Genomic DNA, 144,179 nt, shown 5'->3' on the forward strand with positions numbered 1-144,179 from the left:
TTGGGGGTGGGGATGGGGCACCTGACAGTTTCCAGTTATAAGATGACTCTAAGCATACAACTTAGGACGGATGCCAAAGACTTGTGAGCTCTGTCTACTTGATGTTTAAAACAAAAACAAAAACTAACCAAAAGCAAGCCCTCAGGTGTAAGTTCCTTTATATTGTATAATATATATTAAGGTAATAAATTCCACAGGATCTTATTTTACAAAACACATTATTTTTGAACACAATGATTTTTAGTATTTTCTACTCCATCTGTGGGTTACTGTGCTTTATTTTCTGGTGCAAACAAAGGTTATTATTACTCTAGGAATGTTTTGTCCAGGAATACGGCTTAGAGGAAATTCCGTATTGGGCTGAAGAGGTTCTCTAAAAACAAGGATTCCAGGGGTGAGTTAAGTCCCTTTATCACAATAGGATTTCAAAGATCTCTTTCCCCATCTGTTGCAGTGCAGTTTCCAAAATTCACCTGGTTGTAACATGTTTATCCCAAGTCCTTACTTTAGTCCTGGTGGCAGACGTTTCCTGGTTTTGATGGCTAGCACAACTAGCACTATCAACCTGAACTTATAATTTGTGAAGATATCTACAGCAACTACAGAACTGGAGTCCTAAAATCCAAGTTATTATTTACCACGTAGTACTGCTTAGCAAAAAATACTTCTATTTGTTTTTCAAGTAGCTCAGAAAAGCTGAATTGAGATTATATATATATATATATATATATATATATATATATATATATATATATATATATATATAAATGGCAATTCACCTTCACCAATAAGCCATCTCAGCAGGAAAATTCATAAAATTGAACTGAAGCAACAAAGAGGATATACAAACTATAGCTGTCCAAGGTAGAAGAGTATTAATGTAGACCAGCAAAATGGGCATTCAGATAAAAATGTTTATTTAACCTCTAAACGTTGAAAGCACAACTTTGCTTAAATTTAAATACTTCTGCCTGGTTTTTATTTCAAAAGACAGGTAAATTTTTGAAGAAAGGAGGTCATCTTCTAATGCTGTAGGACATATCACCAACTAAAAAAAATAACCACCACTGGACTCTTTTAGAGCATACAAATCTAAGCAAACATTGAAATTAATTTTCAGAGAGGCTATTAAAATACATTTTAACATATAACTGGGTGGTTGCTTTTAATAAAAATATCAGTAACTACAGGTGCTCCTTAAAGAAAGATTTTATAATTAAATCTTTACGAAATTCTTTAAAATGAACAAAAGAGTAAAGTAGAAAACAGATGATGTGACTGCCAGCCATCACTATTGGATATAAAGTGATAGTAATTGAATACTTTCTAGCAGGGGGAAAAAGAACTTTTCACTAAATCTGAACATGTACTGCCTACAGTTAATTATTTCTCACTACTCCCATGCTCAAAAATTTTCACTCAGTTCTTTGACTTGACTTTAGTGAAAGATTGTCATTTAGGCACAAGCTTAAAACACAGATCATGCAATCATAACAAGGTAATCTCAAAAATTAAAATAAAAAGGAAAGGGCAAGGCAGGCTGCTTACATACAATACTGTAAAATGATAGTCATTGGTTTAGAGAAATCAATGACTTTTCATTACTTGTACATTTTATATGGCTAGCTCACATTAACAATTAACTGTAGATATATGTTTTTACACATTACAATCAACTCGCAAATACTAAAAAGGCTTCACAATCACAATGGCTACTACTTCCCCCCAAAACCAAAACAGAGTAAAGCACAAGTCTTTGGCTCTCCTTTAAAGAAAACAGCAGGTTTATCATTCTTAACCAGACCTTTGTTTGCCTACCAGTAGGGCAAATACCACATTTGTGCATCACTGAGTAATAACACCATTAGAAAAGGCAACTTCACAGAAGTTATTGGCTAAGCGAATTCATTTGAATGCTCTGTTTTGAGGCAGCAAACTGTCACTGTTGCAGTCTGGGAAGGGCAGTGGGTCAAGTCAAGGGGAACTGGCAGGAATGGAAAAGGTCAGGGAAAAAAAAACCTACAAAAATTTATTCATGAGAAGATTCAGGAGTTAAAACTTTGAGCTTGACCTCTAAGACCCAATGAGTCTAATGGAGTTACATACTCAAAGTAGCAGATGAGAATCAAAACAGTTTTCTGTCTTTTAGGAAAAAAATAAGTGGGAAAGAATAGGAAAATGGAGGGAGAGAAGATGGGAGAAGGGAATCACCCACATTAATTCTATGACAAATAATTTTATGCACTTTGAGTACACTGGATATTTGTAGCTAGAATTCAGGGTAGTGTCTTTGCATTTGAACAGCGTTACCTGAAACCTAGGCTATGACTAGCGTTCTTGTAATTAAGAGCTCTTAAATTACCAAAGCACAGGGCAGCTGTTGTTAACGCTCTTGTGACATTATTTAAAACAAGGAAGAGGAACTTCATATAAAATAAGAAGTTGAACTTAGGCGTGCTACTCTCAGTTCTTCCACTCTTTTCCAGGGACCATTTGAAAAAAATAAGTTGAAGTACTTTTATATTCCTTGGTGTAATAAAATTCTGACTTTGTTACCTAAAGAGTGAACACAATGCTTTATTATTCCTAACATAACCCTCTCAGAATTGCTTATGTTCATCTGAGATGTCCATGGAAGCATTCCTTTTGAATGAAAAATAGTCATCTTCAGAAGAAATGAGTATTTCAACAAGCGGAAGGCATAAAAAGTAGATTTCCTATCTAACTCTTAACTATATATATAGGAATAAAATAAGAATGATGGAAAAGCAATTCCTTTAACAGATTCTGACAAAAAAGCAACTATGCTCACATTGGCCATTGGCCATTAATCCTTATCACAACATAGATCATAGAGAAGAGAAAAAGAGCAGAGAACTCCCACAAACTTGTGGCTCGGAGTTCCGACATCTGTTAGTGAGCACGATGAAAGCTAGAAAAACTCACATCAGGTAGGGCAGAATAATCTATTTAAAATAAGTTACAGGTACAATGGAACAATACACTATTTTTGCAGCTTTTTACCTCAACAGCTTGCCTCTGGAAGTGTGGGACATTGAGGGGCACAACTAGGATTGTGTGGCAAGATTATTTTACGTGTAAGCAGTGCCGTCTCTGGATATGTTCAGAACAGGAATACTGTAAAAATTAATCCCTGCACCTACCTGTCTAGAAGTCACAATGGCGAATGCAGAAAGAACGTATTTGAAGAGAATAACAACAAGTTAAACTGTTAGGGTTTTAGTAAGTACTCAGAATAGAACTTTACCTTTATTCTTAACTCAAAAAAAAAAAAATCAATGCTTATAAATTTCTCCTTTTAAAACAGAAAACCTACGAGTCCCAAAGTGAACCAACTGCTTCTAAAATTTAGGAATGTTTTTGACGAGACAGAGCAAAGGCGAAAGCCGATCTGCTCAAACCTGCCTACAGAAGACTGGAGGCCAAGGAGGTTGCCTTGTATGGTTATGCAGACAAATAAAAATCCTGGAACTCTGTCAGACAGACAAAGGTTTCTTTCCTTCTCCCAATACAAATGTGAAGAGTAAATGTAAGAGGATTTTGAGTAAAAGTAAAAATGAAATAAAAAAGTGAGTTTGTGTTGAACAGCGTTATCAACTGAAAAAATGCCTCATCTTCATTCATTGCATCTACCTCCCAATCAGACATTTTGTCGCAACAGCTGCGCGCATGCGAAAAAATCCTTAAAACACACCCAATATATATACAGATATAGCTATGTATATCTGTATATATATAATATATATAAATTTTTATTTAAATAAAAAAGAAAGCTCGAATCCCAAGCCAATATGTGTATATCAAATCCTTGACCAGCCAGGTCTGTAGGGCATAATCAAATTCAATGTGAAATAGTATATATAACACGGTGCCTTGACTGGGCAAATTAAATACTCACTACTCAAAAGAGTGTTCTGTTTGGACTCTCCTACTGGTAGGCAATGGTAGGACTGTATTGCCCCTCCCCCATTTGTTTCAGTTAACAATATGATGGACACAGTTTAGACTGAGGTGGTTATGACCTCAGCAGGAATTAAGGGTTAAGAAAAAAGGAAACAAGAAAAATATAAACTCTTGCTTTTACCCAACCAAAGCAATGCAGTAACTTATTACATAACCAGTGCTTTCTGATTTAGTAGTATAATCCAGAAAAGGGAAGGGGTGGTGGTGATCAGGCAAATAAGGGATAGGAGGGCGACCATAATCTTTTCTAGTCTTAAGCGTTCAGTGTATACACATGGCATTAGAATATGTGCAGCAGAACCAGATAATCAAAAGTGCCTTTCTTCCTGTTTTCAGTATCTAACAAAGAAATGCTCTCACTACTGTAAAGTCAGGCACACAAACCCCTACCTAGGTATTTCCTACCTACTTGTTCTGGTAATCCTGACCAGCAATCGATCAATCCATAAATTAGTTTTAAGACCATGGCAGTTCAGATGTGCCAAATCTTTTTGAAAAGCATGGGGCTCCAGTATATAGGGAATTTATTTTATACTTTTAGATTTTGTGGGTAAAACAATACATCTATTGGAAAAATGTGGTTCTTTTCATTTACTGTTCAAACCAAATATTACAATTCTAAAACATGGCTGATGTGGCTTTTAAAACATTCTGTGATTTTAGTAAAAGGTCAAATTTGAGACAGCTCTAAAGGGCAATAAACCAAACATATAATCTACATCAAGCTAATCAAACATCAATGTAGAATTAGCTTTCTGATTACAGTACGAGAATTAAAAGCCATGTATGGCATGAGAAAGGGGGCATGAACCGTTTGGTAATCATCTCTACAAAAATAAGAACACCTTCATAACAATCAACCACCCACCAAAGTGTAACACCGTAAGAAAAGTATAACTATACGTGAAGCTAAGTAACCCAGAAAGGGAGGGAAGAGGTGGTGGTGGAAAAGGACTCTGGGTAAAGTTAGTTTGCTGCACATTTTCTAATGACTCAGCCTATGTATGGACTGTCACTTTGATTCTTAAACACCACAGAATTCTCAGAAAGGCCAGTGCTTTTTGCCTGATGTAGGTTATGGGGCGGTGAGAACCGGAAAGGACTGCGATAAGGAATTATACACTGGGTATGTAATAATACCAAATACAAGAAAACCTACTTTATTAAGATCATACAATTAATCAAACAGAGTGTATATATAATATCTTCTTTTTTTAAAGCCCTGGATCCAAGGCGTCCAAAGTTATTAAAATAAAGTTCATTCACAGAACAAAAACAAATTTAATCTGAATTGCTTGCAGATACTGCTAATTTTCTTTTTCTTAAAATTAAAAAATGCATCAATGTGAACTATGCGCAGGGCTTATTTTCAGTGGTGGTGTGCACATTGCCCCTGCTGCTCTTCCTGGACTTCGCTGACCACTTCGAGAAAAGGCCTACAACAGTGATCCTTCTCCGACCCTAGAGCCCCACAAATTGACTAGGAGCAAAAGGAACTCCTCATATATTAGGGAGCAGAAGCAGGTGTAACTCCAGATCTCTGGGAGTCATTGTTATCCCCTCCTCCATCAGGGTCCTCTGATAGGTTCAGAGAGCTGGTCTTGTTTGAGAGAAGGCTGATATTCTCTTGTGTCAGGGTTGATCCATTCGGTACATCACTGTTAGCAAAAGAAAAATGTAGTTGAAAATTTTAAAAAGGGGAAAAATTATTAATAGGAAAAAGTCAGCAAGAGCTTTCTTTTTAGCATTAACGAAAACACATGGGTGGATTAGAAACATGATCCAAGCTATCAGAGCATAGGAGGATTGTAGACTGCTGAATTCTAATGCTACTGGAACACGTCCTATTTGACCTGTGGACATCTGGCTGCATGTCTATAACAGAAGGTTTAAGAATTATAATAGAGTCTAAGGCCTACAACCTCAAGTATTTACTCTCTGACCCTCAGGAAAATTGGCTAATTCCCTGCTTTATTAGCAGGCTTACTAGTATAAGAACTTACTTGTACTAGGATAATACAAGCCTGAAAGTAATAGGGCATTGGAATTGTTCTGTCATAAGGAGGGCAACTCAGACCACTAGGTAAAAAAATCTCAAAATAGTCAAAGGAGGTAATTAAAGATGTGCGAACAAAGGCAGAATTGTTGATTTCAGGGAGGTACATGATTACTGTAAAAAGAACACTGAAAGCTAGTGGTAAATCAATTTTGTAAAGGGGGTATGCAAGTGGGGAATTATGAAAACAAGGAAGGGCTAGCTACCCACACATTTCAGAAAGACTAGAGAGATGGATAACACAAACGTTAACCTTAGTTACCCTCTGTGTTGGAATTAAGTGATGTTAAGAGACTATATATACTTAAAATTAATGAACTAAAACAGCAGGAGGAAATAGAACCAGAAAATTTCATGTAATGAGTTGGAATCGACTTCATAATAGTTGGAATCGACTTCATATAAGTAATTATACTAAATAATTTAGAATAAGTAATTCACCTATGCATATAAAATAGTTTTAACTGCTTTATTTACATAAAATATTTTTATATTTGTATATAGAATAACAAGTTAAGAAATCAAATAATATTTATGAAGGGACTTCTTACCTAATATCATTATTTCTCTTTTATGTATATACACTAAGAAAATGTGGCTTCATTTACCTGAATGTCAATGTAAGGTCCTCAGCTGGAACCTTGTTTTGCGGTTCTGGCTGTCCATTTTCTGCTTGTTTAATGGTATTCAATTTGCTTTTCATGTCCAGAGAACACTGGTTCTCCTTTAAAATAAAAGAAATTCAGTTATCTTCTATTTAATGTCAGTGTGATTAAAAAAACCAAACCAAATACAGAGAATATAACTGATGATACAGATATATTTAGTTTTGCAAAATGACTAAAGAAACAGGCAAAATAAAGGAGAAGGTTAATGGTTCAAAGCCACCAGTCATATCTCTAGAGAAAGTTCAGGCTGTCAGCTCTTGTACAGATACAGTCTGGGAAACCCTATAGAGGATAATTATGTGTTGGAAGTAACTTGATGGCAGTGGGCTTAGTTTTTGGTTTTATTAAAAAAGGAAGGATAAAAGAATATAACCCATTTGCAAACTAGCCAACCCAGATAACAAAAGAATGCTTCAAGTTAACCTGGAAAATTTCACTGAAAAGTTGACATACCAAATAGTAAATATTATATGCCCTCTGCCTTTTATAATGATAATCAGTATGCTTAAAAGAAACTTATTTAAGAATTCCAATTAACCACTTGTTTTTCCTAAAGCTTTTTTAAAAGCAGAATCCTAATATAAAGAATCAAATAAAAATGGGGAAGAATGACAAAATAGGTAGGCAGCCCATTTTCATGAGACTTATCTGAGTACCAGTAACTCATCAGAATGTCTTGGAGTGATGATTCTAATGAAAGAGTCATGAGTCACACAGAAGTTTTCATTTCCGCACCCACCCACCTGTCCCACTATTAACACTCACCATACTCAATTCCCGGGTTCGCTTTCCTATTTCCCTTTCCACCTGGTGCAGTTCCAAGCTCAACTGCTCACTTGAGATCATTCCAGACCATTTTGGAGGTGGTGGAGGTTGTGGTTGTCCTGCCAGGATGTTCACCTCCCTCTGCAACACCAGCCTGTTACTAACGGTCTAAATGTAAAGTCAAGAAAATACACAACTCAATACACTTCACACCATGTACAGGCCCAGACCCAGACCACAGCCTTAAGTAACTTATCATTCAGTTATTTATTTCTGCTACAATTATGAAATTATAAGACAGCCTTTTTCTTTGAGCATTATTTGAATAAAAAAAGAAAAAAACTCAGGATTTATATTTAGTGAATACTAACCTAATTGTAAGCATTAAGTTTGTTTTTTAAATTCCTTATTTGAGAGTGGTTAACTATAAGCATATATTTTTCTCTCTCTAAAATTTATCTGGAGTAAACCCTTTAATTTACTTCAATAAAACCTCACAAACAGTAATCACTTCTAGTGTTGAGTATGTGGCAAGCTTCCAAAAGATATGTATACTGTTTCAGGATAGAAAATAAATTTAGATTAAAAAGAAAAGAAAATCAATTTAGAAACTCTAGTTAAGACAATGACTCATGGATTAGCAGGATATGGAACAATACCTAATCGGGCAGAAAGTTTTTGTTTTGTTTTTAAATTTATAATTTTATTGGGAGCTCTTGCAGATATCACATTTATTAGTTCAATCACATCAAGCAGTGTTGTATGACTGCTACCACAATCAGTTTCAAAACATGTTCTTTCTCCTTGAACTCCTTGATAACAGTTTCCCTCTATCCCCTCCCCTCTTCCACTATCCCCCCAGGAACAAAGACTCCCCTCCTCCCCCCTATCTTGCACAATCCAATATATCCATTCACATACAATTCTGTATTTCCATCCCATCAGTGGAGTTACACAGCCATCAATGCTCTCGGTTTCCTATTCCTCTCCTCCCGTAACCTCAGGGAACCATTAATCTTTTTACTGTTGGGGCAGAATACTCTAAGTGTTTAAAAGTTAATGAACTAAAAAGAGAGAAATAACCAAACAACATTCTTCCTTTTATAATAGGAATCAAAAAGAAAATCTGGACCAATATAAACAAAGGAATGGAAAAATAGACAAAACAAGACCAATATAAAGATTTTGAAATTTCCAAATCTTATTCTTTTATAAAAGCACAAGTTAGACATATGCTCCACAAAACAACCTCCAACTGAGGACTTCCTATGATATGAAAATTTAGAAAGGGATGTCTTTATTAAAAATTTTACTAGGAAGGTAAAGACCAATGATCGTAGTAACCCTTTTTATCTCCTCCAGAAAGGAATATATTTTTCATTAAAATATCTTTAGTTTTTTCATATTCAAAGAATATACTTCTATGCCAAAGATGATGTCAACCATAGCGCCCCCCCCCAACCCCCCATTAATTTGGCCTACTGGCTCCTTTTCAGGAAAAAAAAATTTACCCAGGGCATCCCTGGCAATTAGAAACTTTTGCACTCTATAGTCCATAGTCCAGGATATAGGGTGGGTATCTACTTTTGCAGACCACAAGGATCATTCTAGTGCCCTTCTAGGGGTGGTAGTGGTGTCATCTACTTTGGGTACCATTGGTTTAAATTAAACCTATTGTTCCTTATGTGGTACTGACGGGATTAAAAAAAATTCCTTTTCTTAAGTGAGAGGCATCTATAAAATGGGAATAATACCATCTACCTAGAGCCCTGGTAGTATAGTGGGTTACACATTGGGTTGCTTACTGCAAGGATGGCAGTTCAAAACCACCCAGCAGCTCCATGGGAGAAAGATGAGGCTTTCTACTCTCATGGAGAGTGATAGTCTCAGAAGCTCAGGAGACAATTCTAATCTGGGCTATAGGGGTCGCTATGAGTTGGAATTGATCCGATGGCAGTGAGCGACTATCTGCCTAATCAGTCAGGAACACTGTGAAGGTCAAATAAAATATAAAATAGTAATTTATGAATTCTAAGGGACTATATGAAAGAAAGGTGATATGTTAGTTAGAAGGACTATTTCTTTTTTTTGGGGGGGTGTTAAAAATCAAAGTTCTAAGTACCTACTCTTCATATTTATAAATAACAAGGTTTAACAAGAAAACTCAAAACATTCTAGAACCATACAAGAGCACTATACGTTTATTTAATTTTGCCAAGGAATATACATTTTACTGGGAAATCTCAATTTACTTTCTTTTTTTTTTTTTTCAATTTACTTTCTATTACACAAAACCAAACTCACTGCCATTGAGATTCATAGCAACTCCACTGTGGCTTCTTCTGAGACTATAACTGTTTATGAAATAGAAAGCCCAGTTTTACTGTACTCCCTCAGAGCTGCTGGTGGTTTTAAACTGCTGACCATGTCGATTGCAGCCCAATGTGCAACCACTCATAACATCAAGGCTATTATCAAGTAACAGAAATTCTAAGTGTCCTCATATCCCCAAACTGAATTCAGTAATTTAATTCTTTGAAGAATGGATTATCTATAACAATTCTTTATAAAATAGACCTTTTATTTAAAGCGCCTTTCAAAAACTGGAAAGAAAAAGTGTTTTCAGGCTCAGACCTCTAGTCCCCGTAGCTGGGTCTGTTGGTTAATCTGATGGTTCAGTTGCTGCAATTCTAGTCGTAGCTGTTCCCTCTCCGCAGACGGAAGGGGTTTTCCATGACTGGTCACTTCTGACATGGATATTCTCTCCCTTTGGTGGACAGAATACATTTTAAAGTTTGAGTTGTTAAGCTGCTGTTAACTGGTAAAAACAAACAAACAAACAAAAAAACAAAGTTGAATAATACTAAAAACTTGTGGAAGGCAAAAGAATGGATGCATACCTCTCACTGAAGTGTCCCTGAGAAGGTATGTTTTGATGAGGTGAATATGGGGACCCTCCCCAGCCACCATGGGTTCCATAGGGACTATAATCTGTAAGAGAATGATAGGGATATCATAAAATTTCTAGAACTTGGTCTTCTTTTAAGGAAGCTATAATCTGATATTTTAAAGTAATGAGAATGTACTGTTATAAAAAACAATGATGCTACCAGAGGATGTACACTGGTACAGATAGGAAGTGGAAACAGAGAATCCAGGACAGATGATTCCTTTAGGACCAGTAGTGAGTGATGATACCGGGAAGGTGGGGTGGAAAAGGGGAACAGACAACAGAAAAATGGGTGAAGGGAGATGTCGGACAGGGCAAGATATGACAAAATAATAATTTATAAATTATCAAGGGTTCATTGGGGTGGGGGGAGCAGAGAGAGAAGGGGAAAACTGAGGAGCTGATGCCGGGTGCTTACATGGAGAACAAATGTTTTGAGAATGATGAGGGTAACGAATGTATAAATGAGCTTTATACAACTGATGTATGTGTGGATTGTGATGAGTTGGAAGATTAAGGAAAGTGCTACTAATAATAGGGCAGTGCTGGGAAGTAAGACTATCACCTTATATTTGAGACGCTTACCTGAAATGTTCATAGACTTTGTGGGAGCTCCCTGCGGTGCCATTGCCTGCATTGGGCCAGCACCCTGATATATCGTTTTGGAAGTTCTAGAGATGGCACCAAACCGAGATACTGTTGGTCGATCTCCAAATGGAATGAGGTCATCATCACTGGCTTCTGCTGCTCTTCTCTGAAGATCCAATCGCTGATCTCTCATTCCTTTACTGTCTGCATTCTGATAAAAAAGTAAAATGAGAAATTCACTCCACACTTAGCGTTCTTATGTTGTTCACTGGGTTAAATGTATAGAACAGATCAATTTTCCATTCAACAATTCATGCATATTTTGTTTCATGTTATTGATTGCAATACCCACTTCCTCCTGCAGTTCCCATTTTTATTTTCCCTTCTCTCCTAACCCTTCTGAACTCTGTCTTTGGGTAAATGTTGCCTTTGTGATCTCAAAAGGTTTATTATTCCGAAGTATGCAGTGCTCCACAGTGCTATTTCTCCTCTTTTACAGACCTATTTTGGCTGAAAACGTAGCCATGAAGGTGAATTCATTTTCACCTGAAGGATGACTAAGGACCATAGTCTCAAGGATTCCACCAGTCTATATCTGACCAATAAGCCTGGTCTTTTGAAGGATCTCAATGTTTTATTTAGCTCCTCAATGTACCAGGTACCTCCTCACTTCCATTTTCCCATTTCATTCACCTAACCGCTGGCTGCCTTAAATTTGCTTTCGGTAAATACTGCCCTTTGGGTCTCGTAGAGCACATTGCTCACAAGTGTTAATGTTCACTTTGGTGCTGTTGAGTAATCATGGGCTGCTAGCCACAGGGTTGGCAGTTCAAACTTCCAGTACGTCTGAGAGAGGAAGATGAGGCTGTTTGCTCTTATAAAAACTTACAAAGCCTGAGAAATCCTACACAGAGTCACTCTGAGCAGGAATAGACTTATTTGGATACAAAGTGGTCTCCAGGTGTAGGTTGAGCTTACAATGTGAAGTTTCTCCACCTGGGGTTTCTACCAGTCTATATCAAACTATGAAGTGTGACCTTTTTTTTTCTTTTAAAATATCACTGAATTTTGTTCTATGTTTCTCTCTTCAGGACCTTCCTTCTATTGTGATGGTTATTACAGATGTTGCTAAGTGGCAGTGAGGCACTATCTAGCTCCTAGGTTACCAAACTTGGCTGATCATTAGAATCCCCTGAGTATTTAGTAAAATCACAGCTCCCTGGGGTTCATTTGCAACTTAATGAGTCATAATCTCTAGGGGGAACAGCCTGGGGACCTGTAGTTTCATTAGATCCCAAGGTGATTCCAATGATCAGTCCAGCTTGGGAATCAAAGACCTTGTTCTTTGAGTCTTGGGCTCAGGGAGGTTGTAGTTTATGTGGTTCTTTACCCCTTTGGAGTGTTTCCTTGAGCCTTGTTTTGGTCAGAGAGAGATCAATGATTGCATCTTACATGGTCACTCAGAAGGTTTTAAGACCACAGTCACTACTCACTAAAGCAGGATACTGAATACTGACTTAGGATACTCCTGGACACTATGGTGCCTAGCTCTCTAGCCTATTAACAGAGTCCTGTAACATAAGAGCTAGTTATGGTTAAGTTTTTCAAACTGTGCTCATGTATTCTATTATATATGAATATAGTCGAGGGCTTCAAAAAGGTCACAGAAAGGTGCCATTGTCCTTTAATTCCATATCTCATAAACTTTTTGAAATCCCTTCCTATCTGTGCCACACAAAAATATGTATGTAGAAATCTACCACTAAACCTATGAGGGGGTACCAAAAACTTGGAATTTCCCACCCCCCAAAAAACTATGTACTTAAATTATTATTTTTTTGCTGCTTGAAATAGTCCATTGTGTTTATGTAATAAATCCTCATGGAAAATTATGGTTTGCTTTAGCTCTCTGCAACCTGTTCCTGAGCTCTGAGGAAGTTTGCCTTCTTCTGAGCTACCGATTTTTCTTCTGGGCAAGAGACATTTTGGATGATTCCACCTCTTTATCACACCTCTCTTAAGCTTCTTCTCATATACTGGGTTCTCTCGTATAGTGGCATGTGCTTCCTTGTACACCTCCTCCGTCATGTCAGGAGTTTCGTTTCTCTTTATGTATTGAGGAAATTGTTTCTTGTAAGCATTTTCATCCTATTCCATTATGTAGTGTATGCAGTCTGCGACGTTCTGACCCAGGTTGTGTTTTCAGTGCCCCTCTGCCTTGAATTCCTTGCTTTCTGAATCATAAACCAGGGAATCGCTTGGTACTATGAGGGATAGACAAGCCTCCATCCACAGCTCCCTCCAGATCCCCAAACACTTTATTTCCAGTGGTAGTCCTGGCAAGGCCAGCATCCAGATAGCAGGTGATGGCACCAGGTTGACCATCAATGTTTTCTCCATTGTATTCATCTCCAGTTACCTTCACTTGGCCTTCACAGATTTTGTCCATGCCAAACCTATTAAGAAGCCTGCGGGCCAGCAGCAGGCCAGTACAATATGCTACAGCGTAAGTGGTCAGGCCAACTTTCACACCGTACTTGGGAAGTTCGTGAGCACACGCTGCACAGACAATCATATCCCCTTCTATACGGGCTGACAGCACCTCTGTTTTTTCTTCACTTTTTTTACATCATCAAATTGCTGTCCTTTCATGTCTCTCTTCATTCACGAAAACAAAAAGAAGTTACATGGAGTGAGGTCAGGTGAGAGTAAGGTTTGTGGGACAAGAGAGGCATGTGTTTTTTGCCAAAAACTTGCACACTGAGATGGCTTCATGTGCAGGTGCATTGTAGTGGTAGCAAAAACAGTTCCCACTTTGCCACAAATCAGGACTTTTGGGTCACACACTGTTACACAATCTTTTCAGACCTTCTAATTAGAAAGCTTGATTAATAGTCTGACCTGGTGGAACAAACTCCCAATGCACTATCCTCCTCACATCATAAGCACCATCTTGATCTTTGATTTTACCTGATGAGCTCTTTTTGGGCGAGGTGATGATGGTGTCTTCTACTGGCTTGATTGATGTTTGCTTTCGAGTTCATTAGAATAGCACCAAGTCTTATCACAAATAATGACCTTGGTAAAATAAAGTCTGGGTCCCTTTCGGAGCTGTTCTTTCAAAGCATAGTATGTTTCCGCTCAATACGCTTTTTCCTGGTCAGTCAGAACCCGAAGCACAAGTTTCAGAGTGACCCTTCTCATTCCCAAATCTCCCAGTAAAATTCACTGAACAGAGCTCCAAGAGAGTCCAGACAACTTCCCCATCTCTCAATGTTCCACTGTCAGTCTTCGAGCACACGTGCACAAATTTAGTTGATATTTTCAACTGTTTGGGAGGTTGACAGATATCCAGAATGAGGTTTGTCATCAATCGACATTTCACCTTTTTTGGAAAAGAAAAAGCCACTCACACACTTGCGTGTTTCCTATACTGTATAGCCTTGTGAGCTGTGTTCCACTTCAACAGCTTCTGTGGTATTTTTCTCCAACAGGAAACAAAATTTCCCAGCTGCACTGCTCTCTGAAATCAGCCATCACAAAATCAAGAGGTTTGAGTGAAATCGCTTTTAACGAAAAAAATTCAGTGACCAGAGAGAACCTTCCCAGGCAATGCCACTGGGTGCACTAACTCTTAACTCACATATAGTTGCTCACCTAGGGGGGGAAATGTGTACCACTAATACAAAAGCTCTGCTGGGTTACCTGTTTTGGGGTTTACCCCCTCGTATACATAAGGATCTCACGCGGTGTAGTGGTTATGAGTTGGGCCAAGGTATGCAAGGTCCCCAGAAACCACCAGCTACTGATGACAGGGCATTCTACTCTGTCAAGAGTTATAATCTTGGAAACTCATCCTGTCTCTACCCTGTCTACAAGGTCTCTATGAGTCAGTACTGACTCGATGGCAGTGAGATAGGGTTTTTGTGGGGTAGTATGGTGGGCAGTGGTGGGCTAATAAGCAAAAGATTAGTAATTCACACCTAATGGCTGTTTCGCTAGAAAAAGATGAGGCTGTCTGCTCCTATAATATTTACAGCCTTGGAAACCATAGGGAGTAAATTTACTCTGTCCCATAGGGTTGCTATGAGTGGGACCTGGATTGATGTCACAGGATCAAACCTATATATGCACATGGTTGAATTTCCATACACTATTCCATAACTATACAAGGTAATACACTTGTGGTTAGACTGTACAAGGTTTAAAAAATTGTAGATAAATTCTACTTTTCCACAAACTTTATGAAGACCCCCTAAATAAATAACTGTATTTTCTGTTGCCTTAAAGCAGCTTTTTAAACCTTTGGCCACTTTGCCACAGTAAGAAACAGACCTTATATCATGGTTTAGTATACATTTGTGTATGTAAAACACACTCTTGGATTTCTATGGCTATCCCAATTCATTCAAAACACAGTTGATTATGATCAACTACATCAATTTTAAAACTGTACTAGCTTGAAAATCACCACCTAGAAACATATGGGTTGCAAAATTTCAAAAACAGCTAATGCTCTGGTTGAACTTGATGAACATAATTAATGTTATGGAACCACGTGTGGAAAGACTGTAGAAATGGCAAGTGTTCTTTTACTTATATACTGTACCACAATACTAACAATAATAAAGTACTAACATAGGTCTTTTAATGGGATCCCAATCAGAAATAAATGTAACTAGAAATGATTTTTTTTCCCTCCACTAATTCCCTTTCTCTTATTCTTGGCTGCCATCCAGTTACATTTGAAAAAGAGATAGCATTTCACTCACTTGGAGTGGTATTAGTATCAAAATAGTTATTACCAAAAATTGGTTTTCTAATCAACTAGTTAAGTATATCCTTCATAAAAACATACATAGGAATCCAAGGGACTGTTTTTAAAGTTTAAAGGAACAAGTGGATCAAGAATAATACACAATGAACATCTTTCAATACAGCAATACTACTTCTAAATGTAACTTTCATTTATGTAAATATATACAAGAAATTTCAGTGGCAACGCTACACACATAATAGTTTAAACCTGTAAAATAGCTGAATCGGTGAAAGTTGTATGAAGACATATTTATTGCAATGGCCTCTCCCAAAAAAGTGAGGCTTGCTCATGTGCATCCAAAAACCTAATGGGTTTCATGGTTTGGGGGTGTAGGGTCTTGATTTTAAAGATCATCCCTCTGAACTGGCCAAATAGCACATTTAGTGACTCTGTTCCACCTCCTAGCTCACTGAGTAGAGGTTGGAGGTGGGTCTTAAAAGCTGGCAGGCCAACAAACGATCCTTGAACTAACTACAAGCTTTTCTTTCTTGATGTGTTTTTGTTTTGTTCTTTGTCAGTGGTTTGTTGTTGTCTGGTTGTATACTGTTGCTTTGTTTTCCTCTGTCTTGTTTTCGTGCATGTTATTGTTTCCACAGGTCTGTCTAAATAAGACAAGCTGGATGAACTATCTGGAGGGAAAATAACGGGACCAACAGTTCCAGGGGGACTTGGGATAGGGGGAAGTGGTGTGGGGGGGTAAGGAAGTGGTGTTAACAAACACAGGGACAGGGAACAACGTGGGACCCAAAATGGTGGTGAGGGGGGAGTGGCAGGCCTGGTAGGCCATGATCAAGGGTAAGGTTACGTAAAGAAGAGGTATAGCTGTAACCCAGGTGGGGACCGAGCATGGTAGTAGGGTAGGAGGTAAAGTCAAGGGAGATGGAGGCAAGAGCTAGGAGTCAAAGGGCATTTATAGAGGTCTAGACAAAGACAGGTACATGCAAATATATATATATGAGGACAGGGAAATAGATCTATGTGTCTATATTTATAGGTTTAGTATTAAGGTGGCAGAAGGACCTTGGGCCTCTACTCAAGCACTCCCTCAATGCATGAAGACTTTCTTTTATTAAATTGGAACTCTATGATGCTCACCCTCCCGACACAACTGCTGAAGCCAAAGAGGGTAAACATGTAAATGTGGTGAAGAAAGCTGATGGTGCCCGGCTATCAAAAGAGATAGTGTCTGGGGTCTTAAAGGCTTGAAGATAAACAAGCGGCCATCTAGCTCAGAAGCAACAAAGCCCACATGCAAGAACACACCAGCCTGTGTGATCGCGTGGTCCTGAACAGATCAGTTATCAGGCATCAAAGAACAAAAAATCATATCATTGGCTGCACACCTTCATGAAAGGATCGCTGAAGATAAACGGGTGCATAAGCAAATGCAGCGAAGAAAGCTGATGGTGCCCGGCTATCAAAAGAGATAATGTCTGGGGTCTTAAAGGCTTGAAGGTGAACAAGCAGACATCTAGCTCAGAAGCAATAAAACCCACATGGAAGAAGCACACCAGCCTGTGCGATCACGAGGTGCCAAAGGGCCCAGGTATAAGGCATCATGCAGAAAATATATATATACCATTGTGAATGAAGGGGGAAGTGCAGAGTGGAGACCCAAAGCCCATTTGCCGGCCACTGGAGATCCCCTGACAAAGGGGTTTAGGAGCGATGGGTCAGTCAGGGTGCGATGTAGTACCGATCAAGAACACAGCTTTCCCCCAGATCCTGATGCTTCCTCCCCCCAACTACCATGATCCGAATTCTACCTTGCAGGACTGGATAGGGCAGAGGTTGTACACTGGTGCACATGGGAGCTGGAGGCACAGGGAATCCAAGGTGGATGATACCTTCATGACCAGGGGTGTGAGGGGCGATGCTGGGAGAGTGGCGGGTGAGTGGGTTGGAAAGGGGGAACTGATTACAAGGATCCACATGTGACCTCCTCCCTGGGAGACGGACTGCAGAGAAGGGAGGGAAGGGAGACTCCGGATAGGGCAAGATATGACAAAATAACAATTTATAAATTATCAAGGGCTCATGAGGGGGGGTGGAGCGGGGAGGGAGGGAAAAAAAGAAAAAAAAGAGGACCTGATGCAAAGGGTTTAAGTGGAGAGCAAATGCTTTGAAAATGATTAGGGCAAGGAATGTATGGATGTGCTTTATACAATTGATGGATGTTTATGTATGGATTGTGATAAGAGTTGTATGAGCCCCTAATAAAATATGTGTGTGTGTATATATATACATATATATACATACATACATATATATATATATATGTAAAGCTGGCAGGCAGACATCCAAGACACAATGTACTCTATGCAAGCTAATAAGGAACTTAAGAACCAGGAACAAGATATGGAATTGCCACCATGAACAACTATGTCCATTTCCTTGAGACCAAAAAAACTGGATGATGCTTGGCTACCATTACTGAATATTTTGATCAGAGTCTACAGAACAATTTCTAATCAGAAGGGGGAAATGCAAAACAGAATGTCAAAAGCTCAGGGTCTCCAGATTTCCTGGAGCCATTAAGCTGGATGAAGCCTGAAAACAATTATGCTAAGATAATCTTTAAAACAAAAATATCCCCTGATATCTTAAAACCAAATAGTTGCTTAACTTGTTAAAAAGGACTGCCTTGAGCATCATCCTCTTTAAGAACTTTCAATTTGGGATTCAGTTGATAAAACCACCTCAAAAAGATTAGACAGGAACCTTAGGAGACACTAAGTTTAAGTTAATGACAGAGGAATAATTTAGCGAAGGTGAATGTGGTTCACAAGTCAAAGAATATACTCGATGTTAGTCAATTGCACATGTAAAAATTGTTTTCTTGTGCATACTCTCAATCAGAACATAATAAAACTTTAAAAAACCAAACAAATAAGGGAAATGTAAGAAATTCTAAATATAGGTCACTTAAAGCTAAGCAGCTAGTATTCTGATTCAAATTGTTTTTCAGTAGTATCATTTTTCTTGTTTAAACTTCAGAGTTGTAGAGAAGAGTTACAGTACAGAAATCAAATGTCGATTATACAAAAATAACATTTTTCTGACCATAATATATTACACAGCTATAAGTATGTTCTTTTCTGTCTACATAATTCAAGATAATCTTATCAACATCCAAAACAATAAAGCATACATTGTAAGGTATACAATGTAGTTTGAAAAGCTTAAGCAAAACTCCTAAGAAAAGCTTGATTATTTGTGCCTAAACCTAAATAGGTCACTATTTGTTTAGCTTATCTTGATTTGTATTACTTATAGGTTAGTTACCACATACCGTCATTTCCACACTCCCTGCTGCCACAACATCTTTGGGTTTTACATCTTTGGTCCCAATGTAGGAGCCAATGGTGTCACATGACCAGGGAGAGTATTGGCTATAATCATTTCCTTTGTATTTTCCAGCTATCTTTAAGTCTTCATCCAAAAACTAGAGATAAAAAAAGGACGACAAAAGAAGAAATGAAACAGGAAACAGGCCTGTAAATACAAGAAATATAAAGTAGCAAATTTGTTGGGACATCATGCTGAAGCAATATACCAATGGCTGGTTGATTTGTGTCACACAATAGAAGATTCTTAAAGATCAGCAGTTTTCAACCTGTGGGTCACTACTCCTTTGAGGGTCGACAGGCGTTGGCCTAATTCATAACGGCAGCAAAGTACAGTTATGAAGCAGCAACGAAAACAATGTTATGGTTGGGGGAAATCACCTACATGAGGAGCTGTAAGGTTGAGAACTACTATTATAGACTATGCAAAATATAAAACAGGTAAAGAATGGCATATCTTTTATTTATGGTTCAAAAATAGCCTATCTTAACATCTTCAAGGTATCAAGCTAAAAGGTTTTGAGTTTTGCTCATTCTCCTACAACAACATAACATTATATATATTTTTCTAGCATGTAGACCATTCTCCAAAATACACCATGTGTCATACCACTGAAGATTGCATGTCTTACCCATAAAAATAAATTTTACAATTAGGGACAGAGGAGGATGTCAATTCAATAAAGATTATAAAATGCCACACACCAAACATCACAACAGTAAATTAAAAATACCATTCACTTTAAGATGGGAATCAATCAAACATCACTTCTTTTCAACATTATACTGGAGGATCCAGCAGTGCAACAAAATATGAAAAAGGAGATATAGAATTTTTAAATATAATAAAGAATTGTGTAAGTCTTCTGAATAATAGGACCAATACAGGAAACCACTGAGTGTTAAGTAGCAGAAAACAAAAATTTAAAGATTCTATTTAAAATAGCATTTTAAACGTGCTACCTAAAAGTAAGTTTAATGAAAGATGTACTAGACTAGTGGTTATCAATCTTCCTAATGGCGCAACCCTTTAATAGAATTCATGTTGTGGTGATCCCCCAACCATAAAATTATTTTTGTTGCTACTTTATAACTGTAATTTTGCTACTGTTATGAATCGGGTGAACCCTGTGAAAGTTTCGTTCAATCCCCAAAGGGGTCACGACCCACAGATTGAGGACCAGCTGTACTAGACACTGGAAAGCATATACAATTGCTGAAAGAAATTAAGGAGGATACAAAAAAATGAATGGTATACCATGCTCATGAAGACATAATATAAAGAGATGACTTCTCAAATTGCTCTAAAGCAGCACTATGCGATATAAATACCATGAACCATTAAGTAACTTAAAACCTTCCAGTTGTCATATTAAAAAACAAACTAAACCACTGCTATGGAGTCAATTCTGACTTTATAGCAACCTTATATAATGTTTCCAAGGCTTTTAAGGGAGCAAATAGCCCCCTCCTTCTCCTGTGGAACAGCTGGTGGATTTGAAGCAACAACACTGTCACGACTTCGATGAAAAGAAGTGGTACAATTAATTTACTAATGTATTTTATTTAATCCAGCATATCTAGGCTGTTTTATCATATTAAGCACTACTAGTTTACAATTTGTGCTAAGTCTTGAGCAACAAAATATACTGTAAAGGGAGAGGAATGATTCCTAACTCACATTGTATAAGCTGTCCCAGACTTAGGACCTATTTGAACTAGGCAATGTTACAGTTTTGCGATATACTTAGCTGATGGCATCATCATTCCCAGATGCTCAATAACAACATTAAATTTCATGATTTACTCTTCAAAAAACTGCAATGTAAGTTAGTTTTCTAAACTAAATCAGGGACTTGGTTGCCTTTGCTAATAAACATAGGTTCAAATGCTGATAGTTTTGCTTAAGTTTATTAATGGTAGGCAGATAAGAGCAACAGTGAGATGTTAGTGTGAAATACATGGAGAAAAAAAGAAGAGGCAATTCTCACTAATTTTCTAATTAGGAATTAAACAACAAAAACAGTAATGTCCAACTCTTCTTCATCATTTGAGTTATGATTTTTCTGTATTTTTAATGTAGATATGTATTGAAGTATATCTGTAAATGTACATAATGTTACTATTCCACAAAGTCAAAAATAGGACAAGAGTCATTAGAATGAAATCAGCCCTAAATTGGGGACTACCTATACATAAAAATCCATTCTAAATGGTTATGGATCTAAATGTGAAATAAAACAATAAGCTTTTTAGAGGAAAACATAGTAAAACACCTTCATAACCCTGGGACAAACACAGACAAATGGAACAAAAACAATATGCTTACCTCCTCTTGATGGAAGGCAGGAGGCAATGTTGGTGAAGGTGCAAAAGGAGGTGGAGAGATGACCTTTCTTTCCTCCAGTTGGGCCATTATTTCTTTTCTTCGGCGATGTAGCTCATCTAGACTAGGGTGGGGCTGAGGAGGAGGTGGAAGCCGAGTATAAGAAGGCTCCTGAAAATGGAAAATATAGCTTCAGATTACACGAATTCATTCAGCACATATTTTAAGCAGATTAACAGTACCAAGGATTAATTGAACAAAAGAAAAGTGAAATAGAACAAACATCCGCCAACACATGCAAAAAAAGCAAATCTAAATTTTTCTTGGGCTGAGATCCTACATTTCTAAAGATGAATGTTAATAAAATCTAGATGGTTCGTGCCCACACAGGGACGCCAAAAAAACAACAAAATAAAATCTAGAAATATTAATAAAAACATCCAAAATTAGAAGTTAAGAAAATTTAGTAAGGAAGGTTTGTTCCTGTAGTCATCTTTTAAAAAAGCATAACATCTATCTATCTATCTGAGTACACAAGTTATGAAAAGATTTAAAAATGGGAACAAATTCTCATAAAAAGGTACTGTTTAGCATGTTCTTACAATGGCAAACAGACAAGGAGTCATTGTAAGATGATTAAGTCCATATAATAAGAACAAGAAGTATATCATACTCGGAGGTATGGAGGTCTGATCTGAGCTGGGTGAGGAGCCACTGGATAGTAAGCCTCTATCTGCTGGCATCTTTCTCTGGACTCTGGAACATAGGGTGGCACTGCTGCAGGTGGAATCTCAATGGGTATAGGACTTTCTCGGAATATCTCCTCTCTTGTGTATGACTGAGCAGGATATACCCGACGGCCATCATAGTGTGGTGGATACATGGGTGGATACTGCTGTGGCTGTGTTCCATACTGGGAGTTGACTACACGATCTTGGAGGTAGGGTGGATAATGATCCAAGTATGGAGGTGCAGCTTCAGGAGCAGATGGTGGAGGCCGGACAAAGCGGGACATACATTGTGGTGGTGGAGTATAGTACATACCTGTATAACATAACAGGAATCAAAAGCAATATGAGCCAATCTTCTATATAATGTTTTTCTTTTAAACATATTTAAACACCAAAGAATACAAAAACCCTGTTCCATTTACTTTAAAGATTTCTCCTCTGCTTATAGTCATGTTAATTTTAAGAAAAACAAACAAAAATCAATTTAAGAAAATTACAATTGAGTGGATTCTAATTGTTTGAATCTTTCTTGTGTCTTAATGTAACACATGCAAGTTATAAACAATTCCCTGAACTTGTGGAAGCAGAGGTAGCACAAATCAAGACTTACAAGAGTTTTAAATGGAAAGAAATGTAATACACAAAATATCCATTCTGTTGGTGCTGGTCTAGTTATCTGAGGCATGACCATGTCGTCCTTGCACCTGTGGTAAGAGCTTCCCAATTTCCAGACCTTTGCTTCCAAAGGTGATCTGATCCAGGCATTAGCAGTTAAGACAAAAGTTTCTTATGTTTGCTCCGTCACTGCAACAAGTTCCCTTGAGGGCTGTCTATAGTGTTCTGAGACTCAGTACCAGTATGTCCAGCTTAAGCTTGCTCTTCTATTATTCCCATTTTGCTGACTACCAACTGCTTCAATTCTCTTTCTGCCTGATACAGCTAAAATGAACTTTGTTCTCTTCAAGTGAACCCTTACAGACCCACAGGTATTTAGGGTTATACAATGACTAGCTCGACAAAAGTGGCTGTGTTTTTCTTGGGGTCAAAAGGAAACTGCAAATCATTGTTTACTACATATTTACTGAGTATATCAATATCAATGTAGAACTATTCTACTGAGTGTCTCAAAAGAACCTTCCCCCTCCCTCAAAAACAAACAGCCTTGGGAAAAGACAATGTATAGCAATTGAATTTATTGCAGAGTAAAAAGTAACACCTCTTCCTGAACTACCTCTGGTAAGAGTCAACATGTTGGTTTTAAAATCAGTCTGAGTTTTACATATAAAGTGCATGTGAAATCTTAGTCATCCCCTTTCCTTCACTCTTTATATCAGTATTATCATTAAACCTGGTGTTATAGATGGAATTGTGCCCCCATTCTCCATGTGCTATAAACCCTACACCCCATACAAGTGGATGCAATCTCATTTGGGAATAGTTTCAATGTCCTGTTAACAAAGACATGATTATAGGGTGTATCTTAAACCAATCACTTTGAGATAGTAGGCACAGAAGCAAGGAAGCACAGATGGGAAAGACATATGCCATGCCACCTGAAGATCAACAAAGAACAGAAGTTGGAAAAACACAAGGACCTTTTCCCTAAAGAAAGTCTTTCTCTAGAGGTGCAGTCCTGAATCCAGACTTTTGGGTTCTTAAGTTATGTAAAAATAAATATTTGTTTGCTAAAGTCACTCACTTAGGTATTTCTGTTGTAGGGATACTTAATTTTCAATGTTTGTTTTCTAAATCACCTTTCCCACCACATTAATATAACAACAAATTACCCCATAAACCAAATCTATTGCTGCCAAGTCAAGGACACAGTGGAATTGTCATACAGGGTTTTCAAGGCTGTGTAACCTACAGAAGCAGAATACCAACCTCGAACCACCAATCTTCCAGTTAGCCCATGTGTATAACATACAATTGTTGTTAGCAGACCGAGCAACCTATTACTTTGTTTCATACTATTCAGATGATCATACCTGTTTTTTCTAAAGTATTAAAATGTATTTATTTAAGGAGGACACTTGTATGATCACTCTTGGATAATCCCCAAGAAAATGGAACAACATAAGTGAAAGATTATTACCCTGCTGATAAGGTGCCGTTTCGAATGGTGGAGCAGCTCCCCGAGGATCCTGATAATAAACATCTGCGGGTTGGGCTGGATATAACTGAGAACCTCGTGGCACCATCTGAAGTGGTTTGGTGACAGGCATGGGAGGCAGGTCTGTTGGCCCCCTTGGAGGTACAGGATGTGGATTCACAGGTAAGGCAGAAATACTCTTAGGGACAGATTCTAATCTAAGGAATAAGATTGTGAAAATCAAGTTTATTGTTCCTAAAATACTTCCAGTGTACCGTTAAATGTTTAAAAAGGAAACATCAAGTTCACTGCCACTGACTTGATACCGACTCATAGAACACGATGGGACAGAACAGAACTGCCCTTTTGGGTTTCGGAGGCTTTAAATTTTACAGGAGCAGAAAAGCCTAATCCTTCTCCCTCAGAGGGCATGGTGATTTAGAACTGCTGACCATATGGTTAGAAACCTACATTGTAATGCACTATGTCTATGCCATTCCAAGAGTTATCCTTTTTGAAATCTGCATAGGTGATTTTACTGAATCTATGCCAATTGATTCTCAAAAAGCACTAGCACAGAAAAAAATGAAAAACAGAACAAAATAAAGCCTCCCCAAAAGCTTCCCCCCATAAAAGCTGTTTATTGTTCCTTCTTGACACTACATTATAGAGAAGAAACTTTAGACAACAGTTAGGAAAAACTTACAGGTCAGGAGGGGACCCAGGGGCACTACTGCTCAGATGATCTATCTTTCCTGGTTTCAAACTAGAATCGTAGTTGGGGTCCGTCCCTCGTGGGATCAGCTGTGTGACGGTGGTCCCTGCTGACACAATTCCATTTGGCAGAGCAGAAGCTTTTCTGCTGGGCAGATCCACTGAACCTTCATCCGGAAGGATAGCAGCTGCAGGCAGGCCCACCTCATTGAGTTGACCCAAAGAGGCACTCAAGGGTCTTCTGGGAACTAAGCGCTTGTTCATTTTACGAAATCTACATAAGAAAGCAAAGACACAAAAAATTTTAAAAAAACCAAAAAATTGAACCAAGCTGAGGACTTAAATGTATTAATGAAGTAGATACAAAGAGAAAAGATTCCAAGCACATCATTTTCTACTATTCTCAGAATATTGTTTCTAACATCATCTTAAGAATTTACCTGTGTGTATGTGTAATGTATAAAATTGCACACAGCAAGACACATCAGTTAAGTATAAAAGGACTCATAAGAAAACATGTGTGGGAGGGGGAAAAAAAAAAGAGGACCTGATGCAAGGGGCTTAAGTGGAGAGCAAATGCCTTGAGAATGATTGGGGCAGGGAATGTATGGATGTGCTTTATACAATTGATGTATGTATATGTATGGATTGTGGTAAGAGTTGTATGAGTCCCTAATAAAATGTAAAAGAAGAAAAGAAAAAAAAATGATTAGGGCAAAGACTGTACAGATGTGCTTTATACAATTGATGTATGTATATGTATGAACTGTGAAAAGAATTGTATGAGCCCCAACAAATTGTTAAAAAACATGTGTAATATTTTAATCACATAAATATTGCTAATTAATATTAAACTTGAAATCTCCATTCCTACGACAGAACAATTTTTATTATTTTCTTTTAAAAATCATTTTATTGAAAATATTTAGAAGACAGTTTTTACAAACCTTATTTTAGCTTTTCCTCAAATGCCTTGAGATACAGTGAACATATATTTAAATTAAGCAACCCAAATGTACATTAAAAATCTATCATTCAGTCCATTAAAAATATAAAAATTCAATAATATGAACTTTTATCAAAACTGATTCGGAGATGTTGACATTATGTGTGCCTAGACAAGACTACAATTATTTTTCAAGTACCACAATGGAAACAGTTTAGAAAATAATGGCCAAAATTTAAATAGAAGTTGTGATATAAGAGGTATACAAATTCTAAATCTAGCCACAGGAGAAATTTTAAGTCATGAGACTCCAGCATCCCCACCCCTCAACACTGAAAATAAGTTTATTTATAAAGCAATTTAACATAACTAATACTTTGCGACAGTAAGATTATATGAAAAATCAAAACCCAACCCTAAGTACTCTTAAGAAGTCTTTAGCCTAAGTATTTAAATTTGGAGGGAGAAAGAGAAGGCTTTCTACTCCTATAAAGATTTACAGTCTCAGAAACACGGGGCAGTTCTACGCTGGTCCTAGGTCCTTATGAGTTGGAATAGACTCAAAGGCAGTTGGGTGCAGGGTAGCAATGATGAAACATACAACTTTCCTCTAATTCTTAAATGCTCCCCCCCCCACCCCACTATCATGATCCCAATTCTACCTTACAAATCTGGCTAGACCAGAGGATGTACACTGGTACAGATAGGAACTGGAAACACCGGGAATCCAGGACAAATGACACCCTTCAGGGCCAATGGTGAGAGTGGCGATACTGGAAGGGTAGGGGGGAAAGGGGAACTGACAACAGAAAAATGGGCGAAGGGAGACGTCGGACAGTGTAAGACATGACAAAATAATAATTTATAAATTATCAAGGGCTCATGAAGAAGGGAGGGCAGGGAGGGAGAGGAAAAAACGAGGAGCTGATACCAAGGGCTCAAGTAGAAAGTAAATGTTTTGAGAATGATGAGGGAAATAAATGTGCGTGACACAATGGATGTATGTATGGATCGTGAGAAGAGTTGTACAAGCCCCCAATAAAATGATTTTAAAAGAAAAAAATTTAATAGACATATCTCATATTTCACATAATTTAATCATTCAACTATATCAAGAAGATCTGTGAAATAAGCACCACAATCAATTCAGAACATTTTTTCCTCATACTCGTTACGTCCTATTAACCCTCATGTCTCTAGGCAATTATCCTCTTTTCCAACCCAGTTTCTCCTTCTGTAGATGCACTTATCCTGGATCTCACACACAGAGAAAACCATTGAAAACAAGACCTCAAACGAGAAGCAAACAAAAAACCAACCAACAAAACATAAAAGCCTTAATCAAAGAGCAAGCAGAAAGGATTACAAACTGAAACAACTTTTAACTGTGTCACAATGGAGATCAAACGATGGGGTATTCTATTGTAACCTAACCCCGTCTGCCATCATCGACTTCACCAGGCTCTGTCTCATAGCAAGGCTGCTCACATCCCTGGACTGTGGTCCGTCAATGCGGGGACCCTGCAAATGGATTTTGGGTTTCCATGATCATTCATAGCCTTCTGCGAGCCAAGTGTTCATAATTTAAATTCTGATACCATTCTTTCCCTTGAATTTGGGTTTCATTATTTATACTTCTTGGATCACACAGGCTGGCTGACTGGTATGCTTCTTCCATGTGGACTTACTTATTGTAGCACTGAGTTTTTGTGTACATCTAAAATTAATTTCGGTATACAACAATAGTATTGTGAATTATTTTGCTTATGAATAGATTTTTGTTTTCCTATTATCTTTTAGTCACTGGTGTGAAATTCCATGCCATCTCTATCACATAAGTAAATCTACATATTTCATCCATTTTTTTTCCTTTTCCCCCCGATCCATTTTCTATAGTGTCTATTGTATTTCATTTTTTATGCAATTACCACAGTGGTTATATTCACTTTTCCTCCTAATGTAGGCTAATAGCTATTAGTCCCTGAAACAGACTTTCGAAAATTTCTTGTCTATGGGAGGGAGGAGGAAGAAATGGGGAGCTGTTATCAGGGTCTCAAATGGGAAGAGAATGCTTTGAAAATGATGGCGGCATATGTGCGAATGTGCTTGACACTCTGGATTGTGATTAAGAGATGTAAGAGCCCCCAATTAAAATTTTTTCCCTTGGATATGCTTACTTATTCTTCAAAATAAATGATTTTGGTAAGTCATAACAATTATAGTACACTTCTTCATTTATTCAAATATTCCTTTACATTACTAAGGTAGTTTAATAATACAAGTGATCAATATCCTGGATTGTTAGTTTTACTAAAGTTTTATTGATATAATTAATGTACTATACAATTCAATGGTTTAAATATCTTAAGAGTTGCAGATTGTTTATAAGTTTATTATGTTTTTCTTGCTACCGTAAATAGGATCTTTTACATTATTTAACTTTTCTATTCCTTCCTTTTAATGGCTACAAAAGAAAAATTTATTTTTAAAAATTACTTGTTTTCAATCTGCTACCTTACTAAATTCTTGTTTGTTTTGTTTCTAATACTACCCTGGGGGTTTTCCTATGTAAGAAATCTCCTCTACATATATTAGCTACTACTTACCAGGTAAGTAAAAAGTTTTGCTTTATTATTGACTCTAATAGACTGAACTCCTTAAAATTGATGACAACCATTTGAATTTCATTTTTAGGCCATAAAAGATGAACTTTTATATGTAGTAGCCATAAAATGAGGAGCCTTGGCAGTGCGACGGTTAGCTGCTCTGCTGCTAAGGTCGGAGGTTTGAACTCATCAGGTGCTCCACTGGAGAAAAGACTTGGCATTTGTATTCTGGCCTAAACGTCACAAAACAACACTAACGTAGTTTCCTGTTTGCAGGCATAAAGAAAATTAAAGCAACTGGGTCAGTTCTTTTTAATAATTTCCTACTGATTGATGAGAACAGAACTACCTCTCTCTAAAAAAAAAAAAAGCAAGTTAGTAATTGTTCTTCACTCAATAGCAAGTTGCTAAAAAAAAACCCACCGGTTTAAAGATATTCACAAGAAAGACACTTACTTTTCCAGCTCCTCCTGCGAATGTGCAAATGTACAGCTGGCTCCGCGAGGGCACCCCCCTCTCTGCTTCATGTCTCGACACATGTATGTTTTATATTTGCTATGCTGTGGAGGCTAAGACCAACATCAGACTATTAGACACATAAAGAAAAGACTTAAATTTTGTGTTGCTGTTTTAGTATCTTGATAATCTAAATGACTTGTTCAGATTAATTCATAGATTTATCTAGACTACCTAAAACGAAAGTATTGGAAAGTTATTATACCTAAAATCTGTCTTTAAAAAAATTAAAATATTCTTCTGATTCTCCTGATGTTAATATTTTCCAATATTACATAAATCTCAGCATGTGTGTTTGCAAACAATTCTCTCTCAATATTTTATAATAGTTAAACTGTTGGCATTTAGAACTTTAGGCAAAATTTTTTCCCATGTATTTAATTTAATTGCTTATTGCCAGGCCTTAAACAGAAGTCTTAGTTTTGTCTTTTTTTAATTACATTCTTCAGATGTCTAATGGAATAAAACTGCAGTCAAGTTGATCCTGTTTCACAGTGACTCTGTAGAAGAGTACAACTGTCCTAACAGGGTTTCTACGGCTGCAAATCTTTCTGCACCAAGACTGCTACATCTTCCTCCCTCGGAGCCTTTGGTAGTTTCAGACTGTCAACCTTTTAGTTAGCAGCTGATCATCAACAAGGTTTCTTCTAAAAACATTAAAAAAAAATTTCTTGCTTCCAAGAACAAATATTATTAATATTTACCTGTTATGTTAACTAATACCACTGTCTTAACCTCAATGATTACTAATGCAAAATAAAAGACCGAATGAATGCTGTGTCTTGATGGCAAAACAGAATTACTGAGAATAAAATAAAAAAGTTAGTGTACTTTATGTACCAGAATAGACTTTAAGTACTTATGCACGAGACATAAGTTAGTGTACTTTAGTGTTATACATGTCATTTAAGAAATTGAGAAAAATATGGCATTAACAGACTATGGAATTAAAAAAAATTCGAATACAGAAAAAAATCTATAGATACGTGAACAATACTATTTGGAGAGATACAACTCTTAAAATATTTCCATTGTCAAACTGACATGTTATACTAAGAGCATCAGCTCCCTTAAATGGAATAAACTGCTGGCACAGTCCATTTGATTCATTCAATGGTGCTTTATCCATGAGAAGTGAACCTAGCACAACATTAGACCAACGAGGATTTCATCACTTCAATGCTGTCAGATAAAAATCACAAGGCTAATGCAACTAAACTGATTGCTAACATAATAAACTAGTTTCTATTCTCATAGTCTTCCTAGCACTTGTTTGCCTTCCTTTCCGTGTGTAGGCAAGCCTATAGTGGCTGACCTCCAGATTCAAGCTTCTCCCTTACCTGCTGTTGATCTGCTCCCTTTTTGCTGTGGTTCTGAATATAATCAACCAGTCCATGCACCACTGTACGCACAGCAACCAGACCATTTTCTAGCTGTTCCCAAGTAGGAGGAGGAGCATCTAAACAGTCCATGAAAAAGTCAAATTTAAAAATTGTTATTCAGATTTTATCCAAGATGTAATCTATAAAGAAATAGTGTCAGCACTTTACTGAAAATCAGGTTAAACTTTACACGATTTTTCATCTGAACAGCTTTTAATAGAAACGGACACATTCGTTAGAAATTGGAACTGCAAATGAATATAAATATTCATTTTAGGGAAAGGGAAGGTAGCGTAAGATACTTAAGTAGGTCATCAATTTATGGCTACTGTCATTAGATTCAAGGAGCCCTGGTGGCATAGTGGTTACACGTTGGGCTGCTAACCAAGGCCAGCAGTTTAGAACCACTAGCCACTGTAAGTGAGAAAGACGGGATTTTCTACTCCCATATAATTACTTACAGAAGGGGTCCTCAAACTTTTTAAACAGGGGGCCAGTTCACTGTCCCTCAGACCTGTTGGAGGGCTGTACTATAGTTAAAAAAAAAACTATGAATAAATTCCTATGCACACATCTTTTTTTTGAAATAAAAAAATAAACGGGGCAAAAATACTCGGCGGGCCAGCTGCAGTTTGAGGACACCTGAATTAGTCTCAGAAACTCACGGGGGCAATTCCACCCTGTCCTATAAGGTTACAATGAGTCAAAATTGACTAAATGGCAGTGAGGGTTTTTTTTGTTTGGTTGGTTGGTTTTTAGTTACTAGACTGAGTACTGAAGAGACAATGAGTGAAAAGGAGTACATTGCGATTCTAGTTTTGTGTTTAGTTTTGAAGAAATGGCCAGTTCATTTATCTTCTAGAATGTGTCATTTTATCTTTCCACCTGTAATGAGTGTTAGTCTCTCCACACCTTCCACAGTATTGCTGTTGTCATTATTTTTTTATTTTAGCCATGCTGGTAAGTAAATAGTAAGCTAGCTCTCATTATTGTTAGGTGAAAATTCAAGACTATCACAGCAGATAAAGCATTTCCTCCCAGGGAAAGGCTAGTTTAAGAGAAGACCGATTATATGAAAAATCCATTAAAGCAACTTTGTCTACATATCATCTCCATTCAGTATATGCCCAGTCTTAGCACTGGGACCAAAACAAAACAAGCCCTAAGTCTTAATATAAATTATTCTAAAAATGAAACATATAACAAAGTGAGAACACAGAAATAAAGATGAATTCCTTAGGAAGCACCCTGAACGGTAGTGTGTAGACATCACTGATGCACTTTTAGGTGAAAGCATTTGAACTGATTTTTAAAGTATCTAGGTTGTTGAAGGCTCCACACTCAAACTTTCCATTACCAGAACAGCAAAGTTCGGAAAACAATCAGTGTTTTAGTTACTGCTCGAAAGCGGAATAGAACATCTGACTCCTGGCCAAGAGTGAGTCAAGTCTTGTTTTGCTGCAGACACAAAGGGCAACACTTCAGTTTACGCACCACTCTCGCTTGGACAACATACAGCGCTTGCTAGTGTGTTAAAACATTCATCACTGTGCATTTTTTGGCCTTTAATTGAGTAAAATACCATACTTTTATTTATTGCATTGTTTTGATATTTAATGTATTGTATTTATTGTGTTTTAAATGTTTTAGGGGGCATTTCCACCACCTAGGGCTGTTATTGTGTTAAAGTCCTGGAAAAAATGAATTTTAAATGTAATTTTTGAGCATTAAAACCATTTAGTTGGTTTTTCATTATTTCTTTGGGAAAAATATGTTCAGATCTCGAACTTTTTGGCGTTTGCAATGACTGGAATGAATTGAGTTCAAAACTGAGGTTTCACACTGAACATAAAGAATTTCATATAGGAAAACAAGTTGCAGATGGAGAGGTGAAAGGGACATTCATTTAAAAAGTAATTTTGAGAGACCAGATTTATTAGTTAGGGAGTCTGATATGACCCCTAAAGACAGGCCCTTAATCACAGGTCTGCAGCAATCAACGGTATGAAATCACAGGGGTAACACTCAAGGTCAAAGCTCAAAAGGCTAGGAGAGGAGGAGGAATGGAAATCATAAGGAGAAAGTGAAAAATGGGATGGTACTGTGAGGGGATTGCAACTGAGAGGAATCTCAATGTGTATGAAACTCATGATCTGTTTGATACACTTTTACTAATTCCTAAGTCATCAGCTGCTCAGAGGGAGAAAGATGAGGCAGATACGGCATTCTACTCCCACATCGCTACAGTCTTGAAAACTCAGAGGAACAGACTACCCAGTTCGGTAGTAAAAAAATAAATTTATTAACATCTGCTAAGTCCTAATTATTTTTGTAGGTGCTAGAAAACCAGTAGTAAACAAAATAAAAAACGGTACATTCTAGGAAAGAGGCTATATAATAAAACAAAGTAAAAATATAGAATCTTTAGTAATAGTGAGTTCAAAATTAAAGAGCAAAGAAAAAAAGACTTGGATAGAAATGTGTAAAACTTTACACAGGTAGCCAGTGTATTAGAACTTAAAGTCTGAGTACCTCCTTTGCAGAAGGCTGCGGATGACAGTGAAAACCCAAAATCCATTTGCAAAATACCCACATGTATTAAGCTTCCACTGAATCCCTCCTGACCATTAAGTACGGATGAGAGCAGTATTGCCCTCAGACATTATATTGAAAACCAGTATCATCAAGACACTCCAGGGAAGAGCAATCTCCGTTAGTCACTTGCCTGGTGTGTTCTCAATAGAGATCACAGTATGAAAAGACTGCCTAACTGTGTGACAAAAAGGCCTGATTTGTTGGTAGACGGGGGACTGGTTTTGCCACAACAATACATCTGCTCACACAGCCTGGTCAGTGTACGTTTATGGCAAAAAACCAGCATGCCTATCTTGACCCACACACCTCACTCACCTGGCCTTGCTTCATGTGTCTTCTTTTTGTTTCTGCCAACGCAGAGGGGCATGAAAAGACAGTGATTTGCTGATGTAGAACAGGTGAAGAAAAAAACATCGAGGGAAGTGCTGTCAGCCATTCAGGCAGATGAGTTTGAAAAATGTTTCCAAGAATGGAATTGCAGATTTGACACATGTATTAGTACAACGGAGAGTACTGAAGGTGATAAGGTTGGTTTGTGAAAAAATTTAAATACATAGGTTTGAAAAAAATTTCTTTTTCTGGAGAGGGTACCCCCATATATATACAGAGTTTAGTTAAAAAAAAAAGTGTGGGCTAAAGATATACTGTTTCACAAACTGTAAAACATCACAAAATGTACTATTTTAAAAGGCTGCCAATTATAACATCATGGTCACAAATGTCTAATCATTTCAGAAATGCTAATGTATGGAAATGAGGTGGGCCTTAGAATTGATGAGATATGTATAGTAAATTTGTGAGTCATCTAGGTGATATTTAAAGCCATGAAACTAAATAAGATTATCTAGGGAACAGGTACAAGTATGAAATAGAAAAGGTATAATGACTAACCTTCAAACTTCCAAAAACTGGAAATTATGGAAATGAGGAGGTTGAAAATGAGAGTCCAATAAAATAAAAAGGAAGCTAGGAGAATATGGTAGCTTGGAACCTAAGTTTAAGGGTTTTTAAAATTTACTTTATTATTTTTGAAAAGTGTTTCAAGGAGGAGAGAGTTAAGTGTCTCAAGTGGTAAATGCTGCTAATAGGCCGAAAACAATGAAAAGCAAGAACTGACATTTGGAACTGTTAAGTGCCTTTGCGTCAACTCTCACTCATAGTTATCTAATGTACACCAGAGCACACACTGACCAATCCTGTACCATCCTCACAACTGTTATGTTAGAGAGCCCACTGTTGTAGCCACTGTTGAGAGTTTTTATCTTTTGCACTGACTCTAGTGAAACATGCCAAAGTATGTGAGACAGTCTTGACATCCTCACTTTTTTCTTAAAATGAATATAAGCCTATTAAATTTTATTTCAGAACAAATTAAACTCCTAACATTAAAAAAATAAGTAAATGACAAACAAAATATTTCCAATAATAGATTTTAAGAGTTATTACCATTAATCTGAAAAAAGAGAAAAAGGTTTCCTATTTCCAACATTATTTGGTTTCTTTTTTTTTTTTGCAATGTGCATGTAATGTTTTTCTCTGAGAAAAAAATGGAGCTGGTTTCCCATTTTTAATATTTGTTTAACCGTGCCACCATACTTAGTGTCCTGGTGGCATATTGAGTTAGATCAAAGCCACCAACTACTGTAAGTGAGAAAGATGGGGCTTTCTCATCCCATCAGGATTTACGGCCTCAGAAGCCCAAAGGGACAGTTCTACCTTGCTGTACAGTGACTTGGTGGCAGTTGAGTTTTGTATTTGTGGTTATGCCGACTTCCTCCGGCACATAACACCCTATACTTAAAGAAACCAATCAGTAAATTAAGGTCATAACACCCCATCCCAGTGCTTCTCAAAGTTTGATGTGGTTAAGAATCATCCGAAGTACTTTTCAACTACAGTCTCCCTGCCAACAACAGAACCAAACACTTCTGACTCGTGTCTTCTTTGTCAAAAGTTCATGTTGTTGAGGCTCGGATAGTTATTTCCAATAAACTATCATCAGCCTCTTACAGTCACTATAAAGGATCACCCGGAGATGTCACACATACCATGCCCTCATATACACCTTCATAATTGGCTTGGCTATAAAGTCCTTGCAGACAAGTTCAAGTCCTGTAGCTCACAAAATTATCAAGCCCATACATTCCATTTTACAAACTTCAAAGCTACATGGTTTCCATAACATAAACATACCTCATTACAATTCAGTTATAGTTTGCGAGCCCTACTCCACTTCCTCACTTGGAAGAATTCTGGTCGTACTTTCTTCAAGATAAATTTGTGTTTCTGGCAATCCATGGTACTTACAATATTTTTTGACAACACCATAATTCAAATGCATCAATTTCTTTTTCCTTGTTCATTTGTCCAACTTTGACAAGCTTATGAGGTGATTTAAGCATGATGGCTTGGGTCAGGCAATGTAGTCCTCCCTCAAAGTGACATCTTTGCTTTTTACTACTTGAATTCTAGTCAAGTCATACTCAAGTGGTAAAATGGTCTTTCCAGCCATAATACTTTATGTGATACAATTCTGGATTTCTTAAATTTGTGGCAATAGTCCCATTTTGGAGGACATAATCTACTAAGAACAGGCAAGTATGGGATTAAGCTCTGACCTTAGTAGAGGGTGTGAATCACACCAGATCCTTTGTTTAATGGCTATCGTGGTTGCTTGTAATTGATGTAAGCATTGATACGCTGCAACTGAGAGAAAAGCAGCTTTTGAAATGGTCTGGGAAAAGCCTGGGCGATTAAGATTTGTAGGAGGCCAATGCCCACTGCAAATATCCTGCCAGAGGTCCCAGGTTATATGTGCATAAATAAGATACAGTCTTTGTTTCTCTAACCAATCTGGACAAACCCATTTGGCATTAATTCTTAAAAAATAAACTATTACCATGCAACTTTTACGAGGTCTGTGCATCAGATTTGTTCAATGCACTGTCATTTGATTTCTTGACTGCTGCTGAATTGCTTGTGGATCTAAGTAAAATGAAATCCTTGGTAACTTCAAATTTTACTTTCTTCATGAAGTTAATTGTGTATTTATTTGGTTCAGTTTTGAGGACTTTTGTTTTCTTTACATTAAGTTGCAATCTCTGCTGAAGGCTGCAGTCCTTGATCTTCATTAGCAAGTGTTTCAAGTCTTCCTTGCTTTTACAAAGGGGTTGTGTCATCTGCATATTGCAAGCTGCTAATTAGTCTCCAATCCTGATGCCACCTTCTTCACTAATCCCAGCTTCTCAGATTATTTGTTTAGCAAACAGACACTAAGTATGACGAAAGGATACAACCCTGATGCAAACCTTTCTGGGTTTTAAATTTTCCTGACTTAAACCATGCAATATTGTACTGGTTCTCTTCAAAGGACTTCCTCTGCGTCCATATACAGGGTCCACATGAGCCCAGTAACTGTGCAGAAGTTCCCATTCTTAATATATATTATCCATAGTTTGTTACGATACACACACTTGACTGCCTTTGCACAGCCAATAAAAGAAGCTAAACAACTTATCAATAGAATCCCTTGGTGCACAATCTTTTCTGAATCCAGACAGAATTCCTGGCTGCTTCCTATTGATGCACTGTTTTTTAATCATTGTTGGCAAAATTTTATCTGCATGCGATGTTAATGATGTTGTATTCTGTATTGGGGTCCCCTTTATTGGGAGTGGGCACAAGTAAGAATCTCTTCCAATATGTTGGCCAGGTAGTCCAGTTTTGTGATGGAAGAAAAAAACATAAAGGAGCCATGGAAGACTCTATTCCTGGTTAAGTGAGCACAATAACATCTATTAAATTAAAGTTCAAGTAAACTAACCTGAGAAACATGGAACAAGAGCAGGGTTAGACTGCAGTGCTATAAAAACACAGAAACTACCTACACAGGGCAATTCTAAAGAAATATAACCAAAGATAATGACAAGAATCACAGATCAGCAATAAGAGCAAATAAAAGATCTACACATTTTTCTTGGGTTTACCTGGACTAGGGTCAATGTTTGCCAAGAGCTCCAAATGAGGTCTTAGTCGATTCAAGTTTGCTGGGTCTCCAGTCCGCTGGAGAGCAATTGTTAGTTCCTGAACACTTTGTGCAAAAGAGGCTGGGGTCTGCAACTTAAAAAAAGATGAACATTAACTTTCAAAAAAGCCATGCAATCTTTTTGAAATAAAGGCTAAATACCATAATTACTTTTATAGTTTACTACATTTCATTTTTTAAATCATCTTATACACTATGCTTTGGCCAGTTTGAATTAGCTACTCTATGAACAAACCCTGACATTCTCAACCACGGCTTGGCATGGTGTAGATCCTCTTTCCCTCTGCTGTCAGCTCTTTGGATTCATGTAGAGTTTGAATGCCCCATCCGCCCTCAATTGTCTCATCTGACAGGTTTTCTCAACTCCTTGATTTAAACCTCCTCTTTCTGTCCTTAAGTTCACAGCACAAGGTTACAATGGCTCCTCAATAATTTATATAACAGCAAGAAGAGTGAAACTACACTCAGTCCACATGAATTTGAATTCAATTTCTGATATAGATCATGATACTGGATATAACCTTAATGGATCAACAGAAAATCTGGTTAAGAATAATCCTATATTGGTTTGGGATTCTTGGAAATTATTAAGTTATACAGTATATACTTGTGTATAAGCCGAGGTTTTCAGCACAAAAAATGTGCTGAAAAACTGGGGTTCGGATTATACATGGGTCAGTAGTACCCCAGCGAGGTAATAACATCTCGCTGGTGCTCCCCTAGATAACCGGATGAGTGCCTATTATCTCACAGGTGACTACCATTTCTCCGCTGTTCCAGGGCTTTGAATGTTTGTTAACTAACATCTAACCAATCAGACCTGTCCTAATTTGTAGAAGCACCTGTAGTGATTCACTTACGCAGGCAGGTGAACTGGTAAGGATGTGTCTGTGGCTGCACTCCGTCTCTCCCCTCTGGTCTCTGTGTTAATTCACATCCTGCATACCCCACCCACACGGACCCACCCCCCAACACTCTGTGTGTGTGTGGGGGGGGGGGACGGGGACGTGAGGGGCACTACCATGAAAGTCCTTTTTCAAAGTCTTGTTTTTTGATCTTATTAGAAATGGATATTCTTGAACCAAAACAAAAACACCGGTCATATGAGCCTGGTTTCAAAATGAAGTTTGTGTCAAGAGAAGAGAGCAATAACAGTATTGCAAGGAGGGAATTCTGTGTTGAAGAAAAGCAAGTGAGGGAGTGGCGGAAAATGAAGACTGACTTGGAATAGATTCTTAAAGCTAAAAAAGCTCATAGTGGTTTAACGTCATTTTAGGGGGCTCTAGAGAGTGAGTTGCATAAGTGGGTTATGGAGTGTCGTCAAAATGGTTACTGCATAACACACATGGGAATCCACATACATGCTCTATAAGTGCCTACAGATGACATATATAAAACAACAAGCATTGAAAAATTTGCTGTGTCAGCAGGATGGTGTACCCGCTTTATGAACAGGTTTGGTCTACTATGTTTGAGACAGAGAAAAAGATTTCCCAGAAATTACCACAAGACCTTGAAGAAAAAATTATGTCATTCTAGTCATTTTTTATAAAACAAAGAAGGATTTATAATTATGACCTGACAGATATTGGGAATATGGATGAAACTGCCATCACTTTTGATCTTCCAAGAAACAGAACTGTGTGTGGCAAGGTTAGGAGAAAAAAGCATTTTTCTCAAAACCAGAGGAAATGAAAAAAAAAAAAAAAACCAAATCCACCTTACAGTTGTTCTATCATGTTTGGCTAATGGAACTAAGTTGTGTCCTGTCATTATTTTTAAAAGACTGCCTAAAACGATCAATTTTCCACCAAGAATTACTGTGCATACACATGTAAAAGGCTGAATGAAGATGGAACAAAAAATGGCTGGAAGAAATTTGGAACCGATGACCAGGAGCAGCCTTAAAGAAAAAGCCATCATTACTTGTTTGGGATATGCTCAGAGCCCACCTATCAGATGACATAAAAAAATTGGCAAAATCTAGGAAAGTTACTTTAGTCTGTTATTCCAGGTGGGCTTACATCTGTACTGCAGCCTCTGGATGTATCTTTGAATAGGCCTTTTAAGACTATGTGTGAAGGATGTGGCATGAATGGATGTCATCTGGTCAAGCCCGACTAACAAAAGGAGGAAACCTCATGAAGCCTGACATAGAGTTAATAGCAAAGTGGGTTCAAGATGCATGGGAAGACATTCCAGAAGACATGGTGCGACGTGCCTTCAAGAAATGTAGTATTAGTAATGCTATGGATGGCAGTGAAGACTGTGCTTTGTATGAAAATGACAGCAGTGATGGTGATGACGGCGATCTCAGTGAGGATAGCATCTATGATGACCTCACACCAGCTGAAGCTCTGCATTGGGATACGGATGATGATGGGGAATCCAGTTTTGAAGGACTTTAACTCTCCATTTTAGCTTGGTTGCTGATTGAGCTCAGGGAATAGTACTCTTAAGGTATCATTGTTGATACCTTATTGTTTTTGTTGAGCCTATTTTCCACTTACTGTGCTGGTTTACAAATGTTAAATGACTTTTAGTCCTTTTATTTGTTTTTTATTTAAAATAAATATTTACATTACCCCACTGGTGTCTCAATTTTTAGTCATTTTATTTTCATTTGTTTTGATTATTGAAACTCACCAATAGCTTCTGCATTTTCCACCCTAGGCTTATACTTGAGTCAATCAGTTTTTCTGGTTTCCCAGGTAATAATTAGGTACCTTGGCTTATACTTGGGTCGGCTTATATTCGAGTATATACGGTATATTTCCCCAATGCTTAGTATCACATGCTCTGGCATTAACTCTCCTATGATGACCTTTCATAGAAAAGAGTAATATAGTTTTAAACTACATATTATATGTAATATTTTCTTGATTATGTAACAGTAGCCAAAGGTTTCTATCCAGAAATACTTAGCTCTCTAGGCAGTTTATTAATATAGATGAGAATTCCCACCACCCAGAAAGGGCATCTGTGAAAGGTAATTAACTATGCTTCAAAATGTTTGTGAAAAAATAGAAATAAAAATAACAGAAAAAGAATAAAACAAAATATAATTGAATTTTCCCACAAACGTTTTGGAGCCTCTGTGTATAAGTCACATACACAATAAAGTTTGTGTATCAGTTTGCTGTACAAAAGCCTACTGACACTAAATGCAAATTATTTGTTCATGTTATAAGACAATTATCAAAAGATATATATCTACGGTCTAATTCAAGTAAGAAAGACAATCTACTTATAGAACCTTCATAAAAGCAAGCCAAATTTCACTTCAAAGGTAAAAAAATACATTTTAAAACTCTTATAGGCATTTCAGTGAGTTATTAGTAGCTTACGTAAGTTTAGTTACGAGTTCTTGTCCAAAGCAAGGAGAGTTACAGGTAAAGTTTGGTGAGAGGTGCATATCAAAGGCAGGACAGAGCAAACAAGATATACTTAATTGCTAGACTACACTTCCCAATTATCTGTACACACCAATCTATTCTTTCAAAGAATTCCACTTTTTTTACGAGGTTGAAATCACTCCTCTTTATTGGTGGACAATAGTATATTATATGAATATATCCCATTTTGCTTACTCACTGTAGAAATGTGCTTTCACAAATGGATGTATGTATGGACTGTGAAAAGAGCTGTAGAAGCTCCCAATATAATGTTTTTAAAAAAAGAAAAAGATTTACAGTTTCCAAAACCCTATGTGGCAATTAACTACAACAAAAACAGCTACAATGTAACTTCAGTTTCAAGAGATTTAAATGCAGTATTTAAGATCATATATAAATAATGGAACTTTTCCTAAAATTCACATCTACTGATGCCTACTCAAATGTTTTATCATCATAGCAAGCTGTTAACAGTTAAAGTAGAAAAATAAGGTCATTGAAAATTTGATTAAACTTAGAATGGTAGTAACTTTATTATTAAGTGAAGCTTTTTCTGACTGAGAATTGTAAGAAATGTCATTATATAGATCCTCCGTTGTATGGCTGCTATATAGAGACAATAAAAGGTAATGATTAAAGCTCACAAAAAATTTAAAAGAGGATAATAATAAAAGAACTCTCAATAAAAGAAAGCTCAAAGGAATGTGGGAGGGCTCTGGATATATAAACACAACACAAATAAAATCTTTCTGTGAATAAATTATATTATCATGCGACTAGTTATAAAATAGTTAGGAGCCCTAGTGACACAATGGGCGTTGTGTTGGATTGTTTAACTGCAAGGTCTGCAGTTGGAAACCACCAGCCATTCCATGGGAGAAAGATAAGGTTCTCTACTTCTCTAAGTAGTTACAGTCTTGGAAACCCACAGGGGAAGTTCTACCCTGTCCTACATGGTCACAATGAGTCAGAATCACACATTGGTCATGAATAAGTGAGTTAAATATGACATTTACTTATAAAAAATACATTTTACAAAAGACACTGCAATACATATATGTCAAATAAATGAACTGTCTATTTCTGAATGATCAATATAGAACAAAAAGGCTCTACCTTGTCAATAATTGACTGCATATGAGATTTATGAGACTGGTCTCCATACAGCAAAGAGGACCACTGGTCTGGTGCAATTCTTAAACCAGCCTCCATAGCAATTTGCACTATCTGGGAGTCATGTTCTCGTCGGAGAGCCTCATAGGTTCTAAATTCTTCTTTCAGTTGCATTAAAGAAGAGTCTTCATCACGTTTGGTGACCTAATGAGACACACAAAATCACACAATGAGTCAGGTTAAAAAAAAAGAAAGAAAAAGTTTATACTTTATCTACAAACATAGGCAACAAGATTGATTTGCAATGTAACAAAAATTGTTTTAACAACCACGATATTAAAATGGAATTTATCACATTGGCTGCAACACATTTACTTCTTTATAGATGTTCAAATCTTCTGTATAGGCTTCACAGAAAGAATGAATAAATTAACATGTGCTAAAATAAAACTCAAAAGAATACAGACATTAAAACAGATGCAAGCATATTCGTATACATGCATATGAACAAACATACATGTATTGTAAAGTATGTGTATATAATTTTAAAGAAAGAAATACTCTCATAATTATTCTGTAAAGCAACTTTTGTTTCTTTACCATAACTGAGAATTATTACCATTTATTTGAGATTATTCGTGAGCTTGGTTGGTAATGAATTAGCTGGTATGAATAAGTGAAAGTGTTACAGAAGCAAAACGTACCGCCATCAAGTTGATTCCTGCTCAGTAACCCATAAGACAGAACAGAACTGCCCCATGGATTTCCAAGGTTGTAAATTTTTACAGAATCAGAGCATCACCATCTTTTCCAGCAGAATGGCTGGTGGGTTTGAACAGTCAGCCCTTTGGTTAACAGTCTAGTGCTTTAACCACTGTGCTATAGGGCTTATTTCAAATATGGCTCTAGAGATGACTAATCTTTTTTTGGCTTCGTTCTCCATGGAGTATTGTGAGCTAAGTCAACATTAAAAATAAAAAAACTATGCTTATTATTATGAGAATAAACAAAATGACCATTTGAATATTTTATAATAAAATAGAAAACTGAGCATTTAGTTGAGCATTTAGTACGTGCCAATCATTGTGCTATGACCTACATCAAGTCATTTAGTTCTTCCAACTTGTTAAGTACTTTTTTCAAATCCCTCCCTGAAAAAATTGGCACTTCTTTGTTTTATACACCAAAACAACAGTTTTCAAATCTTTGGACCCAAATCATGTTCCTTTTCAATGTCCTTTGAGGCTTGGTAACAAAAAGAAATTTGATGGTGAACAATCAGGATTGTAAGAGGTAGAAGGATAAGGTTTCCTAAGGACATACTGATAGGCAGTTTTTGCTACCCTTACAGAATGAGCAGGTACGATCATGGTAGGAAAAATACCTCAGTGTTAGTTTCCTGCCTTTTGCTCACCAATGCAGTTTTCAATTTTCTTGAAACATTTTAATCAATAGTCAAAAAAAATCTATTAAGATCACCTTTTGGGAATACCAAAAACTATCTATAATCTGCTGAGCTGACCACAATTTTGAATTTAACTGGCCTAAAAAGTCCCTCCAATTGATGTATGGATTGTGATAAGAGTTGTATGAGCCCCAATAAAATGATTAAAAGTAAAAAAAAAGTCCCTCCAGAAGTCACTGTTCTGATAGGCCTTTTTCTAAAGGTATCCTAGTGAGATTAAAATTACTATAGTGCTGAGAGGATTGGCTACACCTAGTCACTGACCACACGAATCCTTGATTTTCCTATGGCAAGTATACATTAACATGTTTAGAGATAAACTTCCCTGTCTTATGAAAAACTGGCCATGGGCTGTGTCAGAACGAAGACTTGACTTCAGAATATATGATAAATAATAAACGAGAGATAGTGCGCACCAATGTTTGAAGCAGTACTAATTCGATTTACAATAGAGAATATGTCTACCACTACTGCACAGGCAGCAAAATGAAACTAATTCAAATTCTACCACTGTATATGGGGAGTTACATCAGGACTACATAGCCAAATGAAACCTATCGTACTTCAATATTTCTGCAGGCCAATTCTGCTTATAATTTTGGGAAACTAAGACAATTTATTTAGTTTCTTCAAAGACAAATATCTCCAAGCAAAGGGTTTGTTTGATCTGTTATTCAATTTTCAACACTCAAACTCCAATACAACAGAGCTTAATTATGTTTTTATTTAAAAAAATAGAAAATAGCAAAAAAGTTCTAAAAAGACACCAGCAACTTTATTATATTCAAAGTTTAACTCTCTTAGTTGGGGACAGGACAGTATTTCCTTTCAAGCTGATATTTAATATAGAGTCATACCTTGAAGCAGGAGGCTCTATAAAGGAGCTGGACAACGTGCCCAATGCTAGTTTTAGAAGCTTGAGGGAACCGAGGCTCCAACCTTTGCACCACAAAGAGAACCAAAACTTTCCTTGACAAAGCAGATCCATCTTCTAAGGCCAATAGGACCAACTTTAGAGCTTCTTCCTGCATTGCTAGAAAAAGTTAGGTAAAATCAAAATTTACATGTAGAGCTATGAAAAGCCCTTTAATTGAAAAAGCAATAATCAACCATTTCTGCAAGGCATCACTCAATTAAAGGGCAACAAAACGACAGGTATTCATGGTGATAACCATTTGGGGGAGAATTTTACATTACATCCTACATATTTTGTTAAAGAAAATACATTATTAATAAATTTTAGAATAACTGTTAAATTTAAAAAAAAACACAAAAACTAATTCTATAGAATTTCCCAAGCCATGATTGCTAAGTGGGCTATTACTTGCTAACAAGAGAAGAGTGCAGAGAACAAGTCCTTGTATATCACTTGTCTTCCACACAGCATACTCTCAGAATTACTAGTGTGATAAATATGAAACTTTAATAATATACCTGGTCCAAGGAACTGGCAGCCTCGAGCCCTGACTGCTGCCCAAAGATTGGAAGAAAGTTGCTGAGGATTCTGGTGCTGGAGAATGAGCTCTGTAACTGTTCGTTCACCCAATGATCGAGCTGCCCTCATAGCACGAATTCTGCCTTCTTCTTCGACTAGTTGACAGTGAACCAGAGTCACCAGCTTCCTCTGCATTGGGCGACTCAGAACACTCTGAGTAGTGCTATTCAGACCCACTCCTTGAAAAGAGAGTTTAAAAAAGGTTATGTCTTGAGAGGCTGGCCCCAATCTCAACTACAAAGTGGACACCAGCTCCTCCCCACAGAAGAATTTATTTCAAAGGGCGACATTGAATCTGCAGCTCAGGGAGAGGGACATAACTGATCTGAGCACATGGGAGCAGATGAAGGAGGAGAAAGTGGAGCACATCCTGGCCCATCAGGCCTCGAGGATGTTTCCGATTAGTATAGCCAGTCCAAAGAGAGGACCACATGGCTGGCAACACTATGAGACATGACGTCCCGCACTGACCCATAGCCCTACAGGGGACAACACAGGAGACACAGGGTGGGAATTGCGCTCAATCTGATCCCACCACCCCAAGGCAAAACACTAAAGGGGTGCATCAGAACATTAAGGGAATGGAGCGGTGAGGTCCCCAGGGAATGCTGAAGGTGGACTTTGGGGCCAGGGCATGGTTTTCCAGAGTGGACTGGAAAACACTCCTAAAGGCCAACAAACAATCCTTGAACTAACTACAAGCTTTTCTTTCGTTTTGTTTAGTTTTTTTTCATTGGTTTGTTGTATATTGTTGCTTGGTTTTGCTCTGTCTTGTTTTTGTGCATGCTATTATCTCCGCAGGTCTGTCTAAATAAGATAGGCTGGATGAACAATATGGAGGAGAAAACAATGGGACTGACAGTTCCGAGGGGGCATGGGAGAGGGGGAAGGTGGGGGGAAAGGCAGTGGTGTTAGCAAACCCAGGGACAAGAGAAAAACAAGTGATCCAAATCGGTGGTGAGGAGGATGTAGGAGGCCTGGGAGGGCATGATAAGGGCAATGTAATCAAGAGGAATTACTGAAACCCAAATGAAGACTGAGCATGGTAGTGGGACAAGAGGAAACTCAAAGGCAATAGAGGAAGAGATAGGAGGCAAAGAGAATTTATAGGTCTAAATAAAGGCATGTACATATGCAAATATATTTATATATGAGGATGGAGAAATAGACCTATGTGCATAGATTTATAGGTTTAGTATTAAGGCAGAAGGACATTGGCCCTCCACTCAAGTACTCCCGCAATGCAAGAATACTTTCTTCTATTAAGTTGGCATTCTATGATGCTCACCTTCCCGACACAACTGCTGAAGACAAAGCAGGTGAATAAGCAAATGTGGTGAAGAAAGCTGATTGTGCCTGGCTATCAAAAGACATAGCATCTGGGGTCTTAAAGGCTTGAAGGTAAACAAGCAGCCATCTAGCTCAGAAGTAACAAAGCCCACATGGAAGAGCATACCAGCCTGTGCTATCACAAGGTTTCGAAGGGATCAGTTATCAGGCATCAAAGAACAAAAAAATCCTATCATAGTGAAAGAGGGGAAGGAGTGCAGAGTAGAGACCCAAAACCCATTTGTAGGCCACTGGACATCCCCTAACAGAAGAGTCTCGGGGAGGAGACCAGCCAGTTAGGGTCTGATATAGCAACGATGAAAAACACAACTTTCCTCTAGTTCCTAAAAGCTTCCTCCCACCCCACTATCATGATCCTAATTCTACCTTAAAAATCTGGCTTGACCAGAGGATGTACACTGGTACCGATAGGAACTGGAAACACGGAGAATCCAGGACGGATGATCCCTTCAGGACCAGTGGTGTGAGTGCCGATACTGGGAGGGTAGAAGGAGGGTGGGTTGGAAAGGGTGAACTAATTACAAGGATCTACATGTGACCTCCCTGGGGGACGGACAACAGAAAAGTGGGTGAAGGGAGACGTCAGGGAAAGACATGACAAAATAATTTATTAATTATCAAGAGATCATGAGGGAGGGGGGAGCGGAGAGGAAGGGGAAAAAATGAGGAGCTGATGCCAGGGGCTTAGGTGGAGAGCAAGTGTTTTGAGAATGATGAGGGCAACAAATGTACAAATGTGCTTTACACAATTGATGTATGTGTGGATTGTGATAAGAGTTGTATGAGCCCCTAATAAAACAATAAAAAAATTTAAAAATAAAAAGGTTATGTCTAGGTGCTATGAGTAAAAGTATACTTTGCCTCAAAACATGTGTTTTAAATCTTAACCCGATATGCCTATCTATAGTCATTATCCCATTGGGGATTGGGGCGTCCTTGTTAGGTAATGAAGCAATAATAGTGTAGCATGTTATATTGAATCAATTCTTTTGAGATATATAAAGAAAAATCACAAGACCTAGGAAAGGAAATGGGAGAATTTTGATGCCAACCCAAATGCATATTTCCAAAGTACCATGAAACAAGATGAAGAGATCTTCCCTCAGAACTTAAATAAAGTAATCTCCTAAAGTCAGCATCCTGAATTCATTCTTCTAGCATAGGTGACTATGAATTGGAATCAACTCAATGGTAGTGAGTTTGCAATGTTTGAGTCTGAGCATCTGGGTGTGTAACCAATTATGGGTTCTACTAGAATATACAATAAGTAAAAGTATACCAGTGAGGTGAGGCCTAGCTAGCATTTAAGGAGGACACATTGGTTTAAATAAAAGTTTACTATTCATTATAATAGGAAGTATACTATTATTGATTTTAACAGAAAAATATCGAACATGATTAGTTTAAGACCTGAATCTTGAGGTGATAATGACTCTCATTTATTATCTCATTATAGTTGGTCTTACCTTCCTAATGAAATAACAAGCCCCGTTAGGGAAGCAGTAGCAATTCCCAGAGCATACGATATAAAACTGGATAGAAAGCAAACAATTCAAAGTTGTCAAGTGAAGAACTATTCTGTAACATTTCCAATATTCCATAAAGTCTAAATACATATCTTTATGTGCTCTGGTTTACACTAAATTTTAATACTGCAGACTTTATAGTAATAAAAACTGTTTTCTTTAGTTTTTTTCTTCTTAAATCATTTTATCGGGGGCTTGTACAAATCTTATCACAATCCATACATACATCCGTTGTATCAAGCCTATTTGTACATTTATTACCCTCATCATTCTCAAAACATCTGCTTTCTACTTGAGCACTTAGCATCAGCTCATTTTCCCCTCCTTCCTCAGCCCCTAAAAACAACTTTGACAGATGTTAATTTACCATGCATGTGTAACTGCAGACTTACCCCGTGCACTGCTGAGTGGTTTCAGGTACAATGCTAATTCTTCTACACATTTCTTTGCTTCTTCGTAATGCTTTGTGTCTTCAACCCCACTACACAAAGTAATGGGCTGTTGCTCAGGGACCTGGAGGCCAAGTGAACAAGTTATTTTAGAATATTCATTAATTTAACAAATTATGTTCTTCAATCTACTTCGTGTACTAACAAAATCATGGAATTCTTTCCAAAGACTTTCTCTATGCAAACACAAAAATTTATTCCACTTTTCTTTTTTTGGGGGTGGGGGGCTAATAGCATTAAAAAATTGAAAGTGTAAAATGTATAACCATCACTGCAATCAATTTTGGCATGCTCTCATGACCCCAAAAGGCAGGTCTGTAGTACTCAAACTCCCCCTTTCCCACTCTATTTTCTCCCCAATGCCCTCAGCTCTAGGCAAGCACTAATCTCCTTCTCTCGTGAGATTTGCCTAATCTGGATACTTCATATGAACAGAATCAGACAATATGTAATCTTTTCTGATTTGATTATTCACTTAGCCCAAGATCCATCTATTACATATAGCATTATCAATGTTTCATTTATTTTTATCCCATTCCATTATAGGTCCCCGGGTGGCACAATCAGGTTTGTTTTCAACTACTAAACTAAAGGCTGGCAGTTCAAACACGCCTAGCAGCACCAGAGAACCAACCTAGACATCTGCTTCTCTAAGTTTATAATTAAGAAAACCCTATGGAGTTTATATGGGTTCACTGCAAGTTATATCTGACTTGAAAGCAACCAGTTTGGTGTGGTAAAGGAATTTACGAGGGGGTACTCCACCAAGTCGGAATTTTTTCCAAAGCTATATATTAAAATTTTTTACAAAACTTTATCACCTTCAACATATTCTTCCCATTACCATTAATACATTTGTCAACTCTGCGATTCCACTCTTGGAAACATTTTTCAAGCTCATCTGTTTGAATGGTTGACAGTACCTCCCTCATTTTTTTCTTCACTTTTTCTACATAGTCAAATCATTGTTTTTCTTGTCACTCTTCATTCACGGAAACAAAAAGAAGTCACATGGAGTAAGGTCAGGTGAGTAAGGTACGTGGGTCAGGAAAGGCATGCTGTTTTTGCCAAAAACGGGGGCAGAGATGGCTGTGTGGGCAGGTGCACTGTCATGGTGGCAAAACCAATTCCCATCTGCCACAAATCAGGCTTTTTTTGGTCACACACTGTTACACAATCTTCCCAGAACCTTTAAATATAGCAAGCTTGATTAACAGTCTGAACTGGTGGAACAAGCTCCAAATGCACTATCCCCCAACACATCAAGAAAAACAAATGAGTATTGTCTTGATTTCACTTGATGAGCTTTTGGGGGGAGAGGTTACTATGGTGATGGTGTCTTCTACTGGCTTGATTGATCTTTGCTTTCAGGGTCTTAAGAATAGCACCATGTCTTGTCATCAATAATGACCTTAGGAAAAAGTCTGGGTGGCTTCAGAGCTGTTCTTTCAAAGCATGGCACATTTCTACTCAATGCTCCTTTTCCTGGTCAGTCAGAGCCCAAGGTACAAATTTCGCAGTAACCCTTCTCATTTCCAAATCTTCTGTCAAAATTCACTGAACCAAGCTCCAAGATAGTCCGGGTAAGTTCCCTACCTCTTCAGTGGTTCACTGTCAGTCTGTGAGCACATGTGCATAAATTTTGACATTTTCTGTCATTTGGGAAATTAATAAATGTAAGATTTGTCATCAATGGACATTTCACCTTTTTTTGGAAATGAGAAAACACTCGCACACTTGAGTTTCCCATAGCACTCTCCTTATAAGTTGTGTCCAACATCACAACCGTTTCCATGGCATTTTTCCCGAGCAGGAAACAATATTTCACAGCTGCACACTGTTCTCTTAAACTGGCCATCACAAAATGAGGTCCGAGCAAAAGTTCTTTTTCTAAAAATTTCACTGTGACCAGAGAGGACCTTTCCAGGTGACAGCACTGGGTAAAGCCGGCAGAGCTAGTTTCCAGTTTTGGGGAGGTGCCCCCTCGAACTACATTTTATTTACCCACTCATTAGCTAATGGCACAGTTGGGCTGTTTGTATATTTTAATTAGTATGAACAATGCAACTATGAATATCTGTGACCATTTTTATGTTGACATATTTTAAAATATTTTATTAGCATGTACTTTATACATCAAACAATTTAATCATTCAACCATATTGAGATTTGTGCAATCATCACCACTACAATCAATTTCAGAACATTTAGTTCCCATAGTCATTGTTGTTAGCCAGACAAATGTTTTTGTTTCTCTTGGGCGTATTTGTAGGAATAGAATTGCTGGTTATATAGTGTGACTCTATGTTTAACTTTTTGAAGAACAGCCAAGCTATTTTATAAAGTATGTATATAATTATACACAGCCATGAACAGTTTATAGGACTTCTAATCTCTCTACATCTTTGGTTAGTCTTTTAAATTTTGACATTCTAGTGGGTGCAAAATAGTTTACTGTAATCCTCTAATTCTCTGACGACCAGTGATGTTAAAGCTTTCTTTCTATGTGTTAATTGGCTATTTGTGTATCCTTTTCTTGAGAAATGCCTACTCAGATTCTTTGGTATTTTTTAAAAGAAGTTTTATTTACAGTACAGTAAATTCCTTCTGATTGTTCACATCTTCTATTAGTATAGTAATTTGCTATAATTTTAAAATTTTTATCATTTAATATGTTAGTTCTATTTGTTTTTTAAATTGTTTTATTGGGGATCATACAACTCTTATGACAAAATATATACACATCAATTGTATAAAGCACATTTGTATTTTTGTTACCCTCAACATTCTCAAAACATTTGCTCTCCACTTAAGCCCCTGGAATCAGCTCCTCATTTTCCCCCGTTCCTCCCCCTCATGAACCCTTGATAATTTATAAATTATTATTTTGCCAATTCTTACACTATCCGACATCTCCCTTCACCCACTTTTCTGTTGTCTGTCCCCCAGAGTGGAGGTTCTATGCATATCCCTGTAATCGGTTCTCCCTCTCCACCCCACTCTCCCTCCACCCTCCCGGAATAGCCACTCTCACCACTGGTCCTGAAGGGATCGTCTGTCCTGGATTCCCTGTGTTTCCAGTTCTTATCTGTACCAGTGTACATCCTCTGGTCTAGCCAGATTTGTAAAGTAGATTTGGAATGATTGATAGTGGGGGGAGGAAGCAATTAAGAACTAGAGGAAAGTTGTATTCATTGTTGCCACACTGTACCCTGACTGACTCGTCTCCTCCCTGAGACTCTTCTGTAAGGGGATGTCCAGTGGGCTACAGATGGGTGTTGGGTCTCCAATCTGCACTCCCCCTCATTCACAATATGTTTTTTTGTTCTTTGATGCCTGATCCCTTCAACATCTTGTGATCACACAGGCTGTTGTGCTTCTTCTATGTGTGCTTTGTTGCTTCTGAGCTAGATGGCTGCTTGCTACATTCGAGCCATTAAGACCCCAGATGCTATATCTTTTGATAGATGGGCACTATCAGCTTTCTTCACACGTGCTGATGCATCCATTTGTTTTCAGTGATTGTATTGGGAGGTGAGCACACAGTATGATTTTTTTTGTTCTTTGATGCCTGATAACTGATCCCTTCAGCACTTCGAGACCCACTAAAATTTTCTAAAGGTGAACTGAAGAAAAAAATAAAAGCCTCAAGTTGCAACATTGAAGAATATCATGGGCAAGATAATGAGCAACACAGGAAGCACATGGTTATCTTTATTCCTATTGAGTTACCTCACTGCTCTCTTATCGTATGGAAGGGTGACCTATAAATATTTCAGACTATGTTCAAATTTAAGTAGACATAACTTTTTTATTTTAAAGTTAGTTATGTTAAAATAATTTAGAAATGCCTACTACAAACTATGCAAACACACAGTAAGTTTTCCATTAAAAAAGATTTTAACTTCACAAAGTTACCTCATATAGCTGAATTTAAAAATTTTAAATATAACTAAAGCACATTTTAAAACTAATATTTTATCTTGACATAACTAAATTTGCTATGACTACCCACCCATCTATCTTGCAGAAAGATTACTACAACAAATTCCATGAAGTACATGCAAACACCTTAAGGATTAGAACATTAAGTGACAAAGAAGAACTTTCTTTGAACACATTATAGACATGTTTAATCAGAAGTGAAAGGGAAAGGCAGGGATTTCAGCAGGAACAAAATCATTACATTTCAACTAATCTTGGCTAGCTAGAGTGTAACAACATTTAATCTTGCCTAGCTAGAGTGTAACAACATGGTAAAAAGCATTATTATACCACAGAGCTTCCACCACAACACTCCCTATTCATGTGCATTCAATGTCAACCTCTAATGCTTCCAACTCAACTGTTTCTCAGTCTGTTGGGCCTGCCAATAAATGAGCATGTAAGCCTTCATTGTAAGGTTAGGATGTCTGCTATCAGTATCAGCTTGATAAGCAAGATAACTGAGGTCTACAAGATCATTAATAAAATCAAACAGCCAATTAATACCACTTGTGGCAGAGGGACTACTGGGATTCATTTTTTTCAGATACTAATATCCTCCATACATTCATTTGCAGATTCATTGTATAAATTCTGCCTTCTAACCTCTTGGTATGCTATACCAATAATATTGTGAGTCATAGTGCCAAACTCTCTAGTTGGTGGTTTTTCAGTTGAAAATAGTTTCAATTTAATTCATTTTATAACTATGAGAAGAAAAATATTTAATCACATCATTAAAATAAAAAGTAATAATACTTTATTAACTTTTAACACTGGTAACAAGTATTACTCTAGTTTGATAAACAAGTGTCCCTGCTCTCAGGAAAATTATATTTTATAGTAAAAGACTGTAGCTAACACTGTCTTTTATGAACAAATGAAAATCCTAACTAGGGAGTTACATGCAATAAAAGGATAAAAACAGTTAGCAAGCGTAATGTGGTACATTTTAGAAATGAAAGAAAGAACATTGAGAAACAGAATGGCAAGAGCCTAAAATGTTGTGAGAGGGGTACCAGGAAAGGGAGAGTGACCAGAGACTTCCCAATCCAAAAAGATTGGCAAGTCTTGATGAATTTTCTGACTTATCCTCTGGACTCTATCGCAATATGAAGCCACTAAATACTTTTAATAAGGAACTCAATCTATCTGTATGTCTTAAATATATTTTCATTTTTTATGAAGAATGCAGACATTTGTAAGATTGCAATAGTAGAAACCATCTGGGAAACGAAAATAGCTTTTAGTAAAAAGGGAGAAATGGAAGTGTGGATTGGTAAGGTACAGTAACTATGGAGAAAACAGCAGATTTGAGAAGTATTTGGGAGAAAGAATACTTAGGATTTGGTGACTGATTCCACATGGGACTTTAGAGGAAAGTGTTAAAGCACGCTCTTAATCTGGGCAGTGCTTTCTCTTTCCACTCCACCCGATGAATCAAGAAAGTTACTTTTCATCTCCATAAATCTGCTTATTTTGACATTTTATATAAATGTAATAAAACATAAATCGCGTCTTTAAAAAATTATACATACTTCATGTTCATTTATAGTTCACTCATTTAGAACACCAACCAATTATTGCTATCAACCAAAGTGAGGCACTATGAACTAAGTAAAAGTCAAGGTATGTCTATTTAAGGTAAATCTGTTTTCTGAAGAGTCAAGTGCACATTCTAAATACTATAATCAAAAGTTCATCCAAGGTACCTACATTTATATTGAAACAGATTTTATATAAAGAGAATTCAATTCTATTAAAACATGACTTCTGAGGTAATTTAAAGAAAAAATGCTCTCCTCTTACAGGAAATTTGCTTCTAATTTAATCTATAGCAACTTCCCCCACCTAAGGTCACTATGTGAAATAATCCCTTTATATGGTCATGCCTATTCTGTTTGTTTTTCTTCCCAGTAACCATTCAGTGCCTACATAACTATTGCCAAATAATTCAGTAAGTAAGCATTTCTAGTTCTATAATTAGAATTAAGTCCCTCTCCTTACATTTTATAAAAATTATAGCATTGAATTACATTTATAATTTAAAAACAAATGAGTGAGTTGGAGCAGAACTAGATATGAGGGGTTTATTTCCTCCTGGCCCTCTAAAACAGAATAGTCTCTATACTTTGTAAGTTTTCCCAGTGGTTATTTGTTTCCAAACCTTAAAGATAAAATTCAGAAGTCTACTTATTAAAATGGATGAACACAGAGAAAATCTGAGGCATTTAGAGACGCAGATATATGTCAAGGAAGAGAAAAACTTTAGATGCCAACAAAATAGTAATCCCAAGTAGTTAGGAATACAACAAAGGTTAGGCAGAAAATGGACCCAAACTACGTAGAACTAAATATTCAAGAAAAGAGTTAGTTCAAAGGACGAAAGGGCCACAAGAACCACAGCCTCGTTTTCCTGAGCTTGAGGAACTAGATGATGCCAGGCTATCAATATTGATTGCACTGAACAGGATCACAATAGAATGTCCTAGACGGTGAGAAAAAAAAATGCTTAGGAAAATTCAAACTGATAAAAATTAAAAAGATCAGACTTAGTGATAGAGACCGGTGGAACACCCAAGACTATGGCCTTTAGATACCCTTGAATCTTAGAATTGGACCTATTGCCAGAGACTACCTCACAGCCAAACAATAAGCAGGCCTGTAAAACAAGCAATCAAACCCATGAAGAACATACTCCTCAGGATATTTAACTAGAGAAAACCAAAGGGCAGCATTTGTCTAAAAGTAAAACCCAAAAGGCATAAAAGAACAGGAAAAACTGGCTAAATGGGGTGAATAAGTATGGGAAGAGATTGATTATGGTGATGCCTACACAAACCTTCGTAACAGGACTGAAGATTACCGTATATACTTGGGGATTTCAGCACATTTTAAATGCAGTTTTCTTCCTCGTTGCAAATTGGAACATTTATGTGAAAATTATATTGATTAAATAAATATTAAAACTACATGTACTATTTAACGATAACAATTATGATGTTCATTCTTTTCCTACTAGCTCTAGAGAAAATGTTCACTCCTTGCTTTGTGGAATATTGGAGATTTAGACTGACCAAACAAAAACAAACTGCCAGAGTTGATGAAGACTCATAGCAACCCAATAGGACAGGAAAGAACTGTCCCTGTGGGTTCTGAGACTGTACCTCTATTAAGTTAAAGGGAAATGATTTCTCGGGTAATATTTTTCTCATTGCAAATAAAATCTTATTATATTTCTCTCATGATGTTAATAACTAGGATCTTACCATTGGATTAAATGGATGTTACCAAACTCTAACTGAAAAACACTGGCCTACCATTAATAGTCTCCCAAATTAATGAAAAGATGTGCACAGTATCTAACAGAATTGTACCAACATAATGAAATGTCTTGTGGAAGTTACTTAAATCATTGCTCAACAAGTTGATAATGCTACTTTAAATGTGGACTACACACATACACACACGGATTTTGAACTTGGGAGTTAGTTGTACGCCTTAATCTAAGAACAATTATGTCGTTCTTATGAAGTGCCTCTGCCCAGTACTTACTTTCATGAAGAGATCACTGAAGATATGGATGCTACAGGAAAGTGTGGTAAATAATCAGGTGGTGCCTGATATCATACTACATGGGGTCTTTAAGGTTTGTCTTAAAACAAGCAGCCATTTAAGTAAGGTGTTAGCTAAGTCCACATGAATGGAGCACACCAGCTCCTATGATTCAAGACTATAAATAATAACCTCCAAGATCAGGGGGGAATTGTATCAGGGCTCTAATTCTAAGTACTCGGATTTGCAAAAGGCTAGGGTTGACAGTGAAAGCCCCAAATTCATTCCAACATCTCCAAGCAGATTAAGCCATCTAATGAATTCCCTCAGTCCACTGACTAAGGGATGTGACTAGTGCCAAGGGGTGTGACAGACAGAGTACACCAGAGATTGGATTATTGTAGTTGTAGTTAGGTTAAAATTTAACATCATCTGTTTTCCCTTTTGAGCCATTTTTAGTTTGTTCTAGTTTCTATTATTTTCTGTTTTCTTTTGGATTGAGGTTTTTCTGTTTCACTTTGTTGAAATTGTTTTTTTTTTTCATGATTTTTAAAAAATGAAATCAAGGATAAGTAGATCTGTAGCAACAGTAACTAGATTAACAGTTCCATAGGGTTATGACAAGGAAGGTTGGGGTGGGGGTGGGTAATGGGTACAAGAATGAAGAAATACTCTAAAAAAGTGATTCTGGTGATCATTACACAACACTTTCAAAAAATTTTAAACCATTGAATTGTAGGTTAATAAAATTGTGTTTTTTTTAATGTCTCAACAGGCTTTTCTCAGGAGGAACTCACACAGAGAAATTAAAAAGTACAATGTAAATTCATCTTACCTGAGCACCTACTAGTTGCAGCAATGCTGAGTTCACAGGAAGGAGCTCAATGTCTGTATTGATAGTGGTCTGGTCAAATGGACAAGCCTTGCGGTGGAGTTTGTTCAGGCACATCTTGCAGACAGTATGGCCACAGCCCAAACTGATGGGCTTTCGAATAGTTTCGTCGAAAGTCTGAGTGCAAATTGGGCAGGAGAGGAAATCCGTCCATTGTGGAGCTTGTACAGGCATTGCTTCTGGAGTTACAATTTACTAACACACACACACACACACACACACACACACACACACACACACACGAAAAAAAACTAAAGCAAAGATTCCACTGGAATCAAAAATCTCTGAAAAAAGTTTGTCTTTTTTTTTAATATCTTCTGTAGATACAGTCAGCACATAGTGTGAAAAATAACCTGGAAAATAAAAAAAGAGAAAAAATTGAAATATATTCCTTTTAGATCAGGTTAGATCCCACAGTCTTTTATTCCACATTTGAATTGATAAAGTATATGAAATTTTCTATAAATTAGCAAAAGATTATATTAATGGATATAAAAATATGACCTTGTGTTAAATCTATGTAATATAGGGTAAATGAATCTACAAGTATAGCCTTGTATAAAATATAAATTTTGGTAATGAATAATAATGTAAATATAAATACAACATTTTATTCCCTCAAGTACTAAAAACTATACAAATAGAAAGGAACACATGTAAAACAAAAATTTTGTAATTTTGTCTATTTACAGAGCTATTTTTCAGATATGGTTCTGAATGTTTACAAAGAGCAAACCTATTAAAGGTATGGCCCTGGTAGCTTGATTGGTTAAGCATTGGGCTGCTAACCTCAAGGCCTACAGTTCAAAGTCACAGGTGCTCGATGATGAGGTCACGGGGGTAGACTGTCTGCTCCTACAAAAATTAAATTCTTAGAAAGTCTACAGAATAGTTCTGCCCTGTCCATGGGATGCTATGAGTCAGAATTACTGTTTTTTTTTTTACTGATTATACAATGGGCTTCTAAACAAAATCTCACTCAAAAGCACCAGTCACTCGGTAGGGAGAAAGATGAGGCTTTGTACTCTAGGTCAACAACTGCAGTCTCAGAAACTCAAAGTGGCAGAGCTCTATCCTGTCCAGTTCTATCCTGTCCTAAGGGTTCTTTTTTGAATTGGAAATCAACTCAGTAGCAGTGAGTTTGTTTTTATTTTTAAAAATCATTTTATTGAGGGCTCGTACAACTCTTATGACAATCCATTCATCCATCTATCCATCCATCCATCCATCATGTCAAGCATATTTGTTGCCATCATTCTCAAAACATTTGCTTTCTACTTGAGCCCTTGGTATCAACTCCTCATTTTTTCCTCTTCCTCCCCACACCCCGAAAGCTTGTGTTATTATTTTTTTTTAAAGAGTTCTGATAGCACAATGGTTAAGTGCTGCTAGCCTAAAGTTCAGTGGTTTGAAGTTTACCAGCCATTTCACAGGAGAAAAGACCTGGCAATCTGCGCTCATATTTACAACCTTAGAACCAAAAAGGGACATCTACTCTGTCCAGTAGGGTCACTGTAAGTCAGAATCAAATCTATGATGCAAACCACCATCAACAATTATCCTGTCCCTTGGGTGGTGCAAATGGATGGTAGTTTGGACCTACTTTAGATCTCAGGTGGGTGGGGGAGGAGAGTGTTGGAGCTTACATATTGATTAGTCTTTGTATAAATGCCGGTTAAAAAAAGGAAAGATACCCAATAAACTATAAACAGCAAGGTGGGTAATGTACTTGGGCAATTTATAAAATGTATATAATAATGAATTACCTATTAAGTGTAAATAAATTTGAATGAATGAAAAGCACTATAGTACTAAAAGAACAAAAAATTGAAATCCATACTCAATTTCTTCATAATACCTATTTCCAATGAACAAACCTTTTAAGTAACTAATTGCATGAATCTGATAAAAACAGGTCTCATCCCTGCCAATCCTATCGCTAGGGTCCACTGTAGGCATAGATGTCTCATATAATTGTATCAAAGTCAAACTACGTTAAAAACAACAACAGCCAATCGCTGGTTTCAGCATGCCTACCATTACTGAAAATATAAAATTCAAAGCAGAATTCAGCGTTGAAAGAGTTACAAAGTTAGCTTTTGCTTGGAGAATTTGACAATTAAGACTAGCATTAGATTAATTCAGAAATTACAAAATCAGAAAGCAAACATTTTAAAAGAAAATCTTAGTGTCATTTGCATATAGTTACGAGATATAAAACTAAACGTTTTCAATCTTTGGACACCCTTCTCCAAACATATCTTTCAGTGTTCACATCATCTTGCACCACAAAACACACAGTAACCAATCAAAACATGACTTAGTAATATAAAAAATTCTTTTCAATCAAGAGCAAACAAGAAAACTATATGAGATCAATACTCAGGTTCTTAAAAATTTCTCAGAGCAAGGTTTTGCCAGCAAATTAAACAACAGCACAAAACACAAACAATAAGTAATTCTATTTATTACGGATCACTTACGTGCTCAAGGCCTGTAGATAAACCACCCATGTGCTATTTGGTCAGTTCAAATCTCTATAGTAAATGACGAATCTTCTTTATTTCTAAAAAGATTCTGCTATACTTTGACCAAATCAAACTAAATCCACTGTCAATCCACTGAGTCAATTCTGACTCAGAGCAGTCTTATAGATAGTGTATCGCCTGTGTGTTTTCCAAGGCTAGAGAGAGAAATCTTTACAGAAGCAGGCAGCTTCACCTCTCTCCATCTGATTTTGAACTGATTTTGAGGGTTAGCAGCAGCCCAACACAGTATCCACTATGCCTCCAGGGTTCCTTTTCTAACAAGAGCAATGATTAACCTCCCTTAAGTTTAATTTAAATAAGGCCTACACCACCTTCGTGAATGGCAACATATAATGATCTTCATGTAGATAAATGTAAACAGTAAAAATATGCACATAATTAAACAGTAATAATTTAAACGTTCTGAAGAAAGCTCAAATTAAAAAATGTCACAATACCATATAATTTTCCCGATCATACACATTTAAAAATGTAAGTATGGGAAACAGGATTGGGAAGAGTGTACGCGGATGACTTCTTTATTCTCATATTTTAAGAAGCCTGGGAGGCCAGGAATCTGGGTGGTGGGAGGCCTTCACACTTGTGAGTCAGAGATGAGCTCCAATCACATTCGCATAATTAAGATTAATCCTCCCAATATAGTGCTACCTGAAAGTTACCTCTTGCAAGCACATGGCTGATTGTTGTCTAGATGATAGCTTCATCTATAGGAGCAGACATGTTGCTATTGCTCTCACTGATCAGGGGGCAGTCACTCTCCCTTTCCTGCCCCCAGCACTGATGATACCCCAGCCTCCAATGAACACAGAAGGGTACAGACTCCTTACTTTGTTCCTATGTGGTTACCTGGAGGCAATGGTTCTCAACTTTGCTAATGCCACAACCCTCATATTGTGGTGACCCCACCAGCCATAAAATTATTTTCATTGCTGCTTCATAACTGTAGTTTCAGGTGACCCCTGCAAAAGGGTGTTCCACCCCCCAAAGGGGTCGTGACCCACAAGTTGAGAACCACTGATATAAGGTGACGTGAGAATACAATCTCTCCTTAAGACACGGTTCCTGAAGTCACGGCAGAAGTAAGCACCCCCCCAATTTTTGTCTGTCTCTTAATTTCTTCCCTCTAATTACACATTGTCCCTTAAGACCCATCCGGATGCGAGGCTGGATCTCTCTCACAAGTGAGTGTCCACAAAAAACATTTTAAAAACTGCTGTTTTCTTTGATGACATGTCTTCTTCATGTCATGGATTGTAGCCACTACATACATTAAACATTTCACTAATTTAATCCAACTTTGGGCTAATGCCAAAAAAACCCCCAAACCCTATGATTTCCTTATACCTCTATACCTTATCATTCTGGTCATTTGACTTTTCTCAGGACTGCTTTTTAATACAGAAATAAAGATCTTATCAGTATAAGAAAATTATATTTCAATGAGTTGTTATAAAAACAAGGTTGCTGCCTTGTTCCTCCAGCTAATCTCACTAGGATGCAGGCACCAAACTGCTGAATCCAGAATTAAATAATCATTACATGTTGCGAATCTCAATGTTTAATTGTGACTAAAGCCACTGTTAAAGGTCTACTATAGGCAAAATTCAGACAAGATACATTTGTGTTTCTGTGATAATTATTCACATGTCGGATATTGTGCTAAATGTCTTTCCATGACTCTTTTATTTAAATGTTCACCATAAATCTAAGCTATATATAAATTACACTAATAATAAGCATTTGTTATATATATACTAACTAGGTACCAGACATTATACTTTAAATATTCTACATATAATAGGCTCCCAAACGGATTTGGCCTACCTTTCCCTTTTCGGGGGAAAAAAATAATTATTCAGGGCTCTGTTGACAATTAAAAACACTTGTACTATAGCCCACAGTCCAGGATAAAGTTATCTGTTTTTACAGCCCATGACGAATCCAGCACCCCCAGGAGGCAATACTGCCCAGTTTGGGAAACAGGGCTCTATATACACTATTAAATCCTCAGAGCAATCCAATAACATATCTATGATTCCCACTTTAGAGATAAGGAAAAGCAAATGCAAAGAGGTATCAAAAGTTACAAAGCTCTCAAGAGATAGAATCATGATTCAAACTCAGATAGTCTGCATTCCAAGCCAGTACTTTGAAACCCTGTTATTTACCGTATATACTCGTGTATAAGCCGAGTTTTTCAGCACCAAAAAAAAGTGCTGAAAAACTGGGGTTAGGCTTATACACAGGTCAGTGGTACCCCAGCGAGCTATAACATCTCGCAGCCCCTCCCCTCCTCCCCCAGTGTGGGTGATTGCCGGTTATCTGGTTATCTCGTGGGTGATGGCCGTTTCTCAGCTGTTCAAAGCCCTGCGGACACTGCAGGGCTTTGAATGTTTGTTTACTCACATCTAACCAATCAGACCCATCCTATGATCTGGACAGCTCCAACTCGCAGAAGCGCCTACAGTGATTCACTTACGTAAGCAGCTGAACTGGTAAGGATGTGTCTGGCTGCACTCTGTCTCTCCCCTCTGGTCTCTGTGTTAATTCACAGCATGCACAGACCCACCCCACCCCCCAACACTTTGTGTGGAAGGGGAGGCGAGGGGCATTACCACGAAAGTTCTTTTTCAAAGTCTTGTTTTTTGATCCTATTAGAAATGGATAATCTTGAACCAAAAAAAAACACCGGTTACATGAGGCTGGTTTCAAAATGAAGGTTGTGTCAAGAGCAGAAGAGAGCAATAACAGTATTACAAGTAGGGAATTCTGTGTTGACGAAAAGCAAGTGAGGGAGTGGCGGAAAGTGAAGGCTGACTTGGAACAGATTCCAAAAAGCTAAAAAAGCTCATAGTGGTTTAACATCTTTTTATGGGGCTCTAGAGAGTGAGTTGCATAAGTGGGTTATGGAGTGTCGTCAAAATGGTTACTGCATAACACACATGGGAATCCACATACATACTCTACAAATGGCTAAGGAAGACAAATATAAATCACCAGGCATTGAAAAATTTGCTGTGTCAGCAGGATGGTGTACCTGCTTCATTAATAGGTTTGGTCTACTATGTTTGAGACAAGAGAACAAAGATTTCCCAGAAATTGCCACAAGACCCTGAAGAAAAAATTATGTCATTCCAGTCATTTATTATAAAACAAAGAAGGATTTATAATTATGACCTGCCAGATATTGGGAATATGAATGAAACTGCCATGACTTTTGATCTTCCAAGCAACAGAACTGTGGCAAGGTTAGGAGAAAAAAAAAACATTTTTCTCAAAACAACAGGAAATGAAAAAAACAAAAACTTTACAGTTGTTCTATCATGTTTGGCTAATGGAACTAAGTTGTGTCCTGTCATTGTTTTTAAAAGACTGCCTAAAACGATAAATTTTCCACCAAGAATTACTGTGCATGCACATGTTAAAGCCTGGATGGATGAAGATGGAACAAAAAATGGCTGGAAGAAATTTGGAACCGACGACCAGGAGCAGCCTTAAAGAAAAAGCCATCATTACTTGTTTGGGATATGCTCAGAGCCCACCTATCGGATGACATAAAAAAAATTGGCAAAATCTAGTAAAGTTACTTTAGCCTGTTATTCCAGGTGGGCTTACATCTGTACTGCAGCCTCTGGATGTATCTTTGAATAAGCCCTTTAAAGACTGTATGCGAAGGATGTAGCATGAATGGAGGTCATCTGGTCAAGCCTGACTAACAAAAGGAGAAAATCTCATGAAGCCTGACATACAGTTAATAGCAAAGTGAGTTCGAGATGCATGGGAAGACATTCCAGAAGACATGGTGCAACATGCCTTCCAGAAATGTAGTATTAGTAATGCTAATGAGGATAGCGTCTATTATAACCTCACACCAGCTGAAGCTCTGCATTGGGATATGGATGATAAGGAGGAATCCAGTTTTAACTCTTTCCATTTTAGCTTGGTTGCTGATTGAGCTCAGGGATTAATACTCTTAAGGTATCATTGTTGATACCTTATTGTTTTTGTTGAACCTATTTTCCACTTACTGTGCTGGTTTACTAATGTTAAATGACTAGTAGTCCTTTCATTTATGTTTTTATTTAAAATAAATATTTATATTACCCCACTGATATCTCAATTTTTAGTCATTTTATTTTCATTTGTTTTGAGTATTGAAACTCACCAACTACATTTTCCACCCTAGGCTTATACTTGAGTCAATCAGTTTTTCTGGTTTCCCAGGTAATAATTAGGTACCTGGGCCTATACTCGGGTCAGCTTATATTCGAGTATAAACAATATGTTTCTTTACAAATGGAAAGGTCATAAATATTAAGATATTGTGGGGGGGGAAGGAAAAAAAGATAGTTTTGGGTGACAAAAGTTCTTAACTTGCTTGTGATATTGTAGAACAATGTAAATTCTCTTAAAATCATAGAAATATTCATGTAAAGTAAGTGAATTCTGGTGAATAAGCAAATGTGGTGAAGAAAGCTGATGGTGCCCGGCTATCAAAAAATATAGCGTTTGGGATCGTAAAAGCTTGAAGGTAAACAAGCAGCCATCTAGCTCAGAAGCAACAAAGCCCACGTGGAAAAAACACACCAGCCTGTGTGATCACGAGGTGGAGAAGCGATCAGTTATCAGGCATCAAAGAACAGAACATCATATCATTGTGTACTCCCCTCCCTGATACGAATGCTGAAGACAAATGGGTGCATAAGCAAATGTGGTGAAGAAAGCTGATGGTGCTCAGCTATAAAAAAATTTAGCATCTGGGGTCTTAAAGGCTTGAAGGTAAACTAGTGGCCATCTAGCTCACAAGTCCACATGGAAGAAGCACACCAGCCTGTGCGATCACAAGGTGTCAAAGGGATCAGGTATCAGACATCATCAGAACAAAAAATCATATTGTGAATGAGGAGAGGAGTGCAGAGTGGAGACCCAAAGCACATTTGTAGGCCACTGGATATCCCCTTACAGAAGGGCCTCCTGGAGACCAGCCAGTCAGGGTTTGACTAGCAACGAAACATACAGCTTTCCTCTAGGTCCTAAATGCTTCCTTCCACTCCACTATCATGATCCCAATTCTACCTTGCAAGTCTGGCCAGACCAGAGGATGTACACTGGTACAGATAGGAATTGGAAACACAGGGAATCCAGGACAGATGATCCCTTCAGGACCAGTGGTGTGAGTGGCGATACTAGGAGAGTAGAAGGAGGGTGGGTTGGAAAGGGGGAACTGATTTCAAGGATCTACATGTGACCTCCTCTCTGGGGGATGAACAACAGAAAAGTAGGTGAAGGGAGACGTCAGACAGAGCAAGATATGACAAAATAATAATTTATAAATTATCAACAGTTCATGAGAGAGGGGGGAGTAGGGAGGGAGGGGAAAAAATGAGGAGCTGATGCCAGGGGCTTAGGTGGAGAGCAAATGTTTTGAGAATAATGAAGGCAATGAATGCACAAATGTGCTTTACCCAACTGATGTATGTATGGATTGTGATAAGAGCTGTATGAGCCCCTAATAAAACTATTAAAAAATAATAAAATAAGTGAATTTTAACCACAAGTCTATCACCCTGTGATAATAATTGCTTTATAAAAATAATACCACCAGTGAGTAGTACACTCTTTAAAAAATTAATCTGGACATTTACTTAAAGTAAATTTCTAGAAAAGAATGAAGGCAACATATGTACAAATTCACCTGAAGCAAGCAATGTATGCATTATAACGAGTTCTAAGAGACCCCACCAAAATGGTCTTTTAATTAAAATAAAAAGAAATAAAATCAATCTGTATGAGATCAAATTGCCAACATTTATCCTAATGCAACTGTGAGATTGGGGTTGGGGAGTAGGGAAGCTAGGTTAATGGTAAACAGAACAACCAGTAGCTAAAAATACAATATAAATAAAGCCTAATTAGAACAGTACTAAGTATTATAATTCTTAACAGCGTATCAATTAATTTACAGATAAAGCAAGTCTGAGATTTGAGTAGACTTGCAGTTTGGCCATCAATAGTATTTGGTAAACAAAGACCCAATTTCTTCCAAGGCCCCATTGCATGAGTTCAATCTTTCAGTTAGTCGCCCATAGTTCAACCCATTTATACCACCTAGCATTTCACACTTGACAAATATACCTCAAAAGTATCAAGATTATCAAAAAAATAAGATCTGAGAGGCTGTCACAGCCAACAGAAACCTAAGGAAATATGAAATTAAATGTAATGTGATAGCCTCGAACAGAAAAGAGATATTAGGTAAAAACTAAGAAAATCTAAGTGTGAACTTCAGTTAGCAATAATGTACCAATACAAGTTCATTAAATGTAATAAATATATCACATTAATGTTGTTAATAATTGGGTAATCTGTACAGGTGAAGACAAGGGTGCAAGGTATTAGAACAGTACTATCTTCTCAATCTTTGCATAGCTAACTATTAAAATAAAATAAAGAAATATAGTCTAAAAATAAAATATTGGCAGTTAAAAAATTAAAATATAGGCAATCTCTAATTCATAATGTTTTCGAGTTATAATGAACTTCAATTATGACAATCTGCTATTTGTTTTGGGCTTTTTACATTGCAGCAGGTAATTTGCTGATGTTAATCATAGATGTTCACTTACAGATGTTTATATATGTTTCCAACACCCAGAAACAAATAAAGGTCAATTTATAAATGTCTTAAGAAAAAGCCAGAAAGGGCGGGATGGGATGTTTATTCAGAAACTACTACAGGGTATTGGAACAAAGTCCTCGAAAACACTATTTCAGTTAGGTAATAAAGTCATTATCAGCCGTCATAAATCATGTTAACAGTAAGTTGGGGGAATCTATATGTATATCAATTTAAGAAGAAATTAGAAAAAAGTCAATGAAACTATTTTTACTCTTCCCACTTTGCGTCAATGCTAGGTAGGAATTTCAAGAAAAGCAGAGAAATCAGCTGTAAGGTAAGCCACTAACCAACTAGACTGTAAGCAATAGCCATTTTCAGCACTTTCAAACTGTGCTGAAATCTTTTCACTAAATTTTAAATCAGAATAAAATTTATTGCTTTTTTTTCCTTTGGCACATTTACCCTATATGTCTTTACTGTTTTGTTTCTGCCAACATACTATTTTTTAAGTCATTTAATTTGTTTGTTATTCAAGAAAGCTTCGTTTGTATTTATTTTGCTTTCTGACTCTACTGTTAATACTTTCACAACAATTTTCTGCTCCTCAATAAGGAAAGCACACTTGATCCTGCCTCAGACACATTTAGCACACATGGAACCCCTCCCTACAGGCCCTGCTGACATGTTTTTGTTGTTTTTTTTTTTTGACAACCTTGTGTGAACTGTAGGCCTCACAGCATGAACACCTTGAAGTCTCTCTGGGCACACACACTACATACCAACCATCTTTGTATAAAGGTAAACAATTCTATTACCAGGGGTTCAAGACAGCCTAGGTTTGTTAAAGGCTATCTTATAGGACAACCTACACCAGCAGGTCAGACACTGAACCATTTTGAAAGCCCCTATACAGAGCCCCCAGAAGACATTCAAGAGTCAACCATTTCTTACAAATGCATCTACTTCTTATCCTTTACTCTCCTCTTGGTGTTTTCAGGGACAACAAACTACGGTAAGTAAAAATGTAAACTCTAAATTTAATACTGCCCGTAAGTTAAACAGTTGTAAAAGATTTCTCCCTCAAACATTACAAAAGACATTTACTTATAAACCAAAGATATTAAAGTCAAAAATCAAAGTATTCTTATAGCCCAGTTTAATAAGTTCAGAGGTAAAATCTTGATGTCTGCTTTTTAATAATAAACATGCCTTTATTTTAGAAGGATGAAAGACACATAAAAATTTCTACTTTGGAAGAGTAGAAAGGCACCTCAAAGTTTATGTAATCAAATAAAAAAAATAGGTTTCTGTTTGATTCTTTTAAGGAGACAATTTTTAGTATGAGTAAATTAGTCAATTTATTAAAGCTAGAAAACATACAAGGAAATGTTTCAACTACCTTTTAGAGGGTTTCGGGAGTACTACTTATTTTATTATGATTTTTTAATTCAAAGATAATTTTATTGGGGGCTCTTATACCTCTTATAACAATCCATACATCAATTGTATCAAGCATATTTGTACATATGTTGCCATCATTATTTTCTAAACATTTACTTTCTATTTGAGCCCTTGGTATCAGCTCCTCTTTTTTCCTCCCTCCCCCTCCCACTCGCCAAACCCTTGATAAATTATAAATTACTTCAAATCTTATACCAACCGCTGTTTCCCTTCCCCCATGGTTTCTGTTGTTAAGCCCCCTTACAGGGTGGTGGGGTTATGTGTCAATCATTGCGACCGGTTCCCCCCTTCCCTCCTCTCCTGACCTTCCCTCTACACTCCTGGTATCACTACTCCCATTCCTGTTTCAGGGGAGCTTTTATCTTTTATCTATGTGCCTATGTACATGCTCTGGTCTAGCCAACAGTTAAAGGCATACTGGGATCATGATAATGAAGAGTGAGGAAGCCTCAAGGAGCCAGAGGAATATTGTGTTTCACTGGTGCTATATACTATGCCCTGGTTGACTTATCCCTTCCTTGTGACTCTTCTGTGAGGGGATGTCCCCATTGTTTACAGATGGGTTTTGAGTCTCTGCTCTTACTCCCCTCATTCTCAACAATTTGGTTTTGTTTTGTGTCTTCTGATGCCTGTTAGCCAATTTCATCAAAACCTCAAGATCATACAGGCTGATGTGTTTCTTCTATATGGGCTTGTTGCTTCTCTGCTAGATGGCCAATTGTTTAACTTCAAGCCTTTAACACCCCAGACGCTATTATCTTTTGATAGCTGGCCACCATCAGCTTTCTCCACCACATTTGCTTATGCACCCATTTTGTCTTCAGCGATCTGTTGGGAGGGTGAGGAAGTTAAGCATTACAGAATGCCAGGTTGTTAGAAGTGCTCTTGCATTGAGGGAGGGCTTGAGCAGAAGCCCAAAGCCCATCCACTACCATCAATGTATTGTCATAAGTGTACATAGGCTAATACCTCTGTTTTTAAGAATTAATGTATTTACATATATACCCTATGTTTATCACTCTATCCATAGTTTTGCTACCTAGATCTTTCCTGTTTACCTTTACTTTCCCCCTGCCCCACCATCATGCTTGCCTTTCTTCTGCCTCTTAGTAATTCCTCTTAGCTAGATTGCAGTTCCTCCAACAACTCCAGGATCTTTAAGGTCCACCTTGTTGTTGATTTTAATTCCCTAGTTGTTACCCTGTTTATGGGAGCGTTGTTTGCTCACCGCTCCTTTTCCTCACCCCTTCCTCCCCAACTCCCTCCAGAACTGCTGGTTTCTCCTCAGGCTTGCTTTCCAGATCTATCTTATATAGGTAGGCAAAACAACAATAACAGAAACAAGACAAATAAAACCCAAAAGAATGAATAAAAAGAATGTGGTAGTTACATAATTTGGTATCAATTTGAGAGGATTATGAGTGAAGAAGTCAAATCTGGCCAGTCAATCAAGATATAACCAACGAGGCCTCTGTGTGGGCATGACCTTCTCCAGAAAATTCTGAGAAGCCCCCACCTCCCTTTTTTCTTTCCTTGGAGGCAGGAGACACTTCTTTCTGCTCACTCCCTTGGAGACTCTCTTACTGATAAGGCTGACTTCCTGTGAGACATCCCTGAAGAGAAGCCACATGGACCTACCCTGAAGCAGCCCTGGGAGCTAGAGAAAACATGTGGAGACCCCTGCCAGTGCTGAGATGCTTACAATGCCATTGTACCCACAGAACTTCGCACCCACTGGCCTGCGATCTTCCTGCATTAAGCGTCATTGCACGTGTTTCATGAGTCAGAAGAGGACTTTATAGATTGGTATTGGACATATGGGTTAATATTGGACTTATGGACTTGATCTGGACTGGGCTGGGATGTTTCCTCAGTATTCAGCTGCTCTTGTATATAAATCTCTCTCTAATACATGTGTGTGTCTATAAATTTGTTTCTCTAGTATACCCAGGCTAGCACAAAGAGGATAAAAAGAAAACAAACTAGCCAAACAAAAAACAAGAAAAGCATACATATCGTATATACTTGAGAATAAGCCAAGTTTTTTAGCACATTTTTAATGCAGTTTTTGTAGACAAATTAGGTGCCTCCGCTGATATTTGGGTCGGCTTATACATAAGTATATATGGCAACTCCTTTATGACTGACTATCTTCCCACCGGTCTTGGGGGGTGGAGTGCTGGTCCCAAGAAACTTCTCCTCTTAGCCTGAAGTCCATTTTGGGGGCTCTTGGGGGGTTTTGTGGCTTGGTAGGTCCAGGTCTGTCCACTGACCTTTATGATGATCACCCCACGGGTCCTGGGCGGAGTACTATTATTAGCTTGCCATACTAGCATTCTGGCCTTTGAAGGAAATTGTCACAAAAATAGCTAATTGTGCAATATAAGCAAATGAAGACTTTTGGGTTTCTTAAATCATTTGTGTGTGTGTGTAAGATCTTATTAAGAGAGAAGAGTCTATACATTATCAGGACTGTACATTAATAAATATAATGTAGGAAACATACACAAATTAGATGGGGACCAAGTAAAAATAAGATATTTATGAGCATCAAAACACTTCAAAAGAATGAGAATTCATAAAGCAGGGGGAAAAAATCTTTGACAGTGACACAAATGGACCAGGGCTAACTTCTAAACCACAAACAAAGCGATAGAAAACTGCAATACCTCGATAAGAAAAAGACATATAACCCAATTAAAAGTGGGTAATAGGCATAAAAAGACTGATGGCCACTGAGTTGACTCTGATTCAGCGATCCTAGAATAGAGGGCAGAACTGCCCCTATGGGTTTCCAAAACTGTAGTTCTTTATGGGAGTAGAAAGCTTCCGCTTTCTCCTTTGGAGTAGCTGGTGATTTTAAACTGCCAACCTTGTAGTTATCAGCCCAATATTCAAATGGACAACAAGCATATGAAGAAATGCTCACACAATCACTAGCAATCCAAGAAATGAAAATTAAAGCCATGATGAGATACGTCCACTGACAATGACACCAAATCAAAAAGCAAAAGAAGATGAAAATAACACATGTTGGAGAAGATTTAGATATGCTGCTGTGGGGCTGTAGTATCTACAACGACCACGGAAAGTGGTATGGGGCTAGCTTAAACAACTGGAAATCAAAACTCCATACCATCCAGCAATCCTTCTGCTGGATATATATCCTAAAGAATCCTAACAGGAACAAAGAAATGTACACCTATGTTCTGTACAGCACTGTTCACAACAGCGAGAAAACGGGAAAAAACCATCAACAGAAGAAAGGGTAAAGAAACTCTGGTGTGTACACACATGGAGTAGTATGCCTCACTAAAAAACAATGATGAAAGCACCTCATGACATGAACGGACCTGGATAACATTACACTAAGTGTAAGTAGCCAATCATAAAAGGGCAAATTATTATGAGACCCCTGTTAAGGAGGGAAGGGAATATAAGAGAAAAAAAAAATACACCAACAGACAAAGATACAGACTTTCATACGATAGGGAACAGTTGTGCCAAAAGAGAGAAGACAAAAATAAGGATAAAGCAATGTGCTAAACAGTTGAAGGATAAAGTGGAAGATAGTGACCCACAGAAGGGAGAATGAAAATCAAGAATTGTGGGAAAGATAAGCTGTTGGGGGGGGGGAGGAAAAGAGTGTTAATTAGAAGTTTAGACTGTGGAATACAAAGTTGATGACCTGAGAGGTAAGCTTCCACCTGTTATGACTTTTTAAAAGAGAGATATGGTTATTTCCCTACCTCCTTCAATAGAAGTTGCCTTGCAGAAGTAATATTGGGATAGGCCTTGCAGCATCTACTCTCACTCATTCAACTACCCCAACCAAGCCTAGCCCAAATTGTTAACTCGCAGAATAATAATGTTCTTTGAAGCCAAAGGCTTGAGGTGGTTTATTACTCAGTAATATCAATAAAACCAGTAGCTGTCAAATTGATTCTGGCTCCTGGTGACCTTATTAAGAGTTAATAATAGTTGGCATAATTAAGATATAACAACATTTATAAATTTCATCAGTCTTTTGAGAAAACACTAATATCATATGTAATATTGACAATTTGAAAGTACTTGAATAACCTTAAGCATGAATCTATCTTCTCTTTAAACCCTAAAGAATGCCAAGATATCAAAATACAATCTGCCCATATTTTGCTTAAGCCGGCAGAAAATAGTAAATAAAAATATGCAAGCATACCAAAATAATACATTTCCAAAGAACAGCACAAACAAATCTCTTTGACTTGCAAAATATGTACCCTTAATTAGCACACTATGAAGAGTCCTGGTGGGACAGTGGTTATGCATAGGGATAACCAGAAGATTGGCAGCTCAAAATCACCAGCCAATCCAAAGGAAAAGGCAGTAGGTGGCAGAGAGTGAGAGTAACAAAATATAAATTTACTCTGGAGGTGTAGTTACTCGTTGGGCTGCAATCGCATGGGCAGCAGCTGGAAACCAGTACCAGCAACGCCACAGGAGAAAAAAGACTGGGCTTTCTATGCCATAAACAGTTACAGTTTCACAAACGCAGGATCACCATGGGTCAACACTGACTGGATGGCAGTGAATTTGAGTACATTGTCTTTTACAATTTAATACCTTTAAGTTGTCCTACATACAAGAGTACTCTGAGGTACCGTTTGTGAAACAGTGGAATTTTAAAATGTTATTTCTGAAGCTCCCTCATATACTGTCTCATTTAATCACCCAGCAGCTTTCTGAGATATCACAATGTCTTCCAACCTTCACCATTTTTAATTTTTAAATCATATTTCTTTAAAATTATTTTATAGCTCTTATTAGGTTACAATTCATGGCCACCTTATATACAACAGAAGGAAACAGTGACTGGTCCTGCACCATCCTCGTAATTGTCTGAGCCCATTGTTGAAGCCACAGTGTTAAGTCCATCTTGTTAAATTATGCTTACTTTAGGTTTAATCAGCACGATTGTTTTAAAATTAAATAGATTCAGTAAAGCAACTCTGAAACTATTCAAGCTTGTTTTTATTTTAATTTTTAAAAATTATTTTATTGGTGGCTCATACAACTCTTATCACAATCCATACATTTGTTGGGTTGAGAACATTTTTACATTTGTTGCCATCATTCTCAAACCTTTTTCTTTCCACTTGAGCCCTTGGTATCAGCTCCTCATTTTTCCCCTCCCTCTTTCATAAACCCTTGATAATTTATATATTATTATTTTTTCATGTCTTACACTGTCCAACATCTCCTTTCACCCATGTTTCTGCTGTCTGTCCCCCAGGGAAGGGGTTAAATGTAGATCTTTGTGATTGATGCCCCCTTTCTCCCCCACCTTCCCTTTCCCATCCTGGTATTGCTACTCTCATTATTGGTCCTGAGGGGTTTATCTGTCCTGGATTCCCTGTGTTTCCAGCTCTTATCTGTACCCGTGTACATCTCTGGTCTAGCCATATTTGTAAGGTAGAACTGGGATCATGATAGTTTGGGAGGGGGTGGTGGAGAAGCATTAAAGAACTAGAGGAAAGTTATATGTTTCATTGGTGCTATAATGCACCCTGACTGGTTCATCTCCTTCCTGCGTCCCTTCTGTAAGGGCATGTCCAGTTGCTTACAGATGGGCTTTGCGTCTCCACTCCTCACATTTAAATGATATGATTTTTTTGTTCTTTGATGGCTGATACCTGATTCCTTCAACACCTCATGATCATACAGGCTTTGTTGCTTCTCAGCTAGATGGCCATTTGTTTATCTTCAAGTCTTTAAGACTCCAGACCTATATCTTTTGATAGCAGGGCACCATCAGCTTTCTTTACATTTGCTTATGCACCCACTTTGTCTTCAGTGATCATGTAGGGAAGGTGAGCATCATGGAATGCCAGATTAATAGAACAAAGTGTTTTTGCTTTGAGGGAGTACTTGAGAAAGGTCCATGTCCATCTGCTACCTTAGTACTAAACCTATAAATATATGCACATAGATCTATTTCCCCATTGTCAAACATAAATATATTTACATATGTACATGCCTGTGTTTAGACCTCTATGCCCTTTGCCTCCTAGTTCTTTCTTCTATTTCCTTTTACTTTCGTTTTCAGTTTTTAAATTAGATTGCATTATTTATTTATTTATTTTGGAGAGAACCGCTAGGAATTTCTTTTTGCTTTTAATTATTTTAAGCAGGGAACACAAGTAAAATTAATCTTGATTATATATGTTAAGGCACTTAAAATATATTGGAGTATAATATATTTACAGAAAATGTACAGATCAAGAGTATTTCCCCCTTTTTATCTGTATTAAAATTCTATTTAATAAATCACCAGTTTGCAGTCTGCGGTACCTGAATTCTTTTATCTAATAATGTATTTTTTCAATATGTTTATTTGGGTCTTTTATATTTACATTTTTTTAACAATTACAAAGTACTCCAGTTAAATTGAACATAGTTTGGAATCTATCCTTAATGAACTCATTTTTGAAACAATGACATATAGATTTAGAAAAAAGCAGATTTCTGGTGTTAAACTGAAAGAAACAGTGGGTGTCAATAACAAAATTAAGAGAACACTGAGTCCTCTGTTACTCAGGAAAACAAAACAAGACATGCATCATACTAATAGTATGTACTTTTTCCCCTTTCACTTGCTTTTATTTCTTTCTTATACAGAGCCCCTGGTGGGGCAGTGGTTATGAATTGAGCTGCTAACTGCAAAAACAGCAGTTTGAAACTACCAGCTGCTTCTCAGAAGAAACATGTGGCTTTCTACTCCTATAAAGAGTTGGAAACTCGTGAGCAGTTCTATCTTGCCCTATAGGGTAGATCAAAGTCGGCATCAACTCAATGACAGTGAGTTTGTTTTGTGCCTTAAGACTTCATTGTGACACTTTGGGGCCACCACTTAAAAAATAAAAACAAACAAAAAACCCCATTTAATTGCTTTAAGACTCATGACAACCCTGTTGAATAGAGACAAACTGCCCCTTTTGGGTTTCTGAAATGGAAAATCTTTACAGGAACAGAAAAGCTCGTCTTTCACCTGTAGATAGAGTGCTGGGTTGAAACTGCTGATGTTGCGGCTCCCAAACCACTCACAACCCACCACACCAGCATGGCTACTCTTGGCTCAGAAGGCCTTGACTATTCTACAACTGCAGGGAGATGTATTTATAACAGGTAAGCTGCATCTGGAATATGCTTGCAATCGCTGGGCATTTGCCTTGAGTGCTTACTCTGACCTAGATATTTTACTGTATTAAAAAGAAAAATCTAAAATTGTATGAGCCAATCAGAAATCTTTAAAAAGAGAGGGGAAAAACCAGAAAATGATCATATATGTAATAATAGAATAGCAATGATATTGGTGGCACTAAACTGTACTGTTCCGGGCTGAAGACTTTCAGTTAGTTGCTGTTCATCTTTATGACATTCACAACAAAAAAATTATCTAAAGAATGTTATTCTTTCCCTTTGGCTTATTCTATACTATTTCTAAGAACACTTAATATCAGTAGACGTTCTTATTGAATAGGGGCTTTGAACAAGGTTAGGGAGGGATAAAAAAATTGAAGATCTAGACTTGATCCTAACTCTACCTTAGGTATGCGATATATATACCTTTGATAAATAGTCCAAAGGTTTAAGGGGGTAAGGGAAAGATCTGCCAGTCTCGGAATTATAAAGCACATCAATTCTTAAGTCTGTAAAAAACAAACCTTTTCATTGTGAACTGGGTGAAGGTTTACATGGTGATAGATCATTTGTTTAACACTCAACAATTTACACACATTCTGTTTCATCTCATTCACTGCAATCCCCTTAGTGCACCACTTACACCACACCTTCCCTGTTATCCTTTCCTAACCCTTCTGAACCTTGCCCTAGAGTAAATGCACCCCCAGTGTTACTGTTGCCTTTATAGACCTGTCTGTTTGGCTGAGACCCTAAGTATGTCTGTAAATTGATTTTGCAGTTGTTTGAAGAGATACATATAGTTCTTATTTAGTGTCAGTCAAAAGTTTGCTATATTTGATATATACATTATCTCTGCATATAAAGCACTTTAGAAACACTTCAAATACACAGAAACATCTTAAGCAAAAATATAGTATGAAATAATACAGCAATAATAAAACTACAAATAATCACTTTCACTTGCCACATGTACAATTTTTAAATCACTGAAAAGGTTTGGAGCCTTTTTTGCACCAAAGTAAAGCTAGCAACGCATATTATGCCAATTTTGACACTCGCCAAACCATCAATAATCTTTCCATTTCAGTAATTAATTCACCACATTGCTTAGTAATAATAATTGTAGTTTTATTGAAGTGAAAGTTCCATTATTCACATGTTTCATTATTCTCATTTTATCCTTTAAAAGTGTTTTGATTATTGACTGTAACCTAACCTCTCTCCAGTGACTGGTGGTGTATCACTCTGATCCACCTTATTTTCTGTTACAATTGCTTATCTTTTCTTTGCTGCATCACCAACACTTGCACTGCATTTCTACAATGGAGGCATGGTTTTTTTCAAGAATAAATAAGAAAATTTAAGCTAAATACCAAGTTTTACACTCAATACAGTGTTAATGGCAACATTATCAAAATTAAAAAGGTAGCACACCTTCCTGGAGCTGACAAGTGGAAGCTCTATTATGTTTTCATGAGCATCAACAAAGGAGTGTGTGCTTTCATTTTTAGGAACTATTACATACAATTTTAACACAATGGGTTCTATGGCAGTCTGGTCTAACTAAAGTACAAGTTGTCCATTGTTCATACTAAGATGTTCTTGTGGGGCGGCCTACCGGGGGAAAAAAAGACCCTAGATTTTAGGTACAAAGAAGAGTGGTCTAAAAAATGATGGCATCTAGGAAATCATTCTCTAATTAGCAAGACAGCCATGTGTCTCTAACATGCATGATACATTCTATGAAGCAGGAAGTTACATGATTTGTACGGTGTATAAATACTATTAACATTTTCTGTGCTAGTTTTTATAAGCATCTTGAAAAAGCGTCCTTCCTTCACAATGATTGTCAACAATCTCCATAGGAAGGTCTCTCATGCATTTTCATTAACTTTATAGCTTTCAGTGGAGTGGGACCCTCTTACAGCTTCGAGAACTTTTTGTTTTTGAAGAGTGTGCTATGATTATGGAGGGTGACATTATCTAAATCATAAGTAATAACAGTCACTGACTTCCAACCTGTGCTGCTTAATAATTTTTTGTTCACTTCCAAATTGCTATTTCTCCTTTGCCTCTTGCTACTGCTCTATCGCTAACACTGGTTTTGTTGCATTTGGGTGCCATATGACGCAAGTCATGGAAATACTTTCTAAATAAAAACACTAACACTCACAAGACCCATGATACACAAGACTGGACTCTGTTGCCAGATGCTGAAGCATATACTGTTATATTGTAAATATTTTTAGATGGAAAATATAGCTTATACATAAGCCAGTAAGACAGTCATGTTTATTGTTACTAAGAAGTGCTATATAAATAAAATACAAAAAAAAAAGAAGTGCTATATATATTATAGACCACATATAATAGATTTTATATGGTTTGGGGATACACCAGTTAAAGAACTCTTTGATAATGAGATGTCTTTTTGGTTTTGGTTTTATTTTTAATGGCCTGTACCATAATAGGCATAAATGGCATAGTGGTTATGAATGGGCTGCTAGTTGCAAAGTAAGCGGTTAGAAACCACCAGCTGTTCTGCTGGAGAAAGACATGGCTTTCGGCTTCTGTCAAAAGTTACAATCTTGCAAACTCACAGGAGCAGTTCTACCCTGTCCAATAGGGTCACTGTGAGTCAGCACTGACTCATTGGCAGTGATTGTTACAGAAATCTTGGTGGTACAGCAGTCAAAACACCAACCACTCTGCAGGAGAAAGATTAGGCAGTCTGCTTTTGTAGAGATTTATAGCCTTGGAAACCCATTGGGACAGTTCTACTCTGTCCATACTATGTTGCTTGAGTCAGAATCAACTTAACAACAGAGTTTTTTGTTTGTTTTTAACAAGGTATCACTATATACTTAGCAGGGCAATTACTTTGTATGAAAGATATGATTTATATGAGTTACAGGTAGGGAACTGCTGCGTTTGCAATATTCTGTTCTCCAATATATTTTCTGAACTGTTATAACTTTGAGACCACAGATGTATATTGACTGGAGGTTGCCCGAATTTATGAATTGTATTTGAAGAGGGGTGCTTCTTTGGAGGAGAGTATTTAAAATTATGGACAGTTTAGGGTGCTGACAGCATAAGCAACAAAATACAACACAGGAAAAAAAATGTAGATTTTGACAAGTTTGGTACTTTGTTCTACTAATTCAATGAACAATGTCAGAAGTCTTAAAAGTTTGTAAGCAGCCATCTAAGGTATACTAATCTATTTCTGTACCAAGAGAGGAAGAAAAAATCAGAAATAGGAGAAAATAGAATGTGAGATTCCATGCACAACTGTCTTCTTTGCCAAGAAACCAGAAGAACCAGTTGGTGCTTGACTACCATTATTGAACAATTTAGTTCAAGGTCCCACAGAAGCCTCCTGATCAAAAGGGGAGAGGGTACAGATGCAGAACAGAACTTCAATTCTTATGGAATCCAGACTTTCTGGAGATTTTGAGTCTGGACAAGCCCTCGAACTATTGCCCTTAAATTTTCTTTAATTGAAACCCAAAACCCACTGTCAGCCAGTTGATTTTGACTCACAGTGAAGCTATACAGCATCACTAAGTCTTTAATCTTTAGAGGAGCAGAAAGCGTCATTTTTCAAGGAGTGACTAGTGGGTTTGGACCAGCAGCCTTGCAGTTAGCAGCCCAACCCACAACACCACCAGGGCTTCTTAAATTGAACTGTTTTTTGTTTTTAAAACATTTTATTAGGGACTCATCAACTCTGATCACAATCTACACATACATCAATTGTGTCAAGCACATCTGTACATTCTTTGCCCTCATCATTTTCAAAGCATTTGCTCTCCACTTAAGCCCTTTGCAGTAGGTCCTCTTTCTTTCCCCCTACCTTCCTGCTCCCCTCTCCCACATGAGCCCTTGATAACTTATAATTATTTTGTCATATCTTGCCCTGTCCCATGTCTCCCTTCACCCCCTTTTCTGTTGTCCCAGGGAGGAAGTCACATGTAGATCCTTGTAATCGGTTCCCTCTTTCCAATCCACTCACCCTCTACCCTCCCAGCATTGCCCCTCACACCCCTGGATTCCCTGTGCCTCTAGCTCCTATCTGCACCGGTGTACATCCTCTGCTCTATCCAGACTTGCAAGGTAGAATTCGGATCATGATAATTGGGGGGGAGGAAGCATTTAGGAACTGGAGGATAGCTGTATTCTTTATTGGTGCTACATCGCATCCTGACCGACTCATCTCCTCCTCTAGATTCCTCTGCAAGGGAATCTCCAGTGGCCGACAAATGGGCCTTGGGTCTCCACTCTGCACTTCTCCCTTCATTCACTATGGTAAAACTTTTTTTTTTTTGATGATGCCTTATACCTGATCCCTTCAACAACTTGTGATCGCACAGGCTGGTGTGATTTTTCCATGTGGGCTTTGTTGCTTCTGAGCTAGATGGCCGCTTGTTTACCTTCAAGCCTTTAAGACCCCAGATGCTATCTCTTTTGATAGCCGGGCACCATCAGCTTTCTTCGCCACATTTGCTTATGCACCTGTTTGTCTTCGGTGACCGTATCATGGAGGTGTGCACCCAATGATATGATTTTTTGTTCTTTGATGCCTGATAACTGATCCCTTTGGAACCACGTGATCACACAGGCTGGTGTGTTCTTCCAATGTGAGCTTTGTTGCTTCTCAGCTAGATGGCCGCTTGTTTATCTTCAAGCCTTTAAGGTCCCAGACACTATATCTGTTGATAGTCGGGCACCATCAGCTTTCTTCACCACATTTGCTTGTTCACCCGCTTTGGCTTCAGCAGTTGTGTCGGGAGGGTGAGCATCATAGAATGCCAATTTAATACAAGAAAGTATTCTTGCATCGAGGGAGTGCTTGAGTAGAGGCCCAAGATTCTTCCACCACCTTAATACTAAACCTATAAATATAGGCACATAGATCTATTTCCCCATCATATATATATTTGCGTATGTACATGTCTTTGTCCAAACCTCTATAAATGCCCTTTGCCTCCTAGTTCTTTCCTCTATTTCCCTTGAACTGTTTGGCATACCTAATAAATGTCTGTTGAGAACTCAGTACTTGCTCTTTTAAAGAATTATCCATATGGGATCAAATTGATAACAGCAACTTGAAAGGGAACAAAGAAATTTAGGAGGAAGTAAGTCTACTCCAATAAGGGGAGAACAAACCAGAAAAAGACTGACTGTACACTTTGATATATTCAGTCACTAAATTTTACCCATTTTTAATTGATTATGCTTTGAAGTGTCTCAATTGAAAATGTAAGTAGTGAAGTAGCCCTTGAGGTAACAGTCTATATCAGCACTCTCCAATATAACTTATGAGCTCATGGAAATGGTTCTCTATGCTTACCAGTAATACAGACTACTGAAATGCAGGTGATGAGATTATGAAGCCAGTACTAACATTTCATTTAATTTCAACTAATTTAAATTTAAGTTGCCACTTGTGGCTGGTACTGACTAAACAGTACAGGTCCACACTAACAATAAATGGTGTGGAAGATGACCAGCAACCCCAAATGCATTAACAAAAATCTTAACACATCCAGAGTTTTATATGTATTTTGGATATTAACATCTTACAGAACACTTTTCGTGTTCTAGATCCGCATCTTTCTAAAACAATTTTTTTAAAACAGAACTTAAGGAAGGGAAAGCCTTTATTGAATGGGTACAAGGTGTCAGGCACTAAAGATACATTATTAAAATTTCAAAACAAACTCTAATGAAAGATCATCATTTTGTTATTAAAGATAAGAAATGATAAAGTTTAAGTCACAGAAGCACCTTGTTCTTAAAAAATCCACGTTTTAGTATACCCTGTCCTATTGTATTTATTGTTATGATCCTCAAAATTACAAATGTAATTCTATATTCCCACCATGAACTTCCATCAGGATTATCTATCACAATACCATAATCATGATACACTTGAAGATTAATAGGGGGGTATTGTCTGGCTATCTCTAACCTCTATATTAAACTGTCTCGAGCTACAGTAGCATTTTTTGTCACCTCTCTTACTGTCTACCCTACTTATTAATGTTTCAACTCTCCACAATTTATATTTTTTAATCTGTTGTGGAATTAGAAATCAGATAATCAAACTTGTTAGAACCATGTACAAAATAAGTTTATCTAATACTTTTGTGCAGATGATTAAATAATTTTGTAACTACTAAAAGGCCTTGAGCCGACATTCTTATTCTAAACTGGGATCTGGATAAAGCAATATTCTATAATAAAGCCCAAAATCAAGTTATCTTACTTTCAGATCTTCCATTAAACCATATCTCAAACGTACATGTCTACATATTACTTCACTTAAAGAGTTTATCGTTATGACTGGACCTGTTCATTTAGTATGCTAAATTTCTAGTAAATGCCACTATCAGAAGTGAAATCTTTTATGTATTAAAGTGCTTCATGGAGTAAATAAAGAGACAACCTATATAGTGGTAGAAAAATACTTGAAAAATAAAAATATTTAGCATTCATACATCTAAAAAGGATTTAATATGTGGAATATAAACTCCTATAACCCAAAAACAAAAACACAAACAACCCGATTAAAATATGCACAAAAGACTTAAAAAGAAGATCTACAACTGGACAAAGAAGACAAGAGCTAAACATAAAATTACCATATGACCCAGAAATTCAAGATTTGTACCCCACGGCCTTGCAAGCAGGGACTTTAAAACAGATACTAGTCTATCAATTTTATTGCACCATTATTCACAATAGCCAAATAGTAGGAACAACTCAAATATCACTAACCAGAGGAATGGATAAACAAAAATGTAGTAATATCCACAACATGGAATATTTATTGCCATAAAAAGAAATTAAGTTCCCATACATACTGCAGCATAGATGAACCTTAAAAACACCATAGTAAACAAAATGTCAGGGTGAAGGGAGACATCGGACAGTGTAAGATATGACAAAATAATAATTTATAAATTATCAAGGGTTTGTGAGGGAGTGGGGAACGAAGAGGGAGGGGAAAAATGAGGAGCTGATGCCAGGGGCTTACATGGAGAACAAATGCTTTGAGGATGAGAGTAATGCATGTACAAATGTGCTTTTGTACATGCATTATTGATGTATGTATGGATTGTGATAAGAGTTGAATGAGCCCCCAATAAAATACAATGTGGCTAAATAAATAGACACCGAAAAAACAATGTATGCTTTCACTATATGAAATATCTTTAAAAAAGGAAAATGATTAGTAGTTAACAAACACAGGTGGTAGCTAAAATGGGAGTTAGTGCTTAAGGGCTACCAAGTTTCTGTTTTGAGTGATTAAAACTTTGTATCACATATTTTAAATATATACTTGTTATATACATTTCACAAGAAAATTTACAAAGGAAAAAAAAATAGCAAGTGATTGCCAGGGGCAACTACATACAGAACAAGTCTCAACCTTGCAGTTTGCCCTCCTAATGTTTTAGTAACACTGACAGGTTAAATTGGGAAAGGGAAATCAACTCTATGGTTAAAACAAAAAACCAAAAGAGCCACACATAAAAATACAGAAATAAAAATATTAACAAGAGTTGCTATACTTCAATGTTTCCCTGAAAAAAAAAAACAGTATTGAAGAAAATCACACCTTTTAGTTTACTTAGTTGTACATATTTTTAGATATTTCTCAATCTTGTTGCTCTTAAGTTATTCTTTTTATTAATTTAATTTTTGATCATTTTATTAGGGAAGTAAGGTATTCTAAAAAGTATAATCACTGATTAAAATATGATCAAATTTTAAATTCTTCTTTCCCCCTAGATCTCCTGTACTGATTTTTAACCCAATAAGGATCTACCAACAACATGAAATCTGCTTTCCATATCTCACTATAAAGTTTGGGACTTCAATTTAATTAGAAGTATCATTTTTCATTTACAATCAGAATATAAGACTTTTCAAAGCCCAAAATGATAACTTCAGATTTAGCAGTATATCTAAATTCATAAAAGTCTAAATGTTATTACTCTATTTCAGAAGAAAATTAAAAGGTTTTCCCCCCTCTTTCAATCAACAAAAACAAATAAAACTGCAAAACAATAGCCTTTGTAAGAAGAGTGTTCCTGTTTTTTATATGGATCCAGTACAGATTGGATCAAGAACAAGGTTTTTAGATTTACCCAACTAGGCATTTTAAAAGCAGACTCTCAAGCAAATCATAACTGAAAATGCTGAAAGATTAGCTGAGTAAAATAGGTAGAAAGTTGGGTTCATAGCAATCAAAGAGCTTCTATATACCATATATACTTGAGTATAAGCTGATCCAAATATCAGCCAAGGCACCTAATTTTACCACAAAAAACATGTTGAAAAACTTGGCTTTTACAAGTGTATAACGGTAATTCCAATAAGCATTTTTAATGTAAGCTCAAACAAAACCTATAAATCTGCACATTAAGAAAAACAAGTTCTGTGCTCGCTTCGGCAGCACATATACTAAGAAAAACAAGTTCTATATCAAGGGTTTGTGAGGGAGTGCAGGAAATGGGAAGCTGATATCAGGGGCTCAAGTGGGAAGAAAGTACTTTGAAATGATGATGGTGGCATATGTGCACATGAGTTTGACACTTCAGAAGAATGTATGCATTGTGATAGATTTAAGAGCCCCGATAAAATTATTTTTAAAAAAGAAAAACAAGTTCTAACTAAACAGACACTAAATGTTAGTTGCTCACATTTGCATATGATTCTAAGATTCAGTTCTCAAAACCCAATGAAGTGAAACAAGTAAGCTTGAGGTTTGTATAAAACTCTACTGGAGGGACCTACCTGCAATTGCTATGATTCTCAACAAGCACACCTGAAAGTGCAATTTCCCTACAATTTCAGTTATACATAGTCTTCCTCCTCAATTGAGCACCACTGGCATAGTGGCTATGGGTTGGACTGCTAACCATAAATAAGGTCAGGAGTTTGAAACCATCAGCTGCTCTGCTTGAGCGAATTTTTACTCTAATAATTGCATGTTAAATCCCGAGAATAAAGCAGAAAGTGGTTGCTAAGGACTGGCATGGGGGGTGGGGTTGGGGGAGGGTAACTAACAGGTATGGGTTTCCTTTCAGAGTGATGTTTTGTTACCAGACAGAGGTAGAGGTGGTGGTTGAACAATATGAAACATGGTAAATGTCACTGAAGTATTCACTTTAGAACAGTTCATTTTGTTATATAAATTTCACTTCAATTAAAAAAAAATCCAATTTAAATAAAAAGAATTTTACAAGCCCCCAATAAAATGATTTTTAAAATAAAAAATCCCCCTCAGGACCAATGAGAGTAGTGGCACCATAAGGGTAGGGGAGAAAAGGGGAACCAATCACAATGATTGATATATATTGTGCCCTTTCCCAGACCTCCCCCACCGCCAGGGGGACAAACAACAGAAAAGTGGGTGAAGGGAGACAGCAGTCGGTGTAAGATATGAAAATAATAATAATTTATAAATGATCAAGGGTTCATGAGGGAGGGTGGAGAAGAAGGGGGGAAAATGAGCTAATACAAAGAGCTCAAGTAGAAACAAAATGTTTTGAGAATGATGAGGGCAACATCTGTACAAATGTGCTTGACACAGTGGATGTATGTATGTATGGATTGTTATAAGAAGTGTAAGAGTCCACAATAAATGACTAAACTTTTAAAAATCATGTTATATTTAGATAAAATGGACCCTTTTAGAACGCTTCTGTTCTTCAAAAACCCTGTTCATGTTCAGATGCTATTTAGTTCTTGGAGATTTTAAAGATAAAATACATTACAAGTTAAATTACATCTATATATGTACAGTAATAATCATTAAGGAGTATACTGTTATCTATTTAGACGAGTACTGTTAACACTACTAAACATTATTTATATTTGTAATAATTAAGAAAAATACAAATGTCTTTATTTTATTCCTCTGACAGAAAGTGATTCCAATTAGTCAGCTCAACTATAAAGCATTATATCCAATTACAGACCATAATCTAACAATCCATCTCCTGGATTTTATTATCATGAACTCAATTTTTTTTCTTTTTAACTCTTAATTTTCCCTCCAAACCTCAATCAATCAGGAAACTATTGTGAATGCATAAGGAACATCTAACCTAATATTTATTGTAATATTATAGAAGTTAACAAGATTATATATGAAGTAAACAAGTGAGGAATAATGGATATAAAAGTGAATTGTCTTGGAGATGTAGAACATTATTTCAGCTTAATAAACTTAAATCTACCCTAAGAAATCCTGAAGAAATATTTCTTAGTATAAATGCCTGATATAAAAAAATAATCTTTCTTTGTAGACTTCAAGGCTAGTCATAATTTAGTCTACAGTCTAGGAGTAAACAAACAGGCTAATTTTGAAATTTGTGGCTATTCTGGCACAGTTCAATCTGAGAATTTATGTGTATCTGAATCCAAGTAGGAAGATCACCTGAACCCTTGAGCCGGGCCAATGGTAAACCAGGTCAGAAACTATGCCAAGGAACATCCTGCTCTGAGGTGTCCACTGAACAGAGAGATCGTGTATCAGTTTTATGCTTCATTTTGTTGGATGTGAGCCACTTTCATGATATATATAAGAGTAGACTGGTAAAATCCCTCCAATTCAGAATTCTAAATGATCTATGTCCTAGATGAGGAAAAAGCTAGATTAAAAACAAAAATGTTAATAAAACGCTTCAAATTTTTGTATATGTACACTTTAATAATTTTTATGTAAACAAATTAAAGATGCAAAACTACAAATCAATCCTAGGTACAAGTATTAGTTTTTATATCATTCAGATATGCTAAAATGTGATTCATATACAGTAAGTACTTTCTCAAACTTGTCCATGAATATTTTCAATGAATAGCTAATGAACATAAAAAGGATATTAGAGCAATGATCTAGCATTAGAAAATACAGTTCAAGGTCAATGTAAATAATAATCTGTCCACATAAGAAATGCCTGAGCCTTGAGACATACAGTGACAGTAGTAAAGCATCTAATTTGTGTCACAAGACGAAGATTTTGAGTAAACATTTTTAACTATTAATTATGTGGGTTTTGGAATAATTGTTTAGTTTTTCCGAGACATAGTTTCTTCATATATAAAGTGAGGACAATGTAGGCATGACTATGTGAATTAAATGTGATACTTTTATTCATTCAGCACATAAATGATCTGCAATATATACTATGATAGATAAAAAAAACTATGATTATTACCGTGTAAAAACCCTCCTTCCAATTTCATCACATGAAGCACACATTACCCTTTAAAATTACCAAGAAAATGCAAACCTGACTCTCAAGTTCCTACTTAGTAAAACTTCATAAATACTATGTGAGAAAATCTGAACTGAAACAATCAAAGTCGACATCAACACAGAAGATTTAACAATTGGGAGATCACATCTTAATAGTTTTGAAACAAAATGAAGCCATTCCTACTGAATATCCAATTTCAAACATGAAACCTTTACACGAGAAATCACAGTTTCCTGGAAAACTGCAGTAAATTGGTCCTTGATACATTCTATTTTTGAAAAAAACAAAAAAACCAACAAACTCACCTCGTCACTTACCATTAGAAAACTCCTAAATTACAACAAATGTTCTAATAGGATAAGAATCACATACAAATTTAAGTACCATCACAATACAGAATTACTTGGGCTCTGTACTGACCTTTAAAAACTCAGCATGAAAAAAATCAGACCTGAGCACTTAAAAAAAAATATTTCCTTTCTGAAACACTTATTTCCCAAAAATTTCTATCATCAGGAATCATGTGACTGTCTTTCTTTCCTCGCCACTAAAAAAAAAAAATCAAACACCCACCAGAGTATTTATGCTAGGCATAAAACAGACATTACTGATAATCAAACCATTATATGTCAAAACCTAAACAATACCTGCCTCCATGTTTATTACAGTGATGGCGATTCTTCAAGAAGGCATACTCTAGGAACTAAATTAGGGCTACTCTTCATAGACTTCATATAAGCTGAAAACCCTTTTAATTACAATTGACATCACCTGACCCACCATTTCCATTTGGCCCTACTTATGCAAGAACGTCTCACTAGCGTCCCCTCTGCACAAGTCAACCAATCTCCCTTCATGAACTAAAGCCTTTAAATGGACCACACACTTGAATGTTAAAATAGTGGAAAGTAATCTTCAATGCCTCCAAGCAATTTAATATAAATATCTGCACATCAGGATGGAAACTAAAGAGAAACAACTGAAATGAATGTGGCAGATGCCCTGCAAAATTAAGTTTAGGGGAAATATGGCAGATATAATGAAGGACTGTCTCCAGATAAGACTAAATATTTGAAACAGAAGTTTGCGTTGCTAGTATCTGGAAATTAGAGTAATATTTTAAAAGTCAAATTTGAAAACGTGGAATAAAAAGACTGGTCTTGAAGAACTAAGACAAATCACTGGGAGAAAAATTAGAACGAGAGGCAGGAGCTCAAAAAGTTTCTGCTCTGGAGCAAAACCACTTCTGTCTCCTGAAGGAACCTTACTAGTTCCATTTTATGTTAATGTTTCGTATGCTGCCCATCAATCTAAGGCGGCTCATGGGGGAGGGGGAAAGCACGGGGGGGGCGGGGGGGGGGGAGAATCCTATTCAAACAGTACAATTCGTCTTTGCGTCGCCAGTAACCGGCTTTGTTTCCAGTTCCATAGACTATTCTGGGATGTCATTATTACTGTTCCAAAAGAGCCCTTGTTTCACTCTCACCGGGGCCGTGGGCACAACTCGTGTTGAGAAAGACCATCCCTACTACTCCACCCCTCCCATCCCTTGCCGAAAATCACATCCTTCTACCTTGTATTTTTTTGGCCGAGGCACCTAAAATCTTCTTTGGTAAAGACACCTGCACAAGTGATTTCCCCACCACCGCCAGGGAGAACGAAGGCTATCAGGCTCGCTCTCCAGGAGAGACAGGGAATTAATTAGACACCGCAAAGCCACTCGGCCAAGGAGCGCTCCAGAGGCGGAGCAGCGAGCCGCCCAGAGGTGGAGGGAGGGAGGCCGAGGCGGCGCCTGTTTACCGGCGCCTTCACTCTCCCCACCCCCACCAACCGAGGGGTCCCCAAAGCATTTCCTGCGCGCACTTTCTCCGCAGTCGAGGCCCTCGGAATAACGGGGGAGCCATGCAGCCCCCTCCCTCCCGCCAAAGCCCCCCTCGCCCTCCCTTCGGCCAGGGCGGCGCCCGCTCCTCCCCTCGGCCTACCCACCCGGGCAGTCCCTCCGGGCGGCACGCGGAGGCCTGAGGCCTACAGGACGCCGGCCACCGATCAGACCCTCGGAGCCAGCGGGGTCCCTGCGGGGCCTAGGGCCGGCCGGGCGGCCACTGCCGCCGGCGCAGAGAGCGGGAGCGGAGGCCGCTTCCCTGCCACGGCTGCCATTGTTCCCGGCGGAGGCCCGCGCCCCAGCCTCCCCGTTCCCTCCGTCCAGGCTGCCGCCGCCCGCCCGCCCGCTCACCGCGCTGGTCCGAGCAGCAGCTCCTCTCAGCTCCGAGTCCCCGCGGCTGTCGCCACAGCCGCCGCCGCCGCCGCCGCCACTGTCGACTCTGACTCTGCCCCGGGCCGCCGGGCCACGGCCGCCGCCGCTACGGCCAGCGTCGCCTCCGGCCTCCCACCTGCTGCTGCTGAGGCTGCTCCTGCAGCAGGGGCCATCTTGGTAGTCTGCCTCTTCTTCCTCCACCGCCCAGTCTTTCTTGTCCTCGTCCCCTTCCTCTTCCTCAGGCTCCCGCCCGCCCCGGAGACGGGCGGAGACCAGGGCGAGGCTCCTCCCCGGGGGCGAGGCCCCTCCTCCGGGGCGGGGCTCCTCCTCCGGGGGCGGGGCGCGCGCAGGGGCGGGGCTCTGAGTCACCCGCCACCAACGCCCGGGACGGGGCTCGGCGGCGCTCACCGTCCCGACCCAAAGCGACAAACGCCCAGAGCTGAAGAACTGGTCCAGCTGTCCGCCCCGCCCTGCCCTCCCTCCTCCAGCGCCCTGGGCAGCGAGGGTGACATCGGAAAGTTTCTGACGTTTTTGTCGAATCCTGCGAGTTGTTACCAAATCCCACGCTGCCGCAACCCTCTTGGCTTTCTCAGTACTTGCCTTTCGACTTTTGCTTTCTTTTTCACATCTTTTCCCCAGTTATTTCTCCGGTCGTTCTATACAGGTTTTCCGTCCCAGCACCTTTGCCCAAGTCACCTCTGCACCAAAGTCTCGACGCCACTCCAAAATGTCTTCCTGACCTAGGTAGGCCTAAGTAAGCAAAAGAAATCATGGGGGCTGAATCTAGAAGCAACCCTTTAGGACTACTGAAAAAGTTACTTTTCTCCTGTGAAAGGTAACCATTTTAACATTTTGATTTGGAGAAAGGGAAGCTCCTTAAAGATAATTTTTTTTAATCTAAACTCTTGCTTTTGAGAAAGGAAGAGAAGTAGAATTCTTTAACACTCTACAGCCTTTTAAATTCTTTTAACATTATCGTTCGTTTTAAAAATTGCCCAGGGTAGAGGAAGATGGTCCCCAAATAAACTCCTTTAATGCATCTCACTCTGCATAACTGCTTTTTTTTCCCTTTCATTTTAGGGCTTGACCAAGAGCAGATTTTACTTCTCTGCCCTTCCCTACAGCCAACACCCAAAATAAAAGTATTTAGGGCAAATGTATTTACCCTAATACATCCTATCATCGTCTGTAACGCATTTATCAATCACACTGATTCCTAAACTCTTACCAGGGAAGAGTTCTTTTTATTTGCTGACTCCTTCCTACTACTTGGAATTCAGCTTCTTTTTGGAAGACCTATTGCTGAAGTTTTTCTTATTGATCCCTTTGAAATAGGCTAAATCTGTAATCTCTTCAACCCATGAGATTGTAACCCTCACCTTGCAAAGGGACAAACTTTTAGCTACAGTGTTGGAATTAGGTTAGCAAGTGCTTTCTTTTCTCTCTTTGGTACCTTTTTCCTTAAACTGCCAGGCTGCTGGTTCTCCCTCCCCCTGCTAGGCAAAACATTAATCTGCTTCTCCTGCCTTTCCCCCTTCCTCCTCCCTTCTTCTCACTCCTAGGGAACCTTCCACAACAGAAGGTTTTAGCAGCTGTTGCTAGGCAAACATGCCAACTTCCCTGTTTAGGCAAGCAAATAATCTAACTTCCATTTCAAGAAACCCAGATAATGTACTTTCTGTGAACTATTAATAATTGTACCACAGTTGGTAAGATCTCTTCAAGGTTTCCTTTAAAAGTATTACTGTTAAGTTAAATTAATTTTTTAAATTATTTCATTAATATTTCAATGAAAAATGGAGGGACTTCCCAAAGTTCATCTTTGTGATATAATTCAACAAAGACTTAGATGAAAAAGATAAACACAGAAGGAAATATTAAGTGTTTGTAATAAAACTAATTTACAAAAAGTCACATGTAACTCCCCAGTTAGGGTAAGAAGTATGAGATGTATTGGGAGGATAATTTGTTCTTTGGGTTTCAAGTAGGGGGGTGGGAGTGGTTATTCAAAATTTAATTCTCATATTGATAACTCAGTGTAAAAATGTTGACTAATGAATTAAGCTCCTCCCCCTCCAATTTTGCTATCCACATTTTTTAATCTATTGCAAATAAAACTAAATGTCTTACGTGGAAATTCTAATAGAATATGGATACTTCTGAGCTCTCTTTCAATTTTGAAATGCTTGTTTTAATCAAATGAAATTTGTATTAAGGTTAGTGATATGAATAAGATTTGAGGAGCACCTTAAGCTGATATATTTAAAATCTATTACTAAAGGCAAAGAGTTTAAATGTGTTGTATAGTCATTTATGCTTCAGAAATCACTATTTTGTAACTAACAATTTAGATTTGCTTCACTTTGTGCTATTAATTCCGATGTGCAGTGGCTAGAAATTTAGACTGCCTTGGCCTTTACCACTGTGAGTCAGGACATATAAAACACAATGTATAGGGCTTACGAATCTGTCATTGTAGTCTTTAGTCTCTTAGTGAGTCCAGTAAGGATGGCAATTAATTGAATAAAGTTTTGCAGTTAACATTAATTTTAAAAGATTAATGCTATTTTTTACATATGTAAATATATTTATTTATGAGGATGGGGAAATAGATCTATGTGCATATATTTTTTTAACAATTTATTGGGGCTCATACAATTCTTATCACAGTTCATACATATACATACATCAATTGTATAAAGCACATCTGTACAGTCTAATGCTATTTTTTAAGTCAGACATGAATTCATTAAAACAATCCCTTATTCGTTTTTCTATATATTTTCTGTATACATGTACTATATTGCTCTTCCTTTGATTATTTTCTTTTAACATAACCAGCAACACATTATTAAGTTAAAAAGTACTCTAGAATATGTAATTGTCAACTGAAAATACTGTTTCTCACATTGTTGTGAGTTGCCCCTGAGTCTGTTCGAATCATCGTGACAATATTGTGTGCAGAGTAGAACTGTTCCATTGGGTTTTTAGTGGCTAAAATCTCAGGAGTGGATGCTCAGCCTGTCTTCAGAGGCATCTCTGCGTAAGCTCAAACTTTCAACTGTACAACTAGTGGTTGAGTGTTTAGCAGTGTGTGCTCCAAGGACTCCTGTTTCTTTTATTAGGACTGAAAAATACCTTAGATACCAGGCCATTTAAATCATTGACTAAGAAGAACAACAATAAAAGCTCAAACCCACAGCTAACTAGTCGATTCTGATTTATGGTGACCCTCTATAGGGTTTCTGATCTTTTTGAGAGCAGATAAACCAAAAACCAAACTCACTGCCACCAAGTCCATTCAGACTCATGTCAGCCCTAGAGGACAGGCGAGCACTGTCCCTGTGGGTTTCCGAGGCTGTAACTCTTTAAGAGCAGCTGAACCTTGCAGGTAGTAGATCACCGGGTAACCATTAAGCCACCAGGGCTCTTTTTGAGAGCAGGGAGACACATCTTTCTCCCGAATAGCAGCTGTTAGATTTGAAACAATGTCTCAGGGCACGCTCACTCACTCACCCACCCACCCACCGCCCTGTGGGTTTCCGAAACTGTAACTGTTGAGGGTAGTAGAAAGCCCATTCTTTCTCCTGGAGCTGCTGGTGGTTTTGAACTGCCAACAATTCCGATCACAGCCCAACTGGTAATCACTACACCACCAGGTCTCCCTGCCTGCCTAACCCACAAGGTCATCTAATGTCTTGTTTATAGATAAACATGTTATCTATAGATAGGAATTAGGGAAGGGCAAGAGTCTCAAAAGCCAAATTCTTGCCATCGTGTTGATTTTCACTTGTAGCCAACCCTATAGCACAGAGTAAAACTTCTCCTTTAGGTTTCCAAGACTTTAAATCTTTATAGGAGCTGACAGCCTCATCTGTCTCAAGTGGAGTGATCAGTGAGTTCACACTGTTGACCTTATGGTTAGAAGCTCGGTGCCGCCAGGGCTGCTAACATCAGAGAAGTAAGCAAGAAATATAAAAATAAGTAAGATATGTGTCCTTGCCTGAATTTTTTTTTTTACAATCTTGTAGAATAAAGAGAAACCCTAGTGGCAAAGTAGTTATGCATTTGGACTACAGCCTGAAAGGTCATCAGTTTGAAACCACCAGCTGCTCCACTGGAGAAAGGGCTTTCTACTCTTTAGAAGAGTTATAGGTCTGGGCATGACGTCCCTCATTGACCCATAGCGCTATGAGGGACAAACACTGGAGACACAGTACAGGAATTGTGCCCGATCTGACCCCACTACACTGGGGCGAAATGGTAAGGGCATGCAACAGAACAGCAAGAGGAAAAAGAGCAATGATGTTCCTAGGGGATGCCAAAAATAGATTTGGGGGCCAGGGCGTGGCACCCCATCAGACTGGACTGAAAAACACACCTAAAGTTCAAAAAACAGACCTAGAACTATTCATGGACTTTTTATTTTGTCATTGGGGGTTTTTTTTGTAGTTGTTTTGATTTTGTTTTCTTTTGTTTGGTTTTGCTCTGTCTGTTTTTGTGTTTATTATTGTCTCTGCATGTCTATCTAGAAAAGATAGGTGGGATAAACAATCCAGAGGAGAAAATACAGGACTGATGGTTCCAGAAAGACACTGGTGGGGGTGGGGGTGGAGAGGAAGTGGGTGTTAAATCCAAGGATAAGGGCACAACAAGTGATCCTAAAGCAATGGCAAGGAGGGCATAGGATGCCTGGTAGGGCTTGATCAAGGGCAATGTAACTGAGAGGAATCACTGAAACCCAAATGAAGGCTGAACATGATAGTGGGACAATAGGAAAGTAAACGGAAAGAACTAGGAGGCAAAAGGGCATTTACAGAGGTCTAAATACAGGCATGTGCATATGTAAATATATATAACGATGGGGAAATAGATCTATGTGCATATATATATGTAGGTTTAGTATTAAGGTAGCAGATGGACTTTGGCCCTCCACTCAAGTACTCTCTCAATGAAAGAACATTTTGTTCTATTAATCTGGCATTCCATGATGCTCACCTTCCCAACACAATCGCTGAAAACAAAATGGGTAGATAAGCAAATATGGTGAAGAAAGCTGATGGTGCCTGGCTATCAAAAGATATAGCGTCTAGGGTCTTAAAGGCTTGAAGATAAACAAGCAGCCATCTAACTTAGAGGCAACAAAGCCCACATGGAAGAAGCACACCAGCCTGTACAATCATGAGATATCAATGGGATCAGGTATCAGGCATCAATGACCCTGAAATAAAAATCATATCATTGTGAATGAGAGGGAGTGTGGAGTAGAGACCCAAAGCACATTTGTAGACAATTACACATCCCCTTACAGAAGGGTCACAAAGAAGTGATGCATCAGTCAGGTGCACTATAGCACCGATGAAACCTACAGCTTTTGTCTAGTTCCTTAATGCTTCTTCCCCTTTACCCCCACTCTCATAACCCCAATTCTACCTGACATATCCAGCTAGACCAGAGCATGTACAGTGGTACAGATAAAAGCCGGAAACACAGGGAATCCAGGACAGATAAACCCCTCAGGGCCAATAAAAAAATAATGATACCAGGAGGGGAAGGGGAAGGTGGAGGGAGAAAGGAAGAACCAATCATAATGATCCACATATAACTCCTTCCCAGGGGGAGCAATCAACAGAAAAGTGGGTAAAGGGAGATATTGATCAGTGTAAGACATGAAAAAATAATTTATAAATTATCATGGGTTCACGAGGGAGAGGGAAAAAATGAGTTGATACCAAGGGCTCAAGCAGTAAATGCTTTGAAAATGATGGCAACAAATGTACAAATGTGCTTGACACAATGGATGCATGTGTGGATTGTAATGAGAGCTGTGTAAGAGCTGTGTGAGTCCCCAATAAAATGATTTTTTTTAATGGTTTGGGAAACCCTTTTGAGTTTCCCTTATGAGTCACAGGGTCCTTATGAGTCAGCATCGACTCGATGGCAGGTTTTTAATTTGGGACACAAATCAAAGGCAGATCTCTGTCTGAAATGGCGGGGGCCACCGAGGCCAGATGCACTATATTGTGTGGCACAGAGGCTGAGAGGAGCAGCAACGAGACTATAGGGTATCTTCTCACCTGGCCACAGAGAATGGAACTATGAGATCTAGTGACATGTGTCTGGCTTCTGGGCCCACAGAGGCAGACGCCAAAGAACCATGTGACTGAGAAGTTGAGGATCAAAGAGACTTGACTGCAGGCTGAAGAGAGATGTGTAGGCCAATGACAGTATGCTTAACCATTTACTAGTCCTTACTTGTTGCAACCTATTAACTTTCCTGATGCCACATTCTTCTTCATATAATCCAGTTTCTCTAGTGACCTACTCACCATACAGATTGAATGAGTTTGGTGAGAAGATACAACCCTGACATACACCTTTATTGATTTCGAACCATGCAGTATGCCCTTGATCTGTTTGCACAACTGCCTCTTAATCTGTGTACAGATTCTGAATGAGCACAATGAAATGCTCTGGAAACCCAATTTTCTCAAGATTATCCACAGTTTATTATGGTCTACACAGTTGAATGGCTTTGCATAGTCAATGAAACATAAACATCTTTCTGGTATTTTTTGCTTTGAGCCCAGCTCTATCTGACATCAACATTGACCTCATGTTCCACATCCTCTTCTGAATCTGGCCTGAACCTCTGATAATTCCCTGTCACTGTACTGCTGCAATCATAAATCTGATATTAATCCATATGTCTGTGGCCTATCTATGAAGTCTTCTTCAGGCTCACATAACGCATGCAATGATACTGAATGCAGGAAGATCACAAGCCAGTGGGTGGAAAGTATTGCGGATCCAGTGGTGGCCAGCAACTCAGTGCTGGCATGGGTTTCCACGTGGCTCCTCCAGATCCAGAGCTATGGCTCCATCAGCATAGCTCCACATGGCTTGTCAACAGGAATATCTCACAAGGAGAGAGTGTCTCAACAGCAGGAAAGGGAAGGTAGAGAAACTGGGTCTAGCCTCAAGAGAGCTATTTATCTCCATCTGATTGACAGGCTCGACCCCACCCCTTCGCTTAAATTGACAGGAGATTGTGTAACTGCCATACAGGGACTGCTCCAGGGATGACTGCCACTTTCTCAACGTTGCCTGTGGAATGAGTTCTACTTACATCTGTGTGGTATTTAGATGCTTTTATGTCAACCTGAGGATTTAGGGGTAGAATCCAATCTGTCCACCAAGTTAGCCTGATGATGCCTCCTTGAGGGTGTGACTTCTTCCAAGGAGGGAAAGCTGTGACTCTCTCTCTCTCTCTGATACTTTGCTTTCTGCTGCCAACTCTAAGAGCTGTTGGTACTGTACCATGTGGAGCCACACAATTCTGCTCCCACAAGTCTGTGATAGTCCTGCTTCCTAGCTCACTACTCTGTGTCACCAGCATGTAACTACTTTTGACTCAGAAGAGGGATTTATGGAGTATCATCAGACTTAAGAACTTTAGTTGGACTTGGCTGGGATGTCTTCTTGATATATAATTACTTCTTGATACAAAGCTCTTTTATATAGATGAGGGTCACTGGATTTGTTTCTCTAGACCATGGGTCCTCAAACCTTTTAAACAGGGGCCAGTTCATTGTTCCTCAGACTCATTGGAGGGCCGGTCTATAGTTGTTTTTTTTTAATCTATGAACAAATTCCTGTGCACACTACACATATCTTATTTTGAAGTAAAAAAAAACAAACGGGGCAAAAACACCCAGCGGACTGGATAAATGTCCTCAGCGGGCCGCATGTGGCCTCCGGGTCATAGTTTGAGGACAATCTGGCCTAACACAATCTGTGTCACTCACTCCAGATTCAAAGTCCCAAGTAAGAGTAGTCAAGTTAACCAATCCCTGACCCTGGCTGCACTTGTGTGGAGGGAGTAGAGTGAAGACCACGATACGGGCTTTGGGCTCCTTCAGTCAGAGAAGAGATGCTGTCACCCATCGCCCAGAGAAAGATTCCTAAACAATCGGAATTTTTAGATACGGGGCAGCAAAAAAAAAAAAAATTCATTACAACTGTCTATATTTCAGGGATATAAGAGAATCTAACCTTGTTCCAAAATTACTATTGTATCATTTCTATAGTTGTAGATAGTAGATAATTTAAACATACCCCAATGTGCATGGACACAAAGACAATGATTTATTGGCTTTTCTCCTAATTTTATCATTCCCATTAAGAAAATAATTTTTCCTTTGTTCTCAGTTAAAGAAAGTCATTTCTGGCATCATTCAATACAGCCACCAAATAGTTTATAAGCTGAGGATAAATCTGCTAATTATGTTCACTGTTGAAGAAATTAGACTTGAGAGACGGCAAATTCAGTGAAAGGAGAGCCATGAAGTGTTACTTGAAGGACCCCTTTTAAAAGATGGTTTCTTCTATGGATTCTTTTTGAAAGGGATGATCAGCCCTGGGCCTTGTTCTCCTATTTACGACATTTCCTGAATGAGCTATAGTTGTATATTCATCTGATATTTGTAAATCAAGGGCAGTAGGAAACCCTACTCACTCCTGAAGTTATTTTCGTGTTTAGTCTTGTATAGTCATCTGTTTGTGTGATAATTACTCTTAAAGGGTTGCTTATAAATATTATGTCTGTGCTATTATTGCTTTAGATTACTAATTCCTTAAAAGACACAGGCCCTATCTATTTAATTAACTCTGCATAGCTCTAAACATAATAATAATATACTTTCTTTGGCTACATCAAATAACATTTTTCTTCATGTATCTCGTTGTTGGCAAGCAGTAGCCCAAGTACCAAATCATGCTACCGTCCTCGTATTTGTCTGTCTTTGTAAATTAAATATTATTGGAACACAGTTACACTTACTTGTTTGCATTTTATCTATAGTTCCTTTCACAGTATAATGAATGAGTTGTGTAATTATGACAAAGAATATATGGCCTGCCAAGTCTACATATGTATTATTCATCATTTGCTAAAAAAGCTTGAGAACTGTTGCCCTACATAAGTGGATCTCACCCTGGGCCATAGGATGGAATCACTTGTTAAACATACATACATAAATAAAGATGCCTCGCCCCACACCAACACCCCAAACCTGAATCTCTATAGTCAGAACTGGACATATATACATCCACTCCTTATTTATTAAGGTGGTTAGGTTCCAAAGACCAGGTCATTACACCAAAGTCAGCATGCTGTGAAAATGGAGGGTGACCATTCCAAATCACAGGTAGATGACATCAGAATACAACTGCTAAATTATAGCAAACCACTGAAAGTCATGGCCCAAGCAAGTTGACATACAACCTAAACCCACACAATTGTTACTGTATCTGAATCTTGTCATTTGTCACTGTCCGATGTGCATCATCCATGTATAAAAGAGCTGGATAGTATCTTTTACCATTGTTAGAAGTGTGAAATGTCAGATGGGATAGTTATTATGCTGAGAGGAACTTTTCCACTGCCCAAACATGGTTGCACAACTCTCCTGCCATCAAATAGAATACTGTGGTAATAATTTCATTCATAAGAATTAATACCAGAAAGAAAAAAAAGAATTAATACCAGACTAGTCTCAAGAAGTTGGGGACTGAAGATATCCGAAAAGCCCAACTCTTCCAAGATGCTACTGTGCTCCATTTTACTGCATTCTCCCTTGGGTAAATTTCCTCATGTCCCTAAGTTCTGTGATTTCGAAGAACTCAAGAAACTTTGGGGGAAATGTCTCACATGAATACTGTTCAATAAAAAATTGAGGGTCCAATTGATGTATGGTTTGTTGTTAGAGCTGTAAGAGCCCCCAATAGAAATTAAAGTTTTTTAAGTGAAAAAAAGTCAGGCCTGACAATCTGTTCCTGAAAGCTTAGAAATCCTATGGTGTAGCTCTATTCTGCATTACATTGGATCACAACTCAATAGCAATCAACATATAAGTATATAATAATTAAGGAAATTAAATTTTCAAAAATAAATTTGAGGGTCAGCCAGAAGCGAGCTAAATGCAAGGTCCAGAGTCAGAAGCCAAAAATGACCAAAAGTCTCAGCAGGTCTTTTTGCTTCTACCAAAGCTGTCAGGAAATCTAGGTCTGGCTTTCCATGTGAGATGATGTGTGCTAGAATCAATATTTATACCCCACAAAGGATGATGTCTTAAGTCACATCCTCTAAAATAAACAACAACAACCAAGCAAACTGACTGCCACTGAATTAATGCTGTCTCATACTCACCTGGTAGGACAGGGTAGAACTGCCTCTTTGAGTATCTGAAGAAGGCCTTATGGACTAGTATCAGACTTATGGACTTGTGTTGGACTGGGTTGGGATTTTAAAAAAACAAAAAATGTTTTATTGGGGCTCATACAGCTCTTATCACAACCCATCCATCCATCCATTCATCCATCCATGGGTCAAGTACATTTGTACATATGTTGCCATCATCATTTTCAAAACATTTTCTTTCCACATGAGCCCTTAATACCAAGTCAATCTTTCTTTTTTTTAAATTGTTTTATTAGGGGCTCATACAATTCTTATATCACAATCCATACATGCATCAATTGTGTAAAGCACATCTGTACATTCATTTCCTCATCATTCTCAAAAAATTTGCTCTCTACCTAAGCCCCTGGCATCAGCTCCTCATTTTTCCCCTCCCTCCCTGGGATGTTTTATTAATGTATAATTATTTCTTGATATAAAGTTCTCTCTTAGAGAACGAGGGACTAGACCCCAAACTGGCACACCAAGCCCTGAGGATGATGTCCCTGCACGGAGCTGCTAAGGCACAGCGAGGACTGTACGGCCAACAACAACTTGAGACATGATGTCTCCTCACGGGAGTGTTCTGCAACAGAGGCCAATACTGGCACGCACGTTGGGAGTGAGTTCAGTCTGACCACCCCCCCAAGGAGCATAACAGATCAGCAACGAGAGCAAAACAAAGCCACAAAACTCCTGAGGAGCCCCCAAAGTAGACTTGAGTCTAGGAGGGGCAGTTCCCAAAACTCCCCAGGACTGTTGGGGAGATATTCAAAAAGGTCAGTGAACACACCTGGAATTATGTATGTTTTTCCTCTTTTTTCCTTTTTATTTAATCTTTTGTTTTGTCTCTGTTATCATTGTTTTGCCTACCTATATAAGATAGGCATGGGAAGCAAGCCTGAGGAAAAAAGCAATGGCCTGAGGGTTACGGCAGGACTTGGGGGGATGAAAAGGCAGGGAGGAGGGGTGAGTGGTGAGCAAACAGCACCATAGAGGAACAACTAGGGAATTGAAAGCAATGAGGAAGGTGCAGAGATCCTGGTGGTGGTGTAGCAACAGCAATCTAGCTGAGAGGAATTACTAAGAGACAGAGGGTGAACATGATGGTGGGGCAGGAGGAGGATAAAAGGAAACAGAGGAAAGATCTAGGAAGCAAACTGGATGGAGCTATAAATATGAGTATTTACTTATGTAAATATATTAATTCATAAAAACAGAGGCATTGGCCTATGTACACACACACACACACACACACACACACACATATATATATATATATATATATATATATATATATATATATATATATATATATATATATATATATATATATGGCAATACACCGAGGAAGTGAACAGACTCTGGGCCTCTACTCAAGCCCTCCCTCAATGCAAGAACACTTTGATCTAACAACCTAGAATTCTTTGATGCTCACCCTCCCGACACAACCACTGAAGAAAAAATGAGCACATAAGCAAATGTGGTAAAGCAAGCTGATGGTGCTCAGCTATCAAAAGATATAGTGTCTGGGGTCTTAAAGGCTTGAAGGTGAACAAGCAGTCATCTAGCTCAGAAGCAACAAAGCCCACATGGAAGAAGCACACCAGCCTGTACGATCGCAAGGTGCCAAAGGGACCAAGTATAAGGCATCATCCAAAAAAAAAAATACCATAGTGAATGAAGGGGGAAGTGCAGAGTGGAGACCCAAAGTGCATTTGTCAGCCACTGGAGATCCCCTCACAGAGGGGTTTAGGGGAGGAGATGAGTCAGTCAGGGTGCGATGTAGTACCGATGAAGAATACAGCTTTCCCCCAGATCCTGGATGCTTCCTCCCCCCAACTATCATGATCCAAATTCTACCTTGTAAGACTGGATAGAGCAGAGGTTGTACACTGGTGCATATAGGAGCTAGAGGCACAGGGAATCCAGGGTGGATGATACCTTCAGGACCAGGGGTGTGAGGGGCGATACTGGGAGAGTAGAGGGTGAGTGGGTTGGAAAGGGGGAACCGATTACTAGGATCTACATGTGACCTCCTCCCTGGGAGACGGACAACAGAGAAGAGGGTGAAGGGAGACTCCGGATAGGGCAAGATATGACAAAATAATAATCTATAAATTATCAAGGGCTCATGAGGGAGGGGAGAGCGGAGAGGGAGGGGGAAGAAAAGAGGACCTGATGCAAAGGGCTTAAGTGGAGAGCAAATGCTTTGAAAATGATTAGGGCAAAGAATGTACAGATGTACTTTATACAATTGATGTATGTATATGTATGGATTGTGATAAGAGTTGTATGAGCCCCTAATAAAATGTTTTTTTAAAAAAGATATAGTATCTGGGGTCTTAAAGGTTTGAAGATAAACAAGCGGCCTTCTAGCTGAGAAGCAACAAGCCCACGTGGAAGAAGCACACCAGCCTGTGTGAACATGAGGTGTCAATAGGATCTGGTATCAGATATCTAAGATCTAAAACAAAATCATACCAGTGTGAATTGGGGGAGTAGGGGGAACCAGAGTGGATCAGACCCAAAGCCCATCTGTAGGCAATTGGACATCCCCTTACAGAAGGGTCAAAAGGAAGAGATGAGCCAATCAGGATGCAGTGTAGCAACGATGAAACATACAACTTTCCTCTAGTTCCTTAATGCTTCCCCCGCTCGCCCCCAACTATCATGACCTCAAGTCTACCTGACAAATCCGGCTACACTATAGCATATACATGGGTACAGATAAGAGCTGGAAACACAGGGAATCCAGAATAGATAAACCCCTCAGGACCAATAATGAGAGTAATGATACCAGGAGAGTAGGGGAAGGTGGGGGTAGAAAGGGGGAACTGATCACAATGATCTACATATAACCCCTTCCCAGGGGGACAGATGAAAGGGGGAACCGATCACAATGATCTACATATAACCCCTTCCCAGGGGGACAGACAACAGAAAAGTGGATAGAGACATCGGTCAGTGTAAGGCATGGAAAAACAATAATAATTTCTAAATTATCAAGTGTTCATGAGGGAGGGAGGGGGAAAATGATGAGCTGATACCAAGGGCTCAAGTAGAAAGAAAATGTTTTGAAAATGAAGATGCCAACAAATGTGCAAATGTGTTTGACACAATGGATGTATGTATGGATTGTGATATGAGCTGTATGAACCCCAATAAAATATAAAACAAACAAAAATCTTTAAGAAAAAAAATGGATACCCAAAATGGAGAGGATAAAGGTATGAAATGTCTGGAATATATTCATAGGACTATTGCTTTGTGGTGTAGGTGTTAACTGCAATTGTTAGGCATAGAATATTTTTGTTTTTGTTCACATAGAATATTATGTTTAAATGAGGCTGGCACATATTGAATTGTATGCACTTTAGTTTTGTCGTGTTAGGTACAGATATGATTTTATTATTGTTTTGTTTAAGAACTATATATGGCTATAGAATTGTATAGAGAGGACTTCCGGGAAGATGGCGACGGAGTGACACAGACCAGAGGGACTCCGCAGAATCCAGCCCAGGAGAGTCGCTCAGAGTGAAATTCAACGCCACTGGATTGCAGGAGGCGCATCATAAAGATAAGTAGGCCCAGATCCACGGGGTTTTGAGGGGCTGGGGGCTTTTGGCTTACCTCAGTGGAAGCCGGCTGGGGCTCGACCCTAGCCCAGCTGCTGCATCTGCCCAAGCCGGGACCATTTGGACCCTGTAGCAGGGCTTGGTCTCAGCACAGCCACAGTTTTCCCCTGCCTGCCTCAGAGCAGGGACAGGACGCTTGCGGCTCCACTGGCAGGGATTGGGGTTCAGCTACATTGTTGCTTCTGTTTGTGTCTCTGCTCTATATTCCCACACAGCCATAGAGGGCTGTGCAGGGGCTTTTTCAAGGCACAGCCACATGGTCTGAGCAAGGACTAAACCCAACTCCCCACAGCTCCATAGGCAGGGATCAAGCTTCAGCTACACTGCGGCGTCTGTTAACATCTCTGCTCTGTCCCCCCCCCCCCCACTTCTCTGGGGGCTGCTCAGCAGCTTTCTTGCGACTCTTCTTGGGGCTCAGCTGCGGACTACCGCTGGGGCTTGGGGCAGGGAGTAAGCCCTTGCAGGTTCACAGGCAGGGAGTGGGACTCAGCTACATAGTTTCTTTTGCTTCCCTCGCTTCCCTGTACCCCTGCACAGTCTAGTCTCACTTTTTGATTTTTCTTCCCCCTTTGTTCCTGCCCTGCTCTCACACTCCATTGCGGACTTAAAGGACACTCCCATTGCCCTAGGGCATTTGTGCCTGGGTCACACCCAGCTAGGTGAGCTCCACCCTGCATAGATAGCCCAAGGCTAGGGTAAGGCCTGCTTGCTCTCCAGGGGATACTCCTCGGACTTCTCACCAGGGAGTTCCTGCCTGTGTACCTGGGGACATAAGGCAGCTCAGCCAACACTTATCAATATTCAAACCAATAGCAGGAACTTCAGCCCAGCCTCTGAAACACTGGGGCAGGCAGTCGATCTGCCATCTGGGGCACTCCCCTGATAGGGAAGCCACAGGAAGATAAAGTGGTAGGTTAATCCCATGGCAAAATCAGCTGTAGGCAGTTCGAAGAAGCATTCCTATAAGTCTTCCAGAGAGAGACTAGAAAATGGCACCTGGTCCCTCAAAAACAACTCAACGCAAACAGCCATCACCCCCAACGACCTCAATGAAAAAACAGGAGAAACAAAAGACAAAGGCAGAAGATGTCCTGAACATAGCAACATACATAGAAGAAGCAGACATTGAGATGCCATACAAAGAAACTCTCAGAATGGTGCTTGGAGCCATGCAGGATATGAGGGAAACAATACAGAAAAAGAATGAAACGATAGAGGAGATAAAAGACATACACCAAAGGGAAATACAGGAGCTTAAGGAGGAGATAATGAAAAACAATAGCAGAATCGTGTTCCTTGAGAATCGATTGGAGGAATCAGAGAACCGCATCAGTGTCGTGGAGGACAGCCAAGCAGACTTTAATAAATGTGAACAAAAATCTAATAAGAGCATCAGAGAAGCTGAAGAAAACCTAAGAGCTATGTCTGATGCTATGAAGCGGAACAACATTAGAATTATTGGCCTACCGGAGGAGACACAACAAAGAAGTCATCTGCAACAATAGCGAGAGAATTCTTGGAGGAAAACTTCCCCAGCCTAATGAATGAAAACCAAGCAACCATCCAGGAGGCTGAAAGAACACCAGCACGACGGGACCCCAAGAAGAAATCACCAAGGCACATAATAGTTAAACTATCCAACTTTGAGGAAAAGGAGAAAATCATGAGAGCAGCTAGGGAAAAGCAAGCAATCACATATAAAGGTTTCCACATAAGGATATGCTCAGACCTATCAGCAGAAACTGTGAAAAAAAGGAGAAAGTGGAGTAACATATTCCAAAAATTGAAGGAAAACAACGCAAATCCAAGAATACTCTACCCAGCCAAATTATCGATCAAGATCGATGGAGAAGTAAAAGTCTTCCCAGACAAGGAAAAACTCAAAAAATACGTTACAACAAACCCAGCCTTACAAAAGATCCTCGCCGACTCAGTATGGGCAGAAGAACAACACTCACCAAGCACAAATAAGAGACCAACACATAGAACAACCTCACCCAGAGCACAACAAAGAGAAAACAGACAACAAGACAGCAATGGCTTAAGGATGGAAAGAAGTCAAGAATGATACACACACAAAACACACACTAATGAGAAAGGAAAGTAGGAAAACTCCCAACACAAAAGGTATAAAATGGCATCACAGAGTCCGCACATGGAGCAGTGCTTGTGGACAGTAGATCCCTGCGAGTGAACTTGTCATGAGGGCACAAGGCAATGTGTATCATCTTAAGTGTTTTACATGCTCCACCTGCCAGTATCGCCTGGTCCCGGGAGATCGGTTTCACTACATCAATGACAGTTTATTTTGTGAACATGATAGACCCACAGCTCTCATCAATAGCCATTTGAATTCACTTCAGAGCAATCCACTACTGCCAGACCAGAAGGTCTGCTAAAAGGTCAGAGTAATGCAGAATGCGTGCCTTCATCTCAGATTTTGTGCATCACACAGGTGGATCCCATGTGTCCTCAGTAGACAAGTCACCTTTGTAGCTCGCACAGTGCAGTTCCATGCCATTGTACCTTCTTTAGTCTTGATTGCCCTTCCCGCATTTATTGGTGTATTAAAATGACTGAAGATGAACATTAAGGACTCCATGAACCTGGGCTAATGGGAGACTGTAGAGAAAATGAAAAAAGATCCACCGGAGGACATCTTTGGGGGGGGGGAGCTTGGGAGGAGGGAAACGACTAATGAAGCTAATTAAAAGAAGCATTCAAATCTGCTTTCTACCTTCATTAACAATTAGCAGGGCACTGGCCAGAGTTTGTACCCTGTGTTTTTACCTTAACAACATTCTATTTGCTCTTTGTATATTTAAGTGTTGTAAGGAAATGTGTTTCAATCAAAACTGAACATGAGATAAAGGAAAGATGTGGATTTTGTGATATTCTATCACAAATACTTTTATTTGTATCTCTGTAAAATACAATGTATGCATGCATGGAAGTGTTTTTGTCTTAATGTTGCTACTCCTATGGCAAAGGGAAAAGAAACAAAAAACAAAAAAAACCCCACAAAAACAAAAGAAAAAGACATTGGGGGCGGGGGGGAATCAGGCTCATAGCAGCTACTGTGTAGAAATTTCCCCTACTTCTAATTTGCTGAATGAAGAAAAAAAATCTTTTATTTGTGATATTTTCAGAGATATTTGTTCTAATATGGTGTATTTAAATAATAAAAACTTAAAAGAAAAAGATTTTTAAAAAAAGGTATAAAATGGCATCACAGAGTCCGCACATGGAGATAATAACCCTGAATATCGGTGGCCTGAACTCAGGCATTAAAAGACTGAGACTAGCAGAATGGCTTAGAAAACACAACCCATCAATTTGCTGCCTACACGAGACACATCTCAAGACTACAGACAAAAATAGGCTGAGAATCAAAGGCTGGAGAAGGACCTACCAAGCAAACAGCAATACAAAAAAAGCAGGGGTTGCAATCCTTATCTCAGATAAAATTGACCTCAAAGTGCAAACCATAAAAAGGGATAAGGAGGGACACTATATAATGCTCAAGGGTGTCATAGACAATGAACCACTAAGCATTGTAAACATATATTCCCCGAATGAGAGACCAGCTCAATACGTCAACCAAACACTCCAAAAGATTAAGAAAGAAATCACAGACTCGACAATTATAGTGGGCGACTTCAACACACCACTCACTGAGAAAGATAGATCACAGGGAAAGAAACTCAACAAGGAGACAAGAGAGCTAAACTCCACAATTAGACAATTTGACCTAATAGATATTTACAGAGCTTTTCATCCAAATATAAAAAATTTCACATTCTTTTCAAGTCCCCATGGTACATATTCGAAGATAGACCACATGCTGGGGCATAAGGCAAATCTATATAAATTTAAGCACATTGAAATAATACAGACCTCTCTCTGACCACTGTGCCATAAGACTGGAAATCAACAAAAGGAAGACAAAGAAAATAAGAGCAAATCATTGGAGGATGAATAACTCTCTACTGCAAAAGGAGTGCATACTGGTGCAGATCCGAGACGAAATCAGGAAATTTCTCGAAACCAACGAATATGAGCACACGACATACCAAAACTTATGGGACACAGCAAAGGGAGTCATCAGAGGAAGGTTCATAGCAATACACGCACACCTAAGAAAGGAAGAGAGACTCATGATGGATACGCTGACACAAAATTTACAAAAACTAGAGCAGAGTCAGCAGGACAACCCTACAAATAGCAAAAGAAAAGAAATTATACAAATCAGGGCTGAGATTCAGAAGACGGAAAATAAAAAAAACTACGGAAAAAATTAATATCGCTAAAAGTTGGTTCTTTGAAAGGATAAACAGGATCGATAGACCATTGGCAAACCTAACCAAAGAAAGGAGGGAACAAATCTCAATAGCAAGAATAAGGGATGAAAGAGGGGTCATGACAACAGACCCTAATGAAATCCAAAGGATAGTTACACAATACTATGAAGAATTGTACTCCAATGAATTCAGCAATGTGGAAGACATGGACAAATTCCTGGAAAAACAATCCCTCCCTAGAATATCCTCGGTGGACATCAAGAATCTCAACAGACCCATAGCAATAGAAAAAATAGAAAAGGTTATCAAGGGATTACTGACAAAAAAATCCCCTGGACCAGATGGCTACACTGGAGAATTCTACCAAGCATTCAGGGAAGAACTAATACCAATCCTACACAAACTTTTCCAGAACATAGAAAAAGATGGCAAACTCCCAACCTCCTTCTATGAAGCTAGTATAACTCTGATACCCAAACCGGACAAGGATCCCACAAGAATTAAGAACTACAGACCAACATCCCTATGAACATCGATGCGAAAATCCTTAACAAAATACTATCCAACGGAATACAAAAGTATATAAAACAAGTAATTCACAATGACCAAGTGGGATCATACCAGGGATGCAGGGATGGTTCAACATACGAAAGACCATTAGTATTATTCATCACATTGACATGAAAAACTATTTAAGAACCACATGATAATATCGACAGATGCAGAAAAAGCATATGACCACATCCAACACCAATTCCTGTTTAAGACACTAGCGAAGATAGGAATGGAAGGAAAGTTCCTCCAGACAATACAAGCTATATATGAAAAACCAACAGCCAACGTGGTAGTCAATGGAGAAAAGACTAACACAATCCCACTGAAAAGGGGGACCAGACAAAGATGCCTTTTATCCCCACTCTTATTTAATATCGTGCTGGAGGTTTTAGCTAACAGTATAAGGCAAAGAAGAGACATCAAAGGTATTCGTCTGGGGAAGGAAGAGGTGAAACTATCGTTATTTGCAGATGATATGATTTTATATATGGAAAATCCCAAAAGTTCCACAAGGGGAGTACTGGAAGCAATAGAGGAGTTTGGCAGAGTGGCAGGATACAAGATCAACAAACAGAAGTCCATCGGACTGTTATACACATCAGATAAGACCACAGAAGAAGAGATCAAAAAGGTAGTACCCTTCACAATAGCCAAACACAAATTGAAATATCTAGGGATACAACTGACTGAAAAAACAAAAGATCTATATAGGGAAAACTATAGAACACTATTATAAGAAACCAAGAGCGACCTCAACAAATGGAAGAATATTCCATGCTCTTGGATTGGGAGACTTAATATAGTTAAGATGTCAGTTCTGCCAAAGGCACTATATAAGTTTAATGCTATCCCGATACAATTACCATCATCTTTCTTCAAAGAAATGGAAAAACTGATTACCAACTTCATATGGAGAGGGAAGAAGCTCAGAATTAGCAGAGAACTCCTCAAGAAGGACACCGTGGGAAGGCTTGCTTTACCTGACTTTGGCACATACTATCCAGCCACAGTTCTCAAAACTGCATGGTATTGGTACAATGACAGATACTCACACCAATGGAAAAGAACTGAAAACCCAGAAATAAAAGCATCAGCATACACACAGCTGATCTTTGATAAGGGCCCCAAAAATATCAAATGGGAAGCCGATGCCCTCTTTAACAAGTGGTGCTGGAAAAAATGGATATCAACATGCAGAAAAATGAAGCAAGACCCTTATCTCACTCCATGCACAAGAATAAACTCAAGGTGGATCACAGACCTGGAAGTTAAACCCCAAACTATTAGGGCCATCAGTGAGGGAATTGGGACCAACTTGAGAACTTTGGCGCAGGGAATACACAGGCTATCAGAAATAGGGAAGGACACAAACACAGAGGAGGCACAAATCGACAAATGGGATATACTGAAGATAAAACACTTGTGTACATCTAAAGAATTCACCAAGAGAGTAATAAGAGAGTCCACAGACTGGGAAAACATCTTTAGCAACGACATTTCAGACAAAGGCCTTATTACTAAAATCTACAATACTCTGCTAGCTTCCAAAAAGAAAAAAACCAATAGCCCACTTGAAAGGTGGGCAAAGGACTTGAACAGAAATTTTACAGGGACAGAAATCCGAATGGCCAACAAACATATGAGAAAATGTTCCCGATCTTTAGCCATAAGAGAAATGCAAATTAAAACAACAATGAGGTACCACCTGACACCCTCACAGGTAGCCCAATTCAAAAAATCAGAAAGCAACAAGTGTTGGAGGGGCTGTGGGGAGACAGGAACTCTCATCCACTGCTGGTGGGCCTGTAAGTATGTACAGCCACTATGGAAATCAATCTGGTGATACCTAAAACAGATGGAAATAGAGTTACCATATGACCCAGCAATCCCCCTACTAGGCATATACCCAGAAGAGGCAAGAAACAAACCAAGACCAGACATCTGTGCTCCAATGTTCATTGCGGCACAGTTCACAATTGCAAGGAATTGGAAGCAACCCAAATTTCCATCAACTGACGATTGGATTAAAAAACTGTGGTATATATGTACAACGGAGTACTACACATCACTAAAAAGCAGTGATGAACGTATGAGGCACATAGCAGCATAGGAAGAACTGGAAGAAATCATGCTAAGCGAAGTAAGTCAGGCACAAAAAAGACAAGTACAACATGAGCCCGCTGAGGTAAGAATTAAAGAATTTTTTAAAAAGCAAAAGTGGACCGAAGATGGCCGACAGGGACACCGGCATACTCTGAGAGCTCCTCCAAACAAAGCGGGATTGGCGACCAGGTAGCTGAATAGTAAGAGTCTGGTGAGTGAAATATCCCCCTGGGACAGCACCCCAGTCCCACCCTACGTATTTGTCCTGAGCAGGGGTCTAGGTGAAAGAGGACCGGACTAGTGGGACATCTCTGGCCACTAAGCTGCCGTGAGCTCACTGGCGACCGGCCTAGGCTCCATCCCCAAACCTGACGCCAGCCCAGAGCCGCTTGCCTGCCCTGCCTAGACAGGCGCAGCAGGTCACGCTCCCCTACTCCAGTGGCCCACTCCCCACTCGCGGATCCCCACTGGGAGAGAAGCTTTCCTCTCCCGCAGTTCCCCTCTCCCCGCAGGGCAGCGATCTGCCCTCGGGCCCATGTCCCTCCCTCCATTCATCCAAGCTCAGGGGAGCGAACCCGCGGGTTGTCTGGCGACCCCCACGGGGGACCATCCACCCGCACCGCTGCCGCGGACCTCTCCACCTGCCCTCCGTGTGCCGGCCTCCCACCCCCACCCGGCCCCACCAGCCCCTGGCAGCCTAGCGGCAGCTCCACTCCTGGCAGGGACCCTGCGCTGAGCACTTCCCGCCAACAGGAGCCATAGCCCAACCCGCGCCTGTCCCAGACCCTGAGCTTCCACGCGGAGCGCGGCGCCCCGCGCTGCTGAGTCTGCCCACCAAGGGCCCCTCCCTGCGCAAGGCACAAGAGTAGGTGCCCTCCCCAGGGTGCTGCGGGGACCCCGGTGGCGGCGACTCTGACCCTGAGCGGAGGAAGGGCGCCATTGCCCCCTGCGGTTTCGCGCCAAGCCTCCTTTGCGGGCGCCATTACCCCCTGCGGTTTCGCGCCAAAAGGGCGGAGAGCGAACACCATTGTTCCCTGCAGTGTCCCGCAGCTGCCCGCGCAGCTATCCGAGGGGCCTCCCCGCGCCCGCTCACAGCCCGGGCAGATCAAACATTCCACTTGCAGTGGAGCCTGGGTCTCGGCTTTGCAGTCCCTGAGGAGCCGTCAGTGAGCTCCAGCCAGCTCTCACCACCTGGGGCCCTGTTGGGTCCCCAGTGCCAGCCCTAAGCCTGTCGCAGCCCGCCCCAGCCACCCCAGGAGACGGCACAGTGGCCTGAGCCTCCACACAATAAGGTTACTCCTGTCTCCCAGAAGCATGGGGCCTATTAAAGGATCAAGGAAAAATCAACAGACCACATCACTCCCAACAAAAAAATCAGAGAAACGAGGCACTTTAACAGACCTAACGTCACTCATAGAAGAAACAGATATAGATCAGCCACAAAAGGAAATCTTCAGAACTCTGCTTGCAGTAATACAGGAGCTAAGAGAAGCAAACCAAAATAAGGATGCAACGATAGAAGGGATGAAATGCACAATAGAGGGGATGAAGTCCACAATAGAGGGGATGAATACTATCCACCAAAAGGAACTGCAGAAACTAACAGAGGAGGTAGCAGAGGCCACACAAAAGGTCACAGAAGCTATATCTAGGCTTGAGGAGGCTGAGAACCGTATCAGTGAACTCGAGGACGCTCAAACCAAACGAAGCAAGCGAGAAAAACAATCAGATAGGAAAATTAAAGAAACAGAAGACAGCCTGAGATCAATGACAGATGCTATGAAGAGGAATAATATTCGAATAATCGGTCTACCGGAACACAACATAACACACAAATCGACCGCCAAGATAGCAAAGGAATTCCTGGAAGAAAATTTCCCCAACCTAACAAAGGAGAATCCGACTCTCATACAGGAAGCAGAGAGGACACCGGCTAAGCTAAACACCAAGAAGAACACGCCAAGACATATAATTGTAAAATTATCCAACTTAGAGGAAAAAGAGAAAATTCTACGAGCATCAAGAGAAAGGAAGACAGTCACATACAAAGGAGCGCAGGTAAGAATATGCTCAGACTTATCAGCAGAAACCATGAAGAGGAGGAGAGAATGGAGCAACATCTTCCAAAAACTGAAAGATAAAAATGGCTCCCCCAGAATCCTATACCCTGCCAAGTTATCCATTAAGATAGAGGGTAAGATAAGGGTCTTCCAGGACAAGGAAGAACTCAAAAAATATACTGCAAGTCACCCGACCCTGCAGAACATACTGGCTGACTCACTATGGCCAGAAGATCAAGCTCCAACTAGAACCACCAGGAGACCACCATATAGCCCATCTCCATCTAGAAGCCAACATGCCAGCAACACGTACCAGGACAACACGGTCTCAGATGGAAAAGAGGACAGGATAGAAACCCTCCACTCAAACGCAGTACACTGATATGAAGGAAGATAGGCAAAGACCCAAAACACAAAACAGAATATGGCAACCATGAAGCCAGAGATTGTAATAATCACTCTGAATACAAATGGGCTCAATTCATATGTTAAAAGAAAGAGGCTGGAGGATTGGAAAACATAACCCATCAATCTGCTGCCTGCAAGAGACACACCTTAAGCAAGCAGACAAGCATATGCTGAGAATAAAGGGCTGGCAGAAAGTTTACCAAGCAAATGGTAACTCCAAGAAGGCAGGAGTGGCTATCTTAATCTCCGACAAAATGGATCCCAAGATCCAAAACATAAAAAGAGACAAAGAGGGACATTACATAATGCTCAAAGGCTCAGTAAACCAGGAAGCACTAAGCATACTGAATATTTACGCACCTAATAATGGTGCGGCAAATTTCGTCAAACAAACTATTAAAAAAATGACAGAAGAAATCACGGAAACAACAATAATAGTGGGGGACTTCAACACTCCACTATCAGAGAAAGACAGGTCACAGGGAAAGAAGCTCAGCAAAGAGGCCAGAGAGCTAAACAATGTAATTAGGCAACAGGGCCTGATAGACATCTATAGAGCCTTTCATCCAAAAGCAAAAGGTTTCACATTCTTCTCCAATCCACACGGATCTTTCTCAAGAATAGATCACATGCTGGGACACAAGGCCAGCCTGAGTAAATTCAAACACATAGATATTATCCAGACGTCTTTCTCAGACCACCATGCCATAAAGCTGGAGATTAATAGGAGGGCACCCAGAAAAGCAAGGGCCACCAATTGGAGAATAAACAACGATCTCCTGCGACATGAATGGGTTAAGGTCCAGATCAGAGAGGATATCAGGAAATTTCTAGGAACAAATGAGAACGAGCATACAACATATCAAAACTTATGGGACACTGCAAAGGCAGTTATTAGAGGTAGCTTGATATCACTGAATGCATACATGAAAAAAGAAGAAAGGCGTATGAAAGATATGTTAACACAAAACCACCAACAACTAGAACAGAGTCAACAGAACTACCCCTCCAATAGCAAGAGAAAAGAAATAATAAAAATCAGGGCGGAGTTAAACCAGTGGGAAGACAAAAGAACAATGCAAAGGATTAACGCAACTAGAAGCTGGTTTTATGAACGAATTAATAAAATTGACACTCCCCTGGCAAAGCTTACCAAAGATAGAAAGGAGCAATCATCAATAGCCAGGATGAGGGATGAATCAGGGGCAATAACAACAGACCCCAATGAGATAAAAAGGATAATCACAAAGTACTATGAAGGTTTGTATTCTAATGAATTCAGAAACCTGGAAGACATGGATAAATATTTAGAAAAACAATCTATCCCTAGATTATCTGAGACAGAGATCAAGAACCTCAACAAACCCATAGCGAAGGAAGAAATAGAGAGTGTCATCAAAAACCTACCAAGGAAAAAGGCCCCAGGGCCAGATGGCTACACAGCAGAATTTTACCAAACATTCAGGGAAGAGCTGACACCGATCCTCCACAAAGTATTCCATAACATAGAAAAGAACGGCAAGCTCCCAAACTCATTTTACGAAGCCAGCATTACTTTGATACCCAAACAGGGAAAAGACCCCACAGGTGTAGAGAATTATAGACCAATATCTCTAATGAACATAGATGCAAAAATCCTTAACAAAATATTGGCCAATAGAATACAAAGGAACATCAAACATATCATTCACCACGACCAAGTAGGATTCATCCCAGCGATGCAGAGATGGTTTAACATCCGAAAATCCATCAATATCATACACCACATCGAGAAGAAAAAGGATAAAAACCATATGATAATATCCATAGATGCAGAAAAAGCATTTGACAACATCCACCATCCATTCCCAATCAAAACACTCATGAAGATAGGATTGGAAGGTAAGTTCCTCAAGCTCATACAAGCTATCTATGAAAGACGAACAGCCAACATCATAGTCAATGGAGAAAAGACAAGAACAATGCCACTGAAAAAGGGTACAAGACAAGGATGCCCCCTGTCCCCTCTTCTATTCAATATCGTTTTGGAGGTTCTGGCTAACAACATAAGACAGCGGAAGGACATCAAAGGGATCCAGTTGGGAGAGGAGGAGGTGAAACTATCGTTATTTGCAGATGACATGATCCTATACATTGAAGACCCCCAAAACTCCACAGTTGGAATACTTACAGCAATAGAGGAATACGGAAGAGTAGCAGGATACAAGATCAATAAACAGAAGTCGGTAGGGTTTCTATACACATCGGACAGGGCCATGGAAGAGGCGATTAAGAGGGAAGTACCCTTCACAGTAGCCAAGAACAAACTGAAATACCTAGGAATATACTTAACAAAAAATACTAAAGACCTTTATAAGCATAATTATAAAACCCTATTACAGGAAACCAAAAGTGACATTCACAAATGGATGAAGCTCCCCTGCTCATGGTTAGGTAGGCTGAACATAGTAAAGATGACAGTTCTTCCTAAAGCACTCTACAAGTTCAATGCTATACCAATCCAATTACCATCAACCTTCTTCAAAGAATTGGAAAAACTGACCACCAACTTCATATGGAGAGGGAAGAAACCCAGAATTAGCAGAGAACTCCTCAAGAAGAAGGACACAATTGGAGGACTCGCCCTACCTGATTTTAATGCCTACTACACAGCTACAGTGGTCAAAACAGCATGGTACTGGCACAATGATAGACACTCAAACCAGTGGAAAAGGATAGAAAGCCCAGGAGTAAAATCATCAGCATATAGACAACTGATCTTCGACAAGGGTCCCAAAAACGTCAAGTGGGAAGCAGATGCCCTCTTTAATAAGTGGTGCTGGAAACAATGGATATCCACATGTAGAAAGTTGAAACAAGACGTCTACCTCACCCCATGCACAAGAATACACTCAAGGTGGATCACAGATCCAGAAGTCAAACCCCAAACCATCAGGACCATTAAGGAGGGAATCGGGACTAATCTCAGAGCACTGGCCCAGGGAGCACATAGGCTCACTGCAACAGGGAAGGGGACACACACAGGTGATCTGGAAATCGACAAATGGGATCTAATAAGAATAAAACACCTGTGCACCTCGAAAGACTTTGCCAAGAGGGTGACAAGGCAACCCACAGACTGGGAGAAGATTTTTAGTAATGACACGTCAGAAAAAGGGCTCATTACTAAAATCTACAACACCATCATGACCTGCAAAAAGAGGAAAACAGTTAACCCCCTAAGGAAGTGGGCAAAAGAAATGAGAAGAACTTTCACTAGAGAGGAGATCAATATGGCCAATAAATATATGAGAAAGTGCTCGAAGTCCCTTGCCATAAGAGAAATGCAAATCAAAACAACCATGAGATACCACCTAACACCCCTGAGGCTAGCCCAGATCAGTAAATCAGAGAGCTACAAGTGTTGGAGGGGCTTTGGTGAAGTAGGAACCCTCCTCCACTGCTGGTGGTCGTGCAGATTTGTACAGACACTGTGGAAAGCAATCTGGCGATACCTAAAGAAAATGGAAATTGATCTACCTTACGACCCAGCCATCCCTCTACTGGGCATATACCCGGTTGAAGCAGCAAATAAAACACGACCAGTCATATGCGCTCCAATGTTTATTGCGGCACAATTCACAATAGCAAAGACTTGGAAACAGCCTAAGTTTCCATCGATAGACGAGTGGATTAGCAAACTTTGGCACATACACACAATGGAGTATTATGCAGCACTAAAAAGCACCGAATAGCACATGAAACACGTTATTTCATGGGAAGAGCTGGAAGGAATTATGTTAAGCGAGGTAAGCCAGACCCAAAGGGACAGGTACAACATGAGTCCCCTGAGTTAAGTACAATCAGCATGACAGACATGGGGCATTAATCCACCCAAGGGGAGGGTATGGTTTATATCTCCACAGGGAAAGTGGGACCAGACTTCAACCCAGTGTCGCAAGGTGTGAATGCAATATCCCGGCGTGGAGGAGGGAACCGGTGGAGAGGTCTGGGAGGCTGGCCCCAGCACCATAAATTAAGTGGATTCCTGCCCCTCCCCCGAAAAGAACTTGTTCCAAAGGACGACATTGACCCTGCAGCTATGGGAGATGGACATATTTGATCAGAGCACATGGGAGCAGATGAAGGGGCAGGAGGAGAGAGTGGAGCACAGCCTGGCCCACCAGACCGTGATGATGATTTTCCTGAGTAGAGCAGCCAGTCCACAGAGAGAACAACATGGCTGGCCCTAGTATGAGACATGATGCCCCTCAGTGACTAAGGGCGATACAGGGGACAGCACCGGAGACACAGTGTGGGAATAGCACCTGACCTGATCCCACCACACCGAGGCAAATCACTGGGGGAGTGCAGCGGAACAGCAAGGGAATGGAGTGGCAAGGTCCCCAGGGAATGCTGAAAGTGGATTTTGGGGCCAGGGCGTGGTGCCCCAACAGACTGGACTGGAAAACGCTCCTAAGGGCCAGCAAACGATCCCTGAACTAACTACAAGCTTTTCTCTTGTGAACTGTTTTGTTCTGTTCTTTTTCAGTGGTTTGTTTTGGTTGTTTTGTTGTCTGGTTGTATACTGTTGCTTTGTGTTCCTCTGTCTAGTCTTCGTGCATGTTAGTGACTCCACAGGTCTGTCTGAATAGGACAGGCTGGATGAACTATCTGGAGGAAAAACAACGGGACCGACAGTTCCGGGGGGACTTGGGGTGGGGGGGGGAAGGGGGTAAGGAAGTGGTGTTAACAAACCCAGGGACAAGGGAAAAACATGGGATCCCAAATGGTAGAGAAGGGGGAGTGGCAGGCCTGGTGGGAAACGATCAAGGGTAAGGTTGCTTAGAGAAGAGGTATACTCTAGCCCAGGTGGCGATGAAGCATGGTAGTAGGGCAGGAGGAAGGTCAAGGGAGATGGAGGAAAGAGCTAGGAGTCAAAGGGCATTTATGGAGGTCTAGACAAAGACATGTACATGCAAATATATATAGGAGGATGGGGAAATAGATATATGTGTCTATATTTATAGGTCAAGTATTAAGGTGGCGGAAGGACCTTGGGCCTCTACTCAAACACTCCCTCAATGCATGAATACCTTCTTTTATTAAATTGGAACTCTATGATGCTCACTCTCCCGACACAACGGCTGGAGCCAAAGTGTGTGAACAAGTAAATGTGGTGAAGAAAGCTGATGGTGCCCGACTATCAAAAGATAGTGACTGGGGTCTTAAAGGCTTGAAGATAAACAAGCGGCCATCTAGCTCAGAAGCAACAAAGTCCACATGGAAGAACACACCAGCCTGAGTGAGCGAGTGGTCCCAAAGGGATCAGTTACCAGGCATCAAAGAACAAAAAATCATATCAGTGACTGCACACCTCCATGATAGGATCGCTGAAGACAAATGGGTGCACAAGCAAATGTGGTGAAGAAAGCTGATGGTGCCCGGCTATCAAAAGAGATAGTGTCTGGGGTCTTAAAGGCTTGAAGGTGAACAAGCGGCCATCTCGCTCAGAAGCTAATAAGCCCACATGGAAGAAGCACACTGGCCAGTGCGATTACGAGGTGCCCAAGGGACCAGGTATAAGGCATCATGCAAAAAATATATATATAAGTGTGTATGTATGTGTATATATGTGTATATGTATATATGTATGTGTATATATATATTATATTAAATGAAGGGGGAAGTGCAGAGTGGAGACCCAAGGCCCAAGTGTCGGCCAATGGAGATCCCCTCATAGAGGGGTTTAGGAGAGGAGATGGGTTAATTAGGGTGTGAGGTAGTATCGATGAAGAACACAGCTTTCCCCCAGATCCTGGATGCTTCCTCCCCCCAACTACCATGATCCGAATTCTACCTTGCAGGGCTGGATAGGACAGAGGCTGTACACTGGTACATATGAGGGTTGGAGGTACAGGGAATCCAGGGTGGATGATACCTTTAGGACCAAGGGTGTGAGGGATGATGCTGGGAGAGTGGAAGGTGAGTGGGTTGGAAAGGGGGAACTGATTACAAGGATCCACATGTGACCTCTTCCCTGGGAGAGGGACAGCAGAGAAGGGGGGAAGGGAGACTCCGGATAGTGCAAGATATGACAAAATAACGAGGTATAAATTACCAAGGGCATATGAGGGAGGGGGGAAAGGAGAGGGAGGGGGGGAAAAAAAGAGGACCTGATGCAAGGGGCTTAAGTGGAGAGCAAATGCCTTGAGAATGATTGGGGCAGGGAATGTATGGATGTGCTTTATACAATTGATGTATGTATATGTATGGATTGTGGTAAGAGTTGTTTGAGTCCCTAATAAAATGTAAAAGAAGAAAAGAGAAAAAAATGATTAGGGCAAAGACTGTACAGATGTGCTTTATACAATTGATGTATGTATATGTATGAACTGTGAAAAGAATTGTATCAGCCCCAATAAATTGTTAAAATAAAAAAAAAATTAAAAAAAAAAGCAAAAGTGGCATAGGGGTAAAAGCTACTGTATTCAAACATTTGTGGGGTGAAGACTGTGTAGTATGGCAGAGACCAGACCAAAACCAGGGATGCACATGGTAGACAATGGTGGAGGAGGGGGGGAAAGGAAAACAAAGGGTGTGAATGCAATATCCCGGCGTATAGTAGGGAACCAGTGGAGAGGTCTGGGAGGCTGGCCCCAGCACCATAAATTAAGTGGATTCCTGCCCCTCCCCCCAAAAGAATTTGTTCCAAAGGACGACATTGACTCTGCAGCTCTGGGAGATGGACATATCTGATCAGAGCACACGGGAGCAGATGAAGGGGCAGGAGGAGAGAGTGGAACACAGCCTGGCCCACCAGGCCATGAGGATGATGTTCCTGAGTAGAGCAGCCAGTCCACAGAGAGAACAACATGGCTGGCCCCACTATGAGACATGATGCCCCTCAGTGACTAAGGACGATACTTGGGACAGCACCGGAGACACAGTGTGGGAATTGCACCAGACCTGATCCCACCACACCGAGGCAAATCACTGGGGGAGTGCAGCGGAACAGCAAGGGAATGGAGTGGCAAGGTCCCCAGGGAATGTTGAAAGTGGACTTTGGGGCCAGGGCGTGGTGCCCCAACAGACTGGACTGGAAAACGCTCCTAAGGGCCAGCAAACGATCCCTGAACTAACTACAAGCTTTTCTCTTGTGAAGTGTTTTGTTCTGTTCTTTTTCAGTGGTTTGTTTTTGTTGTTTTGTTGTCTGGCTGTATACTGTTGCTTTGTTTTCCTCTGTCTTGTTTTCGTGCATGTTAGTGTCTCCACAGGTCTGTCTGAATAGGACAGGCTGGATGAACTATCTGGAGGAAAAACAACGGGACTGACAGTTCCGGGGGGGACTTGGGGCAGGGGCGGGTAGGGGAGGTAAGGAAGTGGTGTTAACAAACACAGGGACAAGGGAACAACATGGGACCCCAAATGGTAGTGAGGGGGGAGTGGCAGGCCTGGTGGGGAATGATCAAGGGTAAGGTTGCGTAGAGAAGAGGTATATTCTAGCCCAGGTGGTGACGAAGCATGGTACTAGGGCAGGAGGAAAGACAAGGGAAATGGAGGAAAGAGCTAGGAGTCAAAGGGCATTTATGGAGGTCTAGACAAAGACATGTACTTGCAAATATATATAGGAGGATGGGGAAATAGATCTATGTGTCTATATTTATAGGTCAAGTATTAAGGTGGCGGAAGGACCTTGGGCCTCTACTCAAACACTCCCTCAATGCATGAATACTTTCTTTTATTAAATTGGAACTCTATGATGCTCACTCTCCCGACACAACGGCTGGAGCCAAAGTGGGTGAACAAGTAAATGTGGTGAAGAAAGCTGATGGTACCCGACTATCAAAAGATAGTGACTGGGGTCTTAAAGGCTTGAAGATAAACAAGCGGCCATCTAGCTCAGAAGCAACAAAGTCCACATGGAAGAACACACCAGCCTGCGTGATCGAGTGGTCCCAAAGGGATCAGTTACCAGGCATCAAAGGACAAAAAATCATATCATTGACTGCACACCTCCATGATAGGATTGCTGAAGACAAATGGGTGCATAAGCAAATGTGGTGAAGAAAGCTGATGGTGCCCGGCTATCAAAAGAGATAGTGTCTGGGGTCTTAAAGGCTCGAAGGTGAACAAGCGGCCATCTAGCTCAGAAGCAAAAAAGCCCACATGGAAGAAGCACACCAGCCAGTATGATCACGAGGCGCCAAAGGGACCAGGTATAAAGCATCATGAAAAAAAAAAAAAGATATATGTGTGTATATATATGTGTGTGTGTATGTATATATATATATGTATGTATGTATTTGTATACCATATTGAAAGAAGGGGGAAGTGCAGAGTGGAGACCCAAGGCCCAAGTGCTGTCCAATGGAGATCCCCTCATAGAGGGGTTTAGGAGAGGAGATGGGTCAATCAGGGTGCGAGGTAGTACCTATGAAGAATACAGCTTTCCCCCAGACCCTGGATGCTTCCTCCCCCCAACTACCATGTTCCAAATTCTACCTTGCAGGACTGGATAGGGCAGAGGTTGTACACTGGTACATATGAGGGCTGGAGGCACAGGGAATCCAGGGTGGATGATACCTTCAGGACCAAGGGTGTGAGGGGCGATGCTGGGAGAGTGGAGGGTGAGTGGGTTGGAAAGGGGGAACTGATTACAAGGATCCACATGTGACCTCCTCCATGGGAGTGGGACGGCAGAGAAGGGGGGTGAAGGGAGACTCCGGATAGGGCAAGATATGACAAAATAACGATGTATAAATTACCAAGGGCACATGAGGGAGGAGGAAGCGGGGAGGGAGGGAAAAAAAAGAGGACCTGATGCAAAGGGCTTAAGTGGAGAGCAAATGCTTTGAGAATGATTAGGGCAGGGAATGTATGGATGTGCTTTATACAATTGATGTATGTATATGTATGGATTGTGATAAGAGTTGTATGAGTCCCTAATAAAATGTAGAAAAAGAGGAGAAAAAAAAGAAAATGATTAGGGCAAAGAATGTACATATGTCCTTTACACAATTGATGTATGTATATGTATGGACTGTGATAAGAGTTGTATGACCCCCTAATAAATTGTTAAAAATATAGAATTGTATAGAAGTGTCAAGTTGACAAGGATGGTCTGTGGCAATTACATAATTTCCTGTCAACTTGAGTGAAGGGGTGGAGTCAGACTGTCAATCAGGTCACAGCTTGATGTCCTCATTTGGAGGCCAAACGGAGATAAATAGCTCACTGGAGTCTAGACCCAGTGTTTCTGCTTTCCCTTTCCTGCTATTGAGACGCTCTCCCCCTGCGAGACATTCCTGCTGACAAACAACATGGAACTATGCTGATGGAGCCAGAGACCTAGAGTTGGAGGAGCCACGTGGAGACCCACACAAGCACTGAGATGCTTTCACACTGGATGCTTCCGCCACTGGATCCACAAGACTTTCTACTCACTAGCCTGTGATCTTCCTGTTGGTGTCATTACATGTGATGTGTGGGTCTGAAGAGGAAACTGATCTGGGATGTTTTCTTAATATACAATCACTCTTTTTATTTGGATCATTTTTGAAGGTTCTTAAAATTCTTATTACAATCCATACATCAATCTTATCAGGCATATTTGTACATATATTGCCATCATTCTTTTATAGACAATTACTTTCTATTGATCCCTTGATATCAGCTCCTCTTCCCCTCACCCCTCTTGACCCCTTGATAGATTAGAAATTATTATTATTTTCGTATCTCACATCTACCACTGTCATCCTCTCCCCAGGGTTTCCATTGTTCTTCCCCCTGGAAGGGTGTGTGTCGGTCATTATTATTGGCTCTTCTTTCTTCCCCTCCTCCCCCACAATTACTCTTTTATACAAAGCTCCTTCTACTGAGATAGTTTAACCTACAAGGGGAAGAGGGTGCATAAACAAGGTATTGCAGAAGTACTGTTTTTCTTTTTCTCGTGTGTTGTTGTTAGCTGCTGTTGAGTCCACACCAGACTCATGGCAACCCATGGACTACAGAGTAGAACTCCATAGAATTTTCTTAGTGCCTATCTTTATGAAAGTAAATCCCCAAGTATTTCTCCATTAAGCCATAGGTGGATTCCAACAGCCAGCCTTTCGGTTAGCAACTGATTGAGACCACGGTGCCACTCAGACTCCTTCTAGAAACCAAGGAATTGCAGAAATAACCAGTTTCCTCATTTCCAAATTGGCCACCCTTTACTAGTTTAACAGGATTAGTCATGTTTTTTTGCCTATTTCTAAACTCTAATTTTTATGATCCTAATCAGAATCTACTCAATGGCAGTGGATTTGGGTTTTGGCTTTGGTTTAGTCTTAAGAGTGCCTCAGAATGATGAGGGCAACAAATGTACAAATGTGCTTGACACAATGGATATATGTACGGATTGTGATAAGAGTTGTACAAGCTCCCAATAAAATAATTTTAAAATAAGAGTTCCTCAAAATTAAGGGAACATCTGTATCCATTTCACTTAAACTGAAGTGAATTTCCCCCTAATACAGGCTTCCTTTGTCGACTCACTTCATTGATTATTCCCAAATAATAAGCATACCTCTCAGGCTTTTTATTTGAATATTTTACTCACTTGCCAAGAATGTTTAGTGTCTACACTAAAAACTAACATTAAGCAGATTTTTCAAGGGGAAACACTCCAAAACATTTCTCAGCTAAAAATTATTAGCATTCAATGTACTTTAAATTGTTTTCTTGAATTATTTTTTGCGTATAGGAGTTTTTCTAGTCAAACATTGCATCTAGAGCATTTAAAATCATCTTTGCTAAAAGACTCACAGTGATCCTATATGACAGAATAAAAACAAATCCCAAAACTTCCCCCTCTGAGTTTCTGAGACTGTAAATCTGTACAGAAATAGAAAGTCTTATCTTTCTCCCTCAGAGTTGCTGGTGGATTTGAACTACTGACTTTGTCGTTAGAAGCCTACTATACAACCAGGGCTCTTGGCAGAGGGAATAGCTTGGATGAGAGCTCTGTGGCTTGAAGCACTTGCTATTGAAGATCAAGGGTTGCAGCCTTCAGTATGGTGTAATGTAAAGAAATATAAAGAAAACAAAAATCCTCACAATGAGACCAATAGGTAACACCGTGATACACAGAGAAACGAATGACGTTGTCAAGGGTTTCATTGCTTAGATCCACAATCAATGCTCAAGGCAGCAACAGTCAAGAGATCAAGCAAGACGTTTCATTAGGTAAATCTGCTGCATAAGACCTCTTTAAAGTGTTGAAAAGCAAGGGTGTTACTTGGAGGACTAAGGTGCAACTGACTCAAGTCCTGGCATTTTCAATCATCTCATATCCATGTGAAAGCTGGACACTGAATAAGGAAGAGCAAAGAAAAAGTCAATTCATTTGAATGCTCGTTATTGGTGAAGAATATTGAAATTACCATGGCCTGCCAAAGCACAAACAGATCTGTCTTGGAAGAAGTACAGCTAGAATGCTCCTCAGAGGCAAGGGTGGCAAGACTTCATCTCAAGTACTTTGGACATGTTATCAGGGGAGCACAGTCCCTAGAGAAGGACAGAGGCTTAGTAAAGTGGAGGGTCAATGAAGGCCCTCGACAAGATGGATTGACACAGTGACTATAACAAGGGGCTCAAACATACGAACACTTGTGAGGACGGTGCAGGGCCAGGCAGTGTTTTGTTCTGTGTGCATAGGGTCACCATGAATTGGAATTAACTAAGCGCCATCTAACAACACCAACAATTTGAAGACCAAAGTGAGGTCTGAAAATCTGAGGAATAACATGATAAGACTTATTCCTTAAAGTGACTACTCTCATATAAAATGTATTACGAGGCAGAGCAAAAACATATGGATTGTGGTAAAAGCTGTAAGAGCCCACAATAACATGATTAAAAAAAAAAGCATACAAGAAAGATCTTGAGACATCGTGATCTACAGCTGCTCTGAGCTGCATGTTGAATAGCCAGTCTTAGCCCTGGCATAAAAACTTGCCATCTAAACCTCTCCTCTTTCTTTGTTCAATATTGTCTGTAAAAATATTGTTGGAGAAATGTATTATCTTGCCAGATTTCCAAAAGTTTCATCTTTAAAAAAAAACTGATTTTAATGGCAAAGTGGGAATGACTCAGCATTGACTCCATGCTGCTTCCTCCATTCTCTCCTTCCTGCCTGCTTCTGCCCAACTCTCTCTGTGTGAGGCGATCCAATCTCATTAACCAATGTTCATACTAAGAGCAGCTCTTGTTCAAGGAGCACTGTGTCCTCAGAGAAGGTGAATGTGTCTACTCTGAGACCTTTATTCAAAGACACATACTTTAACTCACTGGGGTAAAAGTACAAGACAACAGCTCAAATTACTTTGCGTTTCAGCATCCAGCGAGGGGTGGTCTTCGTCAAGAGCTTTAATCCTGCAGGGATCAGAGAAAACATCCAGATATTTGATTTTTCTTTCCCTGAAAAACATTGAGGGACTGAATAAAAATGTGTGCTTTGTGAAGTTGCTCATGTGGAGTGGTCACCTTGAATACCCATTTCATGATGAATACTGACATCAGAGAGCTCCTGACTCAATATTTTTCCAGGTATGCCAGGGCGTTGGTTGGGTGTCTCCTTTAGAAGTAAAAGGGGGCTTACAATCCTCTGACGAAGTAATGGTGACTTAGCCTGAGTATGGTGTGACCTTGACTGGAAGGGAAAAAAAAGCTTAGATCTGTTCAAATCATTGATGGGAAGTTACAGCTAGTATTTTATTAGACAGTTGGTTCTGTATTTCAAAAGCCAGAAAATATGAGACTTTAAAAAGTACTTCAAGGGGACTTCTGGCAAGATGGCGATGGAGTAACACATACCAGAGGGACTCCGCAGAATTCAGCCCAGGAGAGATGCTTAGAGGGAAATCCAACACTGCTGGAATGCTGGAGGCGCATCATAAAGATAAGTAGGCACAGACCCACGGGGTTTTGAGGGGCTGGGGGCTTTTGGCTTACCTCAGTGGAGGCCGGCTGGGGCTTGACGTTGGCCCCCACACTGTCTCTGCCGGAGCCGGGACCATTTGGAGCCGGTAGGGTGGCTTGGTCTCAACACACCCACAGTTAGCTACCACCGGCCTTGTGTGGGGTCCTGGTTTACAACGGCCAGCAGCAGCACCATGACAGGCTGTTTAAAACCAAAGTCTGGAGAAGGCTTAAGCTCTAATTTCAGATTCCTGGACATTGAGGTAATTCTGTCAGAGAAGGCATCACCTGTCCCAGATTGACCAGTACGGAGCAGTGATCACCACCCCCGATTGACCCATCAAGAAAACACGCGCGAAACTGCTTGCCAACCACCACTGGACAACACTAACGCCAGAAATTTTTTCCAATAAATTTAAAGAACAGCAACACTGGACTGACCCTGGTCCCTGGCCCCGTAAAAGCCCAGGGAGCAAAGAATTAGGGGGTGATTCCCTTTTGGATGCTGGGTTCCCGCTGTGCTGGGCAGTGGAGGGAGGGAAGTCCTAGCTAGCAAATAACTCCTTTTGCCGCTTTTGCATCTCAACTGGTCGTAATTCTTCTGTGCGCCCAAGGTGAGCTCCCATTCCCTTCCCCAGTCCAACATTTGGGGGCTTGTCCGGGATCTGGGAGTGAGAGCACGGGCCCTGCTGTGGATGCACGGACCGACCTTGAGGTAGGAGTTTTTCTCGAATTCTGTCCGGACAGGTTTTTGGGAGGCGCCATTAATTGGGACCAGAATACGACCGAGGCGGATGCACCAGAGCGGTCACTGGTCGGGTTCAGGGTGGGAGACGTCCTCCTGTTCCCCTGGTAAGTTCCGGTTAGAGTCTGGACCTGGGTTCCAACAGACTGGGTCTGTTCGGACAGGGAGGCGCTAGGCGCCTCAGAGTCTGCAGACAGCGTGGTTGTCCTCTTTGTTTAGTCCGCGTCACAAGTTGTTTGTCTGTGTCGATTGTCTTGTCCTTAATCATTTATTGTTCCACAGCTATGGGAGGTTCTTCCAGCACCCCATTGTCCCTATTGGTGGATAATTTTTAAAAGGTTAAAACTAAAGCAAATAATCTTTCTGTGGAAATTTTTTTGTTTGTTTTCTTTTTTTAAAAAACAATTTATTAGGGGCTCATACAACTCTTATCACAGTCCATACATATACATACATCAATTGTATAAAGCACATCTGTACATTCTTTGCCCTAATCATTTTCTTTTTTTAAATTTTATTAGGGCTTTCTGTGGAAATTAAAAAGGGAAAACTAATAACTTTCTGTCGTTCAGAGTGGCCGATGTTCGGAATTGGATGACCGAGCGAGGAAACCTTTAGTCTACTGAGCATCCAGAAAGTAAAGGATGTTGTCTTCCGACCCAGAGGAGAAGGCAATCCTGACCAAGTACCATATGTCCTGGTGTGGCAAGATATGGGACGGAATCCCCCAAATTGGATTAAAAGATTCAGATCCAGGTCTTGGTCACTAATAAAGTTTACCCAAAAGTTTTGCAGGCTGATGCCGCCTGAAGATGCAGAAGAAACCTGGCAGACTCCTGCCCCGCCCCCCCCCCCCCCACGCTCCATCCTTCGCCTGTCTTCCCTTCCCCCAGCCCTCCTCCTCCCAGTTCTCTCCCTCTTCCCATTCAAACCTTGGGGCCTGCCACTCTTTCCCGACAGCGATTGGGCAGGGATTTTAACCCCTCCAGTTCCAGCCCAGGACCTGTTCCAACCCAGAGCCTCGCTCTGCCCAGGCTCTGCCATTGAGGGCAGTTGGCCCGGTGAGAGATGACGGGGAGCAAGGTCTCCAATATTGGCCTTTCTCCACCAGCGATCTGTATAACTGGGAGTCTCAGAATGCTAGGTTTTCTGAGAACCCTCAGGATCTTATTAACCTCTTAGACTCTGTTCTGTTCACGCATCAGCCCACCTGGGATGATTGCCAGCAGCTTCTCCGCGTGCTCTTCAACACAGAAGAAAAAGAGCGAATCCAACAGGAGGCTAGGAGGTGGGTACCGGGTGAAGATGGCCAGTTCACAATAAACCCTGGGGTGATCGACTGGACATTTCCCCTGAAAAGACCTTCACGGGACTTCAGTGAACCAGAAGGTAGGGAGAGGCTCCGAGCGGCAGCAAGAAAGCCGACTAATTTGGCAAGGTAGGTTATGTAAGGCAAGGTCCCCAAGAAAGTCCAGCTGCGTTCTTAGAAGGCACCATGGAAGCTTTGAGGCTGTATACCCCCGTAAACCTGACATCAGAGGAAAGTAGGGCTGCAGTAATAATGGCGTTTATTAATTAAGCCACACCAGATGTCAAAAGAAAGTAGAAAGGCTGGGAGAGACGACTTTGAGGGATTTGTTGGAGGTGGCAGAGAAGGTCTATAACAATAGAGAAACCCCGGAAGAGAGGAAAGAGAGACAGCTGATGGAAGATCGAAGGTTCCAGGCAGGAGAAACCAGGAAAATGACTAGGGAAGTTGCCCAAGTATTAGCGGCAGCTACTGCAAGTGAAGAGGGAGAACAGGGACGCCAAAGGGAACGCGTTCATAGAAATGGGAGGCCTAGGCTAGGAAAAGATCTGTGCAGTTACTGCAAGGAAAGAGAGTACTGGGCCAGAGATTGACTCAAAAAAAAGGGGGGGGGGGGCTTTTGAAAAGAATGACATGGTGCTGGCCTTGCCAGGAGGATGGACACCGTGTTGACTGGTGCCCCAATCTTCATAAGCCAGCACGTCCCCTATTTTATGCGGGGGCAAAAAGGCAGGACCTAGAATGAGGAGGTCAGGGTTCGGAATCCCTCCCCGAACCTAGGGTAACATGATTGGTGAAGGCGGACACTGGTTGATTTCTTGGTTGACACGGAGGCAAAACAATCGTCCCTCACCCACGACAATGAAAAACTGTCGTCTCGTACCAGCTGGGTGTAAGGTGCCACGGGGACCAACTGTTACAATGAACTTCTAAGTGCAAAATGGACCCAAGTAACTCACCTGTTCATGCTCATCCCTGAGTGCCCGACACCCCTGCTGGGAAAAGACATTTTAACCAAATTAAATGCCCAAATATATTTTTTAAATGGACGAGTCTGCTTACAGACTCAAAAAGGCAACTTTTAACTACTTCACACCACCAACCAGGATGAATATCAGTCCTCACAGTCAAAAGAAAGAGAATTCATAACTGCTGAAGGAAAAGAAATAAAAAATAAGACTGAGGTGCTGCAGCTACTGGAAGCTGTAACACTGCCAAAAGTTGTGGCAGTGGTGCGCACACCCGGCCATCAAAAAAGAAGACTCCATGGAAGCCAAGGGCAATCGTGCCACAGACAAGGAGGCAAGAAAGGCTGCGGTTCAAGAGAAGGAAGGAGATGGACCTGGAGAACCAGGTGGGCAGGTATGCCTTGTTCAATTTTCTCTTCCAGGAATTGGGTCCATTCCAAATGTGCCCGGCTACACAGCTGAAGAAGAACTGTGGGCCAAACAAGAGCTGCAAGCCCTCACTGAAGAGGGCTCACCGTGGCTAACGGCCCAGGACAATCTTATCCTCCCCGCTGAGGTGGGACGAGAGATGCTGCACAATTTACACTGTACTACTCATTTGGGAAAAATAAAGATGCTGCAATTGTTGCAAATTGCCAAACTACAGTTCAAAGGCCAAGGACTGACTGCAGAGCAGCTGGTGAGCCAATGCTGTGTCTTCCAAGAAATGAAACCAGGTAAAATTATAAGTATGTATCAAGGGGCTAGAGAAAGAGGTAAGCAACCTGGGCTACATTGGGAGGTGGATTTCACTGAGATCAAGCCAGGCAAATATGGTTACAGGTACTTGTTAGTCTTCATTGATACTTTTTCAGGTTGGGTAGAGGCTTTCCCAACTAAAAGGGAGACAGCCCTGATAGTAGCAAAAAAGGTGTTAGAAGAAATAGTTCCAAGATATGGAATGCCTCAAACAATTGGATCCGATAATGGATCTGCTTTCGTAAGCGAGGTCATTCAAAATTTAGCCCGGGCTCTGGGGACAAATTGGAAACTGCATTGTGCATACAATCCGCAAAGCTCTGGGCAAGTAGGGAGAATGAACAGAACTTTAAAGGAGACTTTGACCAAATCAGCCTCCGAGACTGGCAAACACTAGGTGATTTCTGCCATTCGCTATATTCTGTGTGCAGAATTCCCCCTACATGTTTGGATTAACACCTTTAAAAAATTGTGTATGGCAAACCACCCCCCCCATTATCCCTAGAGCATTCAATCGGTCCTGTGCAGGGCCTGCTGAGATATCAGGGGCTATGCAAGCCTTGCAGGGGGTGCAGGCCAATGTTTGGCCCGCCATTGGGGCTGTTTACCAAAATGCCATTGAGCAGGCGAATGCAGCTGCAAGTCAGCATCAGCATCTGCCTGGAGATTGGGTCTGGGTTTGAAGGTTCCATAGCAAAAATCTAAAACTCAAGTGGAAGGGGCCTTATCAGGTTGCTTTAACCTCTCCTACAGCCTTAAAGGTGGAGGACGGGATACTGCCTGGATTCACCACAGCCATACCCACCTAGCGGAGCCTCTGGAAAAGATGTGAACGGCAACTCAGCACCCCGCCAACCCGCTTTGGCTGCGCCTCAGTAGACCATCATGATCCTGTGGCCGGCGGCCCTCTGGGTGTTCCTCTCTGCGATTATCAAGGTCAACCGCGACTATAACCAACATGAACCTTGGGTTCACACCTAGACTCCAAAAAGTTTAGTCCCCAGAGACATTCTAACAACAGTAAATAAAACACATCCAATAACTGCAATGCAGTATCCTGAAATATTTTTCAGCCTTGAACAGCTCTGGCAAGAAAGAAGGATTGGTCCCACCCCTTGAGTGGCGTGGTTTGTCGGGTTTAGCACACCTTCAAATAATAAACTGGTCATGAGGAAACAGGGGTTTTATGTGTGCCTTATGACCCGGCCTGAGGGCACTGACAGTGGAAAGTCATGGGGCCGTAGCCTGCAGCAGGGGTGTTCCAGTAAAGCACGGCCCTATTGTTGTAACCACCAATGATGGTGTAACCACCAATGACAGTGACTGGAAATGGAGTTCCAAAGAAGAATATGTGTCAATAAAATTTGTGTCAAGTAATAGTGCTGATGCTAATAATTCCATAAAAATCACCATCCACAGCCAGCATCATCACAGAGAAACCCAGATCCAAGGAATAACGTGGGCCTTGTATCTGTATAATGGAAGACCCAATTATGATTAAGTCCGTTTGTCAGTAGTACCCAGCTGTCCCAAACCTTCTGAAATAATAGCCACCCCAGTCCCAAAAGTCTTACATATTTTAACTTCAACGGCGGGTCCAGAAGACACGCAGAGCAGTGCTCACCTCAGTTCTCCTTTGTTTGATTTAATAGTATCACCGTATAATGCTTTAAACAGTACTAACCCCAATGCTACCAAAAGTTGTTGGCTTTGTTATAGTATAGAACCCCGTATTATGATGCCTTAGCTATAAACAGAACTTTGGCTCAGGAGGCCGATGCAAGGTGTACTGAAATAGCCATAAAAGAAAAAGTTTCACAATAGAAAATGTGCAAGGAATTGGAGCGTGTGTGGGAAAAATTCTAAAAAAAATATGAGGTCTCATGTATAAACATAAAATCTCAGGTTAACCAAAGCAATAAGTGGATAATTCGTACTAAAGGTAGTATATGGATATGTTTAAATTCCGGACCTTCCCCTTGCCTGTATACCAACTTGTTACACCCCACCAATGCTACAGAATTCTGTGTAAATATAATTCTTTCCCCGTGGGTTATTTTCCATTCGTGGGAAGATGGATGGTTACAATGGTCAAACCAGCACCACCAGAAGGATAAAAGAGAACCTGTCACTGTTTTAACAGTCACTCTCTGTTACCTGGAGTCAGCGTTGCTGGAGCAGGTACAGGAATAGCTTCTCTGAGCAACCAAAATAACGGACTGACCCATCTCTGGAGTTTAATTGATGAGGATTTAGCCAGACTAGAAGATGTAATAACGCATCTTTAAAAATCTGTAAGCTTTCTTTCTGAGGTAGTCCTACAAAATCGTAGAGGGTTAGATTTAATTTTTCTACAGCAAGGAGGCTTATGTATGGCCCTTAATAAAAAATGCTGTTTCTATGCAGACCACTCAGAAATAATAAAAGACTCCATGAAACATATCCAAAAAGGCATTGAAGACAGAAAATTAACTCAGTCAGAAAGCCAAAGTTGGTACTCTCAGTGGTTTAGCAATTCCCCATGGTATACTACCCTGTTATCCTCTATCATAAGACCTGTAGTAATACTGCTTCTTTTGTTAACCTTTGGGCCTTGTATTCTTAATAGACTAGTTACTTTTGTAAAAGACCGCATTAATACAGTGCAACTTATGATGCTTAGACAAACATATGCACCTCTAAACCAAGCTAAATTAACTATGTAATGTGTAATATAACCTGCTAATTTCTCGCTTCTGTGCAGCTGCTTATTGCCGAATCAGATTGGAGTATGGTTACTCCAGTGACAACATAAAAAAAGGGGGGGCTGTGGGGTCCTGGTTTACAACTGCCAGCAGCAGCACCATGACAGACTGTATAAAACCAAAGTCTGGAGAAGGCTTAAGCTCTAATTTCAGATTCCTGGACACTGAGGTAATTCTGTCAGAGAAGGTATCACCTATCCCAGACTGACCAGTAGGGTGCAGCGACCACCATCCCCGATTGACCAGTCAAGATAACACGCGTGAAACTGCTTGCCAACCACCACTGGACAACGCTGACGCCAGAAGTTTTCTCCAATAAATTTAAAGAACAGCAACACTGGACTGCCCCTGGTCCCTGGCCCCATAAAAGCCCAGGAAACAAAGAACTCAGGGGTGATTCCCTTTTGGACGCTGGGTTCCCGCTGTGCTGGGCAGTGGAGGGAGTGAAGCCCTAGCTCAAGCTAGCAAATAAACTCCTTTTGCCGCTTTTGCATCTCAACTGGTCGTAATTCTTCTGTGCGCCCAAGGTGAGCTCGTGTTCCCTTCCCCAATCCAATACTCGGGGCAGGGACTAGACCCTTGTGTCTCCTCTCTGTCCGCCCCTCTGTCTTGGAGGGCTGCGCAGGGGCCTTTTCTCAACACAGCCATAGCTTGCTGTTGCCGCCTCGGAGCAGGGACTAAACCCTTGCAGCTCCACTGGTCTGGATGGGACTCAGCTACATTGTTGTGTTGTTTCCATCTCTTCACTATATCCCCCTCCCCTGCCCCCTACAGGCTTGCTTTTTAATTTCTATCCCTCCTCTTTGTCTCTTTCTTGGTCTCTCACATATTACTGCTAACCTCCAGACCACTCCCCTTAGCCTAGGGCATTTAAGCCTTCCAAACACCCAGCTAGGTGAGCTCCACCCTGTGTAGCTTGCCTGAGGCTGGATAAGGCCCTACTGACCTCCACCAGGGGATACTCTGCCTGTGTGCCTGGGGACCTAAGGTAGCTCTGCCAACACTCCTCAAATTTCCAAGCTGCTGCAGGAACCTCTGCCCAACCTCCACAACACCAAAACAGGCAACCCACCAGCCTTCTGGGTCAATCCCCTGAGATGGAAGCTGTAGGAGGATAAAGTGGTAGGTTAATCCCATAGTGAAATAAGCTATAGGCAGTTCAAAGAAGCATTCCTACAAGTCTTCCAGAGAACCAGTGCTCTTTGACTCCCTGGAAAATGTCACCTGGCTCCTCTAGAACAATGCAATGCAAACAGCCATAAGCCCCAATGACCTCAACAACAAAAACTGGAGAAACAAAAGGCAATGGCAGAAGATGTCCTGAAAAAATGACATGCATAGAAGCAAACATTGAGCTGCCACCGAAAGAAATTTTCAGAATGCTACTTGGAGTCATACAGGATATGAGGGAAACAATATAGAAAAATTATGAAATGATAGAGGAGATAAAAGCTATAAGCCAAAGGCAAATACAGGAGCTTAGGGAGGAGTTAACAAAAACCAGTAGCAGAAATACGGACCTCCAGAATCATCTGGAGGAATCAGAGAATGGCATCAATGACTTGGAGGACAGCCAAGCAGACTAACAAACACGAACGAAAATCTAATAAGATCATCAGAGAAGCTGAAGAAAACTTAAGAGCTATGTCTGATGCTATGAAGCGGAACAACATTAGAATTATTGGCTTACCGGAGGAAGACACAACAAAGAAGTTATCTGCAACAATAGTGAGAAAATTCTTGGAGGAAAACTTCCCCAGTTTAATGAATGACAACCAGGCAACCATTCAGGAGGCTGAAAGAACACCAGCAAGACTGGATCCCAAGAATGTCACCAAAGCACAAACTACTTAAATTATCCAACTTTGAGGAAAAGGAGAAAATCATGAGAGCAGCTAGGGAAAAACAAGCAATCACATATTAAGGATCCCAAATAAGAATATGCTCAGACCTAGCAGCAGAAACTATGAAGAAGAGGAGAGAGTGGAGTAACATATTCAAAAGCTGAAGGAAATTAGTGCAAACCCAAGAATACACTACCCAGCCAAATTATCAATCAAGATAGATGGAGAAGTATGAGTCTTCACAGACAAGGAGAAACTCAAAGGATACGTTAAGAAACCCAGCCCTACAAATGATTCTTGCCGACCCATTATGGGCAGAAGAACAACACTCACCAAGCATAGATAAGAGACCACCACATAGAACAAACTCACCCAGCGGGCAAAAATGAGAAAACAGACCTCAAGATAACATTGACTTAAAGATGGAAAGAATTCAAAGGCTGCTGAGGTAAGCTTAAAAAAAATGCAAAGGGGGCATGGGGAAAAGCTACGGTATATAAACATTCCTGGACTGAGGACCAGGTAACATGGCAGGGACCAGACCAAATACAGGTATATACATGGTAGACAACTAAAAAGGAGGTGGGGAAAGGAAAAAAATAATAATAAAAGGGTAGAGGGGGCACAGGACACCAACCCACCTAAAGACCAAGAAACAATTCTTGAATTAACTACAAGCTTTTCTTTCTTCTTGTGTTTTGTTTTTGTCATTGTTTTGTTGTATATTGTTGTTTGGTTTTGCTCTGTCTTGTTTTTGTGTCTCCACAGGCAAAGAGGAACCAGACTTCAACCCGATGCTCCAAGATGTGAATGCAACATGCCATCTTGGAGTAGGGAACCAGTGGAGAGGTCTGGAGGGCCAGTCCCAACCCCAACCACTAAGAAGAATTTATTTCAAAGGATGGCACTGAATCTACAGCTCTGGAAGAGGGACATATCTGATTAGAGCACACGGGAGCAAATGAAGGGGGAGTAGGAGAGAGTGGAGCACATCCTGGACCACCAGGCCATGAGGACGATGTTCCCAATTATAGCAGCCAGTTGACAGAGGACCACATGGTCAGCCTCACTATGAGACATGACGCCCCTCACTGACCAATAGCCTTATAGGGGACAACACCAGAGACGCAGTGTGGGAATTGTATCCCACTGGATCCCTCCACACCTAGGTAAAACATTAAGGGGGTGCAACAGAACAGCAAGGAAATGGAGCGGTGAGGTTCCCAGGGAATGCTGAAGGTGAACTTTGGGGCCAGGGCGTGGTGTCCCAACAGACTGGACTGGAAAACACTCCTAAAGACCAACAAACAATCCCTGAGCTAACTACAAGCTTTTCTTTCTTGTGTTTCGTTTTTGTTATTGTTTTGTTGTATATTGTTGCTTGGTTTTGCTCTGTCTTGTTTTTGTGCATGTTATTATCTCCGCAGGTCTGTCTAAATAAGATAGGCTGTATGAACAATTGGAGGAGAAAACAATGGGACTAACAGTTCCACGGGGACATGGGGGAGGGGAAGGGGGGGTAAAGGTAGTGGTGTTAATAAACCCAGGGACAAGGGAACAACAAGCGATATAAATTAGTGGTGCGGAGGGTGTGGGAGGCTTGGTTGGGCATAATCAAAGGTAATGTAACCAAGAGGAATTGCTGAAACCCTGGTGGGGACTGAGCATGATAGTGGGACAGGAGGAAAGTCAAGGGAAATAGAGGAAAGAGCTGGGAGGCAAAGGGCATTTATGGAGGTCTAGCTAAAGACATGTACGTATGCAAATAAATTTATATATGAGGATGGGGGAATAGCTCTATGTGCATATATTTATAGGTCTAGTATTAAGGTAGCAGAAGGACATTGGGGCTCCACTCGTGTACTCCTCAATGCAAGAATACTTTCTTCTATTAAATTGGCATTCTATGATGCTCACCTACCCGACACAACCGCTGAAGACTAAGAAGGTGAACAACCAAATGTGGTGAAGGAAGCTGATGGTGCCTGGCTATCAAAAGAGATAGCTTCTGGGGTCTTAAAGGCTTTAAGGTAAACAAGTGGCCATCTAGCTCAGAAGCAACAAAGCCCACATGGAAGAAGCACACCAGCCTGTGTGATCACAAGGTGCCGAAGGGTTCAGTTATCAGGCATTAAAAAACAAAAAAATCATTTCATTGTGTGCTCACCTCCATGATATGACCACTGAAGACAATATGGGTTTATAAGCAAATGTGGCGAAGAAAGCTGTTGGTGTCCAGGTATCAAAAGATATAGCATCTGGGGTCTTAAGGCTTGAAGGTAAACAAGTGGCCTTCTAGCTGAGAAGCAAGAAAGCCCACATGGAAGATGTACACCAGCCTGTGTGATCACAAGGTGTTGGAGGGATCAGGAATCAGGCATCATCAGAACAAAAAATCTTACTATAGTGAATGAGGGGGTATGTGCGGAGTGGAGACCCAAAGTCCATTTGTACGCCATTAGACATCCCCTTACAGAAGGGTCTTGGGGAGGAGATGAGCCAGTCAGGGTGCGGTGTAGTACCAACGATGAAAAATACAGCTTTCCTCTAGTTCCTAAATACTTCCTCTCCTCCTTCTCCCCCCACTCTCATGATCTGAATCCTACCTTGCAAGTCTGGCTAGACCAGCGTCTGTACACTGGTACAGATGGGAACTGGAAACACAGGGAATCCAGGGCAGATGATTCCCTCAGGACCAGTTGTGTGAGAGGGGATACTGGGAGGGAATAGGGAGGGTGGGATGGAAAGGGCGGACCAATTTCAAGGATCTACATGTGACCTCCTCCCTGGGGGACGGACAACAGAAAAGTGGGTGAAGGGAGACGTGGAACAGAGCAAGATATGACAAAATAATAATTTATAAATTATCAAGGGTTCATGAGGGAGGGGGTAAAATGAGGACCTGATGCCAGGGGCTTAAGTGAAGAGCAAATGTTTTGAGAATGATGAGGGTAATGAATGTACAAATGTACTTTACACAATTGACGTACATATGGATTGTGATAAGAGTTGTATGAGCCTCTAATAAAATGATTAAAAAAATAAACCTCGAAAAGTTGATAAAGAAAGGCATTGGACAGTGTAAGACATGACAACATAATAATAATTTATAAATTATCAAGGATTCAGGCGGGTGGGTGAGGAGGAAGGGGAAAAATGAGCTGATACCAAGGCCTCAAGTAGAAAGAAAATGTTTTGAGAATGATGAGGGAATCAAATGTACAAATGTGCTTGACAAAATGTATGTATGTATTGTGATAGGCATTATACAAGCCCCCATAAAATGATAAAAAAAAAAACAACTTTCCCCAAAAGCCCATCATCAAACATGCAACAGGAGACCTCACCAAATAATCAAAAACCTAGGTTAAGAGCAATAAAATGACCCAGTTTGGGCTAAACTAGCCAAATAGAATTTTGCCAGCATTCCCCTATAAAATGAGTGTTTTGCTTTCCTAAGGGGTCTTCCTCAAATTGATAGGGGACTTATTTTGTAATTAAAGTATACTATGCTTATGTTCTTATTCAAATCACAACGAGAACTTGCTTTGCTCGCTCAAATGGCATCTCTGCTTGGACTGGCCATGATGTCATTGCATCAAACAACTCTCCAGGGACTTTCCAGTACCTCCAGAGAAGAAAGTTTAGCAACATCGTCAGGTAATGCTAAGCATTTAAAGGTTAATGTTCTAAAACTGACCACACACAAAGTTCGCAGTGAAGTGGAATTCTAATTCTTATGCATTGTCAATGGGGGTGTAAAATGTTACAACTGCTTTGGGTAAAGTTCTAGTGCCTTTATGACATTATGAGTAATTCTACTCTGAGATGTTTATGCAAGAGAAATGAAAACATGTGCACAAAATCGATAACCTTGATGTTATTATAACTTCATTCATGATGTTCACAATATGGAAACTGCATGGGTCTTCACAAGGAGGAGAAAATCCAGACCAACCATGGGATATCCAACCAATAAACTTCTAGTTAGCAACCACAAGGAATAAACTAATGATACCTAATATTCAGTAAAAGGTATGGGGTCATACCTGATCTCATCTGGGTTTCCTATTACCATGAGGCAGGGATCAGACTTGCCTCCCCACTTCATTTTTCTTTAGCTATTCAGATGCCAACTGTTGCTTCCATACCACTCTCCATCTATGTTGGGACCCAGAATTCGGTCACACTCTCCATCTATGTGGGGACCCAGAATTGGGTCACTGACTACACAGAAGTCACAGACAATACTCATGATTTAGAGAACTGCTTAGGGGGGTTAACAAGTCTAATAGTTACATAATCGCATGTCAACTTGAGGGTTTTAAAAGAGTGACCAGGTGGAGTCTACACTGTCAATCAGGTCACAGCCTGATGATGTCTCCTTGTGGCCATGGTCTTCTCATGAGATTCTGGGAATGTCCTACCTCTCTCTCTCTTCATCTTCCTGCTTACAAGCCACTCAAAAGCCCCTTTATCTCTGCTTCACCTTCCAGTTGAAGAGCCACATTCAGAAATCTGGAGGATCCATGTGGAGACCTGCACCAGTGCTGAGATGCTTCCACTGCCATTGGATCCACAAGACTTTGTACGCACAGGTCTGTGATCTTCCTGCATTCTGCATCATCACATGTGGCTTCGTGAGTCTGAAGAGTTATGGGCTAGTATCAGACTTACGGGCTAATATCTGACTTACGGACTTGATCTGGACTGGGCTGGGACATTTTCTTAATATACAACTACTCTTTGCTGTAAAGCTCTTTCATATACATAGACATATGAGTATCTTTGGATTTGTTTCTCTAATCAACCTGGACTAACCCAACAGGCTACCAAAAATCAGGATCAGTAAACAGGATAGAGTCATTGGTTCACAATCACACTTCTCCTCAGCCATTTGCCAAGTCTGTCTCTGGTCTTCAGACAGTCAGCCATGTTGGAAGAGCCTCTCAAACAAGTGCTTAATAGTAGACTAACTAAAGGAAATGGAAGAGATGATGAAGTCAAAGAGCTGAATAGAAATTTTCAAAGGGCAGCTTGAGGAGACACAGTAAAAAATTATAACAATATGTGCAAAGATCTGGAATTAGAGAACCAAAAGGAAAGAACATACTCAGCATGTCTGAGATTGAAAGAACTCGAGAAAAAATTCAAGCCTCGAGTTGTAATACTGAAAGATTCTATGGGCAAAATAGTAAATTATGCGGGAAGTATTCAAAGAATATATCAAGAATACACAGCCACTGTACCAAAAAGAACTAGTCTAGAATCCATCATTTCAGAAGGTAGCTAGCTTATGATAAAGACCCGATGGTACGAAAGGAAGAATTCAAGCTGCACTGAAAGCATTAGCAAAAATCAAGATTGGTGAAGCACTGGAAGCACTTCTCTATGCTAGGAAATTTGTAAGACAGCTAGTCAGCCAACTGACTGGAAAAGATCAATTTTTGTACCCATTCCAAGAAAGGTGACTCAACAGAATACTGAAATGATTGAACAATATCATTAATATCACACGAAGTAAAACTTTGCTGAAGATCCTGCAACAGTTGTAGCAGTACATTGGCAGGGAGCCACCAGGTTCAGGCCCAATTCAGAAGAGGTCATGGAACAAGGGGTATCGATGCTGATAACAGCTGCATCTTGTGTGAAAACCGAATGCCATAAAAAGGTTTACTTGTGTTTTATTGACTATGCCAAGGCATTCACCTGTGTGGACCAGGACAAACAATGGATAGCCTTAAGAAGAATGGGACTTTCCAGAGCACTTCATCGTGCTCATGTGGAATTTGTGGAACATGGATCAAGAGGCAGCTGTGCAAACAGAACAAGGGAATATGGCATGGCTTAAAATCAGGAAAGGTACGTGACAGGGTTGTATCCTCTCACCATACTTATTCCATCTGTATGCTGAGAAAATCATTAGAGATGCTGGATTGCATGAAGAAGAATCAGGCAACAGGAGTGGAGGAAGGCATATTAACAACTTGTGTCTTTCAGATGAAACAGCCCTGCTTGCTGAAAGTGAGGAAGGCTTGAAGCACTTGCCGACGATCAAAGACTGCAGCTGTCAGTATGGATTACAACTCAATGTAAAGAAGACCCAAATCCTCACAACTGGACCAATAGATAAGATCAAGATAAATGGACAAAAGACTGAAGTTGTCAGAAGTCAAGGATTTTGTCTTGTTTGAATCCACAATCAATGTTCATGAAAGCAGCAGCTAAGGAATCAAAAGATGCATTGCATTGAGTAATCTGCTGCACAAGACTTCTTTAGAGCACTGAAAAGCAAGTATGTGACTTTGAGGACTAAGGTGCACCTGACCCAACCATAGCCCTTTCAGTTGCCTCCTATGCATATGAAGGTTCGACATTGAATAAAGAAGACTGAAGAAGTGATACATGTGAATTGTGGAGCAGGAGAAGAATATTGAAAGCACCATGGACTGTTAAAAGGACAGACTGATCTGATTTAGAAGCAGTCAGGGCAGAGCACTCCTTGGAGACAAGGATGGCAAGACTTTGCCTTACATATTGGCAGGAGAGACCAGTCTGGTAAAAGTGGAGGGCAGCAAAAAAGAGGAAGACCAGTCTGGTAAAAGTGGAGGGCAGCAAAAAAGAGGAAGACCTTTAAGGAGATGGATTGACACATTGGCTACTACGATGGGCTCGTGACTAGGAGGGTTGTGAGTACGGGACATGACTGGGTGATGTTTCATTCTGTTGTGCACAAGGTCCCTATGGGTCAGAACTGACTCGATGGTACCTAACAACAACATGTAAAGAATTCCAAAGAGATTATTGTAATTAATTCCAAAGATAATTTATTAGAATTGAAGAGTTTAGCAAGATTTTGGACACAGATCAATGTGTAAAACTAGAAGATGATTTTCTTTCCAATAGGATAAAAATACTTTAAAAAAATTTAGGAGCACAAGGTTCTTTTTTAGAGTAATATTAAAAAGATCCTAACAATTGAAAAGATATAGCATTTTTACAGGTAGAAGTCTACAATATCATAAAAATATTGTTATTTAAAAAAAAAACTACAAACTCAATTAAATCTAAATTAATAGCCCAATTTTCTGTGGGATATGTATTGAAACAATGATTCTCAAATTTAAACCATGGAAACACAAACATTTAGGAATATCCAAGATACTCTTGAGAAAGAACATAATAGGGAGTTTATTCTACCAGAAATTTAGATAATGTAAATTATGGTAATTAAGCAGAAATTGATTACAACAGCAAGTGAACACAATATAGTCTAGAAATGAGGTTATACTTTTAAGAGTTCTTGATCTTTGACTGAGGTGGTTTGAAGACCACAATGAAAAGAATGCTCTTTTCAATAAATGATGTTGGGCTAATCCATTATGGGAATTGGGTGAAAAGAAAAAAGAAATCGAACTGCTACATTACACCAAGCACACACAAAGAATTTCCAGATAGATCAGTCATCTAATGTGAAAGGTAAAACTCCTTGGATTATAGAAGTCAAATATAATGAAATATCTTTATTACTTTGGGAGAGAATGTCTTAAATAAAGGATTAACAGAAAAGAAACTAATAATAACATGTTGAATTGGTGTATGTTTTGCTGTGTTCACAACAAAATAAATAAAACAATAAAATTATATTTAAAGTATATTAATACATTATTAAATAAAATTATAACAATCAAAAGATAAAATTAGGAAAACAGAATGACCACAACAGAAATAAAGAGACTGTTCATGCATTGTGAAGAATGTAATCAAAATGAGCTGAAATTATTGAGTGAAACTTAAATTACTGAGTAAACCTTCACTGAACACATAATAAACTTTTTATTGTTGTTCTTAGGTCAGTTCTGACTTATGGAGGCCCTATGTACAGCAGAATGAGCCATCACCAGATCTTGGTCCATCCTCACAATTGTTCTAATGCCTGAGCCCATTGTTGCAGCCACTTTGTCAATCCATCTTGTCCATAGACTTCCTCCTCTGTGAAGCCCCTTTCCTTTACCAGACATGATGTCCTTTTCTAAGGACTTTCTCGCCTGATGACATGTCCAAAATACATAAGATGAAGTCTTGCCAACCTTGCTTCTAATGAGCACTCTGGCCTTACTTCTTCCAAACAGATTTGTTAATACCTTTTAGCAGTCCACGGTACTTTCAGTATTCTTCTCCTGCACAACTCAAATGCATCAATTCTTCTTTCGTCTTCTTTATTCAATGTCCAACTTTCACATGCATATGCCATGGTTGGTTCAAGTGCACCTTAGTCCTCAAAGTAGCATCCTTGCTTTTCAATACTCTAAAGAGATCTTATATACAGAACCAAATATTAATAAAGAAAATACAATATAAAACTTGAGAAAAAAAGCAGGGAAGAGAAATGAACAGAAATTTCACAGAAAAAGAAGCATAATGTTCCACAAATATATAGAAAGATGCAAACTCAGTAGTAATTATGAAAATGAAAATTGGGGCCAAACAATACCATTTAGATCCATATTATTGGAAAAAATATCAAATGGTGAACATGTATGCTCTAGAAGACAGTGGAAGCAACTTGAACATCCATTACAGATAAACAGATGCTGAAGTTATGTAATGAAGCAATGTAGAGCAGTGAAAGTGAAAATGAACTACAGTTATGCATCTCTTGAAGGAATTAAAATTTCACAAAGATAGTGGTCAGCAAAAGGGGCAAGCCACCAATAATCATTATGATTCCATGTAAAATTAAAAAACATTCCAAACTAAATAATAAACAACTAGGGATATACACATAAGTGGTAAACAATATAAAGAAACATGAAGAAAATTAACCTAAAATTCAGGACAGTGATCTAACCCAGAAGCAACAAAGCCCATATGGAAGCAGCAGACCAACATGTGCGATCATGAAGGGCCGAGGGGACCAGGTTTCAAACAACAAAGGCAGGGGAAAAAAATCATATCACTGTGAATGAGGAGAGTGCGTGATGGGGACCCAATGCCCATTTGAAGACAGCTGGACATCCCTTGCAGACGGGTAGTGGGGAGGACATGAGTCACTCAGGGTTCAGTGTAGCAACAATGAAACTCAAAACCTTCCTCTAGTTCTTGAACGCTTCCTCCCCTCCCCCCAAATTATCATGATCCCAATTCTACCTTGAGGACCTGGTTAGACCAGAGGATGCACAGCGGTACAGCTGGGATCTGGAAACACAGGGAATCTAGGATGGATGAACCCCTCAGGACCAATGGTGAGAGTGGCGATACCGGGAGGGAAGTTGGTGTAAAAAGAGGGAACCAATTTCGGGGATCTACATGTAACCTGCTCTCTGGGGATGGGCAACAGAGAGGTGGGTGAGGGGAGAGGCCGGGCAGTGTAAGATAAGATAAAATAATAATTTATAAGTTATTAAGAGTTCATGAGGGAGAGGGGAGCAGGAAGGGAGCTGATTCCAGGAATCCAAGCGAAGGCGAATTTTGAGAATGATGAGGGCAACGAATGTATAAGGGCGCTTGACTCAATTGATGTATGTATGTATTGTGATAAGAGTTGTATGAGCCCCAATAAAATGATTTATTATAAAAAAAATTCAGGACAGTGTTCACTTATAGGCAATAAGTGACACACACTAGTATCCTACATGAACATATTCTGTTTCTTGGCCCGGGTAGTGAGGATATACATGTTCGTATATCATTACTCTTTAAAGTGCATATTTTCTTTCATTTATATATATAGTATATATTGCATAATATATTAAAACAGCTTTATTGGCAAGTAATTTACAAATTGTATAATTCAATAGTTCAATCATATAAAGGAGAATTCTACAATCATCCCCACATCAGTTTTTTGGAACATGCCCCTCCCATGGCTAAATCATCTCCAAGATGAGTTACGCAATCACAATCCTTTCTAGTGCCCCCCATCCCATCTTCACCAACCACTTTCGAGATCTCCTTCCGCTCCCCATCATCCACCCCCATATCTGCATTCCCTATATTCCCATTATGCATCCACTCCTCCTGTGCTTCACAGCTGGAAGGCTCAACAGAAAACAAAATTGCTGTAAGGTGATAAGGCTAAAAACATAATAGCACACAGACAAAGATACAAATAATGCACAAGAAGGGACAGACCCCCAACAACATTAAAAAAATCAGGGAAAAAATTTCTGGCATGGAACCAGTAAGAGATACTTGCACCCAGAACATGTTCAAGGTCTCGTCTATAGGGTGGTCAGACAAGCAAGTATCAAGGTTGATCTAGCATAATCAAGATTACAGTGGTTTCTGCCTGAGAGTAAGGCTGCTTGAGACTCTTGCCTGTGGCTAGAAAGCATCTTCCAGTGGTTCAGCCTGCAAATGGTTTTGGGGCTCCCACTGACCCCCATAGCCCTCCACAAATTGGGTGCTCATAATATTCCAATTTTGCAATTTCCATCTTTGGATCAAACTAGCTGGTGTGCTTCTTCCTTGTGGCCTTAGTGTTTGGGCCTGGTCTGGATCAGGCAGCCCCACCTCCTCTGGAAGATGAAACCTCAAAGCCTCCATTCCCAGACTCTCAGAAGGACTGATGACCTATCGAACTACACAACTCCTGCTCCAACATTCCAAAGAGCTTATATCTCCAGGCTGGGTTTGTATAGCCCCTTTCCCAGCACTCCAGGGAGCAGGTTTGCCAACAACAAGATGCCTTCCCATGGATCACATCCTGACTCAAGGCCCTGCAGCTGCAAGCAACAACAATCTTCCTTCCTTCTGTCAATGTATATTTCCTTAGCTTGAGCGCTATCTCTCTCCTGCGGCCTTACCAACAAGCTGCGACTTTCCTGACCTAACTTGGGTCGTGGAATTCTTCCAGGAGTTTCTCCTAGCCTCAATAAAGCCTTTCTTTACTTTTCTTTCTCTGCTGAGCTCTGTCTTCGTTCTGCACCTCCATTTCAACCTCCCACTTAGTTGACTCCTCGCTTAGATGGTTGCTTGTTTGAATATAGGCCTTTAAGACCCCAGCCACGATTCTGATTGATAGCCAGGCACCATCTGGTTCCTTCACCACACTTTCCTGTAACATCCTTATCTTCAGTCATCATTTCATGAAGGTCAGTATGCAGCAGGGCCATGGTGTAAGAACTGATTGTTCTTAAGTTAGAGCTAGGATAAAACCCATTCCTGGATCTATACCTTTCTTAAAATTGGTAATTTGCTGTAACTTGGGAGCAGTATTCTTATACTTATGTCATATACTTCCCTGGTTCAATCTTGTCAAACATAATTGTGCAGTTTCTTCCATAATCATACATGTTTTCCAAAACATACTTTTCCTTCCTGGACTTGTTGACATCTTCTCTTTCGTAGGTCCTCCTTGCATAATATTTTTGATGGATTAAAATCCTTACAGAAGTCATGGCAACATTAGAAAAGAAAGACAAAAGCATCAAGTTTTCCTCACCAGGGGATTTACTTATAAAATGCAAAGAGATTTAATGGGGGTGGGGGGGGGGAGGAAATTTTAAAAATTCTGATACTCCAGATAATGGGAAAGGAATTAGTGTCAGTGTTTCTCCAAAATTTGTTTAAATCGCCAAACTTTCTATTAGACTACTAATTTCCCATCTGTAAAAATTACTAGTTTGGAGAGGGGAGCGGGGAGGAAGGGGGGAAAATGAGGAGCTGATATTACGGGCTCAAGTAGAGAGCAAATGTTTTGCGAATGATGATGGCAACAAATGTAAAAATGTGCTTGACACACTGGATGGATTTATAGATTGTGATAAGAATTGTACCTGCCCGAATAAAATGATTAAGTCCAAATTTTAATAAAAACTAGTTCAAAACCATAGTCACATAAGTCTTTATTGCACTTCTCTTGAGAATGACTGTCGG

At 39.7% G+C, this 144,179-nt stretch overlaps 1 protein-coding gene and 1 pseudogene across 1 annotated transcript; both read right to left on the reverse strand.

Annotated features, from left to right (window-relative positions):
• Positions 1–756: 756 nt before the first annotated feature.
• On the reverse strand, positions 757–87,961 carry RC3H1 (ring finger and CCCH-type domains 1). The gene is made up of 20 exons (XM_075527681.1): positions 87,684–87,961; positions 56,298–56,707; positions 47,867–47,987; positions 44,538–44,777; positions 43,961–44,136; positions 41,642–41,842; positions 37,072–37,204; positions 30,449–30,567; positions 29,049–29,161; positions 25,033–25,314; positions 24,330–24,544; positions 22,177–22,547; positions 21,507–21,674; positions 19,123–19,275; positions 11,009–11,222; positions 10,374–10,464; positions 10,108–10,240; positions 7,474–7,641; positions 6,649–6,764; positions 757–5,642 (listed from the first exon to the last, which is right to left on the reverse strand). Exons 2-20 carry the CDS (start codon positions 56,526–56,528, stop codon positions 5,492–5,494), a joined length of 3,396 nt encoding a protein of 1,131 aa, XP_075383796.1. The 5' UTR covers positions 56,529–56,707; positions 87,684–87,961; the 3' UTR covers positions 757–5,491.
• Positions 11,231–14,381, reverse strand: LOC142429392 (large ribosomal subunit protein uL18-like; annotated as a pseudogene).
• Positions 87,962–144,179: the final 56,218 nt, after the last annotated feature.

This window comes from Tenrec ecaudatus, chromosome 1, assembly GCF_050624435.1.
Source record: "Tenrec ecaudatus isolate mTenEca1 chromosome 1, mTenEca1.hap1, whole genome shotgun sequence".
In the NCBI taxonomy this organism is placed as follows: Eukaryota; Metazoa; Chordata; class Mammalia; order Afrosoricida; family Tenrecidae; genus Tenrec; species Tenrec ecaudatus.

Excerpts from the sequence above, each read along its gene's own strand:
- RC3H1 (XM_075527681.1), bottom strand. The coding sequence starts at position 56,528 with ATGCCTGTACAAGCTCCACAATGGACGGATTTCCTCTCCTGCCCAATT. Across the intron at positions 30,568-37,071 it reads AAACATTGACCCTAGTCCAG|ATGCTCCTCCTCCTACTTGG; the intron begins GTAAACCCAAGA and ends TGGACTGTTTAG. Across the intron at positions 21,675-22,176 it reads TCAGACCTCCATACCTCCGA|GAGCCTTCTTATACTCGGCT; the intron begins GTATGATATACT and ends TTCCATTTTCAG.